Genomic DNA, 135,068 nt, shown 5'->3' with positions numbered 1-135,068 from the left:
CAAAAGTGGCACTAAGGCCAGGTTGGTGAAAAGCAGGCAATGGGTGAACATCAAGGACAGTGGGAACAGTGGGACTGCAGGGAGCAGCGGCAGCCACTCAGCTCCAGCAATTGTTGTCATGGGTCATGTTGGGCTCAGCATGGCCAGATCTGACCTTTTCCAAGAGAAGCCATAATTCCAGAGTTTACATGAAATCTTCTGACTTTTAAATGCTGTCAATTACTTTACATATTTTTAAAACCATAGTACACATCAAATAAACACCTCTGCAGGCTGGATTTAGCCTGTGGACCACCATGTGTGACTTCTGTATCAAGAGCCTTGTTACGGAAGACACAAAAACCCCTCATCTCCTCCCATCACAAATTATAGTTTATCCTCCAAGAATTTCCCTCTCTTCCAAAGCTGAAGTATTTATATTTTCTGTTGTCATACCCCTTGGAGGTATCATATTCCATTAGTTCATTTATGGAAAGTAGTATTTCATTTTACTGTCTTCGATCTACATCATTTCTATTCAAAAAATGGCTTTCATCTACTAGACTAGGACTTAGTAAGTTTGTCTGCTTTTATTTTCACAATTTTATAAATTCCTCCCATATGTAATCTTGGACTTCATTTGTTTCTGACTAAAGAACACTGTTTCACTTGTGGTCTATTAATTTAGTGTTCCACAAACACTTGCTGATTGCTAGGTGCTCTGGGGATACAAAAACTCTATAGTTTATTAAAATAAAAATATAGTGCTCTGAGAGTTTAGAAATAAGAAATACAGGAATTGCCCTGACCGGTTTGGCTCAGTGGATAGAGCGTCAGCCTGCAGACTGAAGGGTCTGAGGTTCGATTTCAGTCAAGGGCATGTACCTTGGTTGCGGGCACATCCCCAGTAGGGGGTGTGCAAGAGGCAGCTGATCGATGTTTCTCTCTCATCGATGTTTCTAACTCTCTATCCCTTTCCCTTCCTCTCTGTAAAAAATCAATAAAATATATTTAAAAAAAAAAAAAGAAATACAGGAATTGTCCTAGCCGGTTTGGCTCAGTGGATAGAGCATCGGCCTGCGGACTGAAGGGTCCCAGGTTCAATTCCGGCCAAGGGCACATGCCTGGGTTGCGGGCTCAATCCCCAGTAGGGGGCGTGCAGGAGACAGCCGATCAATGATTCTCTCTCATCATTGATGTTTCTGTCTCTCTCTCTCTCCCTCTCCCTTCCTCTCTGAAATCAATAAAGAAATAAAATTAAAAAAAAGAAATTCGTAATTAACAGTTATTGCTGCCTACGATGTGCAAGGTTCTTCACACATCATCTCAAGAGATAGGTACTATTTTCCTGATAATGATTATATTCATTTTACTGATGAATTTAGTGATGTCCTCAGAGTCCTACAATTACTAGTAAATAGCAGAGCCAGGATCTGAACTTGGTCTTTCTGATTCCAAAATAGATACCACATCCTAATACCATTGTGATCTCCTACAGAGTGGAATTAATAATCCCAACCCAGAGGGATGAGGAAGATCTCCTGGAAGAGATATGATTTGAACTCTCCTCTGTCCAAACTGGGGGCAGGGAGGAGAATAAGGTATTTTAAGAATAGGATAGGATAAATGTCAGAGATAATAAAATAATATGGCAAAAAAAATTTTTTAAGATAATAAGGCAAGTAATTAAATAGATTTTAGTAAAGTCAATGTTAAGCCCAAAAAAGTAGGTTGAGGCCTATTGTCAGAGGGTCTTGAATGCTTGGTTCAACCTGGATGTTAGCTATTGAAAGTGTTTGAGCAGGCTTGGGAAGATGGCGGCTGGCAGGACAGAGGTGAGGGAGAGAAAGTGAGTGAGTGAGGGTATGAAAGGAGAGTGTGTGGATGTGTGTGGTGTGTGTGTGAGTGAGTAAGGGACAGTTAAATCCCCCTAGGAGCAGCAGGGGCTGGCAGACCAGGCTCTCTTGGACAAAGAGAGACTACCACCGCTGCGGGCACTCCCTGGACTGCAGGACTTGGGCATGGAGCCCACGCCATCTTGAAGGGGAGAACGGCCTTTTTTAGGAACTCATCAGCACCACCAACCAGACAGGCCTTGGAATTGCCCACGACCCAGCAGCCACTCCAGCCAAAATCCTGCTGCCCCACCTGCAGACCCACGGACCCTGGGACCTCCACCTCCAAAGGTGCACCGCTGGGCAGCAGTAAGTGCAACCTCCCCCTCCCCAGCGGCAGAACTCCGGACAACACATTCGCGCTCGCACATTTCCAACGCACAGGCATCCAGGGCACACCACTCTATAGGCAGTGCCTGGGAGCCACTGGGAGCCCCCACAGGTGTGATTTTGTACAGACAAGGGCGCGCTGCCCTACAGTAGAAATTCTGAACTCCCTCTTCCTGAATAACTGCCCATGGACACTCCAGCTGTGCAACTTCAGTGCCAGGGCCCCTCATAGTGCGTCAGAGCTCTGCACAGGCAAAGGCACCTCCACACACTCGCGCACTTCCAAGGAGCAGGACCCCTGAGCCTATCTATCCACAGGGCGCTTGTGGGAGCCACTGTGAGCTCTCCCTGGGTGTGATCTTGGACAAACAGGGGCAAACTCCACCCCTTCTCCCCCTCTGGCAGTAGAAATTCTGAATTCACTCATCCTGGATACCTGCCCACAGGTGCCTCAATTATGCGGCTACACTGCCAGGGCCCTTCAGAGTGCTTCAGTGTGCCTCGCAGGCAAACATACCGCGGGTGCCCCTGTGAGCTGCCACTGGGAGTGAGCGCCTATCCACCACAGGTGCATCAGCAAAAGCTGAGTCTGCCCACCCCACAACTACATTACTCTGGACACCACAGTCACGCCTTTTCAGAGTGCAGGCCCCCTGAGCCCCATCACTCCAACAGATGGTTCCTGGGAGCCACTGTGAGTCCCCACTGGGCACGCGTGATTTCAATTAAGGGTGCAAGATAGCAAAAATTGGGACACTCCCCTCCACGCCTGCTGACTTCTAGACACCGCAGTTGTGCCTCTCAAGCTCGCAGGCCTACATCAAGAGAACCCAAATAGCTCAAGTAGGGAGCTACACTAGATTACCAAGCCCAGGAGAACTGAGAGATTACAGCAGTAGCACCATCCCCAAAAGAACCTGGGTAGCAAAGCAATTGGATCTACAATTAAAACATTACAGAAAAACATGGGAAGACAAAAAAGCAATCCCCAAAGGAAAGAAAAAGAGAAATCACCAGAAAGGGAGTTAAATGAAATTGAGGCTAGCAGCTTATCAGAGAAAGAATTCAGAATAATGGTTATTAGGATGTTTAAACGGCTGGATAACAAATACACACAACTCAATGAGAACTATAAGGAGCTGAATGAGAATGTCGCCAACATGAAATGGAACCAAGAGGAGATTAAGAACAACATAGCTGCAATAAAGAACACAATGGAAGGCTTAAACAGTAGACTAGAAGAGGCTGAGGACCTCATCAGCGAATTAGAAGACAAGGTAGGAAAAAACACACAAACACAGCAGCAACTGGAAAGAAGACTTAAAAAACAAGAGGAGAGCCTAAGGGAGCTTTGGGACAACACAAAATGAAACAATATTCGCATAATAGGGGTACCAGAAGGAGAGGAAGAGAAGCAAGGAATAGAAAACCTGTTAGAAGAAATAATGACAGAAAACTTCCCTGATATTGGCAAGAAAAAAAACCATGCAAGTCCAAGAAGCACAAAGAGTCCCAAACAAGATGAACCCTAAAAGACCAACACCAAGACACATCATAATTAAATTGGCAAACACCAACCACAAAGTAAGAATCTTAAAGGCTGCCAGAGAGAGACAGAAAGTTACCTACAAGGGTTCTCCTATTAGAATAGCAATGGATTCTCAACAGAAACACTCCAGGCCAGAAGGGAATGGAATGAAATTTACAAAGTGATGCAAAGCAAGGGACTAAATCCAAGAATACTATACCCAGCAAGGCTATCATTCAAAATTGAAGGTGGAATCAGGAGCTTCACAGACAAAAAAGGGCTAAGAGAGTTTATCACTACCAAGCCAGCAATGCAAGAAATGCTAAAGGGACTGCTATAAAAAGAAGAAAGAGAAAGGCAAGAAGAAACAAACATTAAGGAAAAATATGACAACAAACATGTACTTGTCAATAATAACATTAAACGTAAATGGATTAAATGCACCAATCAAAAGACGCAGGGTAGTTGAATGGATAAGAAAACATGACCCATATACTTGCTGTCTGCAAGAGACCCACCTCAGAACAAAGGATTCACACAGACTGAGAGTGAAGGGATGGAAAAACATTTTTTAGGCAAATGGCAATGAGAAAAAAGCTGGGGTTGCGATACTTATATCTGGCAAAATAGACCTCAAAGTAAAGGCCATAACAAGAGATAAGGAAGGCCACTACATAATACTAAAGGGAACAATTCAACAAGAAGATATAACTCTGGTAAACATATACGCACCCAATACAGGAGCACCCAAATACATAAAACAACTTCTGGAAGATATCAAGGGAGAGATTGATAGCAATACAGTCATAGTAGGGGACTTTAATACCCAACTAACACCACTGGATAAATCAACTAAACAAAAAATCAGCAAAGAAATAGCAATCCTAAATGACACACTAGATCAGATGGACTTAATTGACATCTTTATAAGATTTCACCCCAAAGCTACAGAATATACATTGTTCTCCAGTGCACGTGGAACATTTTCAAGGACAGACCACATATTAGGACACAGGCGAAGTCTCTTCAAATTCAAGAAGATAGAAATCATATCAAGCATCTTCTCAGATCACAATGGCATAAAACTGGAAATCAACTACAATAAAAAACAATCCAAAAAAATCAAACACTTGGAGACTAAATAGCATGCTATTAAACAATGACTGGGTTACCAGAGAGATCAAAGAAGAAATAAAAAACATCATGGCAACAAATGACAATGAAAAGACAACAATCCAAAATCTATGGGACACAGCGGAAGCAGTCTTGAGAGGGAAGTTCATAGCTCTACAAGCCTACTGCAAAAAACAAGAAACAATGGTAATAAATTACCTAACCCTACAACTCAAAGAGTTAGAACGAGAGCAACAAGAAAAGCCCAGTGTAAGCAGAAGGAAGGAAATAATAAAGATCAGAGCAGAGATAAACAACATAGAGACCAAAGAAACAATACAAAAGATCAACAAAACCAAGAGCTGGTTCTTTGAAAGGATAAACAAGATTGATGAACCTCTCGCCAGGCTCACCAAGAAGCAAAGAGAGAGGACCCAAATAAACAAAATCAGAAATGAAAGAGGCAAAAATAACAACAGACCTCACAGAAATACAAACTACTGTTTAAAAATAGTATGAACAACTCTATTCCAACAAACTGGACAACCTGGAGGAAACGGACATATTCCTAGAAAAATACAACCTTCCAAAACTAAATCAGGAAAAATCTAAACATCTCAATAGGCCAATAACTATGGGAGAAATTGAAGCAGTCATCAAAAAGCTTCCAGCAAATGAAAGCCCGGGGCCAGATGGCTTCACAGGGGAGTTTTATCAAATATTCAAGGAAGAACCTAAACCTATCCTCCTCAGACTATTTCAAAAAATGCAAGAGGAAGGAACACTTCCAAGCTCATTCTATGAAGCCAGCATCACCCTAATACCAAAACCAGATAAAGACAACACAATGAAAGAGAATTACAGGCCAATATCCCTCATGAACATAGATGCCAAAATCCTCAACAAAATTCTAGCAAATCGGGTCCAGCAGTACATCAGAAAGATCATACGCCATGACCAAGTAGGATTTATCCCAGGGAATCAAGGATGGTATAATATCCGCAAATCAATAAACGTGATACATCACATTAACAAATTGAGAGATAAAAACCATAGTCATATCAATTGATGCAGAAAAAGCATTTGACAAAATCCAACACCCATTTTTGATAAAAACTCTCAGCAAGGTGGGAATAGAAGGATCATACCTCAACATAATTAAAGCCATATATGACAAACCCACAGCCAACATCATACTCAATGGGCAAAAACTAAAACCATTTCCCCTAATAACAAGAACAAGATAGGGATGCCCGCTTTCACCACTCCTGTTCAACATAGTACTGGAAGTACTAGCCATTGCTATTAGACAAGAAGAAGAATTAAAAGGCATCCAAATTGGAAAAGAAGAAGTAAAACTGTCCTTATTCACAGATGACATGATACTGTACATAGAAAACCCTAAAGACTCCATCAAAAATTATTAGACTTAATAAATGAATTCGGCAATGTAGCAGGATACAAAATTAACACCAAGAAATCTACAGCATTTCTATACACCAATAGTGAACTTACAGAAAGAGAGACTAAAAAAACAAACCCATTTACCATCGCACCAAAAAAATTAAGATACCTAGGAATAAACTTAACTAAGGAGGTAAAAGACCTCTAATCAGAAAACTACAGGACATTGAAAAAAGAGATAGAGGAAGACATAAATAGATGGAAGAGCATACCGTGTTCATGGATTGGTAGAATCAACATCATCAAAATGTCCATACTACCCAAAGCAATCTATAGATTCAATGCACTCCCCATTAAAATACCAATGGCATATTTCACAGACCTAGAAAGAACTCTCCAAAAATTCATCTGGAATAAAAAAAGACCCCCGAATAGCTGCAGCAATCCTGAGAAAGAAGAACAAAGTAGGAGGGATCTCAATACCAGATTTCAAGCTGTGTTACAAAGTCACTGTTCTCAAAACAGCCTGGTCCTGGCACAAGAACACGCATATCGACCAATGGAATGGAATAGAGAACCCAGATATCGACCCAAACCACTATGCCCAATTAATATTTGACAAAAGAGGCATGAACATACAATGGAGTCAAGACAGTCTCTTCAATAAATGGTGTTGGGAAAATTGGACAGATACATGCAAAAAAATGAAACTAGACCACCAACTTACACCATACACAAAAATAAACTCAAAATAGATAAAGGACTTAAACACAAGACGGGAAACCAAAAAAATACTAGAGGAATCCACAGGCAGAGAAACCTCAGACATATGCCAAAGCAATTTCTTCACCGATACCACCCCTAGGGCAATGGAAACTAAAGAGAAAATTAAAAAATGGGACTACATCAAAATAAAAAGCTTTTGCACAGCAAAAGAAACCATCAACAAAACAACAAGAAAGCCCACTGCATGGGAGAACATATTTGCCAATGATATCAACAATAAAGGTTTAATTTCCAACATTTACAGGGAACTCATACAACTCAATAAAAGGAAGATAAACGACCCAATAAAAAAAAATGGGCAACGGCCCTAACCAGTTTGGCTCAGTGGACAGAGCGTCGGCCTGCAGACTGAAGGGTCCCAGGTTCGATTCCGGTCAAGGGCATGTACCTTGGTTGCAGGCACATACCCAGTAGGGGGTGTGCAGGAGGCAGCTGATCGATGTTTCTCTCTCATTGATGTTTCTAACTCTCTATCCCTCTTCCTTCCTCTCTGTAAAAATAAATAAAATATATATTTTTAAAAAAGAATTGGCCTCTCTAACATTTCCCAAATGATGCCGACGGGGCTGGTCTGCGGCCAGCAGTCCGAGAAGCATGGCATAGTGAGCAAGGGCTGGGGACTTGGGCGGTCTTTGCTGCTCACAAGTGGAATGATCTCAGGCAACTTACTGAAAATTTGGAATTCTTTGCTTTAAAAAAAAAAAAAAAAGGGCAATGGACCTAAATAGATACTTTTCAAAAGAAGACAGAGGAAGGCCAAGAGACATATGAAAACATGCTCAAAGTCACTAATTATCGGAGAAATGCAAATCAAAACAACAATGCGGTACCATTTCACACCTGTCAGAATGGCAATCATCAACAAATCAATAAACAACAAGAGCTGGCAAGGATGCGAAGAAAAAGGAACCCTCGTGCACTGCTGGTGGGAATGCAGACTGGTGCAGCCACTATGGAGAACAGTATGGAGTTTCCTCAAAAAACTAAAAATGAAACTCCCATTTGACCCAGTAATCCCACTTCTAGAAATATATCCTAAGAAACTAGAAACACCAATCAGAAAAGATATATGCACCCCTATGTTTATAGCAGCACAATTTACAATAGCTAAGATTTGGAAACAGCCTAGGTGCCAGTCAGCTGATGACTGGGTCAGAAAACTATGGTACATCGACACAATGGAATACTATCCTATCTAATAAAAGGGTAATATGCAAATTAACCATCACTCCATTACACCCACAAGCCACGCCCACAAGCCAATCAGGAGTGAGTATGCAAATTAACCCAACCAAGATGGCTGCGGCCACGGAGAGAGCAGGAGGGAGGCTTGGGTTTCCCCCGCAATGGAGGAAGCCAAGCTCTCCACACACCCTGGCCAGCCCAGGCCTCCACTCCAGGCTACAAAGTTTCAATTATAGAAGATAAATAAATCCCAACAAAAATGGCGGCAGCCACGGAGCTGGAGAGAGCAGGAGGCTAGGGTTGCCCCCAGTGATGGAGGAAGCCAAGCTTCTGCAGCCCTGGCCTGCCTTGGCCTCTGCTTAAGGCTACAAAGTTTCAATTATAGAAGATAAATAAATCCCAACAGAAATGGCTGCCGCCATGGAGCAAACAGAAGGCTTGGCTCCGCTCCAGGCTACAAAGTTTCAATTGTAGAAGATAAATAAATCCCATATACCAGGGCCTCAGCTTGGGTTGCCGGGGGGCGTGGCTGGCCTACAAACTACCACAGGCCCCTCACCCAGGCCACCCCACACCCCAAGGGAACCCCCACCCTGATCCGGGACACCCTTCAGGGCAAACCAGCTGGTCCCGACCCATGCACCAGGCCTCTATCCTATCTAATAAAAGAGTAATATGCAGATTGACCATCACTCCAACACACAAGATGGCTGCCCCCATGTGATCAAAGATCCTGCCCCCATGTGGACACAAGATGGCCACCACAAGATGGCCAGCAGGGGAGGGCAGTTGGGATGGACCAGGCATGCAAGGGAGGGCAGTTGTGGGCAATCAGGCCTGCAAGGGAGGGCAGTTGGGGGTGATCAAGCCTACAGGGGAAGGCAGTTAGGGGTGACCAGGCCGGCAGAGGAGGGAAGTTGGGGGTGACTGGGCCTGCAGGGAAGGGCAGTTAGGGGGGACCCAGGCCAGCAGGGGAGGGCAGTTAGGGGCCAACAGGCTGGCAGAGGAGCAGTTAGGCATCAATCAGGCTGGCACAGGAGTGGTTAGGGGGTGATCAGGCTGGCAGGCAGAAGCAGTTAGGGGCAATCAGGAAGGCAGGCAGGCGAGCAGTTGGGAGCCAGCAATCCTGGATTGTGAGAGGGATGTCTGACTGCCCGTTTAGGCCCGATCCTACCGGGATCAGGACTAAACGGGCAGTCAGACATCCCTCGAGGGGTCCCAGATTGGAGAGGGTGCAGGCTGGGCTGAGGGACACCCCCCCATGCACGAATTTCATGCACCGGGCCTCTAGTGCTGCTATAAAAAAGAAGGAATTCTTACCATTTACAGCAGCCTGGATGGAACTTGAGAGCATTATGCTAAGTGAAATAAGCCAGTCAATGAAAGAAAAATACCACATGATCTCACTCATTTATGGATAATAAAGAACATTATAACCTGATAAACAAAAAGATACAGAGGCAGTAAAGCATCAAACAGACTGTCAAATTACAGTGGGAAGGTTGGGGAAGGGTGGGGGAGATAAGAGATCAACCGAAGGACTTGTATGCATGCATATAAGCATAACCAATGGACGCAAGACACTGGGGGGTGAGGGCATGTATGGGAGTGAGGTGGGGGGGACAATGGGAAGATATGTACACATGTAATACCTTAATCAATAAAAAAATGAAAAAAAAAGAGTTTGAGCAGATGTAGTAACATGCACAGAGACATGCTTTGGGAAAACAAGTATGTTAATGGTATGGTCTAGACTAGAGCTATGCTGTCCAAGACAGTAGCCATTGGCTTCTTGTGGCTATTTAACTTAATTAAATTAAAATGAAAATTTTAATTCCTCAGCCACACTAGCTACATTTTCTTTTCTTATTTTTAATATACGCTTTTTATTGATTTTTTTTTTTTAGAGTGAGAGGAAGGGAAAGGGATAGAGAAATACAAACATTGATGAGAGAGAAGCATCATTGATCAGCTGCTTCCTGCATGCTCCCTACTAGAGATTGAATCCAAAAACTAGGCATGTGCCTTGACCAGGAATCAAACCAGTGACATCTTGTTTCCTGGATCGATGCTCAACCACTGGGCAACACTGGTCGGACACACTAGCTACATTTCAAGTGCTCAACAGCCACACATGGCAAGGGTTACCATACTGGACATAAAACATTTTCATAATCTCATTAGTTCTACTGAACAGTACTTGGAGTTAGAAGAGACAGGTTGGAGACCATTACTATTACCTCTAGGGGAGAGGTAATCAAATCATAACTCATGGGACCGTAGTGGGGATGACTAGAAGGGGCAGGTGGAAAGCTTTCTATAAAGGGCTCATCCTATAACTAGCTAAAGGCAATAAAAAAAACAAAAACATGATTTCCTTATTGGGTTTCTTTTTCTTAGCAGTCTTCTCTGGAATTTCTCCAGTTCCATTATGTCTTTCTTGATTTGACAGAAGCTCTTGTGATTCACTTTCATGCCCAGCAGGACCTTTTCCTTTCCCAACAAGGTACAATGACCAAAGCTCCTACTGACAAGTGGCAGAGCACTTTGGTGTGGAGATGGTGATGCATCACAGAAGAAGTCATCCAAACTACCCTGATGGGAAAGTGACCTTTCAGCCAAGACACGACACAAGAGGGAGTCTGCTACTGACTTCTGAGCATTATTAGTGTGATGGGCCTCTGCACACAGTGAGATCAACAACATGCTAAGCTCTACCTGTAATCTTGAAGATAAATGTCTACTTAGAAAACAATTCTCTGATGCTTCGTGCTATCAGACAAAATATTTAAGTGGATGAACGGTGGGTCTGAACTACTTAAGATTTCATTCTATAATTCCATAAATGTGACATAATTTGGGGTATCTGGATTTATTACTCACGAATAGAAATTGGTTTGATCTCTGTAGTCCACACTCTGTCCCTACATAAATGGCATCATCATCCCCTGGGAACTAGGTTAGCAATGCAGATTCTCAGGCCCCACCTAGCAAGACCTAATTTATCAGAAACTCTGAGGATGGGCCAGCAGTCTTGTTTAAGAAGGCCTCCGGGTGATTCTGCTACACAATAAAGTACTAGTATGTGAACCACTGCATATGTAGCTAATCACCTTTTTTAGTCTTTCAATGCTAAAATGGGGGACACTGTTAAAATACAGGAACTTTTGACCTAGCTCCTTTATCCCCTAAAGATGCCTACCTATCCAGCCACCCATTGATTTGTTTACAAAATGTGTTGAAAGTATTTTAAAAGCCAAGAATAATAATTTTAAATGCAACCTAATAAACATAAAATCCCGAGCCTTTGTTTAATAGCAAGAATCTTTCCCCCAATATTGTCATCTTTCGTGTTCTCTTAATCATGGGAAGGTAAATTTCACTTCCAAAATTTCAAAATAAGCACTTGGAATTTCATCAGAAACAGCCCGTCACCTACTTTTTTTTTTTTTTTTTTTTTAAGGGGAATGTATTTGGAATATGGAAGAGGCACAAGCAAAGAGCTTTCAGTGTCCTTCAGCCACTCTGTCTGGCGGCTGGGGAAGAATAGTAAGATGACAGCCCCCATGGAGCTGAGCAATGGACACAGAAACAATGATCTTATTGGGGCCTGAGGCGAGTATGACAGGTAGGCTGTGTTGCAGAGAACTCATTATTGGGATGGGGATGTTGGAGAAGGCTTCGGGGATACATAGATACATAGATAGGATTTGATTAGAAGAGAAAGGGGCTCAGGAGGTGGGGGCGGGGGTGGGGGCTCAGTCAGGGGGAACAGAATGAACAAAAGCAGTGACCTGTGAGAGTAGGAGGCACGCTTGGGCCGTGGGGTCTCAGGAGGAGATGGGGGTTGTGACGTGAGGCCCGGGCAGCGGACTAGTCCAGGGGCTTTTGACCATTCAGACCAGCGAGTTTGAAAGGATGCAGCTTGCAAAACGCACACAACTGCCACGGCCATTCCTCTCCTCGCGGCCTTTCAGCAGTAGAGACAATGCCTCTGAGAGAAGCTGCCAGCAACGACCGTCATTCATTCCACAGATTTTGACTGAGCGCCCGCGACGCGCCGAGCCGGGCCCTGCGGCTTAAGGCGCGCCCCCGCCCGGGACGTGGCTGTGTAACCCGGACGCGGGAGCCCCGGACCCGCATCCCCGGCGCCCGGCTCTGCGGCAGCGGCTCACCGGCTCCTTGGCGGGGGCGCAGTGGGCTCCGGGTCCCCGCAGCTCCGGCCGGGCTGGCGGCGCTGCCCACGGTTGGCGGTTCCCGAGCCGTTGTGGCCCAGCCCGCGGGCGTTCCGGCGGGTGGGCGACAGGAGTGGGGCGAGGTGGGGGAGCATGGGCAGCGGGGGTGGGGGACCTGGGCCGCCCTCCCTATACCTGGGCCGAGGAAGCCCCTCACCTGTGCCACCCAGGTTTGACCACTGGTTTGACTACTACTCTTTTTTTTTTTTTTTTTTCGGAGAAGAAGGAGAGGGAGAGAGAGAGAGAGAAGGAATCATTGATCGGCTGCCCCCTGCACGCCCGACCCAGGGGATTGAGCCCACAACGCGGGCTTGTGCCCTGACCGGGAATGGAACCGTGACCTCCTGGTTCATAGGTCGACTCTCAACCACTGAGCCTAGCCCGCGGGGCTGACTACTACTCTTGATGGAGGGCCCAGCTAATGCCAAGCCTGGTGCCCTGCACCTCACAAACAGTAATTCACTTGTCTCCCCACACCACATCAGGTCAGCAGAGGCTGAGGGAACTGGAGGCTAGAGGGCCAGCCAGGTCTCCAACCCTATCTCCCCGCCCCACAAGCTGGCTCCCCCGGCCTCCAGCTCTGCTCTCTCTCCCTTTACCTGCCTTAACCTCCTCCCTCGAAGCTGTGGGCAAAAGGGGCCACATGCTCGCCTGACAAGCTCAGGGAAGGCCTGCTTGGCGGCCTTGCAAACTCAGAGACTAAAATTAACCACAAAAGATGGTCTGAAATAAAAAAGTTTTTAATGAAAAGCAATTTATGGTGGGTAGTCATGTCCTAGGTCGGTATCTTCCCTGACAATCTTTACCTTAACTAAGTCTGCCTATTGTCTTCTTGCATCTATGATAACATATTAAAATGTCAAAGTAACCTAGCTGGTTTGGCTCAGCAAATAGAGCGTGGGCCTGCAGACTGAAGGGTCCTGGGTTTGGTCAAGGGCACATGCCTGGGTTGGGCACATGCCTGAGTTGGGCACATGGCTGGGTTGCAGGCTCAATCCCCAGTAGGGGACGTGCAGGAGGCAGCCAATCAATTACTATCTCTCATTGATGTTTCAATCTCTCCCTCCCTCTCCCTTCCTCTCTGAAATCAATAACATATATATATATATATATATATATATATATATATATATTTAAAATGTCAAAGTAGCCGAAACCAGTTTGGCTCAGTGGATGGAGCGTTGGCCTGCGGACTGAAGGGTCCCGGGTTCGATTCCGGTCAAGGGCATGTACCTCGGTTGCGGGCACATCCCCAGTGGGAGGTGTGCAGGAGGCAGCTGATCGATGTTTCTCTCTCATCGATGTTTCTAGCTCTCTATCCCTCTCCCTTCCTCTCTGTAAAATATCAATAAAATATATTTTAAAAAAAAAACAACAAAAAAAACAAAACTTAAAAAAAAATAAAAAAAAATAAAATGTCAAAGTAATTTTCCTTTTTCTGGGCCCCTCAAAGCACAGGTACTGCTCTGTGGGGACCACAAATCCCCTCATTGCCACTGAGTTAATTGTTGACTGTTAACTGTCCTATATTCACACATGTAAAAGGAATGTGTCTGTCATTTTACTTTTCATCCAATCCCAGAGGTTTCCCTGCTTTGCTTTCTCCAGCCTCCCTAATGTATCACCAGTGGATTTCATGCAACCCACTTATGTCACCTCTTTTGATTGCAACGTATAAAATAAGATGCAAAGCTGCCACCCTAGCTGGCTCAGTGGATAGAGGTTGGCCTGCAGACTGAAGGGTCCCAGGTTCGATTCTGGTCAAGGGCACATGCCCAGGTTGCGGGTTTGATCCCCAGTGGGGGGCGTGCAGGAGGCAACCAATCAATGATTCTCTCTCATCATTGATGTTTCTATCTCTCTGTCCCTCTCCCTTCCTCTCTGAAATCAATAAAAACATATTTTAAAAAAAAAGATGCAAAGCTGCCATTCTCCAGAGCATTATCTCAATCCATTGAGATTCTGCTTCCTGCCATTTGTTGGCAGTTTGGCTCAAATAAACTCACAAAAATTCTTCACAGGTTTCAATGTTTATTAGATTAACAAAGCTCAGTCCCAGCCCCTGCTTCTTTTTTTTTATTTTTTTAAAAAATATATTTTATTGATTTTTCTACAGAGAGGGAGGGAGAAGGATAGAGAGTTATAAACATTGATGAGCTGCCTCCTGCACACCCCCTACTGGGGATGTGCCCGCAACCAAGGTACATGCCCTTGACCAAAATCGAACCTGGGACCCTTCAGTACGCAGGCCAACACTCTATCCACTGAGCCAAACTGGTTAGTCAGCCCCTGTTTCTCACTACAGCCTTATACTTCTAATCGGCCATTGCAGTTTTACAATTGCTGGATTCCTGTATTCATGTCTAACACAGTATTCACTTTACCCATTCCTTTTTATAACTGTCTCTCCCCTATGAGGGCAGGGATTTTTATCTTTTATTAACTACTGAATCATCAGTGCCTAAAACAGTGTGGTAGATATAGTAAGTGCCCAAGAAATTTGTGATGAATGATTGAATGATTGCCCTCAAGTTAATTGTAAGCTCCATGAAGGCACAACTGAATTTGCTTTTAGATCACCCTTTCGTCAGAAATGCCTGGCACCTAGTAGGCATTTAATACATATTTGTTGAATGAGTGAGTGAATGTAATGCTCACTCCATCTTTACCCTTTGGTCACCCTCACCTCATTATCTCAATTTGTTGGATAAATTTATGATTTTCTTAGGATTCCTACTTCCAAGTTTCCTCCCTCATCTCCTCAATTCTCCCCTCCAAGACCTCATTTTTTTTTTCCACAGTCATATTTCTGCTCTCACTTCCTCCTTCAACCTTCATTATTTCTTTGAAAGCTCCCTAACTTGCAGGTTGGCTTGGAACATTTTCAAGCACCATATCTTTGTAGGCAAGAGAATCCAGGCCAAGCCACATTGAATAAAAAAAAAAAAAAGCTTTGCATGAATCACTCATGAATCAGGTTTTAGGTTTTCTTATTTTTTTTTTCCTAGAGGAGAACTGAGGATCCTGTACTACCTTTAGCGCAGGTGCTCTGCTGCTGGTGGTGACTAACCGCAGTTCAATGGTCATTGTTCATAATTTGTTCAACAAATATTTATGGGGTATCTTTTATGTTCTGGGCACTGTGTTAGATGTGGGGACAAGATAGGCAAAATCTAAGCATTCCAAGGGATGCATAACACAAACTGAATAATCATGGGAAGTGACGAGAATTGGCTTGTATCTTGTTATTTCTTTTAGGGTCCAATTCTGCTTATTGTAACAAACTTGAGCATAGGAGTAGGTTGGTAACAGTGGGGATAGGCATGGGATTATAATACCTTGCCCATTCATATTTAATATCTTGTTCAGCTTTACAAATGACCCTATTAGATGGGAGAAAGGAGTTCTCTTTTGCACTAACTGGAATTAAGGTCTAAGGGAGATCAATTGACTTGCCTAATAAGACCACTCTCTGTCCTGGTCTTCTAACTCTGAGAGGCATGAATTAAACGCTTAACATCCTCTTCAGTGGAAGCTCTTCAGGGCAGGAGACCATTTCAAACCCTCAGGGAAGTGCTTTTTGTTTTATTTTGTTTTGTTAAATATATTTTTATTGATTTTAGAGGGGAAGGGAGAAGAGACAGAAACATGAATGAGAATCACAGATGGGCTGCCTCCCCCACACCCCCTCCTGGGGATCGAGCCCACAACCCAGGCATGTGCTCCAACCGGGAATTGAATCGTGACCTCCTGGTTCATAGGTCCATGCTCAACCAGTGAGTTTCACCAGCAGGGTCCTCAGGATAGTGGTTTTAAAAAATACTTCTCAAAGGGAAATACCAGAAACTTTCCTTAATCAGAACTGGCTGGGCAGTATTGTAAAAATGCACATTCTTGGTGCTCTTCACGGACCTATCCAATCAGGCTCCCTGTCTGGGAATCTGCATTTTTAAACTCCCAACGTGATTCTTATGCACATAAAAGTTTGAAAACTACTAGGAGAGTTAAGGTGCAAAGCGTCAGTCTATAAGGCAGGGCTGATAATTACTTTTGGGATAGATTTAGTCAGAATTCCTAAGAGTAAGCCCTATGTCCTTGAGTAGATGGGAATGCAACAGCTTTCTGGACGGAACCTTTCTCTCACTTTTTTTAATGCAATTATTTCTTGGAAATTGGTGGTTCGGCTGCGCAGGTGCTCTGCTGCTGGCGGTGACTAACCGGCAGTTCAAAAATCTTTTGGCTCTTTCAATTTCCACCAGGCATTTGCCCCACCGGCCACGGTGGGGCGCACACGATATGTGTTGCCTGCTTAGCTTCTCCTTCCCGGGTCGCCTTCCCGCCCTTAACCGACGCCAGGCTCCTTCCTCTGGTGTCCAGCTGTTGCTCTCTTCTCGCGAGAACTGCTCCTCCCGTCCTCCTCCCTCTTCTCCCCCCTCCCTTGGGCAGGTTCCATATTGGGTAAAATCTCTGTTCGCGGAGCGTCTCGGGAGCTCGTCTCGCGAGAGTACGGCGGGAGGCTCCTGTTCTCTGGCTCTGGAACAGCGACCACTGGAAGCCCAGCCGGCGCAGCAGCTGGAGCCGTGGTCCCGTGGCGCAGCCGGAGTCGGCCTGACAGGGGAGAGGGTGCAGGGAGAGCTTGGCGGGCGCAGTCTTGAGCCCGGGAGTGCGTCCTGCCCCTAGCTGGGCTTGCTCCCATCGCTGAGGCGCGTCCAGTCTGCGGCTGACCGGGGCCGTGCGCGGGAGTCAGCGGGGTTGCGGCCACCGCACCTGCGCGGGCGACCAGTGTGGGGTCCCGCCCTACCGCGTGGGCAACGAGGGGCAGGGAGCGGGTGCGGGTGCAGGCGGGGCCCCGGAGGGCCACCTCCTCCCCCCGCGGCCGCCGCTGGAAGATGTCTCAGGAAAGGCCCACGTTCTACCGGCAGGAGCTGAACAAGACAATCTGGGAGGTGCCCGAGCGCTACCAGAACCTGTCCCCGGTGGGCTCCGGCGCCTATGGCTCCGTGTGGTGAGTGTCACAGGGCCTGGGACCGTGGTGGCTAGCTGGCCCTTTATGCCCCAGAGCCAGGCCTGCCCCCACGGCTCAGCGATGCACCAAGTGGCAGGAATTTTCCTTGGGGGAGGGCATCGCCGCACTTTCGACCCCTGTCCAGCACTCCCTGTGCCCCTTGCACCCCTCATCCTGCACACCTAGGTGGGTGGTCAGCTGTGTGCAGGATGCAGGTCCATGGTGGGCGGTCGGTGGTAGTGCTGGAGCTCGGCCCTGGCTGCACCCTGCGCATTTCCTCCTTGGGGGTTGCTGCTCTGGGGCCAGGCACGGGGTGGGGGGCACTTTCCGGCGGGTCTCCTGCTGGCATCCAGCAGAAGGACCCTCTCCGAGGTGCGCCCACCCCGAGCGCCGGAGCCTGTCCTCTGAGCACAACAGCCCGGGGAGCTGCCGGGAGAAGCAGAAGGGCAAAGCCCGACTCGGAGACTGTGGTCGTCTGAGCAAAACTGACGACGGAGGGCGTCAGTCGGACTTTTTTGCAAGCCTCTGTCAAAATCCCATTTTGAGAGGCGTTCTTTTTGAATTTGCAGTTGAATTAGCAGCGACCCATAGACCTTAAAATACCGACTTTATCTCGGTGAGCGCTGTGCCAGCTTGAGTGGTGTGTTTCCGATTTGGTTGAAAGCGTATTTCCTTTGGCAGACGGGGGGGTGGGTGATAGCGCCGGCGAGAACCCTGCAGCTTGAGAAGCTGGCGGCCTCGCTGATTAGTCACATTCCGCTGCTCATATAAGTATTGTTTGACAAAACAATTTTCTCACTTGGAGCAAGTGAGATTCAGATCCGTTGGGCGCCCTCAAGATCAAAAAGTTCTTAACAATGCTGGGAGATATTGTAAATATTTTTTAATTGCGACAATTCTTGTGAACAGTACCGTGTTTTTAAAGTCCCCGAGCGTTTGCAGGGGGGCTTATCTACATTTATAGCCTGAGGAACACGATGGTTTTGTGGGATATATCGGCTTTAATTCCCACTGTGAGTGTGTTTTCAATGAAATTAAATTAATACCATTTCATTTCCAGATCTGAAACATTTCACTTTGCTAACTTCCAAGGTTTTAGACATTACATTTTAGATTTACTGTAATTCGAGAGCTCCTGATCTCAAGCTTATTCATGTAATTCCTGCCCCTTGAACATTTGAAAGGGGGGTCTATAAAGTTATTTCTTGTTTTGTAACAAATTCCAGACTTTTGAACGTATTAATCTTTAAGTATAGTTCCTGTGTTTCTTAAAGTCACATCATGAATTTCCTGTTTGGTAGAATCTTCTGGGTAATTGAGATTGTGCAATTGTGTCCAACAACAGATGATATTGCAATATCTAGTTCAAGCTGCTTGAATTATGTTGCTAATGGCACCATACTTTACATCTTTTCCACATTTTCGTAGTACTATGGACTACATTTTAAGGGAATTTGCAGCATTTTACTGTATATACAGTATATGTGTTAATTGACTTGCTACTTTTTAAAGATGTATTTGGATCATTGCTCCTTTAATAGCTCATTAGTTTACTTTGTTTTTTTATTCTTGAATTGACACATTAATTTTTGTAGTACCAAGTTTTTGTTTCCAATGATGTGTACTTTATTTAATGCAGTGATACGGTAGAATAGTTCAACTATGATGAGTTTAGTGAACTTGAACTGCTTGCAAGGTTTCCCTGCCATTGGTGTGAATAGCTCTGCACTGGCACTGGAGGTTCAGATTCACAGTGAAGTGACGTTAAAATGAACTCCACAATTCTTTAGTGCTAGTATTCTTTTCTGGCTGGGGAGCCAGAAATATCCGACACTTGGAAGTAATTTTGTTAAACAGGTTTTAAAAAATACGTAATGCATTCACATTGTATAACGTTCAAAAGGTATAAAAAGATACTCAGTGAAAAGTCTTTTCTTTCTGTTCTCCAGCCATGCTATTCCTTTGCTCAGAGATAGCCCGTTAAGTTTCTTTAGTTTCTTCCCAGGAAGGCAGAGTTTGTTTTGTTCTTTAAGTAGTATTTCTGTGAAGGCTATTTAAGGTATAACCTTTAGCACATTAGTGGAGGAAAGTATAGCTGATCTATGTAACAATTGACTGTAGACAAATATAACTGATTTTGGATTAAAATATCAGAATTTAGATTTACAAGTAAGTAAGTGTATCATTCAGAGTAGTTATTTGGAGTTGTTTCAATTCGCAACTTTTCAGATATGGCAGAAAATACTCTATGAACTTGTCTTAGAATGCATTTTTGAGCCTGTGTTATTTTTCACCATCTTCATCCTTTGAATGTAGATTTTGGGAAATAACAAAATCAAATTGTATCCAAAAAATTTAGAGAATTTGTACTAAAGTGGTGAAAAAGATTAAGCAGTCAGATTAGTGATACTGTTTTATGTCTAATTGGAGTCTCAACTAAAAAGTAATGACACAGAATTTCTTGTGTGACTTGTAGAACTGGATCTGAAGTCTGTTCCCAAAAAGAATTTCTGAAAGTATTTTAAGGAATGCAACATCACTGAAATATGTGTCAGCATCCTAATTCGATTATTCTGAACTGCGATATGCTTTGATGTGTAACTTAAATTTTTTTATGTCAAGGCTATTTCATTATTTTAATTTGTGCAAAGTATATAATAAAAATGCAAATAGAGCTAGTGTGATAACCAACTACAAATCAAAGAGCAAGGAATCAGACTAGAAATCTGAGAATTGATAAAGTTTTACAAATATGCCTTTCCTTTTTAAGGGATAAAGGGAACTAAACTAAGCCTTGCAGTTTAAGGAACTTTGTACATTGTCTGTGAGGGGAAATGAAGCAAAATTGTTTAAGAATAGTTGTTGCAAAGCATTGATTTTGTGGGTTTGGGACAGAAAGCGGGGAGGGACTCTTTGTGGTTAGTTTAAGGAAACATAAACAGGAACTTAAAAGCCTTTTTCTGGGGTATGGTTTTCGGACCCTTGCTGTTAATTAGAGGAGGTGGGGCACTGGTAACCATAAAATAGGTGAGAGTTGAGAATTACTCTTAAAACATATTCAATTACTTATTCAACGTATTTATTAAATACAAACTGTGGACCTGATAGTGGGCTGGGTTTCTTGGGATAGAGTACTGAATGAGACAGAGCAAGATAATACAGTCCCTCATAGAGCCTATAGCCAAATGTGAATAGAAACCACATTTTATGCATTGCTTACTATGCTCCAGGCATTGTGGCATGAGATTTATATTTATCATCAGTATATAGAGTATATAACAAGACTTTTAGTAAGAGGTTGGCAACATTTCTTAAATCAAGTCCAGTTCCCTGAATGCTTTGTGGAACAATTGTATATTAATAAATATGATAAATAAATTAAGCTAATTTTTTCAATATTAATGCCCATTCATCATTTAAAATCTTTCATTTTTATTCATTTACTTTGGATGAACCAGGACACAAATAAAAATATGTTATCGTTGAGTATATAAAGATGACTTTCTTGATATACTCAACGAGACAGACTTGCCCTTTACTTTACTAGTGGTGACAATAAGCCCATGCTGATCTTTTTTCCCATTTGTTTTTGTTGGTAACCAAAAGTAATGTGATTGGCTGCATATAATTAGTGCTAAACAATAAATATTTAAACACAATGGCAAATATTTGTATTGATATATAAAGACTTTTATATTTTATTTTGTAATGTCTTTATTGATTTTATAGAGAGAGGAAGGAAGAGGGAGAGAGAGAGAGAAACATTAATGTGAGGGAATCATCAATTGCCTGCCTCTTGCATGATGGAGCCCGAAATCCTGGTATGTGCCCAGGAATCGAACCGGTGACCTCTTGGTGCAAGGGACGACGCTCAACCGACTGAGCCACGCTGGCCTGGCTCTATACAAAGACTTTTAAGAAGAAGTTCAGTCAAGTTGGCTATGAAGCCATTTTACTTATCAAATCCCACTTTTTCACTGATAGTTTCCCATTGGTTCCCATTTTAAAATAAGGGTATTCTGGACCTCTAGCTTTTGAATTCTGCCAGTTTAATTTCCTGACACTGAGTAGTACTCTGCTTTTGATTTCGTGCTGTGTTGTTTGCCTCCCCCTTTCCCTCCTTTTTGAAGAAAGGGGTTGCTGGGTCACTTGTCATAGAGCTGTGATTATATAAAGCCAATTCCACCAATGCCATTGCCCAGCTAGTCAGAGGGGTAATAACTTAACTTATTAAAGTTGCATCTCTTTCTCAGAATTGATAAAACAAAAATGAACTTACTGTCCAGATTAAATTTTCTCCCCAGAGAATTATTAGGCAGTGCATAGAGTTAATTCCTGAATTTATGAATCTTGTCGATTTGAAATTCCTCAATGTACATTTTGTAAAGTTGAGACTTCTGTGTATGTTTGTGTTATGTAAGTATAGGACATAAATAGAAATAATTGCCTCTCTGGACTTTTGAAAATACATTGGATTTTTTCTCTTTACTGTGAAATTTGGTATTGAATTGTTTCTATCCAAGAGGTATAATTACTGTAGTGCTTAAAAAAAAAAAAAATCCTCATTATAAAGTGGGTTCCCTGACTTAGAATCTAGGGATCCCAAGATTTCTTTAAACTTGAAATGTGTGTGTGTGTGTGTGTGTTTTAATAAAGCTTTCAGTATTAGAAGTAGTTTGTCTTTGCATAGTGCTTCCATAAATTAAGTATATATGTGTTAAGGGTTTATAAAATTAACTGGCTTTTCAATATTTCATTTCTTTTTACAGTTTTAGGGAAGAAGGAGATGGTGGTCTGTAAGTTCTGCATTTGAGAAATAGGTCCTGGCTTCAGACATGCATGACTCCCAGGCTGAATGCGGGGAGAAAGAGGAGCAGAAGAGAGCGGACTCTAGGATGACCCCTGAGTTCTGGCTTAGGACAAATGGATAGATCTTAGTGCCATTATCTGAACTTTGGAGTATTACAGGGCATAGGATTTGAGGAAAAGAGAGAGGAAGATGGGTTCATGCTAATCTCTTTGAGGATAGGACTCTGAATATTATACTGATATTTTGAGTAAATACTATGTCATTCTTCAGGTGCTGGAAATATGAGCAAAACAGGCAAAAAATTCTGCCCACAAGAAACTATATTCTAAGGGGGTGGAAGTAGAAGGTAATAAACAAGTAAAAATTATAATATACCAGGTGATAAGTACTATGAGGAAAATGAAGCATGGAAAGGAGAGGGAATACTGGGCTGGCTCTTTGAAGCAGAGTAGACTCAAAATGATATAGAACACCTGTTGGACATGAGTGGGGAGAGAACATTTCAGGCTGAAGGATCAGCAGGTGCAAAGGCCCTGAGGCAAAGGCCCCTTGCTCTCTAGGAATAGCTAGACCAGTATGGCTAGAGCTGAATGAACCAGGGGCCAAATAGTAGTAGGAGAAGGAAGTAGAGAGGCTGCAGATGGGCAGGGATCATGAAGAGTCCTTTTTGCCTTTATAAGAACTGTGCCTTTTACTCTGAGAGGAGAAGCCGTGGAGGGTTATGATCAGAGAAGAGACATGATTTCACCTTCTGTTTTAAAACATCACTCTGCTCTGGGTCCCTACTTTTCATTTCTGTCTTTTATTCATTAGAGGTATTAATTGTAGTTTAGGTTGATTGGGAGAGTCAGATGAATTGGTGCACAGCCCGGACTGATGCTCACAACTGTCATTCCAAAAGACTCAGAATACCAGAGCCAGTACTTTCGGTGGCCCTAGAAATTTGGGGTACTCAAGCTTTTTAAATAACATGGGCTCCCCTGAAACCAAAAGGAAGGGAGCAAAGAGATTATCTTTAGGCTTCTGTAACAAAGGAAGATTAGCCTGCTGGCAGGTTGTTCAACTTTCTTTGGGTTTCTAGGTGTATGTGTTTTGTTTTGTTTTACTGTCAGGCCATATTTTAAAAGTCATTTTTGCCTTCCTTTAGCATTTAAGATCTCAGTTAATTTCTGTTTTATTTGGTCCTGTATCAACTTTACATTCATCCGCCTTTTTCCCATTACAGTAATTGTAGTCGAGATGGGATTGTTGTTACCAGTTACTAATATTTTGGCTACGAGGTCCCCACAACCTCTCTCTTAACTTGAATACATTTTATAGATTAAAAGATTCTACACTTATATGACCCTATAAGAGCCCATGGGAATGCTCGTCTCCCCCACCTTTACCGATACAAGTTTCTCTCTTCTTTAGGGAAAGCCATGCCCCGTTCGCTGCTCTGACATATAGTTGCAGAAAATGTGTTCCTAAACACTGATTCCATGGCAACATAACAAAAGGTTATAGAAGAAATGTTTATTCTGTTTAGATCTGCTGTTAGAGTAACTTTAGACCCTGAACATGCCAGCTCCTGTTACTTGGAATGATGTTGTTAACAGATTTCCTTGTTTTCCTCAAAACCTTCACCCTTAGGCCTCGGTGGTATTGTCACTGTGCCTGTGACGTGAGGAAGGTGTGTGAGGATGTGTGCCTTACCGTCAGCCTACTCACAAGTATGCTTTGGTTGCTTTTCCAAGCTTATGATCCAGAGTGTAGGCATTACATAACATACATGTGACCATGCAAAACAAAAACCCCACAAGCACACCGGTTGTCCCCTTTGTTTTCTTAAATCCATTAATTCAGTATTGCCAGTGCTTATAAAAATTAAAAAACAATACCAACAAAGCAGGAAGGATCTCTGCTTTTGAAAGTATCATTCCACAAGGGGCATATTTATGTTGTTTCCTCAGGTTGCTTTGGAAATCCTCTTTTTTCCCCCCTCCATTTTTTAAAACTTAAATTGCCATCTCAAATCTACCTTTATATTTCTAATGCTTCCTTGAAATCTTTTAGATTTTTCTGTGTCTCTTGAATCTAGTGACATACTGGTCACTTTTTACATCTAGGGCAACTTCATGCAAGGCTATGGGTTGAAGATCTGTGTCAGAGAAGCCTTTTCCATCTGATGACTCACATCTAGAAAGTGGTGACATCAGCATGTGCCCACAAGAGGTCAGAACTTCTCCTTTTGATCTGCCAAGGGCTCAGGGAGGCTATGATTTAGGGGGAGGAAGGGAGGGTGAGGGTAAAGGTCCTCTAAATCCTTAACCCAGCCCTATATCTGCACTTGAGCAGTGTCTCTGTGTGACAGTTTCTCACCTACAAATTAATCTGCCCCTAATCATGCCCTTAGTCTGTCCTGTGACTCTGGCCTGAGCTGTCTGGTTTATGCAAATGTACATTCAACTTGTATATTTCCTCAGCCCTATAGTAGATATAACTTTATTCCCAGAAATAATTGCCTTATTCTTACTATCCCTAATAGCTATTTCTTTATATCCCCTTCTGTCAAATCCTTCATCTAAGGCTTTAGCTAACTTGAACCTTCTTGTACTCAGTCTTTTGAATTCTATTTATGTTTTCTTCTCCAGACTGCCAAATGCTGGTGAAAATCTTAGTTATCTTCCTAATTTGGTACAATAAAAGATGACTCCCTAACACTCTCTTGGTATTAAATTTAACTGAAATATTGATGTTGGTATCTTAAATTGATACAGTTCTAATAATTTCCTCATCTGACATTATAAGTTTAGCTTGCTTCATTTTCCAGTTCCTAGTTTGGTGTCCTAAGTGCCTTTATGCTTTGAATGATATGCTTTGAAATGAACTATCTCAACACATTAAATGATATAGATGCTAAAAGGAGCTAAAGGGGAAAAATAGCAAATGAAGAGAGCAGTAAATATTATGAGTATCTATCAAGCTGTATTTCCATTTTCTAATATACATAGTATTACCTAGGATTACACAATCTATTGACATTTTGAGTGGGATAAATTTTTTTGTTGTGGGGGCTGTCTTGTGCATTATAGGATGTTTAGCAGCGTCCTTCTACCCTACCCACTAGATGCCAGTAGTAACCCTCAGTTGGTACAACCCAAAGTATATCTAGACATTAACCCATGTCCCTAGGGGCAAAATTATCCTTGGTTGAGGACTACTTATATAATCCTGTATATTTAGATTGATTGGCCGTGAATAAAAATGAGATCGGATAACTTGAATCTTCCCTCTGCAAAAAGGATCGAAGCTATATACTTTCTGTGCATATTTCTTTTGAACTCATTACTTGATATAGTCTCCACAGTGGCCTTGTTCATATACTGTGTGTCCAAGATTGTACTTGCAAACTTAAGAATTTCTCCCCCTTTGGATTTCAAGTCTGTTGAAATGTAGTGTTTCATGCTTTCCCTGATTACTTTCCTACACATTATCAAGGACAGAGCTCTCAGAGACATAGCACTAACTACCCTAGGAGTAGATTCATGTTGTAAAATTGTATGGGTCAGCCTTAGATACGTGGAGCTGATATTTGAAGGAAGCTTATCATTAGATGAATGACAGTTGTCATGAAAATTACAATCAGGGAGTGAGCTAATTACCTGAAGATTTCTATTACTCTAGGTATTTAAAGCAGCGTAATTTTGAAAGTGTGAAATATGTGTGTGTATATATATATGTTTTTATGTTGGTGTTTTATACTTACGGTAAGGAGGGAAATCTGTTGGTCATCCATCATACAGTATTAAGTGCTCACCAGTCTATAAAAGAAATAGATAGAAAATGTTAGTGAACTGTATATAGGTATTGATGTGTATAGAGATATGGGGACATTGTGAGCTAAAGTAGTTAGAATGGTTCTGTGGAAGGAGAAGGATATGAAGATTATTTTGAAGGATGGGCAGTATTTGGAGAGGAGGAAAGGGAACATTTTTAGATTAACAGGAGAAACCATAACTAAAGGAATTAGATATGAGATGGACTGGCCTGATGGAGGGATATCTCAGTAGGGTGAACCCAATTGTTTTTATGCTGGTTTGTGCTTCAGAATCACTGTGGAACTTTTTAACATGCAGGTGCTTGGGTTCTCCCCTCAGAAATTCAGAATTAGGTCTGGAATAGAGCTAAGGCAACTGCATTTTTCTAGGCAATAGAGAGCTGTTAGAATTGAGTTGTAAAGTAATAAGGAAAAGTGTTATTAAATTGGTCTGACTGGAGGTACAGAATGGATTGGAGAAAGCAAATGTGTTGCTTTGTAAAAGTCTTCAGTAATTTGTTTGTGTGTGTCTGTTCATTCTGACTCCGCAGCTAGATTTCTCAGTTTCTCTAGGTCAGGAACTATCTCCTTAGGTATGTATTAATCTTGCAGTAGTTTCAGGCACTGGGCTGGGTTCTGAGGATAAACTGTAGCTTCTGCTCTCTCTCACAGTCTAAGTTGGGAAACAAATATATAAAGGAATAGTTTTTTGCAGTTCAATGTCATTAAGTATTGATTACATTATATTGCTGTTTTTAGTAGTTCTTAGATCTCATCTAGTAGTCACTGAATAAGTATGCATATTAACTTGTAGAAGCAATATTTTAGTTATCTGTAGGGTGACAACAAATGATGGATGATTTGAGCCCTCAATTTCATTTTAATAATCTGCCTTATTTTACTGTCATTTCAGAGATATGCTCAACCTCAAATTTGAGAATAAGAGATCTAAAAATAGATATTGAAAATTGATTATGTAATAAGCCCCATACAGCTTCATTTCAACTTGGAACATTTAAAATTACCTGCCTTATCTATATACATAAAAGGTTAATATGCAAAGTGTCTCCTCAGGAGTTGGACGGAGAGACATGGAGTTTGATCGCTCACTGTGATGTGCACTGACCACTAGGGGTCGGCGTGGAGCGAAGGAAAGCCCTGGCCAGCAGCCGGGGAAGGAAGGCCCTGGCCAGCAGCCGGAAGGCCCCTATCAGCCCTGATCGCCGGCCAGGCCTAGGGACCCTACCCGTTCACAAATTTCAGCAACCCGGCCTCTAGTATAATTTATAAAGTACTTTCACCTAATTATCTTGAGCCTCAAAACAGCATTTCGAGATAAGCAGAGCTGGTGATACTACCATTTTATTTTATTTTATTTTATTTTATTTTATTTTATTTTATTTTTATTTTTATTTATTTTATTTTTGTGCATGGGTAGGGTCCCTAGGCCTGGCTGCTGATCAGGGCTGATCAAGTTCCCCTCCTCCCCACCTCCCTACCTCTTCCTTCCCTCACCACCCACATGCCACCACACATGGTTCCCCGCCTCCTCCTCCCCTTGCTCCCTCAGTGCCCCGCGCTGGTCACTCACCATGTTCCGTACCACCCCCTGGTGGTCAGCGCACATCATAGCGAGTGATCAAACTCAGAGTCGAACTTCTGAGAGGACATTTTGCATAATAGCCTTTTATATATGTAACTAGAGGCCCGGTGCACAAAATTCGTGCACGGGTAGGGTCCCTAGACATGGCCGGCAATCAGGGCTGATCTGTGGGGTGATCGGCGGGATGACCGGGGGGGCCCCCTGCTGGCACCTGCCTTGGCCGGCCTGGGGTCTGTGGGCTGGGGGCAGCTCCTGTGTTGAGCGTCTGCCCCCTGATGGTCAGTGCGCATCATAGCGACTGGTTGTTCTGCCATTTGATTGATTTGCATATTAAGCTTTTATTATATAGGATATCGATTTTACTTTATTATTTTATTTTCTAGTTTTGGTTAATTGTCACTTGAGGATATTCATCCATTGATCTTTAGAGAGAGCAGAAGGGAGAGGGAGAGAAACGTTGATGTGAAGAGAAACACATCGATTGATTGCCTCCTGCAGGTGCTCTGACCAGGGCCAGAGATCAATCCTGCAACCCAGGTATGTGCCCTTGTCCGGGAATTGAACCCGAGACCCTTTGATCCGAGGCTAATGCTCTGACCACTGAATGACTTTGGTCAAGGCAACACCACCATTTTATTGATTTGGAAACAGGCTCATAGAAGCTTTGGCCAAGATCACTTGCTGGGAAGTGCCAGAACTGAAACTAGAACACAAATCTTTTCACTCCTAGTTTACTTTTCTCTGTATCAGACTGCATGTGTTTGTGCTTAATAGAATTTTTTTAGATCAGGTCCTCAAAATACTGCAAACAGAGACCTTTCACTGGGGTGCAAAAGTAGCTTTGTTAAATGGAATTTCAGTGATTTTTCTAGAGCACTAAAAAGATTTTATCTAGCATTCCCAAACGTAAATGAGCTATCTTGAAAATTCCAGTATTTTGATTTAAAAAAGTCAAGTTGCTTTGGGAGGTGAACACACAATACAATATACAGATGATGTATTATAGAATTGTACACCGAAACTTAATTTTATTAACCAGTGTCACTCCAATATATTTAATTTTTAAAAAATCAAGTTGCTAAGTGTAATGATTTAAAAATATGACTATAAATTACTTGGTACTCTTCCCTTCAAGAGGTGGAGCTTAATTCTCCTTCCCTTGAGTACTGACTGTACATAGGAACCCACTTCTCTAATGTATAGAATGTGGCAGAAATGATGGAATGTGACTTCTCAGGGTAGGTCATAAAAGACATTGTGGCCCCTATCTTGCGCTTTCTCTGAGATCAGTTGCTCTAAGGAAGTTTCTCAACCTCAGTACTATTGACATTTAGGCCAGATAATTCTTTGTTGTGAAGGATGTTTAGCGATATCCCTGGCCTCTACCCACTAGTTGTCAGTAGCAACTAGTGCCTCCCAGGCGCCCTCCCCCCCCCCCCCCCCCCCCCCCCGCCACACACACACACCAGTTGTGATAGCTAAAAATGTCTGACATTGTTAGATGTCCCCTGGGGGTGGGGTACAGTTGCTCTCTGTTGAGAACCACTACTTGAGGGGAAGCCAGCTGCTATGTTGAGAAGATACTGAAGCAGCCCTATGGAGAGGCCACAGTGTGAGGGACTGAGGCCTGCAAGGCCATGTGAGTGAGCTATCTTAGAAGTGGAGGATCAACCTCACTCATGCCTTCAAATGACTGTAGTTGTAGGCAGCATCTTGACTGCATCCTCATGAGAAACTATGAACCAGAAACACCCAGCTAAGCTGCTCCCAAATTCCTGTCTCACAAAAACGGTCAGATTAGACATGAAATTTGGTGCTAATTTATTATTATTCTGCATTAGATAATTAATGCACTAAGTAAGTGTTGCTGTAAAAAATATGTACATGTCATATGAGATGGAGAATCACAGACTGAGCAAAACCCAGAAGTTTTGAAGACACATTAATTAATGCCTGTTGAATACTTTTGTAGTCATGTTCATAGTATATATTTGTAGGGTGCTTTTCTGGACACAAAGCTTATAAATACTACTACTGTAAAAGCCTTCTATTTGTAGCAGCAAGGCAAAGTTGATTGGTGGTCATATCATTGCTAAATAGTTACAATGTAATATATTGTTAGTCTATTTAATATTTCAGATTTGCTTGAAAGGAGTTATGATTTATGATAACTTCAAAAATATTTGTTATTTAAATTTTCAAACACCCAAAGGTAAGAAGGTGTACCAATGATGACCACATTCTCATGGGGATTTGGAAAATAATTCCTTTTAAAAGAAAAAACAGAGGTGTGACTCAGTGGTTAGAGTGACAGCCTGTGCACAATTGAGTCTCAGGCTCAATTTCTGGTCAAGGGCATCTACCTGGGTTGCAGATTAGAACCTCGGCCCCGGTCAGGGTATGTGCAGGAGGCAACCAATTGATGTGTCTCTCTCACATCTATGTTTCCCTCCCTCCCTCCCTCTTTCTCTAAAAATCAATGGAAAAAATTGCCTGGGGTGAGGATTAACCAAAAAAAAAAAAAAAAAAAAAAAAGAAGAAAGAAAGAAAAGAAAACATGGAATAAACAAGAATCCACATGTTGTAATATTTTTGCAATCGATATGGGTTGACTATTGTTCTTGATGTAGATACATCACTTCACATTTGCAATCAAAGAAATATGTTAACTTACCCCACTATAGCTTTTAAAGTTTCAGTGAAGAAATATAAAATCATTGTATTTTCAAATGGATCCTGCAGCAAATAAAGATGAATTGCATTTTAATCGCAAATGGTTTTGGATTTTTAGATTGCATGTCTGAGTGAGTTTCTACATTGTTTGGATGTCTTCATTATCTCAGTAAAAATTGAAGCAGTTGTGAAAAACATTTTAGTAGTTCAGAAGCTTTTGCAGCAGGAACTGGACCAGATCAGGAATGGCAAGTATCTAGTATGTGTTGCCATTCTCCAAGTCCCTGCCCCATGGCTAATGTCCCTAATAAATCCTATCACAAATGTATTTTTCTATCTGAATAAAATTTTCATGGAAAAACTAAATTTGCCTAAGAGTTCTTGAACTATAAGTTCTGCAAGGCAAGGTAAGTGATCAATTAATGATCCTTTTTGGGGAGGGGGACTATGTTTTAAGCCTCTTTGAGAAGAAGTTTTAGAAACTGAAAAGCTGGAAATCGGTTGCATTGCACATACTTGTATTAATACCATTTTATGTTCTTCCCATCAATAAGAAAGTGCTATTGTAAGAGACTAAATTCCATTTTAAAATACCATGTATAATGCAAATAGTAAATAATTTTTTTATTTTTGAAAAAACTCAAAGTGTTATGTAGACATTAAAACAAGGTATTTGAGAACTAGTGGTGATATTTAAAGAAAGCTCACAATGTTTTATAAAGTCAATTTTAAATCCCTTTCTACTCTGAAGAATATATATTTTTAAAAATATATTTTTATTGATTTCAGAGAGGAAGGGAGAGAGAGATAGAAGCACCAGTGATGAGAGAGAATCATTGATCCACTGCCTCCTGCTCACCCCCTCTAGCCCGCAACCTGGGCATGTGTCCTGATCAGGAATCAAACCATGACCTCTTGGTTCATAGGTCAGTGCTCAGTCACAGAGCCACGCTGGCTGGGCTGAAAAATATTTTTTGAGGTTCCTAAATCAAAACTTGAGCTCTAGTTTTTGCATAAAGTTGCTTTTATTTTCATGTTATTTCTAGGAATGGGCAGAGCATAAGCATCAGACATACAAGATACTTGCATCTGTGTCTGAATTTAGAAAAGAGAAAATAGGTTTGTGTAGTAGAGGGATATTTGTACCGAAAAGTATTTCCAGTATGGTATTTATTGTAATTTATATCAAGTATTACTAGGTAAAGAGAAGGTACCAAGTTAGTAGTCTGAATTACTTAGTTATTTAGGAGGCACATTTTGAAGGCAATTCATAACTGGAATTCAGTTGGAAAAAAGCCTCAAATTGTATGATCTGTGGAAGAGTAAATATTTCCATTGATTTCCAAAAATAAAATTGTGTTTATCTTGTTAACCATTATTGAGGGCTCATTTTTCCTTATTAACATCACATGGGGATTAGAAAAGTCATCTATGACCATTGAAAGAAATTGTAAAGTTACTTACGATCCCCACAAATTATTCAGGGACTTGCCAGGTGATTATTTTTCATTCTGTTGGGGAAAATCAAAATTGTTTTCTGAGGACAATCCTGGTACACTCATTTGTCCTCTCATGCTTTGTGGACGTGGCACTTGTCTGGGTTAGGCAGCACATCACCTTTTTAAGAGGTTGTCTCCCTTCCTCTCCTACCAGCTCAGCTGACAAAGCATATTGCTCTGCCTTTATCCTGCCACACATTTACAAGCCAGGTGCCAGTCATGAAACAAACACAAAGTCTCTATACCTATCAAAAGCTCAGTTGATGGGAATCATCATCTTTGGAAGATTGTCTAAGGAATATGGAGTTTATTAATCTCTTTTTCTAAACATACTGAAGATTTCCTCTCGGATTAAGTCTGTCGGAGCAGCATACCCTGCTGTTTTATACTCACTCTCCTTCTCCTTTGCTAACAATGAACTGAATTTTGGCTTTGTGAAGGATACTCTAAGGAAAGAACCACCTGAAAGACACTATTATATTTCTGTAAAGATGTTGATAGGACATCTTTGCCACATTATAAGTGTCTTCTTCATAAACATACATAGGAGGAGGAACTTTTCTCTAGTTTTATTACAGGAATAATTATGCCTCTCTTCAGTTCTCCTGAGTACCTGGTTTGTTTTTATTATATGGTTCCTGTGACACATGTCTTAACTGGTTGTTTTTGTGTCATAGCTTTAGTGGACTCTGAGCCAAATTTGAGGCCCACCTCTAACCATATTTAAAAAGGTCCTCCTGATAAACATTTATGCTAACCTCATAGTGAATTTCTTATTTATCTTATTTTCTCTTAATCACAGTTGTGGATATATATTTCCAGGCTGCTTTAAATTCATTGTGGATTAAAGCAGGGTGGGATATATAAATAAATTTAGAAGTTAAACAAAATTATATTAGTATGTATTAAGAACCTAGTAAGCCTTCTTTATTTTCTGGGCAGTTGCGGGGGAGGCAAGTATGAACGTATAACAAAACATTCAATTTTCTTAATGACTATTGTTGTATCCTAGGCACTGCATTTATGATCAGCAGTAAATGAGTGACAGTGACATCCTAATGTTGTAATAACTGCTTTTAATGAATTTTATATTTATTCCTTTATTTTGTTTAACCTCATCAGTGATTTTATAAAATGTGAATTAACTATAACGTTGGGAGACTTCATTTGAATTTATATTCAGGGGAAAACTTATTAAGCAATGTGTTCTGAATTTTAGTTTGGAGAATCTGATCATCATAAAGATAATTACATTTTATGATGTTGTCAATGAAAACCAAGTTTTATTTATAGTTTTTAAAATGTGATTTAAGAGGAATCTTCTCAACTGCTAATATTAGTAAGTGAGTCATATAATAAAGGCAAAGTCAAAAGTTGGTCCTAGGGTTGTCCTTATTCTGGCAGCTTGGCATCCTGGAAAAAGAGTGAGCATTGAAATTAGACAGATTTGGCTTTGAATCCCCCTGCATACTACTTATATGACCTTGGGTGAGTTGTTAATATTAGTAGGTATTTCTGCTTGGATGTTAATGATAATGTTCAATTTAGAATGAGTTACATGATTTCTTCTCTCTCCAAATACTGCTTTGATTAGTGGTCGAAACAGGAGGCTGGGTCAGAGCAATTAATTGCTTAAAGAGATGGGAGTGGGAATGGATTGTATATTCCTTGCTTCAACAGCTTTTGCTATAATGATTACTAACTATTAAGCAGAGAGCAGTTTCTCTAAACAGTTCCTACTTGTTCTCTTTTGTGAGTAAAATATGTTTTAAAAAGTGGGAGTGGCCCTATCTGGTTTGGTTCAGTGGATAAAGCGTGGGCCTGCAGACTGAAGGGTCCTGGCTTTGACTCCAGTCACGGGCACATGCCCAGGTTATGGGCTCGATCCCCAGAAGGGGGTGTGCAGGAGTCAGCTGATCAATGATTCTCTCTCATCGTTGATATTTCTATCTCTCCCTCTCCCTTCCTCTCTGAAATCAATAATAAATATATTTTTTAAAACATTGGGAATGTGTGTCCTTTGAAAAAAATTATTCGTCTGTTCTGAGGAAATCATGCAATTATGGAAGAAATAGTGTAAATTATGCAGGCATGGGCAAAAGTAAGTTTACAGTTGTGAGTACATGAAACAGTTTATTCTTGTATTATTTATTTGTTTTACAATTGTAAGTCAACTTTTGCCCACCCCTATATATTAGGAGTATAGCCATGCAAGTATCATTTGAAGGGAAAATAATAGTTAATAGCGGTTTTATTAAAGTTTGAGTGTCTCCTTTGTTTTAGGGTAACAGAACAACACAGATGACTTATGCTTCTAACTTTACTAATGCTCCTATTAAAAGGTAAAGCTCATCCTGCCAGTTTTCACAGTGGTTAGAGTGTCTGCATATGCACCAGTGGGTCTCGGGTTCGATCCTGGCCCCAGTCGGGCTGCATTCCTCAGGCAACCAATGTGTCTCTCTCACATCAATGTTTCTCTCTTCCTCTTCCTTCCTTCCTTCCACTCTCTCTGAAAAGCGATAGAAAAGATATCCTCAGGTGAGGATTAACAAAAAACACACCACTTGGATTTGAATTGCAGCTCTCCCAATTTCTGTCTATTCCCTGAATACATTACTTAACCTCTATGTGCCTCATCAGTTCTCTCATGTATGAAATGGGAATAATAATAGTGCCTTCTCATAAAGTTGTGATAATTAAAGACATTCATTCGTGTAAAGATCCAAATACAGTGACTCAATAAATGTAGTTTAAAAAAATTTTTTTTAATCCTCACTTGAGGATATTTTTTCCATTGTTTTTCAGAGTGGAAGGGTGGTAGGGTGTAGGGGGGGGGGGAGAGAGAGAGAAACATCGATATGAGAGAGACACATCAATTGGCTGCCTACTACACGTGCCTTAACAAGGGCCAGGGATCAAACCTGCAACCCAGTACATGCCCTTAACTGGGAATCGAACCCGAGATTCTTCAGTGCTCAGGCCAGTGCTTTAACCACTGATCCACACTGGGCAGGGCAATAAATGTAAGTTTTTAACTTTAATATCAATTTCTTACTAGATGCTATTAAATTGATCAAAATTGAGACCCAAATGAGCAGTTAAAAGTTTTTCTTTAATATTTCAGATGACTATTGTTGTAAAATACTCTTTTATATTTTGTTAAGCATTTATTGAGATTGTAACATGTGCCAGGCATTATGCTGAGTTTTACATAGTACAATAGTGAATAAAACAGATGACGCTTTTTGCCCTCGAGATGTTTATGATGAGGGGGCAGGCGGACGTTAGTAATATCTAATACTGGGCTTTATCACATTTAGTCCTAACAAACACCCTACAGATTGGATATAAACATTATCCTCATTTTTTATGTGAGGCTGAGAGAATTTAATTAACTTCCTCAAGATTATACAGCTACTCTGATAGTCCAGTACTAAAGCTGCAGCTCTCATTTAACCACTCTGCTGGGTTGTAAATAAACATATAGTAATAAACTGTAATTATTGGGTTCTGTAGGTACTGATTAATCCTAGCCTGCCTTTTAATGAATAGATACAGGAGTCAAATAGAGATTGAAATATTACTGTGAAGCTGGCATAGAGAACGCCTTCTAATGCTTGTACGTGCAGCTCAGGTGGGCTTCTTTTTTCCCCCCACTGAATTTAACTTGCACACTAAGTCACAGGCAGGTCAGCTAGAAACCTGATGACATCCTTGCTCCAAGAAGCCCCAGCAGGCTTACAGTGGAATAGAGGAGAAACAGTCAAAGGGAATGGGCCAGACAGGAGAAATGACCATTGCTTTCAGTCTCACCAGAGCCAGTGAGGGATTTAGAGAGAGAGTAAATTTACTTGGTACTCCCAAGAAGGAGTTCATCTTTTATGGGTTTGTAGGAACAAGGGGAGTAGGAGAGAAGAGAACCAGGCCCCTCCCTTTATGTGGGATAAGGTAGGAAGCAATGAGGGTGTTGTGACAGGGAATGGCTCCTTGGGACCTGTTAAGACATCTCTGAAGGGATGGCTATTGAAGCCCATGCTTCAAGGATAGGGATTCAGCTGTGGGGGGAGTGGAAGTGTAGAGATGTGGGGAGAAAAGCATTTCAGGAACCAAGGAGAAGAGCATTTCAGGGACCAGGAACTGCCTGCCTGAAGAGTTGAAGGAACTGACAGGAGCCAGCATGTTCAGAGCACAGTGTGTCTGAGGGGAAGGAGGGACCAGCACAGGAGTAGGGTGGGATGGCCTCCGGTGGTCAGATCACCTGAGCCTTGTAGGCTGATAGGTAATTTGCTTTTTATTTTATATGCCAAGGAAATTCTTTGAAGCAGGGAGTGGTGTTATCTAAGTTATATTTTTTAAAGATTGTATTAGATGCTTGTGGAGAGTATATTAGAAAGTAGCAAAATAGAGGAGGTGGGGAGACCAGTATAAGGAGCAGTCTGGTGATGAGGATGACTTGGGCTGGTTTGGAAGCAATAAAATGAAGAGAAGTTGAATTAGCCCTGGCCAGTGTGCTCAGTGGTTAGTGTTGACCTGGGCAACAAAGGCTCACGGGTTAGATTTCTGGTTCCATTCAGGGCACTTACAGGAGGCAGCCAATCAATGTGTCCCTTTCACATCAATGCTTTTCTCTCTGTCTCTCTCCCTCTCCCCTCATTCCCTCCTTTTCTCTCTACTTGCTCCCTCCCTCCCTTCCATTCTCTCTAAAAATCAGTGGAAAAAATATCCTCTAGTGGGGATTAACAGAAAAAGAGAGAGAGAAGTTGAATTAGAGATGTGTTTTGGAGATGGAAACCATGAGATTTGCTGATAGATTTGCATGGGTCGGGGCCAGGAAACGAGGAAAGGGAGAAATCAAGGGTGGCATTCAAATGTCTGGCTCGAGCAACTGGATGAAAACTTCATTTGCTGAGATAAAGGAGACAGGGAGAAATAGTTTTGGGTGTTTTGAACTTGCTAAATTTAAATGCTTATGTATTTTATATGGAGACTAGAGGCCCGGTGCATGAAAATTCATGCACATGGGGGGTCCCTCAGCCCAGCCTGCACCTTCTCACAGTCTGGGACCCTTGGGGGATGCCCACCTGCTGGCTTAGGCCTGCTCCCCAAGAACAGATGATCTAAAAGAAATAATCATATCCTTGAGTAAGGATTTTTTAAAAAGGTAATGATCGCATGAAAATTCACTGCTGGCGGGGCTAAGGGGACTGGGCGACTCGGGCGGGGCTGAGGGGACTGGGCACCACCATCTTGTGGCTGTGGGCACTGCCATCTTGTGAGGGTGTGATGTCAATTAGCATATTACCTCTTTATTATATAGGATGTCAGGTAGGCAGTCAAGCACAGAGGAGATTTCAGTGAGAGATGTAGATTTGGGAGTTTTCAATATATAGATGGCATTTAATTTAAAGTCATGAGTAGAGATGAGATTATCGAGAATGAGAATGTGCGAGAGAAGAGAAGAGGGTGCAGTACTGTGCCCCGAAGAACTCCAATGTGCAGAGCTTGACTGGTGGAGACAGAAAAGGTGCTGCCGCAGAGGACATAGAAAACCAGTTGAATGTACTGATATGGACTCCAGGGTGGACGGTGTTGAGAGAAAGGGCAAGTGGTAACTATGTCCATTGCTGATCCAGAAAAGTGGCCATTGGATTTGGTAACGAGGTCATTAAGGGCACCGAGAAGAGCAGTGTGGTAGCTTGAGGAAAGATGGGAGCTGAGGAAATGTCATGTAGATCTGTGCTTCTCCAACTTTAAGATGCAGATGAATTAACTGGAAATCTTGTCAAAATGTAGATTCTTTCCCAGGGCCTGAGATTCTGCATTCTAAGAGCATCCAGATAATTCCAGTGCTGCTGGCCCATGGATTAGTGGTTCTCAAATTCCAGTGTATGTTAAAATTACATAGAGGGCCCTGGCTAGTGACTCAGTTGGACATCGTCCCATGCACTGAAAGGTTGCCGGTTCCATTCCTGGTCAGGGCACATGCGGGGTGTAGACTCAATCCCCTTCAGGAGACAGCAGATCAATGTCCCACTCTCACATTGATGCTTCTCTCTCCCTCTCTTTTCCTCTCTCTCTGAAAATCAATAAAAAATCTTTTAGAAAATTATGTGGAGGGCTTGATAAAGTATGTATTATTGGACCCACTTCAGACTTTCTGATTCAGTAGGTCTGGGGTGGTACCTGAAAATTTACATTTCTTCTAAGTTCCTATGTGGTACTGAATCTGCTGGTCTAGGAACCACACTTTGAGAACCACTGGAAAGGTTTTAACTGTGATGGGGAGCTGTCAAGAGAGATTTTTCATTTGTTGAGGGTGGCAAATAACTAGAGCATTTTTATGCTGATGAGAATGATCCCTTAGATAGGGAGAAACTGACGATATAAGAGAGAAAGAGAACAAGGGAGTTAGTCCTTGAAAGGATGAGGGAAGATGGGCTTTTTATAAGAAAGAGCATGCGCCCTTCACTATGACAAGAGAGAATGCAGAGAAGATGGGTCCATAGGTTTGTAGATTTAATGATAGGCAGATGGAGTTCCCCTTTGATGGTTTCTGTTTCCTCAATGAAGGCATAGGCTACTCCTGAGGAAGGAGGGTGACGTTTTCAAAGGCTGACTTTGAGTAGGAAAATCAACTTTAAGAAAAAAATGGCAGTATTGAGAGGCTTATTTGAGGTTAAGGTAAGAAATTAAGAGTGAAACCGATCTGTATGATTGTGATTTCTTTTTTTTTTTTCTTTCTTCAACCACAGTCAGATATGGAGAATTAAATAGTTGAGATCTCTCAGATTTAGACTTTATCTAGGTGAGTGAGAGAGAGAGAGATATGAGGGAGGGAGGGAGGGATTAGAGAAGTGGTACAAGGGAACCTAGACTACAGTCTAAGCCTGACAAGACAGGAAATGAAGACATGAGAGGGTGCAGGATAGAAATAAGCAATGATGAAGAGGTTAATGAATTAGTATAGTTAGGGTACAAGTAAACTAAAACTAAAAGGCACAGGTTTGTGATGGAAAACCAGTGCTGGCATTCAAAATTTGGTAGGCAGGGCAGCTCTTGGTGGTGATAGAGGTCCAGAGTGTGGCACAAAGGTGGCTGAATGAGGTGGAGTTTCCTGGAGAGGTCAGGAAACTGACACCAGGATGTTGGATGTGCCCTCCACCTGGATATTGAGGTTGCCAAGAATGATGACAGAAGTTGGGAGTGGAGAGAGACTTTGAGATAGGAACTAACTTTTCAAAGAATGATGGAAAATCCCAGGTCAGCGGATAACAGCAGCAGAGAGGGTTGTGAGCTGGGACTTTTATAAAACAAAGGGAGATTAGGGTTGGAAGTGGTAATGCTTGGCAAGGCGGACATCTACTCTACCTGCTAGCCTTGAGGAACCTGGGATATGAGGGAGAGGGTGCCCTCTAGATGCCAGGCTGTGAGGGAAGTAGTATCTTCAAGGTACAGCTTGGTTTTAGTTAAAGCAGAGATGGAGGGAAGGTTCAGAAAAGGGGTTGAAGATGTACATGAGTTTATCACAGAGAGGGAGTTGAAGAGCAAAGACATAGTGTAAGGATTTGGGAGTGAAGGTAGGGAGCTTCTGGAGTAAGTCCAGAGTCATATGGGAAAGAGAGTTTGGTGATAATAAATGATCTGAAAGTCTTGGACACCCATTTGAGACTGACAGAAACAGGAGGATGAGGCATGATGGAATTAGCCAAGTCTCTAAAAATACTTAACATACATAGTAAGTTTGTTGCTGCAGATGTTCTATGTGGTCAGCCTCTACCTACTAGTACACCTCTGACCTCATTCTCTTCAACTCCGCTTGCTTCCTGTGCTCGCACGCCATCTTTCTCTCGGCCACTTCGGCATGCCATCGTTTTTCTCCCTGTTTCCTTTCCTCTTTGTTTGCACCTGCTCTTCTGAGAGGCAGCATAGAGTGGCTAATAGCATGAGCTCTGGTTCCAGACTTCTTTCTGCCACTTTCTAGCTTTGTGACAGTTATCTAACCTCTCTGGGCTTCAGTTTCCTCATTTGTGAAAGTGATAATAGTACTTACTACAGAGGGATGTTAGGAACTAAAAGAGTTAATTTTAAAAATGTCAGATGCTTTCAGTGGTTCCTGGTATTCAGTGAAGATTCAATAAGTATTATTTTTTTTTAATGCTTGAAGCTCTTTTTTCCTATTTCTTTATATGGTTGCTACTTACATTCAGTTGTCTCAGCTTCCCCAGACATCCTAGCTAAAGTAGCATGACTCCATTGGTTTTCTTTCTTAACCCTGTATACTGTTATCCTGTTTTATTTAGTCATAGCATTCATCACTATATTTTTAAATATGTTTCTTGGATTTTTTTTAGAGAGAGAGGAAGAGGGATAGAGAGATAGAAAACTTGATCAGCTGTCTCCTGCATGCCTTCTACTTGGGATCGAGCCCACAACCTGGGCATATGCCAGACCGGGAATCAAACTGGTGACCTCTTGGTTTATGGGTTGACACCCAGCCACTGAGCCACACTGGCTGGGCATTCATCACTATTTGAAGTTATTTTATTACTTTGCTCTTCCCCTCTCCCCCCTTTCTCTGAGGGCAGGGGTTTGTTGACTTGTTCCCTACTGTATCTCAGCTTCTGAAAAGTGTCAAATACTTTAAAGGTGCTCAAAAAATTTTTATACCAACTTGTCCTGAAAACATGGTGGTTTCCAAGGCATCTACTCTGAACAGCCAGCTTATTGTGGCAAAGGGACAGTGAGACTCAGGCAGAGAGGCCAGCTGGAATCTTGCTTTTTGTGTATCAGTCTGTTGGCTTCTCTAGATCAGGTGCCTCCTTTCTTGAGCTACTGGGACATAGCCACATCCATTTTTAAATTTATTATCTGGCTGCTTTTCAGCTACAACCAAAGACTCTAGGCCTCACAGAGTCTAAAATACTTACTGTCCAGCCCTTCACAGAAAAGTTTGCTGTCCCCTGATTTAGATGCATAGAACAAAAGGCTAATAGGAAACACCAAAAATAATAACAGAAGTTTTATTTGGATAATGGAATTACAGGTTATTTTAGTTTTTATCTTTATACTTTTTTGGTATTTTGTTATAGACCCATTTAATTTGAAAATGAAATAGCCTTGTAAATGCTAAATTTTGAAGTATTTAGAGCACATTTAATGATGGTTTTTTTGTGTGTTTTTTTCCTTAGTTCTGCTTTTGACACAAAAACTGGGTTACGTGTGGCCGTGAAGAAGCTCTCCAGACCGTTTCAGTCCATCATTCATGCCAAAAGGACCTACAGAGAGCTGCGGCTGCTCAAACATATGAAACATGAAAACGTAAGTTCTTCACTCAATTCTGCTCTGAATGGACTAGAAAAAATTGTTTTAATTACTGCCGATGGAAATACATTCGAGGGCATCGGACTTTGGACCATGCTTCCTATACTGGGTGTTAGTGGCCACTGCTTTATGTCAAAGCCTTGGGATGCAATTGGTGCATCATCTTAGAGTTTGGGTTTTACTCAAAGATTTTTAGAGGGAAAACATTAAAATAATTTTTAATAAAAAAGGATATGTTATGAGTTATAGCAATTCATAGCAAATTTTAAGAGAAAATATTACAAAAAAAATGTTGTGTTTTTTACCTGGTTTACTTAAGGCCACCTTATCAAAATATGGGGATCCATGGCTATTTTGTGTTATTATGGGTTATTTCAGTGGAAAAGTTTGAAGAAGGAGTACCTTAGGCTCACTCAAAGTCCTATCAGAGATGGCTATTATTTTATGTACAAATTAATATTATAACTTTTCTTTTCGGTCTGCAAAAGCAGCTTTACCAGATTTGGGTATTTTAATAAATATGACAAAGACATTGTTTAAATTAAAAAACTTTTTCTTTTCTATCAATTTGGAAATTTGAGAGCAATGCCATCCTGCAAAGGAGTGCTTAAAAGTTCTAATATGGTAAATAAGTGGATGCAGTTGGAATATTATCTGAAAGTGAAAAAACAATTGACTGAGGACACTTATTTTCCTGTGTTTTGAAATCAAGTTAAAAAGAATTTATGTGATTGCTATGTGAAAGGAACTGTAAATTTTGTAGCATTGTAGAAATAATGACCATAGAGATTTTAGAGTCATTTGACACTATTGATTGTTACTGTGTAGAGGAAAAATTCAAAACCTAAAATGTATTACTTGGCTATTCAGACTTTTTCTGTTTTAATAATTGAACTTGTTTTGTCCATAGTTAGAAAAAAACCCCATGATAAGTGATACATTATTAATATACACTGGTTTCACAAAGTATAAATTTCTCCTACATTGAGACTTAAATTCAGAACTGGATTATGGGTGCTGTTATAATTTTTCCTAGGTATAATACAGACAGTCCTCGGGTTATGTCGGACTTGACATACGTCGTTTCGTGGTTACGTCGCCATCTCCCATTTATTTATTTAAAAAAAGTTCCATCATTTCGACATATGTACATATGTGCTTTATGTTTTTTATTATTTGTTTACCACACGTAAAGGTCAGGAATTGTTACCTTTCTTTTAAATCTTTTTCACTGTTTCACTTCATTACTGCTGTGTATGTGCTCCATGTGAGTGACGTAGGTGCTTATGTAGGTGGGTTCCTACTTATGGCAAAAATCGCGTTATGTCGCGCCGTAGGAACAGATCGACGTAACCCGAGGACCTACTGTAATTATAAATTTATAATTATAATTTATAATTATTCTCAGGTATAATTTTATAGGAGCATCCATGTGCAAGCCTAAGTTTTTAAAAATTTCAGTGCAGAGCTGCATTTTTTTCTAATCAGTGACATGTTTACAAGAAGTTGAGATTGTGGAAAAAGCTGGCAAGAGAAGCTTGAATCCAAGGTCTGCATAAAATCAAGGTGGCCTGGCAGCTTAATTGATACGTTTACACTGGGTTTTTAACATAGTTAGTGTGTATGCTGTTTTCATTACATATTAATATGACAGAGACATTGTCATAGCTCTTTAAATATAAAGAATACTTAGAAAATGGAATGCAAGCAAACATAGAACCCTAAAATACCTCCAGGAGGCCCCAGGATCCCACACTAATTTAAGAACATCTGGCTTACCAGTGCTATACTTTATATACTTTATTGTTTTGCTTTTCGTTGTAGACAAATTAAGCCAGTATTTAGGGCACAATTTATTTTGGGTTATCTGAATCCATGCCTTGACTTTCCTCAGTGATCATAAGCAACAACCTTATTTAGTTTGTTATGCTTTAATTTTTTGTAAGGAGATAATTTGAAATGTGTAATGACATTGGGCTGGTTACATTTGGGCCAGTTTGTATTTGTAGAAATGAGGAAGCCACATTGATGGATACAGTTTTTCTCATTTAGGATAGGTTAAGACTCGGTTTAAAAGGAGAGCTGAGACTGGCTAGGGTCGTTCAGTGGTTGAGTGTCTACCCAAGCACCAGAAGGTCTCAGTTCGATTCCCTGTCAGGGCACATGCCTGGGTTTTGCAGTCCATCCCCAGTAGGGGGTGTGCAGAAGGCAGCTGACCAATATTGATGTTGATGTTTCTCTCTCTCTCTCTCTCTCTCTCTCTCTCTCTCTCCCTCTCTCTCTCTCTCTCCTCTCCTTCTCCCTCTCTCTTACTCTCTCTCTAAAATCAAATGGAGAAAAAAACATTAAAAAAAGAAAGAGGGCTGACTGTATTAGAAAAACAGGGTTTTAATGTACATAAATTATTTTATAAACTACTTGCTTAATAGCAGTCCATCATTTTTATATTAAGATGTTTAGATTTTAGCAGTATCAGTGTAGAGGGTCACCTATGCTTAGATATTGGTGATTTTGTTGTTTGAACAAAAGAAGGCATATGGCTGAATGTTTCTTAGTTCTCTGTTGTTTTGGCAAATGTTTGAAGGGGGAATGAGAAGAGACCAAAAGACTGACTCAATATAGAAAAATTCCTGAGTTTTAGTCTTGTCTACAAACAATTGTTAGGTGCTTACAATGTAAAAGTAGTTTTACCTATAAAGAACCAAGACTTCAAGTAAGCTTAAGCAAGGATTTTTTGTTATTGTTAATCCTCACCTGAGGCTATTTTTTCCATTGCTTTTCAGAGAGAATCAAAGGCAGGAGTCCTCAAACTTTTTAAACAGGGGGCGAGTTCACTGTCCCTCAGACCGTTGGAGGGCCGGTCTATAGTTTAAAAAAAAAACTATGAACAAATTCCTATGCACACTGCGGGCCCGGGACGAGTTGGCTGCTAAGCAGGACAGGCAGCGGCACCCGGCGGGCCGGATAAATGTCCTCGGCGGGCCGCATGTGGCCCGCAGGCCGTAGTTTGAGGACCCCTGAAAAGGGGTTGGGGTGGGGGAGGGGGAGAGAGAGGGAGAGATAGAGAGAGAGAGAGAGAAACATACATCAGTGTGAGCAAGACACACTGACCGGTTGCCTCCTGCATGCACCCTAGGGAACAAACCCAAAACCCAGGTACATGGTCTTGACCAGAAATTGAACCCGCAACCCTTTGGCTCATCGGCCAGTGCTCTAACCACTGAGCAACTGGTTAGGGCAAGCAAGGATTTTAAAAGGAATTCCTCTCCTTTGTCCTCTTCTTCCTCTTTCTTCTTTTTTTAAATGACTGTTTTGGGCCACCATCTAATTTTTAGGTAGCCACCAGGCCACCAAAGACAATAGCAATAGCAACAGCTTAAAACTCTTTAAAAAGTTTGAGTAAATATTGGTAACAAAAATAAGGTGCTGAATGCCCATGTGATCTTTACACAAAAATTCCTCTGACCCACAATCCATGTATAGTTCATCTTAAGTTATTTATTTCACTGGTGATAATGAATGATAGGTGTACATTTATCAGGTGGGTAACAAGAACTAAGGGATGTTTTCTGTGACTGTAAGTTACTCTGAACAAAGTTAGCTTGCTTGTTCTTGATTGAACTGGTGACCTTGGTCTCATTAACACCTGCTCTAAGGAAAGATTAAAGGGAAGCAGCCTGCCAGCTGCATCCTTTTGCTGTTGGGGTAATTACTACAAAGACTGCCCCGTTAAGGACCTAGAGATTTTGAAATTTAAAAATGATTAAGGGAATCCTTTCATAAATTTTATTTGGGAACCTTTGATTCAATCTTACCATGGTAGACCAAGTGGTGGTTTTGTGGCTTGTGTTAAATACAGTAAATAGTCTTTGATTGATTACTAAGTTAAAGTGTTTACTTTTTGAGTGTTTGCTAATTTAATAAAAATGTATTATCCTGTTTGTTTTTGGACCATTGTAGGGCAGTGGTCGGCAAACTGCGGCTTGCGAGCCACATGCGGCTCTTTGGCCCCTTGAGTGTGGCTCTTCCACAAAATACCACGGCCTGGGCGAGTCTGTTTTTGAAGAAGTGGTGTTAGAAGAAGTTTAAGTTTAAAAAATTTGGCTCTCAAAAGAAATTTCGATCGTTGTACTGTTGATATTTGGCTCTGTTGACTAATGAGTTTGCTGACCACTGTAATGTAGGGCAATCAGATATTTGCTGATTATTTGTATTGTAAATGGTTTGGGTTTTTTTGTTTGTTTTTCTAAAAATTTGAATCCTGGCCTTTTAGGTGTCATATAATGGCACAAAGAATAAGAAAATAGGCCAAAATATGATGAATTAAAAGGAAATTTCCATTAAAAAAAATGAGAAATTATTAGATTATGTAATATTCCTAAAATGTTCGCCTGATCTGTTTTAATGCTGAGAAACATTTTTTACAGTGTTTTCCTTATTATTAACACTCAAAATGATTAATAGAGAAGGGATATTTTGTAAAAGACTACAAAACATTAAAAATACTTTGATGTAAAAAAATAAACATTTTTAATTTTATAAAATGTGTCTCATTTAAGGAAATTAAAATTTGATAGGGCATTTACTAATATGATTTGCTCTACTTTTTCCAAATTAGTTAATTGTACTTTTTAAAAAAAATACATTTTTATTGATTTCAGAGGAAGGGAGAGGAAGAGAGAGATAGAAACATCAATGATGAGAAGAATCACTGTTCTGCTGCCTCCTGCCCGCCCCCTACTGGGGATCAAGTCCACAACCCAGGCATGTGCCTTTGACTGCAATCCAACCCAGGACCCTTCAGTCAGCAGGCTGACTCTCTATCCACTGAGCCAAAACAGCTAGGGCAGGGAATGATGTTCTTGATCATTGCTAGTCTGGATCCCCTAAAGCCACAGCTGGGTGCTGGAGCTCAGAGGAAGCCGGACCTTGTAAGTTCATTCGCCTGCCCTTTAAGAGGACCTTCTGGGTCTCCAGCATCCTCTGTGTCACTCAGCCACAATCCTCACTGGTTTTTATAACCCAAAGTCTGGGGCTTCTCTTCCCAGCACTGGAATCCTGGGCTGGGGGTCTGGTGTGGGGCTGGGACCCCTTGCTTCTCACAGGAGGCCTCTGCAGCTGAGATATCCCTCCATATTGAAAACAATGCCATGAGTCGGTGTCAGACCAGCCTGTTCCTGTGCACCTCTCCTACCATTCTCCATGTGCTTTCTTCTTTACTTCTCTAGTTGTAGGATTTCCATTCAACTAGATTTCAGGCGGTTCTGAATGATGGTTGTTCTGTATCTTAGTTGTTTTAAACTTTTCTTGTATTGCGATGGGGCATCTCATAAAAGGAACCAGTGATTAGAAATGATGTAACAGGTGGATAATATTAGCTTCTAGCTCTCAGCTACCTAAAATACAAGTGGGTACAGGGGAGAGAGTAATCAAAAGACCAGAGATTTTAAAGCAGGAGTATATCAAACTCAAAGAAAACAATTATGATTTAGATGGAAAAGTGTGTAGACCCATGTCCCGCATGGTTCAGGGTTCAGGGTTTGGGCTCTGGAAGAGGGGCTGCGCGCAAATGACAGAGATGAGACAAGAAATAATAATTTGGCAATATTGGGGGCCAGGCGGGAAAGCCCAGTGCAAGAGAAAGTACTTCCACTAGTGTTCAGGCCTTGCCAACCTTTTATTCAATTTTGGATACACATCTAGCCCTTAGTCAGGCAAGTAATTGCGGTAACAGACAGACTATCCTAAAGGTCAGTAAATATTAGAAAGATTTACTGTGAGACTATTTGGTCAGGAAATTGCTTGAGCCCCCATTGTCTGGACTAAACAATCGGTGTATAGCTGTGGCTCTTGTCAGGGGCTCAAGGGTTACCAGCATTCCAGGATCCTTGTTTACACTTCTCTGATAGTGAAAACAATGGGTGGCTTCCCACAGAGTAGGATAAAGAAAATGATTTCACTTAAATTTAAAGCACTGTTGAGAGCCGTGGATACATAAGATCATGGATACACTATTGGTGAGAATATAATTTGGCCTCACTTATGGAGGACAATTTGGTAAGATTAAAATCCTTAAATATATTGGTGTCTTTTTCATGGAATAATAATAACATTTTTAAAAGAAAAATGATACTGTAATAACAATTGTAGAAGTGTGACTTGTTTCTGTTTCTTAGACTATTAGTGCATGTTAAGTTTAGACCCCTAAACCTTTTTGCTTCCTGATAAACTAGTAGCTATATATGACTAAATCCTAGGGACTTGAATATTTTAATAGTAAACTAGATTTTTATGAGAGGTAATATTAACAAGTAAAAACAAAAGCATAATTTTGGTAGAAAATGTGTTACACAGTGTATTTATAATATTGTGATGTTATTGAACTCAACGGGATTTAGAATCAGTTCATAGTCATAGACCTGATGGGTGCTATACTAAGTTCAGTATTTATTGACTGTTTGATTTTTATGTTTTCTTATAGGTAATTGGTCTGTTGGATGTTTTTACACCGGCAAGATCTCTGGAGGAATTCAATGATGTGTGAGTAAAGCTTGTGCGTTTGTCTTCCTCAGCTGGAAGATGAAAACTAGCAGCCCATGTCTATTCCTGAGCCATTTAACAGTATACAGACTTCAAAAGAGTCTTTAATTCTATCATCCAGTTCTCCTGGGGGATGGGATGGATACAGAAGAGGTATATTATGGGTAGTGAATGTATTTTCATCATTTCAGACACATTGTACTCTTTTTGGAGAGTCGGTGGTGAGTCCTTGCAAATGTTCAATGGAGAAGAGTATAGGGAGTTTGGACTATGATTTTTGTTCTGAACTTGCCTGCCCCAGCTTTTAAAGGGACACTTTACATTATTACATTTACATAAAGATATGTAATGGAGCCTTGGTTCCCTATAGGTTCTTCCTTCTCTTTTATCCCACCCGTGTGTGGGAACTGGTACTAGAGCTGCATGCTGACCCTGAAGCATTGGATTTCTGCACTGGGACAGGGGTAGGCCTCGCATATTGAGAAAGCTGATGAATAGTTTTGATTCTCCCAGTTTTGTAACCATCTCTATTATTTTAGTAGTGGGGGCTAGGGAAAACGAGACAGGGAAGGAGAGAAAGCTGCTACAAGGATATGTTATTAAGTTGCTCACCATTGTGGGCTAAAAACTGCCAGGATCTTCTAGGAAGCTATACAGAGTGCACCTGAGATGGAGAGCATTTACCCACTGGCAAGGTTTCTCCATGGGGCATTCATGCCCTCATGTGCCCAGGTTACATATGTGTGAATGCAAGACACATGAGTGCACAGGTTTGAGTGCAGGGTAGATTCCAGCAGGTGTTTTTGTAGATGTACAAGCACTCCACTGCAGCTTTCCCACTATGGAATTAGCACCCCCCCTCCCAGAGTGGTATATTTTCTTTTTACCAAGGCTGAACCTACATTGACACATCATAATCACCCAAAGTCCATAGTTTACCTCAGGATTCACTCTTGGTATTTTACATTCCTTGGATTTGTACAAACGTATAACAACATATTATTTTGATGTACACTGTATTTTCGTTGTCCTCAGAATGATGGGTTTTGATATTCTGCCTGTATGTGGAAGAAATGCTGAAGTAATGTGTTTGTGAATTATTTTGGAAAACATTAGAATCAGGTCTGAACTATATCCCAAAATTTTAGGTGCAATGAAGATGGATTTATTTAACAAAGAAATTAATGACAGCTGACCTAGGCAAATGCTGTATTTTGGCTTAATCAGGCATTATGGAATTGGATTATTCCTATGTGAAAAGACCTTATTTAAGGCTAGTGTCTATTTGAAAGGTTAAGTTTTATCTGTTGTAGTGCCTTTGGCTCCTTTATCCTTTTGAAAGCCTACCAACTTAAGCATACCCACTGACCCAGAGTTGTATTTATTTCTTCTTTGAAGGAGTAGAAGAATTAGACTCATGGATGTCTGGTGGGGAGAGCATTCCAGGCAGAGAGAACAGCCAGCGGAAGGCTCTGTGGCAGAGGCTGCGTGAAGTATTGGAATTGCAGCAGGGGCCTGTGTGGCTGGAGTAAGGCTAGCTGGTGAGAGCAGGGGAGAGAAGTAGGTGATGAAGTGAGAATGATAATTGGGACAGCCTACTGGATTATGTAGGCTTTATCTGAAGTTGAAGGGATTTTTGCCTTTTGATGAGAGGAGGGACATGATGTGATTTTTATTTTTAAAGAATTATTGTCTGCTGTGTTGAGAACAGATTGTAGTAAGTCCCAAGGATCGGGCTGGCAGTAGGAAAGATGCCAATGTGTAGATGTAAAAGTTTTTTTCCTACATGGGTTCTTTCTGACTGTATTATGCTTTAAATATAAAGGTGGTAGGGTAAGAATCTTGACAATTGGGTGTTACCCAAAAGTGCCTAATAACTGAAGTTGTAGAGTAGGCCTGTCTACAGTACTGAAAATCACTTATTGTAGACATTTGCCTTCTTGCCGGTATAATACATTTTAGTATGAGCCACTTTAAGAAATGGTGGTTTATACTGTTTATAGTTTGATTAAATTTAAAGGAGACCATTTTCACAAGAAAAGTGAAAAACAGGATTTGTATCTTTTCTGCCTTTAGCCTAATAAAGTCCTACTCATTTACCTCCTTTTTAAAGATGGGAGAACTAGGTATAGATAGTCCAGCTGTCCTCAAGTCAGACCTTTAATTTATTTGAGATGTCATGAACACTGTCATGAGCACTGCCTTTACAAAAATGTAATTGCATTTGCTTTCCAGAGACAAATGCTATAGAAACTGGGCTATCTATTAATGCTCCTTTTGGAATTGACTTATTTAAAATGTGTTCATCTACATTTTCCTCGCACTCCCTAGTTCACTACTTTTAAAAGTTGGCATGTCTTCTATAAGCACTTAGTAACATTGCATGATGCTTGCTTTTGTCTCCTCTTGAAAGATTTATTTTGGAAACCTTTCTATATGTGATGAGTTGGAACTGGACAATTGGTTGTCATGAATTAGTCTTTGAGCTTCATGGAAACAACATACAGTGATTTTGTTAATTCTTGCAAGACACTTCTGCCAGGAATAATGCTTTTCAGTTGATTTAGTTGCAGCCTAGTCACCCTCCATCTGGAAATTTTAGTGATAAAATGGATATGGTCTCTGATGGGGAGGAGGCTTGAAGGAAAGTACATGCTGGCGGAATATTCTAACTAAAAATATGTTCTCTCTCTCAAGCTGTGAAGTCAGGGGTCTCCTGCTGTATAGTATTCCTTGTCATTGGTATTCATTAAAACACAATAGTTATACTTGAAATTACTGTGGTTGTATTGGTAATACTGCTTAACACTTTTGTGAACTAGCAGACATTTTAGAGGATTAAGACTTTTAGGTTTTATTTCAAGACAGATTAAGGCAGATTCTAGGTAGAATCATCCAAAGCATTGTTTAGCTTTTCTCCTTAAAATTGTTTTTAAATGGTGAGAGAATAATCCTCTTATTACCTGATGTCATAAAATAGAATTATTTGCAAAGCAGTCTTATAAGACAGAAATTGGATTCTCTCTTCCTCAACCTGAGCCTTGCAATTTGTCATAATTGGTGTTTTGGATATTGCAGCCATCAGCCCAGGTTTTCTGGGGAAAGTTCTGATTTCAAAATATTAACCAATTATTCACAGTTTTATCATATTTGTCAGATTATGTGTCAATTTTGGGTTTAAAAAATACAGTGACTGATTAGGATAGAATATTCATTCATTGCTGCTTTGCCAGCTTTCTTTTTCATGAAAGGTTAACTTTGATAATAAATATTGAGAATTGATAAGAAAATTGTCAGGAGATACTAGTTCCCTGGTTATTGTGATATTTATAAAATATTTTTTTAAAAGATCATTCTCTCGACTTAAATTTTTGTCAGCTGGAAGAATGCGGAGGCAGTATGTGCTGTGATTAAGATCACAGTCTCTGCGGTCAAATAGTTTTGAATGCAACCCCTGACATTTCCACTCTTTTAACCTTGGGCAAGTTGTATATTCTTGTTCTATCTCTGTTTCCTCATCTATGAAATGGGAATACTAATGGGACTTACTTCACGAAGTAGCAGAAAGAGTGCATGAGCCATGGGCATAATAAATAGTGTCTGGTACAGAGTAAGCACTACCTGCCTTTAGTTATGCTGTGCTGGGCTTGGAACATCTCTTAAGAACTATCTTTATGAAAAAATTTCAAAAAGCCCAATTTTTTTGTTTTTGTTTTGTTAATCCTCACTCGAGGATATTTTTACATTGATTTTTAGAGAGAGTGGAAGAGAGAGGGAAAAACAAAGAGAAACATCGGTGTGAAAGGAGCACATCAATTGGTTGCCTCCTGTACCAACCCCACCAGGGCCTGGGCCAGGAAGGAGCCTGCATCCGAGGTACGTACCCTTGACCGGAATCAAACCCAGAACCCTTTGGTCCACAGGCTGATGCTCTATCCACTGAGCCAAACCAGGTAGGGCATAAAAAGCGTAATTTATACTTCATATTACATTTAGAGTCCAACCTTTCCTCAAGGCAGTATAAATGTGCAACTTTTAAAAATACGAAATGCTAAAAATCTTACCTTAGGGTCACATACATCTAGGCTAACTCCTTTTGATCTTGGTGCAATTGGGAACTGACCATAACAGCCCAATAGGGAAATTAGGAAACAAAAAATTTCCATTCCTCTTTGAGGAAAGAAATTAATAAATACAGTGGTGTGTGTGTGTGTGTGTGTGTGTGTAAAGAGAGGTCATACACATACTTAATCATATTCATATAATGCATTATAGCAGACTTAAATTTACTGGCCTGGTTTCTTTCCCTCCAATTTATTTTTTAAAAATAAACAAATGAAATGCAGTCATCATTCTTTAAAGCTTAACTAGTCTACATTATTATTCAGCTTCAGGAATGGGTAATGTTCATACACAGTAGATAAAACCTAATTTTTTAAAATTCAGCCTCTTTAGTATTGATGTGGTTTTTATGTTCCACACCCCCCTCCCCTTGTAATACAGTAATGAGTGGGTAAGGCATTGCATCTAAAATATCTGTGGCAGACCTGTTGGACTTGAATGTAATCATTCCCTAATCTTACTGTGTAATAATAGGATTAATTACTAGCACCACACCTGTGAGGAGTCGTTCTGGAATGCCTCATCTTGCTTACAGATAAAATGTGTTCCTCCTTCCTTTAAAGTAAATGCAGGAATACCATCAATGAACAATATTCTTTTACCAGTCATGTCTGAAAAAAAAAAAAAGGTGTTATAATTTGAAAATTTAAAGATACTCCTATTGTTTAGAATCTACAACTTGGAGGGTTTATAATGAGGTGCAAATGCAATGGTGGATTTATTTTTATTTTTTCATATTTTTATTGATTTCAGAAAGGAAGGGAGAGGAAGAGATAGAAACATCAATGATGAGAGAGAATCACTGCACGCGCCCCCCTCCCCCCCCCTTTCCCCCCTCCCCCCCTCCCCCCTCCCCCCCACCCCCCCGGGATCAAGCCCGAAACCCAGGCATGTGCCCTTGACTGGAATTGAACCTGGGACCCTTCAGTCTGTAGGCCAACACTCTATCCACTGAGCCAAACCAGCTAGGGCTGTAATGGTGGATTTAAAATACAAGATACTTATTATGGCCAGGCATTTAGTTATATTGTACATTTCTATGCAATAATAACATTTTTAAAGAAAAGTGATGCTAACAGATGTAATTCTAATACCATTTTTATTCTTTAGAGAACCTAGGAAAAGATATGTCAATTAAGAATGAGTATAAAGTTTTTAGAAAAATAGATGGCAGGAGATAAAGTTAGAATAGTAGTATTAAAAATGAGTCCCCGTGAGAAGTTACTAAGCTGTTAGGTATCACTGAGGTACTTCCTGGAGGCTTTTTCTTAAAAAGATAAGAACTTACTTAAGGTTTCTGGAGTATTGTGTAACTCTCCATTAATTTCTAGGTATCTGGTGACCCATCTCATGGGGGCTGATCTGAACAACATTGTGAAATGCCAGAAGCTTACGGATGACCATGTTCAGTTCCTTATCTACCAAATTCTCCGAGGTCTCAAGGTACAGACAGTACTAGTAATACTTTTGAGACATGAAATTCTCTCTCTTCTATTTAGGACTTAAGGGGGTTGGGGGAGTGAGACCAAAAAAAACTTGTCTCGTGAAACATTTAGAACACTCCCAAAATCACTAGTACAATCATAGAATTATGAAGCCCTGTGTTTACTCAATGACCACAATTACCAGCATATGGCCAATCTTGTTTCTCTTGTAGTCCCCAAGCACTGGATTATTGTAAGGCAAGTCTATCTCATTCCACCCAAAGATACTTCAAAATGCATGTCTGAGAGTGGAGGACTCCTCATTATTACACCTAAACAGTAGTAATAATTTCTTGATATAATCTAATATCTGGTCAGAGTCACGTTTAAACTTTAAAAACTTCCTTAAGGAGGCTAACTTATTTGTGAGAGGGGCAGATAAACAGTGTTTAAAATTAAATCCCTTGATATTTAGCCACTTTGAATCCTCATTGAGCTATAGAGAACCAACTGGAAATAGATTGAAAGCACTGTTTCACTCATTACTTCAGCTTTGAGTCAAGTTCATGGTGTGGAAATCATAGTTATGATAAATGCATAGACTAATAATAATTACTTGTTCTGATTTCTAATCCCATAGTTTATACTAGCAGTTCTTACTGTTTCCTGAAAATGTACTTTAAATAAGTCATAATGTGGCAGTGGGAGGTTGGCAATGACTTCTTATTTAACTGACTCTTTTCTATTTCACAGTATATACATTCAGCTGACATAATTCACAGGGTATGTCTTGTGTTTTTTATTAAATTATTTTAGGGAACTGGTGGCGGGGGGAGACTGTCATTTAGCCAAGATCATTGATTAACTGTAACTTTACTCTAAATTTAAATTGATTAAAAAAAGAAGATGTATAGCTTTTACCAATTTAAGGCTAGTTAGGACTAGATAGTGACTACAGAATGGAAATTGTCTGTTTATGGCTGGGTGAAGTCTTAATTTTATGTTAGGATCTAAGGAGAGAATTCATTGTGCACCACAAAGCTGTTCCTGTCCTCTCTGTCCTTCCCCCTAGGACCTGAAACCTAGTAATCTAGCTGTGAATGAGGACTGTGAGCTGAAGGTAAGGGGAAGAGACGGTGGGAAATAGTTGTTTCACTTTGTAATTACAGGTTTGATAAACCAGGCACATTTATACAGGGAATGGTTATATAAGCCATGACTTTGTATCTGAAAAGTCATTTTGCCCTCAAGAATATCAAACTTTGATATTTAAACCATAGATTTAGTAAGCTTTAGTTTTTGTGTGTATGGTTTTTTAATATGTTTTTATTGATTTTAGAAGAGGGAGAGAGAGATAGAAACATCAATGATATGAGAGAATCATGGATTGGCTGCCTCCTGCACGCCCCACACCGGGGATTGAGCTAGCAACCCAGTATGTGCCTTGACTGGGAATCAAACCATGACCTCCTGGTTCATAAGTCGATGCTCCACTACTGAGCCACGCCAGCCTGGCAGCTTTAGTTTTAAATGACATTGAAGGTGGCATTAGGTATCTTGTTTTCATTCTAAAAGTTAAATTTGAAATTTAATATATTAGTTATAATAAAGGAAAATTATAGTCTGAACTAGAGGCCTGGTGCACGAAATTCGTGCATGGGGGAGTGTGTCCCTCAGCCCAGCCTGCACCCTCTCAAATCTGGGACCCCTCTCACAATCTAGGACTGCTGGCTCCCAACTGCTCGCCTGCCTGCCTTCCTGATTGCCCCTAACCGCTTCTGCCTGCCAGCCTAATCACCCCCTAACCACTCCCCTGCCAGCCTGATTGATGCCTAACTGCTCCCCTGCCAGCCTGTTTGCCCCTAACTGCCCTCCCCTGCAGGCCTGGTCACCCCTAACTGCCCTCCCCTGCAGGCCTGGTCACCCCTAACTGCCCTCCTCTGCAGGCCTGGTACCCCACAACTGCTCTCCCCTGCAGGCCTGGGTCCCCCCCAACTGCCCTTTCCTGCAGGCCCGGTCGCCCCCAACTTCCCTCCTCTGCTGGCCTGGTCACCCCTAACTGCCCTCCCCTGCAGGCTTGATCGCCCCCAACTGTCCTCCCTTGCAGGCCTGGTCCCTCCCAACTGCCCTCTCCTGCTGGCCATCTTGTGGCAGCCATCTTGTGTCCACATGGGGGCAGTCATCTTGTGTGTTGAAGTGATGGTCAATTTGCATATTACTCTTTTATTATATAGGATATCAAGTAAGCAGTCCTGGAGAGATAATTATTAGATTAAATTGAAAAAAATTGGCAGAAGCCTTTTCATTCAAAATAGTTCAAATAAGAGATAAATAAATTGTCTATAAAGAGCAAGCAGCTCTGGAATTTCTTTGTTTCATTTCTTTTTTTAATATATATTTTTTAATTTTTCAATTAAAGTTGACATACAATATTATATTAGTTTCAGGTTTCATTTCATCTTTTACTCAAATTTTAAAACATAATTTACATACAGTAAAATGCATCCTTTTAAGTGTACATTTGACAAATTTATATATCCATGTAACCACCAACTCAGTTATGATAAAAAACATTTCCAACACTTCAGAAAGTTCCCTGTGCCCCTTCCTAGCCGATCTTCACCCCTCTGCCCCTAACTAATCCTGGCTACAGACGATGGCCGACCTGTTTTCTGACACTACAGGAAGATTTATCTTTTCTGGAGTTTCATGCAAATAGAATCATACAGTATTTGTGTGTGTATGTGTGTGTGTCTGATTTTTGCTTAGTATAATATTTTTGAGATTCATTTGTATTGTGTGTTTCAATAGTTCATTCCTTTTTTTATTGCTGAGTAGTATCCATTTTATGAATATACCACAGTTGGTTTATCCATCCATCCATCTGTCGGTGGACATTTGTTTCAGTTCTAGTTTGGGGCTATGTAAAGCTGCTATGAACATTCATGTGTTAGCTGTTGTGTGAACATTTCTTTTCATTGCTCTTGGGTAAATACCTAGCAGTGGCATTCTTATTTTGCTTTTAGTAATTTCATTTTTCAAAGTACTTGCTGTGTTTCTCATGCATTCTGAACATAGACCGGGATATATGTTTATGAATGTACTATTTTGTTCTCCCTTTTTATAGGATTTTTTCATCCTGCTTTACAAGTCTTAGGAGGTTGAATCTTTCAGCACCTGACTTCTCTCCTTTTCCTTAGATCTTGGATTTCGGACTGGCTCGACACACAGATGATGAAATGACAGGCTATGTGGCCACCAGGTGGTACAGGGCTCCTGAGATCATGCTAAACTGGATGCATTACAACCAGACAGGTATTGCTTACATTGGTTATTTAGGGCCTATTAATGCCATCTTGGGTGTATTTGGGATTTTCAGAAGTAGAGATAGTGGGAATAGGAGGAAACATCTTTTCTTCCCTCAGTGATCCCTTTAAAGTCCACAAATAGGAAATATTTCAGTAGCTCAGGTAAAGTGGAAGTTTTAATACACAGTTTTCAAATTTTGTGATTTAGCAATTAAGTTTTTATTTATTTAGATTTTCAACTTATTCTGAGTATTTTTACCTGAAGACAATGGTTAGTAATCTTCACCTCTCAATATTGGGAGAATCTACGATTTCTATTAAGAAGAAACTTTTGCTCCTTTGTACAACAGCTTATTTCTCTTGCCGTAATTATGTTTGGCCTTATCCTACCTATGAAGCCCTTTACTGGAGTGAAGGTCTTAATAAGCTTACTTATTCCTGTAAAAAGGAGTATGATTGTTTAAACCAGATGCCTTAAATATTCGTGTGAGTGTTTCGCCCTTAGTTACAGTTTCACTGGGAGCCAAGCCTGATAATAGTGACATCGTATGCACTGTTACTTCTCTTTCCAGTTGATATTTGGTCGGTGGGATGCATAATGGCCGAGCTGCTGACTGGAAGAACGTTGTTTCCTGGTACAGACCGTATCCTTTGAAAGTTTGGGTTCTTGTTTTTTAATTGTATCCCAGTGTCTGTGGGAGTATATGACTTTACCTGTCTCTAGGGAAGGTTCTCAGATACTTGCTTTTATAGTCCAGATATGCACATGAGATCTGCCCCTTGGCAAGAAGAGGCTTCGGTTTACTTTTGTGAGTTTGAAAAATTCCTCATCAGCTGCAAAACCCTTTAAAGCTTTCATGTCATCATTTTGCAGTGAGTTTAAGATTATATTCATATTCAGCGACCTGAAGGTATTAGTCTGCTTGTACAAATACTTAATGAGCACAAATACCCAATTTATAAATCAGGGGTGTCTCTTTATGTTTGGTTTACATATTAAAAAGGCTATATTTGGTCTCTGTAATGATATACCTGCTTGTTATATTTTTTTACAAAAATAATAGAAGAAGTAGTAGTAAGGTCACCCTGTTTTGTGTGCCTTTTTTTTTTCAGCACAACTTAATTTTTATCCCAGATAGTAGTCAAACCTTAATTTACTTCCAGACTTACTGTCTAGTTTGTGATTTATCATGGCCTCTTTATTTTAGCCCTTTCCTGTCTGCTGCATGCCTGCTTCACGGTTTAGTATTAGCATCAAAATGTGCTTTGTTGGAACTCCCATTGGTTCCACGGGGTGAAGATGTGTAGGTGAGAAGGAATGTTGAAATAATATTCTAGAATTAGGGTGGGAGATTTTTGTGAACTTCATGGGACTAGCCTTCAGGTGGTTAGGTGGCCTCCAGAGGCCTGCGTTCACCGGCTTCAGTCACCTGAGACCTGGAAGCAGTTTGTCCCCTCACCTACGCCAACTGTGGTTTATAAACCAGAATGTCAGTTTACTTGCATTGCAGTTTGGGATATGCTTCTATGGTGACAGATGTTCATGTTATCTGTCCACATGTTCTGTCTCCTTCCAGAGGAAATGTACTTTCCTGGTGACCCTCGGGGAAGCTGTATTTTCCTGGGTCTCACTGGATGGATAGGGCTCAGCCTCCTTCTGTTTAGCTCACTTATGGCTCCTCATCTCCAGATTTGAAGTTAGTTTAATACCTGTGTTTCTCCTTTGTCTGTGCTTCATTCACCTTGAATCTGTTTCTTCAAAATTGGGGGTAAACATTACAGCCCGAGCTAATTGGGGAAAATTTGTATTTCTCCTTTTCCTCAGGTACACAGTTCAGAGTCCCGCCCTGAAGTCTGTCCTCCGAGCACAGTGCTCTAATGCTGTCCTCTGCTCACCTCTCCCCTTCTTCCTCTCTAGCTGTCTCTCCATCTACCTTCAGGAGACACTGACACCTGCACGCACACTGGCAGGGGAGAGAGCGCTGTTCTGGAGCCAGACTTCTGGGTTTACCTGGGAGCTCTTTTACTCCAGCTGTGTGACCTTGACCAGTTTCCCTTTCCCTTTCTCTCGGTTTCCTGAACTATAAATGCTGATAATAGTACTACCAGTACCTCCCACAGTGCTGTGAGAATTCAGTGAGATAATACCTGGGAACTGCTTAGCACAGAGCCTGTCGGGAAACGTTAGCCATCTTCTTCATTAGTGATCATTGGGAAGCAGTTTCTCCCTTCATCTTTGCACTCTGTTGTCTACCTATGAATCACTAAGCAAGACTTTCTGCTGTATTTAAATTGGTGGCCGGTAGTAAAGGATGGATCCGCTTGGCAGGCTGCTATTAGAAAGGTTTCTAAGCAGTTGTGGCCTGTGGCTCACCTTGGAGACGCTGCCTACTCCCTGCTGCTCGACCCTTTGAGAATGCTGACTTGCACCTTCTAAGACTCCTTCCCTTGTATGCATTCTTCTTTCCTCCTCTGAACTTCAGACAGAAAACCTGGCATTCCAACTTTTTACTAGGTGATTCTTTTTTTAATATATGTGAATTTATTTCACAATTCTTGTGTTAGTAATGCACTGTTTTCTACTTGGCTCTTTTTGAGGCAGATCAAATTCAAAAGGTTTATATTTGTAACATCCATCACTCCCTTCTTATCAGTTGCCCTCTCTGTGGATATAGCTTTGGTTGCCTGACAAGGAGAGAGGGAAATGTTTTCTGTTATTTTTTTTTCTTGCCTGAAGTGTACAGTCGCTTCTATTCTAGCACAGTGGTTCTTAACTCCCCTTGTGCATCAGAATACTTTGGGGAGCTTTAAAAACCTCCCGAGGCCTGGGCACCACTGCAGACTCCACTTCGTTGGTGTGGGTGAGTGCCCAGGCCTTGTAAGAGTGAAGTTCCACTTGATTCTTGTGTGCAGCTGGTGTTGAGTGCGATTAGAGTTTAACCCAATTGACTTTTAGTTTTAACCTTCTGGCTGATCCTTTTGAGCAGTCTACCCTCATTTTTTTTATTTTTTATTTTTTTTAGGTACCAATGAGATCAGGAGGTTAAGAATCTAGAATTACAGAGAAAGATGTTGGAAAACATCTAGTTGTACTCCCTGTGTTTATAGATGAGGAAGCTAAGACCCAGAGAGTATACATCCAAACCTGTTACCAGGTCACAGTTTCTTTCCAATGTTCTGTTTGTTGTCTAGTCCCCTAATTTCTAGAACTCCTCTTTTTAAAACCTTTGGAGAATGTGCTGCCTCCACACACTCTTCTTCCTTTGCCCAGAAAGACATGCTGCTACTGCCTGTTGGGATTTTTAAGTGCATCCGAATGCTGAGGGAACCGCTAGAGCATGCTCTTTATTTGAGTACACAGTTTTCTGTTTTCCTCACTTACTGATCATCTTGCATTTGGAACTGGTGATTTTAGCTTTAGATAAGAACTGAGTAATAGACCTTTCTGTGGTGTTGCAAATGTTTTGTATCTATGCTATCCAGTGTGGTGATTGGTAGCCACCAGCCACATGTGGCTAGTGAGCACTTAAAACGTGACTAGTGTGACTGAGGAACTAAATTAAAAATATATTTGTGGTAAAATGTATTCACATAAAAATTTATCAATTATACTTTTTTTGTGGTAAAAATAAGCGTAACATAAAATTTATTACTGTGACCATTTTTAAATATACAATGCAGTGGTGCTAATTATATTCACAAAGTAATATAACTATCACCACTCTCTAGTTCCAGAGCACATCATCACACCAAACAGAAACTCTGTACCCATTCCTCCCTCTCGCAGCCTCTGGTTACCTCACTTCTACTTTCCATCTCTATGAATTTGCTTATCCTAGATATTTCATATAAGTGGAATCCACACTGTATCTGTCCTTTTGTGTCTGGATTATTTCACATAGCATGTTTTCAAGTTTCATCCAGTTCTAGACTGTATAGAAATTTGTTCCTTTTTATGGCCGAATACTAGTCCATTATATGTATACCAGAGGCTCAGGGTGCACCGGTGGGGTCCCTTGGCCTGGCTTGTGGGGATCGGGCTGAAACCGGCTCTCCAACATTCCCCAAGGGGTCCCAGATTGTGAGAGGGCACAGGCCAGGCTGAGGGACCCCACCAATGCACAATCAGGGCTGAGGAGAGACTGAGGGAGGGCTCCAGGGCATGTCTGGCCCAGTCCCAAGTCCCAATTGGTCAGACCCCAGCAGCAAGCTAACCTACCTGTCTGAGTGTCTGCCCCTGGTGGTCAGTATGAGTCATAGCAACTAGTTGAACGAATGATCGGACACTTAGCATATTAGGCTTTTATTATATAGGAGATTACATTTTGTTTCATCTGTTCCTAGGCACAGGTGGTTTCTACCCTTTCAGCTATTGTGAATGGTACTGCAATGAACATTGGTGTGCAAGTACCTGTTTGAGTCCCCACTTTTAATTCTTTTGGGTATATACCTAGGAATGGAATTTTTGGGTCATATGGTAATTCTATGTTTAGTTTTTTTAGGAATTGCCAAACTGTTTTCCATAGCGGCTGCACTATTTTATAGCCCACCCGTGATGTATGAACAATTTCTACACATCTTATCTTCACCAATACTCATTTATATTGTTTTCCTTTTCTTCTCTCTCTCTCTTTCTTTCTCTCTCTCTTTTTCTCCCTCCCTTCCTTACTAGTATAGTCATCCCAGTAGGTATGAAATGTTATCTCTATGTGGCTTTGATTTTCATTTCCCTAATGACCAATAATGTTGAGTATTTTCTCCTGTGTTTACTGTCCATTTATGTGTGTGTATATATATATATTGAGAAATATACTAGTATATCAAATCCTTTACCCATTTTTTAATTGGGTTGTCTTTTTGATGTTGAATTTTAGGAGTTCTTTATATATTCTGAATAGTAAACCTTCATTAGATATATGATTTGCTAATATTTTCTCCCATTCTGTGGATTGTCTGTTCAGTTTATTTATTTTTAATCCTCACTTGAGGATCTGTTTATTGATTTTGAGAGAGAGAGAGGAGAGCAGGAGAGAGAATCATTTATCAGATCTATCAGTTGCCTCCCATATTTGCCCCAACCGGGGATCAAACCCGCAACCTTTGGTGCATGGGGATGACGCTGCAACCAACTGAACCACACCAGTCAGGGCTATTCACTTTCTTGATATTGTCCTTTGATGCAGAGAAGTTTTCATTTTGATAAAGCTACAGTTCATCTGTTTTTTTCTTTTGTTGCTCATGTTTTTGGTGTCATCTAAGAATTTATGACCAGATTTAATATCATGAAGATTTATTATTTTCTACTTAGAGTTTTGTGGGTTTATCTGTTATACTTGGGTCTTGGATCCATGTTGAGTTAATTTTCTATATGATGTGAAGTTAGGGGTCCAGTTTTATCTTTTGCATGTGGAAATTCAGTTGTTCCCAGCACCATTTGTTGAAGAGAATATCCTTTCCCCCATTGAATGGGCTTGGCACGCCTGTCAATGATCAATTCTATGCCATTGGTCTGTATATTATCTTTATAGCAGTACCATAGTTTTGATTACTGTAGTTTTACGGAAAGCTTTGAAATCAGGAAGTGTAAGTCATTCAACCTTGTTCTGATTTTCAAGACCTTTTATTTGGCTCTTTGGGCTTCCTTATAATTCTATATGAATTTGAGGGTGTGTTTTTCCATTTCTGCAAAAAAGCTGTTGCAATTTTTATAGAGATTGCATTGAATTTTTAGATCACTTTGGGTAATATTGACATCTTAACAATATTAAGTATTCTTTTCCAGGAACAGGTGAGGTCTTTCCATTTATGTAGGTCTTTAATTTCTTTCATGTTTTATAATTTTACCCCCCCCCCTTTTCTCTCTCCCTCTCTCCCTCCCTCTCTCTCTCTCTCTCTCTCTCTCTCTCTCTCTCTCAGATGTTTCTTTCTAATGAATTGACCATTACATTTCCCAAGTTCTGAAATGGCCAACAGACCAGAGAAAGACATTTCTTTAGGCCCCTGCTTGAAACCAGCAGCTTCAGCAAACTTGATTCAGAGCCAATGTATTTTATAATTTTAGTGGACAAATCTTTCACCTTCTTGGTTAATTTAGTCTTAGGTATTTTCTTCTTTTAGATGCTATTGCACATGGAATGCTTTCTTTATTCCCTTTTCACTTTGTTCATTGTTGGTATATAGAAACAAAACTGATTTTTGTTTGTTGCTCTTGTAACTTGCAATTTTGCTCTATTTGTTTATTAGCTCTAGTAGCTTTCTTGTGGATGCTTTGGTATCTTCTATGTCATCTGTGAAGAGATAGTTTTACTTCTTCAATAACTATTTACATGCTTTTTCCCCCTCTTATCAACTGGCTCGGCTAGAACTTCCAAATATAGTGTTGAATAGCAGTGGTGAAAGTGGGCATTCTTGTCCTCTCCTTATCTTAGAGAGAAAACTTTCAGTCTTTCACCACTGAGTATGCTTTTAGCTGTGCATTTTTTCATGAATGCTTTTCTTCATGTCAAGGAAGCTTCTATTCATAGTTTTTTTGTGTGTTGTTTTTTTTTTTTTTTTGTTGTTGTTGTTTTAATCCTCACCCTAGGAAATGTTTTACTGATTTTAGAGAGAGGGGAAGGAGGAGAGAGAGAAACATTGACGTGTGATCGCTTGCCTCCCGTATGCATCCCTCCACCCCCCTACCCTTCCACCCCCACCGGGGATTGAACTAAAAACGTAGGTATGTGCCCTGACTGGGAATCGAACCAGTGATCTTTTGGTGTATGGGGACAATGCTCCGACAGACCGAGCCACACTGGCCAGGGCTATTTATAATTTTATGAGTGTTTTTATCTGATCTGAATTTTAAATTTCATTAGACTTTATTTAAATTTAATCACATGATATTACTGGTATTGTATTGTATTGTGCAGTTTTAGATCTCTGCAAGTCTTTCCATTTCACCTTTTCATTTTTTGTGTGATTAGTCTTTTTCTTGAGAGATTCCTTTGGTACTGGCTGTTACTAATCTCTGGAGTTCTCCTTAAGATATAGGAGTTATTAATTTTTGTCTTAAAGCTAACTATATATTGCTAGGTCAGAAATTATTCTCATTTGTGACTTTGCAGACCCTTCCAACTAACTCAAAATAGAATTGTAATTTTTTTTAAAGAATGAAGCCCTTCCTTTTGAGTCTAGTTGACTGGGTACATCAAGTGGACACAGCTGACAGAACTTTACACTAGAAGAAAGTGAGGATCCAGAATGTCTCTTCAAGTATAGGATAGTTAGAAAATGTTATTACTAATGCTTGAGTCTGCAGCCTAAGGAAGAGAGAAAATGAGATTCATAGCCCTGTTACACATCACATACTGCGTTCTCTTCCAGGGGGCACAACCTAGGTTTACTGCTGTTTTCCTTCCTAGGTGAATATCCCCCATGTATAAAACTTTTTTCTCCTTTTTGTATTTTAATAGAAATGGTTCCCTTATGACATTAACTGGAGGGTAATGGGGCTGTTGAGTTACACTCCACTTGCCATCAGCTAGCTGCTCTGCTCCATGTCACTTTCCCTAGTGTATTAAATTTACTCCTTACTCTCTTCATTTCATCTCTTTTTTAAGACACTTTATGAAATACTTCAGACATAAAAAAGACAATGAATAGCCCGGCTAGCGTGGTTCAGTGGTTGAGCGTCAGCCTATGAACCAAAAGGTCACCAGTTTGATTCCCAGTCAGGGCACATGCCTGGGTTGTGGGCTCAATCCCCAGTAGCGGGCTTTCAGGAGGCAGCCGATCCATGATTCTCTCTCATCATGGATGTTTCTCTCTCTCCGTCGCCCTTCCTCTCTCTGAAATCAATAAAAATCTGTATTAAAAAAAAAAGACAATGAATAATAAATGAACCTCTGTGTTCATCTGACCCAGATGATGAGATAAAACTTTGCCCGGGGAGCTAGAACTTCTGGTGTACCCCCCCTTCCCAACACACTTTCTCCTTACTTCCAGACGATGGCTTCAAATGTTCTTTCTCGTTTTTAAAAAGTGTCCTAATAAATGTTAGAGAAGAAAAATACTAAGTTGTTACTTGCCTTTCCTTCTCTAATTTAAGAATATATTTTTCCAGAAAAAGCTAGAATCCTCAGGTTTGCTCACAAACCTAGAGTACTTTAAGGAATTTTCTTTGGCCCTAACTGGCTTGGCTCAGTGGATAGAGCATTGGATTGCAGACTGGAAGGTCCCGTGTTTGATTCCGGTCAAAGGCACATGCCTGGGATTTGGGTTCAATCCCTGGTGGGGGGCATGCAAGAGGCAGCCAATCAATGATACTCTCTCATCATGGATGTTTCTATCTCTCTTTCCCTCTCCCTTCCTCTCTGAAATCAATAAAAATATATTTAAAAATAAATAAATATATAGATAAAGGAATTTTCTTTGTATAACAGTGAAACAACTGTTTTAATGACCAAGAAGAGAATCAAGTCAATTTGCATAGGGCTCATTTTGGCCCAGCCTATCTGTCACCATGAGGATTTCCCTCCCTCCAAAGACCAGTGTTCTAGCTTTGCCCCATACAGAGTTGTTGTTTTTTTAATTGAAAATTGCTGCCCACAAGCAGTAGTAGTCGCAGATAGGCCCTGCAACTAGTTCTTTTATTCATCTTCAACTCTTCAATCTGTGGAGGTTTCTAGAAAATGCCTAGCACACTTAGAACTAACTAAACATCCTTCTTACTTTCCCTCTAGTTCCCCCACTATTCCTTCTAGTTTCCTTTCACTTTTGTTACAAAGTACCTAAAGAGTAATTGTAGGCTGAAGTCATATTTGCATCTCTTCATGTACAGTATTTTTATCTCTTTATGTTTTAGGAAGTATCAGGAAATTTATGATTTAAATTTTGACAATGTGGTCATTATAATTAAAATATATTTTTAACTAACAGAAAAATAACAGCATTTGGCGGGGGGGTTGTTAAACCTATTAAGAAGGATGGCTTGCTGTGGAAATAACTGTCATATGTGGTAAATTTTGCTTTGCTTTGCTTATATAGCTACTTGAAGCTCCTTCTGGCCTTAACTGCCTGGACACATTGTAGTGGCTGGTACTGCTGAAGACTGACCTGTGTTTCAGTGGATTTGCCAGCTCTTGGAGAACCTATGGTGATGTCCTTTGAGGTTTGCATGCTTTGACTTCCTTCACGCAAGTGCTTTTAGCTGCTAAGTAGTTTTTTTTTGGCATTGTGTGTTTACTAATCTCCTAAGTATTGACTGTCATGCTCTTCCAACTCTCTTTGTCCATAGCCCTCACACACTAATGCGCAGCATTTGTATCTCTTTATGGTGTAAACACTTCAGATGGAATGTTTGAGAACTTATTAGGCCCCACGTTAGATGATGCAATTTTTCTTGACTGTTTTTCTGTGTGTAGACTTTATACAGAGTCTGGTTCTTCTAGATTTTGAGGGCAAGGCAGAGGGGTGGCGCTGAGTTGAAAAGTATAGTATAGAAAATGTTTTCAAATATATCCATATTTACTGAGCCTACTTTGTGGAAGGTGCTGGGGATAAGATGGTACCTGTCCCCTAAACCAGATGGTCATACTCAGTGGAAGGTGAATTACAGAAGTTATTTGAACAAATTTTCACTCTTTGATTATAAAACAAGACAGTGACTTAAAAAGTACTATATTAGAGGTATTACTAAGTTAACGAGAAGAAGCAGGGATTCATTTGAACTCAAGATAACCAGGAAGACTTCGTGGCAGAGTTGTTATTTGAGCAGAGCTTTGAAGAGTAAGAGAAAAGGCTTGGTAGGAGGGGAGAATGGAGAGTAGTCCTGTTTGTACTTGGGTAAATAGGAAGTTGGAAGCTTAGACGTGCCTGGAACATTCGTTGTGAATTGAAGCATTGGGTGCATTAAGGAATAGTAGTTTGAGGCAGAGTCAGAAGAGAAGCCTGATGCCAAGTCAGAGAGGCCATGAATGTGAGGTGAGGAACTGGGAGAAGGACACAGTCCCGCCTCAGTGCTGCAGTGAGCCCTCCAGTGTGTGGAGTGAAGGAGGGTGTTGAGAACTCACACCCAGGAGTCTTCTGTCTCCTCGGGAGCTTGAAGTTGACTTGTTCTCAGTAGTCAAAACTCTCCGAAACAAGACACCCAATCTCAGCGTTACTTCCAGAGGTTAGTTTTGATGAATTTATCATAAAAGTACCTTTTTGAGAGCTGAGGGAGTCTAGTATTTGTTTTTCATATGCAATATATTTTATCTTTTGAGGTAGCAGCCTAGTTAAATTTACTTCTGAAGAGTTTAAATAAACTAAATGTATGCAAACGGAATCATTTTACATGAGCAGAAAGGATTCTGTATTAAATTCTATTGTTACATAGTTAATTTGATTATTTTAGAGCAAGATGGTATGCATTCTTTTCTCTGCTCTGTCTTCATTAACGTATGCTTTAAAAATTTTCTCATCAACTAAGAAATAAGTACTGAACATTTAACCTCCAGAACACATTAACTTCTGCCATTTGCAGATGACAGAATTCTCTATTCTTAATTCAGAAGTATCTTGTGTAAGTGGACTTGTTTATAATTTCTAGATATAAGTTTTTTAGGTCTAGGATGGGGTTCTGCAAACCTTTTCTTAAAGGGCCAGATAGTAAATATTTTAGTCTTTGGGGACCATGTGGCTTCTGTTGTGTCCAGTGAAAGCAGTCATAAACAGTACATAAATGGACAGGCAAGGCTGTGTTCCAGTAAAGTGTCATTTTCAAAGCAGACAGCAGGTTGGGGTTTGCTGACTCCTGTCTAGAATTTTCTTCCACGTAAGCCAATTTCATATCTGGGGAAGTAGGAGAAAAAAAAAAAGGGCAAGATGCCAGTGATATTATTGCATAAGTAATTCCTGTAACTTAGGCAACAACTGTGACTTGCAGCAGCCATTATTTTCAAGTTACATTGTGTTGCCTTTATTTGTATAACCATAAGAAAAAGTATTTCCTTCCTCCTTCTCTCCATCCTGTTCTACCTTCTCTGCAAATATTTTGAGTGCCCACAGACAGCAGGCGTTAGACTGAGCACTGGAGATGCGGGTGGACAGGCAGAGTGGCCCCTTCCCCAGAGAGCTGCCGATCAGTAGAGGTGGCAGGCAGTGAGCAAAAAGTGTTTAAAGATTGTGATGAACGCTATGATGTTGTCAAGCATCATGCTGAGACAGATAATGGAAGTGGGGGCTTCTTTATAGAGTGTTGGAGAGGCTTTCTGGGGAGGTGAAGTTTAAGCTGAGACTGAGGTTGAGAAGGACCTAATCATGCAAAACCTGCAGGGATCAGAGGTAGTCATCCTCCCATTCTGTCCCCTCGAATGCCAGTTAGACGTGGTAAACTACTCAAATTTTCACAGAGATTATTAAAAGCTACTTTATAAGATTTCCCCCCCTCGTTTTCATGCAAGGCTAAAAGCAGTAAGAACAAATGGGAGTTTTTGTCTTCTCATTAATATGTGCACATACATTCTGAGGGTACTTGAAGACTTGGCTACCAGAATAGAGGTTTGGCACTGGCCTACGATTTAGAACCTTTGGGATGTGTGAGGTTTGTTCTTGTTTTTATAAGGTTAAAACCTCATCAGTCCTGCTTCATTACGGCACTCCTGGAGGTCATACAGGTGCAGTGTGGGAGTGAGGCCTTCTGCTGGCTGTCACTCACAGTTCTCTGCCTGCTGTGGCCAGGGCAGAGGGAGAGGCATTCCAGAGGAATGCTCAGTGGTTGGGCTCTGGGATCTGCACAGGCCCTGCCACATTACAAGCTCCTAGGTCAGGCCTCGGGGATAGTTACAGGGGGGCTGGTCTACCCTGGCTCCTGTGCTCTGCTGCCTTGTTCTGTAGCCTCTGTTTACCACTGCTCTGGCTTAACTGGCTACTGATGTTTTGGTGGAAGGTGAAGAGGTAGGTGTGGACTGAGCATCTGGATGGAGGGAAGCTCTCGTGTTTCGCCTGCTGTCTCTGAGCTCAATACCCAGCTACAGTCGCTTCACTTTACTAATAGGGGGTGTGGACAGATGCACAGATGAAAGTACGTGGGGTGTGTGGTAGCATTTTGAATCCTTGTACAGGAGGAGCATGTCCTACTTGAAGTGACCATCCTGCAGAAGCCTTAACTAGACAATTCACCATTTTGGCTTGGTTTTTCATTTTTGTCATTGGGGTATTTTGTTTGTTTTTGTTTTGTTTTGTTGTTTGTTTTTCATTTTTATTTTGTCCCAACATTTTCCTTTATAGTCCACCTTTAGATATTGATCAGTTGAAGCTCATTTTAAGACTCGTTGGAACCCCAGGGGCTGAGCTTTTGAAGAAAATCTCCTCAGAGTCTGTGAGTTGATGCTTTGATTGTAATTATCTGCCCTGTTGGGAGTCTGCAACTTGCCTTCTATCTGTACCTTGACTCGGGTGTGTTTTTAAGCACGTGTGCCCTTTGTTTGCTGAGTTCTGGATGAGGGTGTGTGTGTGTGTGTGTGTGTGTGTGTGTGTACACACACTTGCACACATACACACACACCCTCCTGGTCACATGCATGAGTGTGCTTTTTTTCCTATCTGGGTATGCATTAGATCACGGGGTCTGTATTGGGCAGTGGTATCCTAGTGGTAGTAAATGAGATTTGAAATTCTAATTCATTCCCAGAGGTTAGTGGAAAATTTATGTCTCTGTTTCAGCCCTGACTTTATCGTTCTCAGAGGTTTCCATGTAGTCAAGGGCTCTTCTCACTTTTGGGTTAGTGTTTGTGCTCAGATCATGTGGTTCACCATGGATTAGTCTACCATCAGCACTAAAAGAATGAAATGTACATTGCACGTTATTGCCCTTTTCCAGAAGTTCCTTGCTTTCTATTGGTTGAGAATAGACCACCTGCACACCTGCGTGTAAAGCATCAGTTCCTCTCTACCCAGTCCCCAGACCAGCAGAGGTTCCTCCTAACTCCTGCTGCCTCAGAGCCACAGGAATGGTGTTGTAAATCCTTCCTCCCACAGCCTGTCTTTGTAATTACAAATTGTAATAACCCGATAAAAAGCTTTGGCACAGTGCTTTCCTGCCTCCACACAGGCGTTGACAGAGAAGCCACTCTGGCTCCTTTGGCCATGATTTCCTGCTGTTGGGCAGGAGACGTGAGCGAAATCGTGAAAGCCCAGCCTGTCTCTCTTTTCCCTCTGTCTGCTGCCAGGCAGTGGATAGAAGGGGAAAGGCTGCAGTGGTGCCTTCCTGGGTTCTCCTCCTAGCATTTCTGACTGAAGCAGTCCCTTCGCCCAGTTGGGAAGACTGCTGGGTAGCTTGTGCAGGTGAGTTCAAACGGTTCATCATCTCCCTGTCAAATACAGACTGTTGTCATCTGGAATGTGTCTGGTACATTCCTTAAAAGGACCACAAAGCCCAGGGTATTTATGAATTTCCACTCTTAACGATATGTAAGAGAATGTACCGGCCCCATTTTATTTTATTTACTTATTTGGAACGATGAAGCAAAATCACAGAAAGGCTGTGACTTGCCTGAGTCGTGCACTGGGTCACTTGGCAGAGCCGAGCGTAGATCCCAGATGTTCTGAGAATGTGAGCTGAACCTGAATCTCAGGTGACTGCACATTGTGTGAAAGTCACTGTCAGAGTTGCCGACCACACTGTCAGCTCAGGGGAGTGTTTTCTTCTGCTTTATGAGATGCAGAAGCTGTATTAGAGCAGATATGAGGAGATGCTTAGAGAGGACACATGCTTTTTTGTTTTAAATGCCTTTGCTTAGGAAGATTGGCTGTTAGAGAGGACATGAGGGAGGAGAGTGGGGTTGAGAAGAAGTTTATTAATGAGCAGAGCTAATGAGACTAAGATAGCAGATTCATGCCACCTGGGGTGGCTACCACAACTCCTGCTCAGTCCCCTCCCACTCCTACCCACCCACCTGTAGATATGTGCCATTAGTCACAAGAATTTCTAAAAGAAAAGGTATGGGTAAAATAGTATTTACCTGTTATTAAGCCACCATTTATTCTTAAGAAAGAAACAGCACCAAGTGCCTGACTTAATATTGATGTCTTTATTTTTGGTGAATCAAACCACATTATCTATTACAAAGCTCTAGAGTTGGGCATAATAAAATTGGGTACCAGCATACAGAATTTACTCAAATAATATTGTACTGAGTATAGGAATAAGAACGGGTGGTTTGGTTTTTTTCCTACATAATTATGGTGAGTGGATAAAAGTAGGTTAAACATTCAGAAGGGTAGGCAAGATTAATTTGATGTTTAGTGATATTGCTCTAGTGCCAATTTATTTTAAAAGCACGTGATGTGTGGAACATGTGATATGAAAATAACAAAGCCAGGTGAGTAAAATTATTTAAAGGTTTTAAAAGTTTAAAATTAATTATTGAAGGAATGTAGTAAACAGAAAGGCAATAGCTATTTTCATTACTCCTGAAAAGCAGGGAAATAGTGTAGAAATTGAGTCAGTAAAGAGGAGGACATTCTGAGTAAGAGAACGCAGTAACAGATGGGCTGGTTGAGAACAAGTCAGGATGTGCCCCAAGAGACAGGATGAATTGGCCCAGATGGATGGCTAAGGAGATAGACTTCTTTTGGTTGGTGACCCAGTACATATAGCAATTAGTGAAACAACAAAAATCCTATTAAGAAAGCAAAAAGAGCCGTTTCACTGACTCATTCTCACACTTTTCCCTAGAAATTTATTTTTTCTAACTCCTGACAAGAAGGGGATATAATAGCCTTTTTGGCTAAAGAAGACGAAACAGAAAATGTACAGGCCAAGTACATGGTGGGGCAAATGTAGGTTTACAGTTGTGAGTACATGAAACACAGTTTATTCTTGTATTGTTTATTAATCATTGTATTATTTTCCAGCGAACAGCTGTACACCTGTGTTTGCCCCCCCCGCCCCGAATTATTCATAGGAAAGAAGAGAGAGGTGGCAGGATTTTAACATTTTAAAACCCAATTGGCATTCTATTGCTGGTTTACTTACTGACCCCCTTTTGTTATTTCTCTTGGCATGCAGAGTACTGTTTGTTACGTCATTTGTTTAGAGGTAAATCTAAACTTTGTGTGAGAATGTTAAGAGACCTTCATCCCTCCTTTAGAATATGCTGGTGCATAAAAGGCAGGGTAGAACCAGCTCCTTTCTGATGGCCAACCTTACAGGTGTTTGTAGTAGTCTGACCACTAGGGAAATTGAGTTCAGGGATTGAGCTAAAGCAGAAAAATTACTGAGAGAAGCCACAAAGAAGTGAAATCACTTGACCAGGGTGCTTATGCAAATGATGCTGCAACCGAAGGGGGGTGTTAATAGTTAACAAGAAAGGGAGTATGACAAGGTTTTTATTGAATTGTGTTGAGGATTTTAAAAATCCTATCACCTCTGCTTTAACAGGAACACATGGTAAATGAACAGTCCTCCTAATATTTTCGAAGAGGGGAATTGTGTTAAAATCGATGGCACAGCTAAAGGAGTGTGGCTTGTGTATGTGCTTGTTTATGGTTCTGCCTCTGCCGAGTAATTGCACTGTTTTGCAAACGTCGTCCCAGCTATTTGTTAGCTGAGGTCAGTCTGGCCACGGGTTAAAACGACTGGAAGAAATCACTGTGGTATGCAGGCTTGGGACTTCTGTGACAGACAGCAGCCTGGAACTTCTCTTTTGTCTTTACCATTAGCTTCTAACTTCCCCCATGTTCCCTTTCTTCACTTACCTGTGTGTTTGTGGCATGTATTTTAAATGTACCACTACTAATGTCTCTGAAACTCGGCATTGCTTATCAACCCAACACCCACCCATGTCTTATATTGGAGGGGTGGAGATCACCAGAGCCTGTGCCTCAAAATTTAACCTTTTCCTTAAATGGGCACACTGGGTATATTCTTCTAAACTGAATTGAGTCAGCATTTTTTTAATCATCTCCATTGACCCACAAGCAAATGGGTTTTAGCCATCGGTACTTGGAATAGTTCTCTGGCTGGCATCCTGGATCAAGGGGCACCTCTTTCCAGGGATCCTGAAATATATGATGTTAAAGATGATGCTAAAACCACAGAAATTTGTTCTTATCTGCACGACCAGCCACTGGCTACATGCCTGGTAAGTCTCGTGCCGTTCACGGAATCATGCTTCAATATGCAGCCTTGGGCTCTGGCCTGGGGTGGGTGGGACTGGTGGGGAGTAGGTTTTCTATTTGTTTGGGGGTGGCTATTGGCCTTTTAAAACTTGAGTTGAAAGTTATTTTTTGCACTGTATGTTTGACAATGCCCTTGACTAGGCATCTAAGATATTAACCAGCTTCAGCAGATTATGCGTCTGACGGGGACACCCCCTGCTTATCTCATTAACAGGATGCCAAGCCATGAGGTGAGAACAATAGCCTGCACAGGGAATGCCCCTCAGACGGCCACATGCTCATTTGATTGCCACTATATAACCAACACACTTGTACTGTCACTGAATGCTTGCATGTGCCTTGAGGCCACTGAGGTACCGATGCCTGTGTGCTGCTGCACGATGTTGATATTTGGGATAAATTCTCATTCAATCCTGTGGATTGAGAATACAAGTTATAGACTTACATGTAGAAATGATATCACTTTTCTACTTGGGTTTTATGAGTTTAGTGCTCAAGAGGCTGTTCTGTCTTCTGGGTTCTGTGCCTGTGGCTAGGGCATGCTGCCATCTGTTGACTTGCAGCTGCAGGTATAGTTACTGAAGGCATTAGCATACTTCCCTAGTCATCATTTTTTTAATGACTAAAAGAGGATTCTTCATTTAAAAAACACTAAAATACCCAACCACTAATAAGTACTGTGTTCAAAAGAATACACAAATAATATAGAATAAATATGACTACCTATGTAGGGTGAGGTGCCTTTTTTACCAATTCTTAACTATTTAGTCTAACTCTAGTCCTATCATCAGAGATGGTTGGGGCACTTTTTTCTAAGGTGCCCTCACTTTCTGGGAGCCAGGTTGGCATCACAGAGGCCCTCCCCTTCAGCTACACGCAGCTCGTCTTTGTCTGATTTGTCTTGTTAGAGGGATGAGACAGACCTCTACATGAGACAGGCCTCTCCGTCCTCTGGTCCCTTCAGCTTCTTTCTCTGTGCTCAGGAGGAAGGGACTACAGCCATGCAGGTATTCAGTCCCTAGAACTTCCTTCTCGAATTAGAAAGATCCTCAGCTGCTTTTCACAGCGGGTCTTGCCTGCTCACTGCACATGTAATGAGAAGGTGAAGTTGCCCTAGCAGCCAGAACATTTTCTAACCTGTGTTTACGTGCACGTGTGTGCGCGCGCGCCCACATACTAAGTAGCCTTAAGTTGAAAAATTGTGAGGAGGTGGTTAAGATCGATTCAAAGAAGTTTTATCTCAACTACGCAGATAGTGGGATTTATTCATTGAAACAGGGAAGGTCATTGATGTAGTTTAACACCTAATATCTGGCGCCTGCATTATGAGTTATATTTGTATTTAGTGGTTATTCTCAAGACCAGTTTTTGGTTTTGCCTTGATTAGAGCTGTCAGTCCTTGAAAGAATTTGGCACCTTACATTCCCTAGAATGTAGCTCAGCAGTTGGGCAGTCGGCACATCCTTAGGTCACAAGAGCAGACTTCCCCCCCAACGGCAGCCATGGTACAGCCAGTGTCGCTGAGCTCCCTCAGGACCCAGTGCTGTGCTGAGTAGCGCTGGTTCGCATCGCCAGGCCTCGCTCCAGCACTGGGAGGTGGGCATTAGGACTGATCCCTTTTTACAGCTGAGGAACTCAAAACTCAGAGATAGTAAGTAACTTGCTCAACGGATTAAAGTCAAGATTCAAATTCAAGCCTGTCCCAGCCCAGGGACCAAACATAGAACAACCTATTGGTAATATAAATGTTGTTTGTTTTCTCTTGCTTGAGTAGCACAATAACCATATGATGTAGACAAGCCACATACTAGCACCAAATATTAATATTTTGCAGATGAGACTTGAGAGAGGCCCAAGGAGATTAGCTTATAAGTGGCAGGGGAAGGATTTCTGCCTGGGCTGTGTAATTTATAATCCACTATTCTTTATTGCTCTCATTGGTTTAGTATTTTTAAAATATGTTCAAGCCTCTTTGGATATACTAAGCCAGTGGTAGACAAACGGTGGCTCGTGAGCCACATGCGGCTCTTTGGCCCCTTGAGTGTGGCTCTTCCTCAAAATACCACGGCCTAGGCGAGTCTATTTTGAAGAAGTGGTGTTAGAAGAAGTTTAAGTTTAAAAAATGTGGCTCTGAAAAGAAATTTCAATTGTTGTACTGTAGATATTTGGCTCTGTTGACTAATGAGTTTGCCGACCACTGTACTAAGCTTACGTTTACTTGTTACCAAGATTGCTTGGTAACAAGGTTTAATATTTATACTTTTGGTATACTAAGAGCACCTACTAAGACCAGCACCATCGAAAGACTGCCAGTCCTGGACTTTCATTAGGATACCAGTTCCTATGCCAGTTTTAGCGTTTAGGGAGGCTGTCTCAGAAAGGGCTGCTGCTTAGTTATCTTGGCCTCATTTTTTTTTAACTTCTGATCAGAAAGCTAATGAAAGGGAACTTGATTAGTTAGCATTCTCGTCCACTTGAAATATAACTGAAATATAGCAGGGATATAAATAAGGTAGTGATCATAAATAAGGAAGTTTAGGACAGCACTAAGAGAGAAGTCTCTGATAACTACCCAAGACAGTCATGAACATTGGAGCTAGCAGACTTTGTCAGCTAACGCTTCTTCCTGATCAGGCCCGAGACTCTCTGAGGGCAGTAACATCAATGAACAAAAAGCCATTTGGAAAACCCTTTGTTTTTGCAGGCAAGAAACTACATTCAGTCTTTGACCCAGATGCCGAAGATGAACTTTGCAAATGTGTTTATTGGTGCCAACCCCTTGGGTAAGTTGACTGTGTCCTCATGTCATGGATATGAAATTGGTTATGACCAAGTTAGGGATTTGAAGTCTGTGACTTGCTCTCAGCTGCTGTCATTTCTTACCCAGGCTGAGGGGAAGAGCAACAGACGGTGTTGTGGGCCCCGGCGCTCCCCGCCGTGTGCCCCGCTCACCTGTACCCTCAGGTGCTGCAGGCCTGTCATCCTCCCGCACTTTTCCCTTCCCCTCTTCTGCTCCTCAGAGACTTAGCCTTTCTTACTGGAGCGCATTTGCCACCTCAGGCTTTAAGGAATGGCCCCATTTTCCTGCCACCATCACTTCCAGGACCCTTGGCAAAGGGACGTAACGGGCAGCTGCAGGATGTATACTGCCCTGGCTAAAGAAGGAGCTGCCTTATTCCCTAAAGCTGGGGGCGATGTGTGCTTCAGTGGCCCCTGCAGGTGGCCTCGTCTGAGGCTCTAGCACCCTGACTCAGGGCACAGTGGACAGTGGCGGACGTAGAGAGCTCAGACCTGAGGGGAGCGAGGAGAGCCTATGATGGTGGTGTAATCAACCTTCTCGCTTTTCTCAAAAGTGTATGGTGGGTCACCCTGCTCAAGGGTCCCAGCAGCTGTGCTTCAGGGTTGGAATGAGGCTGAGAGGTTTTACCTTTGAAATACCCCATCGTCATGGTTGTTGACTGCAGTCTCGGTGTCACTGTGGTCATTCTCAAGGTCGCACAGGTGCTCTTGCTCTGAAGTGTTGGGCAATCGCTGGTGAGTTACGTCCGCCCTGGAGGTGGAGGGTTCGTCAGGTCTCAGCTGGTCACGCTTCCAGGAACAAATCCACAGACTCTCGGGGGCGTGCAAAATTCTTGGGTTGGTTTAGGTTGGCATCTGCCCTGCTGTGCTCTCATTGGCTGTCTCTGACTTATCTGAGCTGTATTGTCTAGTTCAGGGATCTGTGAGGCGCTCTCTTAGTTGTAAATACTCCAAGAATTTGGGAGATGATGTTGTATACTGGTAGCTTTCTTGTCTGTCATTCTGTTCTGGGTGTTTTTTCATCACATCGGTTCATGTTTCAGACCTGGCAGTGCTTACTTTGACTTCCTGTTCTCTGACTCCGATGTGTTTATTCATTTTTCTGGGGGAGGGGGGAGTTGTGTGACCAGCAGCTTATTTAAGTCACATGCATCCGATAGGTGTCCCCTTCTCTGGAATCAAAACATGTAAACATTCAAAAGGACTAGACACCACGTAGCACTGCAGACTGCAAGTGAGGTGCGTGGAGGCGTTAGGCCATCTGCTCGCACTGCGGTTCCGGGAACCTCAGCCCGACGCCCTGCCAGGCGCTGATGCCATACAGTCTCTTCTTGCAGACGTCTGAGAACATGGCGTTACTGACCAGGAACCTGTGCCCAGCTGTTAGCTGAGCAGGAATGTAAATATTGACACCTGTTGTGTCAGTCACTGACTTCCTGTTTCACATTACCCTCCAAACACGAATCACAACTGAAACTGCCCTTAGATGTAGTGAGTGTGTTTGTATCTGCCCAGATCTTAGAGGGCCCTTTTTCTCACCCCTGACTGTGTTCCTTGTCAGGGGCTTGTTTGCAGGACATGGTACTCTTTACCTCGGGTGGCAAAGACCATATGCTTCAAACAACAGCTGATGCAGTTTATTTTTTTCTAAGAAGAGAAGAAGGACGTATATCCAGGCATTTCTCCCAAGGCTTTAAGTGTAAACTGAGCCTGAATCAACACATAAGTATTCACCTTGTTTTCTATCCCTTGAAATCAAATTCTTTGGTTTCTTTGGAAGGCTACAGAATGGGGTCTTTCACCCCCTCGGTGTACCCAGCAGTAACCTCTTCAGGAAGCTGTTCTCTTCACACCCCAACCCCGCCCCCTTGCGCAGTGAAGGAACTGTCAGTAATTTGCAAAGCCTCAGAAGCCTGGTTTCACAGGGGGTGCCTGTGATCATGCAGTGTTTGTCCTGCATCCTCTGAAACTCAGCACACCCCCATTTGACAGAGTTAGAAAATCACCATTGTGTGACCCTACTGAAATAACTGCTGTGAAGAAAAATCAGGGGCTGCTGGAGCCTTAAGTGAAAGGACCGGAGGCTATTCATGTGGTTTCAAAGAGCCCCGCAGATCACTTGCTTAGGGCAAAAAAAGAACAACCCTGTGACCAAATTTAGCATCATTCATAACAGGACAGATGCCTTGCTGCTCCTTCAGGTCCACATTCTTACCTAATTGTTAGATCTAACATGGTTTTCAGGGGAATCACAGGGTAGAAGAAAACACGGGTGTAGATTCATGATGGACATTCTTAGGACAACTGGGCTGTCTGAATAGGAAAAGGGAGAATTAGTTTCTCTAACTAGGTCTAAGATAATAGGTAAGATATTTTGAGAAGAATATTTAAAGAAACCCAATCAAATGCAATGTGTGGCCCTTAATTGGTCCTGGTTTGAACAAGGTGGGTGTAAAAGACAACGGGATAATCGGAGAAATTCTAACTTGAACTGGATGTTAGATATTTGGAAATTATTTGTTTGTCAGGTGTGATAGTTTTATGATTGTATAGGAAGATGTTTTTATGCGGAAATATTTAGCTTAAAGTATCACATGTATAATTTTATTTTAAAAAGGGGGCAGCAAAAAATAGAAATAAAGACATACAAAATGTTAATTGTTGGATGTGGGTGGTCAACCTGAGTATTCACTGCATTGTTTTGTTATATTGAAAATTTTAAAAATAAAATATCACTTTATCCGGATACCCTGTCTCTCACCCACATACCCGTGTAAAGAAAGCTCTCATTCTGTCCATTGTTTGAAGACCCGTTAGATGAATAGTCATTTGTCTTACATTAGTAAATAAATAGTGAGGGGGATGAAAACGTTGAAAAATTAAAAACTAGCCCTACTTACCTCCTCTAGAACCCTTTGGTTTTAGGCTTTCGTTTTGACACAGTTGGACTACAGTGGTAACAGTTTGGCACGGACATTCCACAGAATGTCTGCTTGTTCAAATGGAATCTGTTATTTTTTTTTTAATTCTTCAGTAACATATTCTTTAAAAATAATACAGAATACACACACGAGAGAAAAGTGAAAATATGTCCTGGAGCCGACGCTCTGGAGGAGAATTCTTTGTGTGGGCTTGAAGGGTCAAAGCTGTGTGTTTGCTTAGTAAGGCATAACTTTTGCTAACATGTTAAAAATTAAAACTTTTCTTTTTTTGTGGACTAACAGCTGTCGACTTGCTGGAGAAGATGCTTGTACTGGACTCGGACAAGAGGATCACGGCAGCCCAAGCGCTCGCGCATGACTACTTTGCTCAGTACCACGATCCTGATGACGAGCCCGTGGCGGACCCTTACGACCAGTCCTTTGAGAGCCGGGACCTACTTATCGATGAGTGGAAAAGTAAGGCACAGAGGCAGCACTGACACCTGCCTGACAGCTTGGTCTGACAATCCTTCCTCGGTGAGCCGCTCACCAAAAGCTGTGCCCAGGAGAATAAGATGCCTGGCTGTCAGCAGCTCGCTAAAACTGTGGTCGAGGCCTCGCCCAGAGTGAGTGCCTCTGTCGGAAGCGTGAAGGGGTGACACTCTCCGAGCTGGGAGACCCTCACGTTTGCTCTGATTTTGCGTGCAGCCCCTCACACCTGCCTCGGTCTCTGAGGTTCTCAGAATCTTTTTCTTTACAGCATTTCTCTGAGATGAGTAAAGGAAGGAGATTTTTACAGTTTTATACTTGATACAATTGGGACAAAATATCTTACCTCTTACCTTAGACCTAGTTAGGGACACAGCCGGAAATGGAACCCATGCCTAATCTCATTCTTTCCATAAAACACGAATTCGGAACTCCAGGTAACTGCCCAAAGCCAGGCTTTCCTGCTGCTGGAGCTTGTTTGTGGGGCTGCTCCGTTATTCTTGAGCTCCAGGAGGAGGCACTGAGCGATGAAAGAAACAAGGAAGATGGGTTTAGATATGTGTCCTTGAACTTCTGGGCAGTCACATGATCCATTGGGATCCCACACAAGCAGTGATGGTTACTTGGAGGGTCCCTCACAGCACTAGCCAGGAGAGGCAGGGAGGCTCTGCGCTCAGAACTCACCTGGGCTTTTCTTCCCAATCCCTAGGCCTGACCTACGATGAAGTCGTCAGCTTTGTGCCTCCGCCCCTTGACCAAGAAGAGATGGAATCCTGAGCACCTGGTTTCTGTTCTGCTGATCCCACTTCACTGTGAGGGGAAGGCCTTTTCACGGGAACTCTCCAAATCTCATTCAAGTGCCTCCTGTTGCGAAGATCTCCTCCATGGTGGAAGAGGGGTGTGTGCGTGCACGCATGTGTGTTAGTGTGTGTGTCTGTCTTTGTGGGAGGGTAAGAGACTATGAGCAGCAAACTGCGATCACAGTGACTCCGTGGCGTTCCAGATACCCCGTGGCAGCCTCTGCTCGCGCTTCTTCGTGAGTCGGCTCAGGATTGTTCAGTGCAAAGTAAAAAATATTCAGTGTCCTACATCCCAGTCATGCTTTCACTATTTTGGCCTCTCCTGTGGGCCCACCTTCACCACAGTGGCACAGAGAAGGCTCTCCCCTTCTGGCTGCTTCAGCTCTGGAGCCGTCCTCAGGATGCGTACAGCCAAAAGGACCAACTGGCTCTGTGCACTAGTCTAAGAACTCGCTCTGTACCATTCTCAGAACGCAGCAGGTGTATCTGGGACTCTAAATATGTTTGTGCCTTAAAAGGGGAGAAGAGAGTGCGGCAGTTGAAGTTCTGAGCCAGGCAAGTAGTCAGCTGGGTGAATGACCTTGTGAAACAGCCTTCAGAGGCCCCGTGTGCATGTGTGGGCATGCGTGTATGTGCTTCTTGCTAGACCCTGGGTGTTGTGCCATTTCTCTGCTTGCCCCCCTTCAGTGCAGAGGTTTCTTGAGTGTTGGACCCAGTCGCCAGAGGCTGGCTCTTGCTGTCTGTGGACGTCCTGTGTGCTCTTTCTTCCTAGCAGAGTGATGATGTCTTGCACGCCTTGCTGTTTCAGCATGCACAGCTGCTTGCCCTGTTTTTTGGGGGATGCCCTGGTGCCAGGCAAGTGGGCCAGTGAGGACTTCTTGGAAGTTCAGAACTCATGTCACCTTGGCTGATGCTACGGGCAGGTGACATCTTCTCCTCAGCCCCCAGTGCTATTTTGTGTTGAACACAATTGATACTCCAGGTGCTTTTGATGCGAAAATTATGAAGAAATGGAACAGATGGATATATAGCATTTTCTTTCCTGCCATCTGATTTTCAAGAAACTATTTTTTGGGGAGCCATCATGGGAAAGTTGGGGCTTTTCCCAGGAAACCTCAGCCTTTGGAAACAAGTCATTCTCTCCCCTCCCAATAACCAGTGCTAAGAAATGCCGAAATCAAAGTGAAAAATAAACGCTCATGAAGCCAGAACTCCTTTCTCTATTTTTGTCTAAATATGGTTATTTTTCTAAAAAAGTAATGAGGTGTCTTTTCCACCTTCTTTGGGGTCTTCTTGGCAGCATAACGTTGGCTTCTTGGTCTCAGTTTAGGGAGAAATGAATTTTGTATTTTGCAGGAATCCTTTGAGAATGTGATTCCTTTGATGGGGAGAAAGGGCAAATTATTGTAATATTTTGTATTTTCAACTTTATAAAGATGAAATATCCTCAGGGGTGGAGAAGAGTCGTTTTCATAATTTTCTGAATTTCAGACATCTTGTGCTACGTTAGGGCCCAGGTATTTAAACCTTTTGTGAAATGAGAAAGTGTAAGGCCACTTGCAGGGTTGGCCATGTGACAAAATCTCTCACTGGCGCGAGGTGTTTCCATTTCTGTCACAGTGCAGTGACTGTGCACTCCAGGAGGACAGTGTAAGGCCGCATCAGCCGGAGCGAGGGAACGAGGCAGCTCATGGTGGTCATGCCACACCCAGGATTGTCCCCTCTCTAAGGACAATGAATGCAAAGGCCTCATCTCCTTGGCATGCAGTTCAAATCCTCACGGCCCACGGCAGGGTGAATTTTGTCAGCGTGTTGGGTTGTATGTGCTAGTGTGATTTCCTCCCACGTGCTGCTCTGCATACCTTCCCGTCCAGGTCTCTGCAGGTGTTAGGAGCTGAGCGGCCTGGGGCAGGGCTCCTGTGTCTTGAAAATTATGCTCCCATCTCCTGACTTCTCTGAGCAGAACTCAGAAGAGAGAATGAGGGAAACTGCTATTTTATTTGTACTCATGAACTTGGCTGTAATCAGTTATACCATATAGGATGTCAGACAATACCACTGGTCAAAATAAAGCCTATTTTTAAAATTTAGTGAGTTTCTCAATTTTATTGCATTTCTCTCTTGATCATTTTTATTTAATGCTCAATATAGCTTTATATCAATGTTCTTTCAGCTATGGCCTGGCATATGCTTCTGACAGATCTTAATATTACTCCTAAAATTTAAAAAAAAAAACATTTATAGAGCGCCTCGGTTGTACATTTATGGTGAAGCAGATCTGAGTCTTTGAAGCGAATGGGTAAAGCAAAGAACAGATAAACAAGGTATAAGCAGGCAGGTGCTATGCGTATCGCCCTTGGTCGTCAGAGTAGCCTGGGACAGGGTCTGATACCACGGCCCAGGGGCCAAATCCACTAAAAATGGTTTTTACATTTTTAAATGGTTGAAAGAAGAACAGTGTTTTTGTAGCATGTGAGAAATAATGTAAATTCAAATTTCAATGCCAATAAACAACCTTTTATTAGAACACAGTCACACATTGGGTTAAGTGTTGTCTGTGGCTGCCTTTGGGGCTGCCGTGACAGCTGAATGTGCTTACAAAGTCTAAACTACTTACACTTTTACAGAAAAAGTTGTCCAACCCCTGGCCCAGGATTTCCATTTCCTCATTTGTAAAATGAAGTTTTTTAAAGTAGGTGTTTGGGTTTTGTTAGGTTTGACATTCTAAGACTATCCATAGAAAGTATATTTTTATTTTCAAATTTCCAGAGAGAAGGTTGCCTGGTACCTGTATATACATTGATTATAGACTTTTAAACAAATGTATTTTATGACTCTTATGTATGGCCCTTGACAATATTCTTCAGAACATCAGAGGATTTAAAGGGCCCGAGTTCTCACAGCTGTTTTTAGGGTATGTGTTGGTTGCTTCCTTCTCAGTGGCTGGGCATGCTGGCAGGTGCCCCAGGGTGGGTTGTGCTGTCCTGTGTCATCTGGTTCCTGCTGGTCTTCAGGGATGGTGGCAGTTATAGAAGGCAAACCCAGCACAGGCTGTTTTCTTCATCCTGTTCTGTTTTCTGTGGCTTCTTAAAGGGCTCAAAGAAAAGGCGCCCGTTTGTCACATGTACTACATCAGCCCCCGTAAGGACCAGGCAGTTACAGGAAATGTTTTGCCTTCACACACTAGACATGAGCGCCAACACAACCTTCCTTCTAGGCTTCTGAGAGTGGAGGCCTCTTCAGCTTAAGAAGAGAGTTGGCGCCAGAAGAAACTCACCTAAATGAATCCACATAGAAATGAGGACCAAAATTTTATAGTATGTGGGGGCAGGAAGAAGAAGTCTGCTTGGGACTTTTACCATGAAACCAAAATTATAAAAGCAAAGTCATAATTTCAAATATCCTATACTAGAGGCCCGATGCACGAAGATTCATGCAAGAATGGGCCTTCCTTTCCCTGGCTGCTGGCACCGCCTTCGTTCCGGCTGGAGCCACCTTTTTGCTCTGGCCCGGAGTCGCCTTTCTGCCTTCCCACGCTGCCCCGAGTCCCGGAGCAGGTGGGGCGGCGCAGAACACCTGCATCCAACGATGCAAGCATCCTGTCCCACCCCTGCCACTCGGTGCCTGCGTATGCAAATTAACCTACCATCTTTGTTGGGTTAATTCACATACTCCTGATTGGCTGGCGGGCGTTGCGAAGGTATGGTCAATTTGCATCTTACTCTTTTATTAGTGTAGATAATAAAAGCGTAATATGCAAATCGACCAAATGGCAGAAAGATCGGTCGCTATGATACGCATTGACCACCAGAGAGCAGATGCTCAATGCAGGAGCTGCCCCCTGGTGGTCAGTGAGCTCCCACAAGGGGGAGTGCCGCTCAGCCAGAAGCCAGGCTCATAGCTGGCAAGCGCAGCAGCAATGGCGGGAGCTAATCCCGCCTCTGCTGCAGGTGGGCAGTAAGGAGTGAGGGGTCCCGGACTGTGAGAGCCCCAGACTGCAAGAGGGATGTCTGACTGCTGGCTTAGGCCCCCCTCTGGGGGATCGGGCCTAAGCCGGCAGTTGGACATCCCCTGAGGGGTCCCAGACTGGGCACCCTAGCCCCCACAACCCCTACCCCCCCGCCCCCCCGTGCACGAATCTCATGCACCGGGCCTCTAGTATTCTTATAATGAACAAAGAATGAACCAAGTGTTAGGTTTTAAAGTGAAATTGTGTTTAGTATCCCACAATATCCTTCCCATTTTACTTTTGCAGCATAATCTTAGGTAATTTTTGCAAAAATATTTGAGGTCTTCTCAGTTTTCCTAAGGACCTCAGTCTTGATAGTCACATAGTTCTTTTTTTTTAATTTAATAAATCTTTATTGTTCAGATTATTACAATTGTTCCTCTTCCCCCCACCCCCCATAGCTCCCCTCCACCCGGTTCCCACCCCACTCTCTGCCCTTACGTCCCCCGCATTGTCCTCATCCATAGGTGTACGATTTTTGTCCAATCTCTTCCCGCACCCCCCACACCCCTTTCCCCCTGAGAATTGTCAGTTCACTCCCTTTCTATGCTCCTGATTCTATTATATTCACCAGTTTATTCTGTTCATCAGATTTTTTATTCACTTGATTTTTAGATTCACTTGTTGATAGACATGTATTTGTTGTTCATGATTTTTATCTTTACCTTTTTCTTCTTCCTCTTCTTAAAAAATACCTTTCAGCATTTCATATAATACTGGTTTGGTGGTGATGAACTCCTTTAGCTTTTTCTTATCTGTGAAGCTCTTTATCTGCCCTTCAATTCTGAATGATAGCTTTGCTGGGTAGAGTAACTTGGTTGTAGGTTCTTGCTATTCATCACTTTGAATATTTCTTGCCACTCCTGTCTGGCCTGCATAGTTTCTGTTGAGAAATCAGCTGACAATCGTATGGGTGCTCCCTTGTAGGTAATTAACTGTTTTTCTCTTGCTGCTTTTAATATTCTCTCTTTGTCTTTTGCTCTTGGCATTTTAATTATGATGTGTCTTGGTGTGGTCCTCTTTGGATTCCTTTTGTTTGGGGTTCTGTGCGCTTCCTGGACTTGTAAGTCTATTTCTTTCACCAGGTGGGGGAAGTTTTCTGTCATTATTTCTTCCAATAGGTTTTCAGTATCTTGCTCTCTCTCTTCTTCTGGCACCCCCATAATTCGGATGTTGGTACACTTGAGGTTGTCCCAGAGGCTCCTTACACTATCTTCAAGTTTTTGGATTCTTTTTTCTTTTTGCTTTTCCGGTTGAGTGTTTTTTGCTTCTTTGATTTCAATTCTTTGACTTGATTCTTGCGTTCCTCTAGTCTGCTGTTGTGTCTCTGTATAATATTTTTTATTTTAGTCAGTGTATGTTTAATTTCTAGTTGGTCCTTTTTCATATCTTCGAGGGTCTTGCTAAATTTATCAGCCTTTTCTAGGATATTCTTGAAAAGCCTTATAATCATGGTTTTGAATTCTATATCCAGTCGTTTGTTTTCCTCCATTTCTTCCCTTTGTGATCTGTTTCTTTGTCTCCGCATTTTGGCTGCTTCCCTGAGTTGGTAGGGTAGCTTTGTGTGCTAGGTTTCCTATATGGCCCAGTGGATCGGCCTCCCCAGTTACCTGAGGTGAACACTCTTGGTGCACCCCTTTGTGGACTATGTGTACAGCCTTGTTGTAGTTAAGTCTTGATTGTTGTTATATCACTGGGAGGAATTTACCTCCAGGCCAGTTGGCTGTGAGGATCAGCTGTGTCTACGCTGGGAGAACTTACGTGCTGGAGACACCCTTATGAGACAAGACCTGCAAAACTGCAAAAGCCTCTGTGCTCAGCTTGGATGGGGTGGAGTCTCAGGGTGGAGGAGACAGCCTTGGCTTCCTGTCAGCCCTGCCCTATGAGGCCCCTGGGTCTCAGTGTCCCTCAGTAATCACTGCAAGCACCTCTGAGAGAAAGCCACTCGAGTTTCGCCTGCTGCCAGACAGACCAGTTTCTCCCCGAATGAGTCTGGTTCACAGAAACTTGCCCAGAACTGGAGTTCAGCGCAGTCAGGAGCTTCCGTCTCCCACCCGTCTTAGAAAGCCAGCCGTGCACTCAGCAGTCAGTCCTCTCTGTGCGCGTGCGCCTCCAGACCTCTGCCTTCCGCAGCTCCCCTGAGTCTCAGTGTGCTTTCTCTTTTCCTGACAGTCCAGATTTCCCCCGAATGCATCTGGGTTCCCAGAGTCTCGCCCAGGAATGGAGTTCAGCGCAGTCGGGAGCTTCCATCTCCCTCCCACTTGGGAAAGCCAGCCACGCACTCAGCCGCCCGTGCACTCAGCCGCCTGTCCTCTCCGCACACGCGTCTCTGTACCTCAGCCTTTTGCAGCTCCTCTGAGTCTCAATGTGCTTTCCTCTTTCCTTCTAGTTGTATAATTTCCACTCAGCCAGCTTTCCTGTGGTTCTGGATGGTGTCCGTTTTGTCTTTATTTGTAGTTTTGATACTGTTGTGCGAGGCAGCAGTTTAGGTGTTTACCTATGCCACCATCTTGGTTTCTCCTCGTTCTTTTTTATTGGCATCTATTGGTGATCACTTTATCACCTTTCCCTTCAGTAACTTGAGTCTGCCAAGTCCACATCTTTCAGTGGCTTTGCTTGATATTTGAGCAGTGTTCCAGCATTGTTTATAAAAAGTTCATCAAATCCACCATCTCTACTAAATTTGTAACTATTGCAATTAATTATATGTGTATCATTTGCCATATGCTTACAATGTAACCAGTTAGAGACTAATGGAGGACAAGACTGGAAAGGGTAGGATAGGCACTCTGGATTCCCAGGCTTGTGAACAAGGAGGGACTGGCTTGATGAGACCATTCAGCAGTGTGTTTTCTTGTGATGACTTTCACAGGGACTTGGCTAATGAGTATGTGAGGAATAGCCAAGACCCTTCTTATTGCTAATACAGATGTTTGAATATACATTCCCTTTGACTTAGCATTTGCTAGTACACTTCTCAGAACTTAGAGGGCTCCTAAGTGTACAAAGAAAACAGGAAAAGGTTAATCAGTGTTATGTTCTTTGTAATAGCAAAACATTGGCAGTGAGCCACACATCTGTCAGTGAGGACTTGATTGATCTGTACAGTGGAAACCATAGAGCTGGGCATGGATATGTGTGCAAGATGGGTGAGGAGTGAGAGACAATAAGTGGCAAAGGATAGCATACCGCCGCCCATTCTGTACTGATGGTGATACATATGGTTAGGAAAACCCTAGAGCAGTGGTCGGCAAACTCATTAGTCAAGAGAGCCAAATATCAACAGTACAACGATTGAAATTTCTTTTGAGAGCCAAATTTTTTAAACTTAAACTTCTTCTAACGCCACTTCTTCCAAATAGACTCGCCCAGGCCGTGGTATTTTGTGGAAGAGCCACCCTCAAGGGGCCAAAGAACCGCATGTGGCTCGCGAGCCGCAGTTTGGCAACCACGGCCCTAAAAGAACACACACCAAACTCCGCAATCACCTCCAGGTAGTGGGATGACAGGTGGCTCTAACAAGTTTTTTGTTTTGTTTTTGTTTTTTACCTTTTTATTGAGTTCAGAGAAGAAGGGAGAGGGAGAGATAGAAACATCAATGATGAGAGAGAATCGCTGCACGCGCCCCCCGCCCCCAACTGGGGATCGAGTCCACAACCCAGGCATGTGCCCTTGACTGAAATCGAACCCGGGACCCTTCAGTCTGCAGGCCAACACACTATCCACTGAGCCAAACCAGCAAGGGCTTGTTTTGTAATGTTTTTGTTTGTTTGTTTGAAATAAATCTTTATTCAGATTATTACAATTGTTTCTCCTTTTTCCCCCCATAGCTCCCCTCCACCTGGTTCCCACCCCACCTTCTGCCCTTACCTCCCCCCCACCACTGTCCTCATCCATAGGTGTATGATTTTTGTCCAGTCTCTTCCTAAACACCCCCATACCCCTTTCCCCCTGAGAATTATCAGTCCACTCCCTTTCTATGCCCCTGATTCTATTATATTCACCAGATTATTCTGTTCCTCAGGTTTTTAATTTACTTGATTTTTAGGTTCACTTGTTGAGAGATATGTATTTGTTGTTCCTAATTTTTATCTTTACTTTTTTCTTCTTCCTCTTCTTAAAGAATACCTTTCAGCATTTCATATAATACTGGTTTGGTGGTGATGAACTCCTTTAGCTTTTTTTTTTATCTGTGAAGCTCTTTATCTGACCTTCAATTCTGAATGATAGCTTTGCTGGGTAGAGTAACTTGGTTGTAGGTTCTTGCTATTCATCACTTTGAATATTTCTTGCCACTCCCATCTGGCCTGCATAGTTTCTGTTGAGAAATCAGCTGACAATCGTATGGGTGCTCCCTTGTAGGTAATTAACTGTTTTTCTCTTGCTGCTTTTAATATTCTCTCTTTGTCTTTTGCTCTTGGCATTTTAATGATGATGTGTCTTGGTGTGGTCCTCTTTGGATTCCTTTTGTTTGGGGTTCTGTGCACTTCCTGGACTTGTAAGTCTATTTCTTTCACCAGGTGGGGGAAGTTTTCGGTCATTATTTCTTCAAATAGGTTTTCAGTATCTTGCTCTCTCTCTTCTTCTGGCACCCCCATAATTCTGATGTTGGTACGCTTGAAGTTGTCCCAGAGTCTTCTTACACTATCTTCAACTTTTTGGATTTTATTTTCTTTTTGCTTTTTCGGTTGAGTGTTTTTTGCTTCTTTGTATTTCAATTCTTTGACTTGATTCTTGTGTTCCTCTAGTCTGTTGTTGGGTCTCTGTATAATATTTTTTTATTTCAGTCAGTGTATGTTTAATTTCTAGTTGGTCCTTTTTCATATCTTCGAGGGTCTCGTTATATTTATCGGCCTTTTCTAGGATATTCTTGAAAAGCCTTATAACCGTGGTTCTGAATTCTATATCCAGTTGTTAGTTTTCCTCCATTTCTTTCGTTTGTGATCTGTTTCTTTGACGCCGCATTTTCACTGCTTCCCTGAGTTGGTAGGGTAGCTTTGTGTGCTAGGTTTCCTATATGGCCCAGTGGGTCGCCCTCTCCAGTTAACCTGAGGTGAACACTCTTGGTGCACCCCTTTGTGGATTGTGTGTACAGCCTTGTTGTAGTTAAGTCTTGATTGTTGTTGGTATCACTGGGAGGAATTTACCTCCAGGCCAGTTGGCTGTAAGGATCAGCTGTGTCTATGCTGGAGAAGTTCGGTGCTGGAGACAGCCTTATAGGATTAGACTTGCCAAATTGCAATAGCCTCTGTGCTCAGCTTGGATGGGGTGGAGTCTCAGGGCGGAGCAGACAGTCTTGGCTTCCAGTCAGCCTTGCCCTTGCGCGTGTGCGCGCCTGCAGACCTCTGCCTTCCCCGGCTCCCGAGTATCTGCCCGAGAGTCCAGTTTCCCCCCACAAGAGCGTGGGTCCCCAGGGGCTCGCCTGGAGCTGGGGCTCAGTGCAGTCAGAACTGGGGCTCAGTGCAGTCAGGAGCTTCTGACTCCCTTCTACTAGGGAAAGCCTGTGGCAACCTCCGCAGCTTTTGTGCACACTGGCGCGCGCGCCTCCAGAACCCTGCCTGCCGGGGCTCCCCCGGGTCTCCCCCGGGTCTCCGAGTCTCCGGGTGCCTTTCTCTCTACCTTACAGTCTAGACTCCCCCTGTATGAGCCTGGGTCCACGGCATTCCGCCCGGGACTGGGGTTCAGTGCAGTCAGAACTGGGGTTCAGTGCGGTCAGGGGCTTCCTTCCCCCTTCTGCCAGAGAAAGTCAGCCAGGCTCTCAGCCACCCTTCCTCTCTGCGCGCACAAAGACCCTTTGCCGTACCTCCAATTCTCTGTGAGCTTTTCTCTTTCCTTCTAGTTGTAGAATTTTCACTCAGCCAGCTTTCCTGTGGTTCTGGATGGTATCTGATCTGTCTTTTAGTTGTAGTTTTGAAATTGTTGTGCGAGGCAGCAGTTTAGGTGCTTACCTATGCCGCCATCTTGGTTTCTCCTGTTTTGTAATGTTTTAATTGATTTCAGAGAGAGGAAGGGAGAGGAAGACAGAGATAGAAACATCAACGATGGGAGAGAATCATTGATCAGCTGCCTCCTGCATACCCGCTACTGGGGATCGAGTCCAAACCCTCGGCATGTGCCCTGACCAGGAATCAAACCCATGACCTGGTTCATGGGTTGATGCTCAACCACTGAGCCACACGGCCGGGCGTGACTAACTTTGTACAATTTCTGTTATGTTTGCTTTTTTTAAAACAGTAACTTTTTAAATTTTATTTTTCAATTACAGTTGACACTCAGTATTATTGTGTATTAGCTTCAGGTGTACAGCATAGGGTTAGACAGTCATATACTTTACAAAGTGTCCATCGGCTTTTCCAGGGCCCACCTGGTACTGTACATCAAGCATGTCAAACTCGTGGGCCTCATGCAGCCCACAATGAATACTTTTGCGGCGCAGCCAATAGAACGGTATGTAAGAAATGTTTTTGTTTGTTTGGGGGTTTTTTTTAGTTTTTTTTTTTTTAGGGAGCGTGGAAGAGAGAGGGAAAGACAGAGTAAACATTGGTGTGAGAGACAACTGGTTGCCTCTTGCACGAGCCCGGACCAGGGCCAGGGCTGGGGAGGAGCCTGCAATCAAGGTACGTGCCCTGGACCAGTATCGAACCCGGGACCCTTTGATCCACAGGCCGAAGCTCTATTCAATGAGCCAAACTGGCTAGGGCTGTAAGAAACGTTTTAATAAAAATTTTGTAGCTTAATTTTTAAAATATCCTCTTACACATACTTATTAATAACGAACTACAACAGTCGCTAATGACCGATTACTATAATCGTGTTGCATTCATTTCCCTTACGCGCAGGCGCACCATTTCTCTCCACTAATACTAGCAGCGAATATTTTATGTTATTGGTGACTCATTTATTTCAGCCCTTTGTATTCAGCATGTTTTTATCGAAATAAACTTATGTTTCTATGAAAATTGAAGCTTTTGTGGGTTTTTGTGTGGGTTTGAAGCCACACAGAAACTTAAACCTTGTTTATTTGGCCCGTGTTAGCCTTTGAGTTTGACGTGCTTGCCATACATAGTTATTATAATAATTTTTTTTTAAATCAAAATGTATTTTGATGAGAAAGACTTTTACAGCCTGTGTGACCTGGGGAACCATTCCCCAAATTCCATTTTGCCAAGGCAAGAGCCCCCCTCTTCAGGACAGGACACTTGCTGGAAAGGCTCCCCCCAGCTGCTGGGCCTCGGGCGAGCAGAGTGCCCCACAGCTTTGCCGCAGGGTTCTGTCCTGGGGCAGGGCTTGGTGGTTTCTTCCCCAGGAGGAGAGGGTGTTTCATGCATCTGAAGCAGGATTTTTCAGCCCTAGCCCTATTGACATCCTGAGCCAGATAACCCTTTGCTGTGGGGCCGTCCTGTGCATTGTAGGATGTTAAGCAGCATCTCTATCTTTCACTCGCAAGATGACAGTAGCACACATACCCTCTCCCAGTTTGGACACCCACTGTCTCCAGACATTGCCACGAACCACCGGTCTGAAGCTTGAGGCAGCCCCAGTCTTGCAGAATACCAAAGCCTCTTTTCTTGAAAGAATTGAAGGTTAACACGTACTAATGTGTCATCACTTCATGAAATGGTTTGGTCTCTTGAAGGGAAGCACAAACAGGAAAGGCCTTTTTAAAGACCTGAATATATCCTTTCTGGGGGAAAGGAAGATATTAGATACTCGGCAGTTCAGAAGCAAGTATATTCAATACTGGCTTAAGGCTATCCCATGTCTAAAAAAAACACGAGGTGGGTGTTGAGTGAATAAAGTTATCCTTTGTTCAGAAGGTCATTATCCACAAACAAAATTGAGTGAGTACGCTGGGGTATGGCTGCAAGATTTCTGAGAGAGGCAGGTGATGAGTTACAGTGGAAAGAATACTGGGTGGTGGTTTTTAAATATTTTTATTGAATTTAGAGATGGAGAGGGAGAGAGAAAAATCGATATGAGAATGGAAGATTGATGGCTGCCTTCTGCACACCCCCTACTGGGAATCGAACCCAAAACCCGGGCATGTGCCCTGACCAGGAATCAAACTAGCAACCTTTCCATGCACAAGGCGATGCCTAACCAACTAAGCTACACTGGCCAGGGCAAGAATACTGGGTTTGAAGCCACACAGACCTGGGTTCAAATCCTGGCTCTAGCCTTTATCAGGTATATGACCCTGGGATAACAGATTCTAGCTTTCACGTCATCGCAAAGATTAAATGAAATACCAGACCTCCATGTGCCTGCTGTGTTGTAGACACAAGATACTGACGGGTTTACCTCTCCCCTGAGTTGACCTTGGGCACTGAGGCTGTCCTGTTGGAGTGTGGTGTTCTGTCCCTGGGACCTGTGAGTTTCTAGAACCAACGTGGAGGAGAGCTCCGGGAGACGAGAGCGGCGCAGGGCGGGCTCCAGTGCAGGTTCTAGAGAACTCATCATTGAGCTGGAGCCTGTGGTCTGAGTGCCCACGTCAGTGGGATACTGTTGGCTGCAAACCTATTTGATTAATTCAGTTTTTTAAATGTGCTGCTTATTTTTAAAAAATTGATTTTAGAAAGAGAGGAAGGGTGAGAGAAACATCGATTAGTTGCCTCCCATACACGCCCCTACCAGGGATCAAACCCACAACTCTTTGGTGCACGGGACGATGCTACAACCAACGGAGCCACCCCAGCCAGGGCATAAAGAATGTGCTGTGTTTAGAAGTCACCAAGTAGTTAAGAGAGGAAGTAACCTTAAGTCCAACTTTGCAATCCTATATATATCGCCACCTTGTAGTGTCATTTGGGGGGAAAAACATGTATGTAAAACCACATGGCCAGTCTCACCCCTTGACAAAGGCCAACAGTTCTCAACTCTATGAGATGCAACAGCTTTCGTATAACTAATAGTTTGCAGTATGCCTTTCATGATCCTGAAGTGAAATTCACAGGTAGCATACAGATACACATACCATTTCAAAGAAAATATAATGATCTATACAGGGTGTTCCCCAAAAATGCATACACACTTTGAATAATTATGCATCCCAGTGGGTTAAAGCTGAAAAGAAAGAAACATCAGTTGCGTATACATCTTAGGTGTGTATACATCTTAGAAAGATGTATACAAGACGATGCAGGGAGGCGCTGGCTCCTAAACCTTGAGTGTGACCTGCGTTGTGCTGTCCACTCACATGCCATGACTGACCGCTGTCCGTCACATGACGTACTGAAATTGGTGAGCAGCTCTTGGTAAAACTTCAAACAAAACAAGTACAATCATTTTTATTTACTCGGTTGTTGTGGTCCTGGACATTTTAAGTACATTAACACATAAGGAACTTTGTTTTATGCTTATAATCGAGTAGCGGTCCAGGCTCAGGTACGCAGGCTTGCTCCCTCCGGGGCAGCAGGGTGTATGTTTGTGGTAGGAAGCACCCGTCCTTGGGACTCCCACTGCATGAGGGTCCCACGTGCCACATCAGTAAAGCCCCGGTCGGTGGCAACGGCCCAAAGTGGCCCCAGAGATTTCCAAAGTGACCCCTTTTAGAAGTCCTGACTCAAGGGTACATGGAGCCCTGAGAAGTGAAACCTCCCAATTGAAGGACAACTGAGACTCTATTCTCTCTCCTTCACCTCCCCCTTCCCTACTACAAAGTCGTTATTTTATTGAATCCCTACTGCACGTTAGGCAATTTATATTTTTATTTGTGTATTCTATTCAAGTAATGTGCCACGTTCTCATCCAGAGTCCCGTTACAATTGAGGCTGGAGTCAACAGATCGTCCTGCTTTCAACATCGAAGGACTCCCAGTTCCAGAGATCTGCGGCACTAACATTAAACGTGCCTCTCTTGGTTTTTGAGAGAAAATCAAGAAAAATGTATTATTTCTGTATGATTTCCTGAAGGACTTGCTGCTTGCCAAGTACCGGTGTCAAAGGGGCGCCACTGTCCGTGGCAGCCACCACTGGGCACTCTCCCAGCCAGCACCCGCTGGGCCTCTCTCAGCCCCAGCCGCCTCCCTGGCTTCCCTGCTCAGCGGGGATAGGAACACACCTCAGGCCTCTGGAGAGAAGGGGCCGCCGAGGGCTGCAGCGGCTTCAGATCCTTATTCTCTGTGCTGCTCTGCACGAGCACGCCATGTGGGCCCCAAAGCCCCTCTGCCTGGAACCCGCCTGCTCCGTCCCCACTCACCGGCTAACTGTCCATATCACTCCGTCGTACGTGCTCGCTGACCGTCCCCAAGCTGGGATCAGGTGTCCACTCCGGTTCTTCTTGGACCCGTCCGAAGGATCGGTGGTGGCACTGATCCCACCGCGTTGTCACTGCTTCCTGTTTGTATCACCTGCTCAAGGATCAGGATCCTGGTTCTGGAGCCAGTCCACCTGACTTTCAAATCCCAGCCCCTCCAAATTCTAGGGGTACAATTTTGGGCAAATTACTTAACCCCCTGAACCCACCTCATAGAGTTGTGAGGGTTAAATGAGTTAAAACCTGTAAAGCCCTTGGCACAGGTGAAATGCTCAATAAATATGAGTTCAGGGCACAGACTATCTTGTTCACTCCTGTGGCCCCATCACCTGCAGACCCTGGGCCCCGTAGGCATCCGATCTGACTCCCTGAGTCAGGGTGACTATCATCTTTTAATCATTGCAAAGCACTTTGTCCTCTGCTTCCTGTCTTTGCAATCAACAATCTTTAGAAGCAAAGATTATCTAAGGGAAGAAACCAGACATGTTCAGATTATCTGTCCCGTCTAAGACATGGTTTAAGAAGAGGCAAGTGTCAGAATTGGATTCTGAGTCTCTTGCCTACATCTCACTGTGCAATTCCAGTTGGATGCACAACAGTTTGCTAAATTGGAACAAGAATCAAAAGATTTTTGAAGGTGGCCGATGGCCATGATCCAGATAAGTGCTCCTGTTTCCCCATCGCTCTGCCACTTCCCCATGAAAATATTAGGGGGAAAGAAGGTGAGTTGGAAGTCAGGGTGGTATCTTGCACCCTCCTTCAGCCGTTCCACAAACTGGGCCACTTCTCTGTGCCAGGCACTGAGAATGTGGGAAAAGCAAGACACTCCTGCCCTCGCGGAGTTGGCCTCCTAAAGGGGGCAAGACAGTTGGAAACAATAGCTGTTGCCATGTTCCCGGCACCCCTAGAACAGAGCCTCTGAGCGCCGGCTGCTGGTGGCCATCTCTGGGCGGTGTGCCGTGGGCCCACCTCTCTGGCACTCACCTGGCCGACAGGGGGATTTTTTTGTGGGAGACCTAGCCCTGTGTGTCCTCCAGGTGTTACCTCAACCTGGTCTGCTGGCTCCACCTGCAGGGCTGCCAGGGCAGCCCCTGCTTCCGCTGTGAGGTGGGACGGCATCATCCACCAGCATTACACAAGGGTGCTTCTCAGCCATCACTCAGGCATGACAGCTGGTGGCCGGCTCTGCCCAGTGACGGGCAGTGACTGTCTGGTAATGGCTGCTGACAAAGTGCTTGTGGTGGGGAGTGTCCTCATTGGGAGGCTAGTCTGCCCCCAACTAGCCCCGCCCTGCTCCCGGTTAGGAAACACCCCCCTCCCCAGCCTCTCCCGCCTCCAGGTGAGTCAGGTGCCCACTCCAGGTGTTCCCGGAATTTGCGCCAACCTGTCTGGTGTCACAGCATCGCCACATCGCTTTTCCCAATTGTTATTCTTTCATGACACATACAACCTGTTTATTCTTGAAAAATGTTGAATGTAGGTAACATCCATTACCCCACCACCCGGAAACAGCCGCTGTTCACAGGTGGGTGACTCCTAGAAAATGTCCTAAATCTGTAAACATGCATCACTTTCCAAAAATGAGCGAATATGGTTCAGTCCACTGTGTCAGTAAATGGTGTTGGAGCAAGCGGGCAAACTGCTTTCCTCTTTTAGCCACAACCACTTCAGACGAACCAGAGATTTACATGCAGTCGGGCGGGCGTTTGAGGCAAGTCCCCAAACCCAGGGGCCATAAAGGGAGAGGCTAATGACAGTGACGACTCAAAGACTGTAAGACTTGTCACAGAGCAGCAGGTTGGCAGCACTCAGTGCGGGCAGAGCTGCCGGCCTCACGAGTCTGCGTTCTATCTCCAGGTAATTATTCACCAGAAACATTCCCACTTGGGCTCAAGGAAATGAGCGTGGGGACTTCCCATCAGTATCATTTGTAATGGCAGAACAGCCGGAACCACCCGCCCCAACCCCCAACAGGAGAAGTTCACATGACGCATTCATTCACAGGACGAAATGTTAAGCAGCAGTGAGAACAGATGGACTACAATGACGGTGCTAACCCCGGTGCTGTCTGTGCCCCAGGGACAGGTGGCAATGTGGAGACCTCTTTGGTTGTCACAGCTGGGGGTGGGGAGTGGCTGCTTGGGGTAAAGACCAGGGGTGCTGCTACAATACACAGGACACCTCCCCAACAAAGAATTAATGGGCCCAATGTCACTGGTGCCGAGGTGAGAGACCCCGAGCTAGACTGGGTTAACATGCGCAGATGTCACCAAGAATTCCGGGTGGAAGAGGAAGTTGCAGGCTGAGTGGGTTGATACTTGGCAGATACAGACATGGGCAGTGCATGTGCGAGGCAAGTGTGGGAATAACAGCCACTCCCTCATTGGGAACAGTCCACCCTGGCGTTTCTTTTACCTTTCTTTTTTTTTTAATAAACAGCCTAAAAACAAAAAAATAAACAGCAGCCTGCTCTTTTAAAAAAAAAAATTATTTCAGAAAGGATGGGAGAGGGAGAGGGAGAGAGAGATAGAAACATCAGTGAGAGAGAATCATGGATTGGCTGCCTCCTGTACACCCCCTACTGGGGATCGAGCCCACAACCTGGGCATGTGCCCTGACCGGGAATCAAACCCTGACCTTCTGGTTCATAGGTCAATGCTCAACCACTGAGCCACGCCTGCCGGGCTCCATTACCTTTTCCCGTGACGCTGGAAACGCCTCTTTATCGGCGATGATGCAGTGGTAAGGGCGTGCCCTTGTCTGTGTTGCGTGGATTAACTTATGGCCCTAGAATTACCAGGATAAACGAGATGCTCATTTTCACAGTTTCAATAACAAATGGTTCTGAAACCCTGGGCCCATTTGCCCTCCCACCTGCAGGGGACGGTGTGCTGGTTCCTTTTTGCTCCCCGCCCTCCAGGTATGAGCCTCTTGGGGACAGGGACGTTTGTCCATGCATCCTCAATGTCTTGACAAGTGCTCAGCAAAAACAGGTTGAGCTGCTTAAGGCTTTGCAATACATTGCTAAGTAGGTACAGAGGACAGAGCAATGAGCCACTCAGGCCCTCAAGAAACTTGCAGTTTAGTTTTGTTTGAGAGGTAACTGGCAATTCGAGTCTAAGGACCTGCTGTGCCCCAAGTCCTGCAGGAGTGGGGGACTAGAGAGGGTATGTGAGTAAGTCCAAGGGTCCTCCCATCCTTGGCAAAGCAGAGGAATGGCATTCTAGGCAGGCAACAGCTCAAGCACAGGTGTGGTGACAGGGATGGGTGAGGCACGTTTGTGAGGTGGCTGGAGTGGAGGGTGTTTGGGCAGAGACTCCGTGGAGGATCTGATGAGCAAGAAAGGCAGGGTCCCCATGGGGCAAGCCCTGTCCACAGGCTCTGAGCAGGCACCCATCACAGCTGAACCGCCCCAAGCTGCACAGCGGCTGCACCCTCCAGGGGCCAAAGCCGGATTCCCCTGGGCGAGGAAGAGGAAGGGAGTGGGAAGTGGGAGGAGCACAGGCCCAGGCCCAGAGGACCAGTGGGCGTTTGTACCTGAGTAATCCCTTATTCACCCCTGTTGACAGGTGTGCGGGAGCCCCTTCACTGTGGCTCTTGAGAACCAATTTTCTTCTCAACTCCGTGCTCAGTGACTTCAGGTCCGTACCTTGAACTTGGCCATGGTGGGGCTTTTATGCTGCAGAAACTGACGAACACTGACAAACACTGTGCTTTAGGACTCCCCATCCCCACGGCCTGCCCAGCACACCACCGGCTGTTTCCTTCCGGAAGTAGGGGAGATGCAGTTACTAGATTTGGAGAAGGGCAGGAAGGGAGATCCTTGTTTAGAGAGGCCAAATGGGACCGTGAGGAAGATGAATGTGAGGCACCTCCGTAGTAGGTTCAGTTTCCTAAAGGCCACGCTGGCACTTCACCGGCACTGCCCGTGAGGCCGAGCACAGTGGTTACAGCACTGACTGCAGGCGGACTGCCTGGGCTCGAGTCCTGGCTCTGCCGTTTACCAGCTGTGTGACCCTGGGCACGTCACTTGACCTCTCTGTGCCTCGTGTTTGCCATGTGTAAAGTAGAGGCCATTAGTGACCCATCTCATAGGGTTCTTAAGAGGATTAAATGAGTTCCATGTGCATAAAGCGCTGGGACAATTTGGCACAAGTAGTGAGCACTCTGTCAGTATTTGTTAACTGTGTGAAACAGAAAACTGGAGCACCCAGCGAGGCAGTGCCTTACCTGCGGGCACACAGCATTTGAGGCAGAGTTGGAGTCAGGGCCCACGTCTCTGCCATGGAAGGTAGTCCTGCGCGTCTGGTCTGGGTCTCTGTGACCCTGACACGGGCTGGGGCTCCGGAGGATGATCCCTGTGTCCTAGTGCTGAATGTTTACAAGAAGGGGAGGAGCAGGCCGACCCAGTGACTCTGTTCCTGCTGTCGGCAGGCACTGGAGCTGGGACTGCTCCTGGCATGAAGGTGAGTTTGGGCCACCTATGCACAGTAATAAGAGTAGCTTCCATTTATAAAGCCCCCACTTCACACCTGCCATTCAGTCAGTCACTAGATGCCGCGTTTGGGTTTCAGCGATGGACACAGTATATCAAACCTCTACCCTCATAGACCTGGCCTTCTAGTAGAGGGTAGACAGATGATAAACAGGCAAACAGAGATATAAGGGCTTGAAGGGAGATGAGGCCGGGTAAGGCAGGTGGGCGGGGCCTGGGATGGAATCGGGGAGGACTCTCAGAGGAGGTGACATCTGAGCCTGTCCTGAAGGATGGGAGGGAGCACCGCGCACAGTGCCTGCGGCCTCGTTAATCCAGTGTCATCACATCCTCCTCCGCTGAGTGATGAGCTCCCATGTTACTGACCAGGAAGCTCAGAGACATGCATGCACCTGCTCAAGGTCACACAGCTGGAGGTGTTGGCACCAGAGTCAAGCCCAGCTCTGCCTCCCAGTCCTTGGCTACCCTCCACTGGCTCAAAGGAGCTCAAGTTCACCCAAAGAGCGTGGACATCACCCAAAGAGCCCAGGTGTGGGGGCACCAGAGTCATGGGGTCAGGAGGGTAGTACCGGGATCCTGGGGTGAGCAGGGTTGGAGTTCACTCTATCGCTTGTCCTCAAAGTAGTGAGTTTGGAGCTGAACTTTAAAGCCCAGGAAGGAAGGGCGATTCCAAAGGGTAGGGGGTCTGGCTTATCTAGAACCTCAGCAGGGTCAGTGAGGGCCGTAGGCAGGGAGGGGCCAGCTTTGGAATGAAGTTTGGTGCAAATTCTTGGTGACAGAAGAAGTTCCCAAATTTGGGTTGTGCCCCCTGGTTCTTAATCAAAAACCTCTCCCACCACACACAGGCCCGGCCTCGTGCCAGGATGTGGAAGCCACACAGGCAGATGGCTCCCAGGCCGGGCCTCCAGGAGCGAGGGCAGAGCAGAGAAGAACCAAAACCCTTCAGTCCAGCCAAATAGAGACCACCCGGCCCAGACAGTCCACGGGACCTGATTCTAAGCATCGTCCCTACTGCTCCTCAGTCCTACCATCTGGGTCTTCAAACCACCACCACCACCACCACCCCCACCTTATACCCACAAGAGACAGCAAGATCTTTGATTCATCTTTTCTTCTGTCCCTGGCGCCCTGGGTTCCTGGCCCAGGGGTGAGCAGGTCTGGAGTTCCATGTTGGACTCCACACCTGGACTAATGGACTGTAATTAGCTCGGGTGCTGAACACACCCGGCTGCAACTCTGGACACTGGCCTGCTTTTGGCTCTCCCGGAACCCCAACTGCACCTTTCCCAGGACTGGCTTCTCTCAATAGACTTTGCTTCCGCTAAAAAGTAAAAAATCTTTGGTTCACCCATTCGCTAAGCTTTCCTGGCACCTTGGCGGGCCAGCACGGGGTGGGGCGCAGCAGTGGCAAAGCAGCTGCCCTCACCCTCAGCTCTCACCGAGTCATCATCGTTCCAGGGGAGATGCCACCGCGCAGAGGACAATGCGGAGTGAACCAGCCGCGCGGAATACCACACAGGACAACGCAGAGGTCAATGGAGCGGAGGAGTGTCCCACAGAAGGACCCAGGACGCATCTTCACAGGATTGGACCAAGGGCCAGTCCTGCAGGCTGGGTGAAGGGATGTGGGTCTTGGGGTGTAGCAGCGGGGTGGGGGAGTGAGGGCCAGGGCGGTGTACCTGTGAAGGGGAAAAGTCTACCTTCAGGGGCCCCAGCAAAGCAGCTGTGAGGGCCACATGGGCAGAGCTGTCCCTACCCCTGTCCTCCACCAGGGGGTGCTAAAGCTGAGGGCAGGGAGCTCCTGTAGTTGAGGGGCCTGTAAGAAGAGGCCTGATGTTTGTTCTTGGGATGGATGTGCTGCTTAGGCGCTGAGTCGGCCCCAGTCCCTAGAAGGAAAGAGGTGCTGGGGAGGGATGGCTCAGTAAGCCAGAGGCCAGCAAGCTGCCCCAGGTGTCTGAGCTGGGTCCCAGTAGGGACTTACCAGAGACTGCTGGTGAGGGTGGGGGGGGGGGGGGGGGAGGAGAGGGAGGAGGCTGGATCAGATGTGGAAAAGTTTAGAGGAAATGCACCTATTCCTCCCCCAGAGATCCGAGGGCTCACTGCTTGGCCATGCAGGTGTTGCTCAAAGGTCGCCTCTTCAGAAACCTTCCCTGACACACAACTGGGCTAGGGAGGCAAAGCTGGACAACACTGGGGGAGGAGCATCCAGAGAGCACCTACTATGTGCCAGGCATGAATTGGACACATCTTGTGTCATCTCTTTTAGTCCTCATGATGACCCTATGAGGTGGGTATAATTACCTACTCCTGTTTTACAGATGAGGAAACTGAGCCCTAGCTGGTTTGGTTCAGTGGATAGAGCATCGGTCCACGGACTGAAGGGTCCTGGGTTCGATTTCGGTCAAGGGCACGTACCTTGGTTGCAGGTTCGTACCTTGGTTGCAGGTTCCCCAGCCCTGGTCAGGGTGCATGCAGGAGGCAACCAATTGAAGTGCCTCTCTCACATTGATGTTTCTCCCTGTGTCTCTCCCTCTTTCTTCCACTCTCTCTAAAAACCAATGGAAAATATTCTCGGGTGAGGTTAGCTGGCTTAACAAGCCACCGAATGGCCCCCACGTGCAAGGCTATCCTTGGCTGCTCCCAACCTTCTTGAGATTTTGACTGTCTTGTGGGGTTTGGAAAGGCATGGAGGAGCATGGGAATCTCTGAGTTGGGGCCAGAGCTGTGGGCTCCCATGCTGTGTCCTTCCCGAGGGGCCCCAGGCGTCATGACTTCTGTTTGTACAGGTCTCCTGGCCAATCATGGTGAGGATTTGAGTTGCTGGCCCTGCCGTTTGGGACAGAGAGGCTGTAGTGTTTGAGACAAGATGGATCTGGGCGGTTAGAAGGGGGACACGGCAGCCAGCCTCATAATCATGTGAGGCTTTGTTTCAGGTTCTAAGAAGCCAGTCATCACTCCCCAAACCTTGTCCCTGTGCTCCAGAGGCTCACAGTCACTAGGAGGACAACCCTGCAATACCAGCCCTTCTTTCTCAGCCCGCGGGCCCACTGCGCACTGAGACACACGCCCAGCTGGTTCACCAGGTGCGTTTCTGGTGACCTTTGGCACGAGGCACGGATGTCCCTGCCTCACCTGGTGGCGGCCACACTGCACCTGGAATGATACATCCCCGGGACTCGTTAGATATGCTTGCCATGCTTTACCCTCATTTCCATTTTACAAGGGGAGGGGGCGGGCACTGGACTCGGAGGGGAAGGAGCTTTGCCCGTTACTCAGCTGGCAGAACAGAGCCCGGATGGAGTTCAGGTCTCCTTCCCAAGCTGGTTTCCTACCCCCTGGCCTCTGCATTAACAGCGCAGAAACCAACACTACAAACTGGGCCGATGTCTGGGAAGGCAGAGCAGAGGGGTCAGAGCTCAGAGAAAAAGGAGGCCCAGGGGCTGCGGTAGGGGAGTCCCCGGGGCCGCCGGGGGGGGGGGGGAGGCGGGGGGGGGCAGGGGAATACCCACACCCACACCAGGCAGCCTCAGGGGCCTCCCCTCAGCCTCGCCCACCCTGGTGACTTCCGGAACTGGATCCCTCTCTCCAAGGCTCTGGCTGCTGAGTAAACGCCAGCCCAGTGGAGGCCGAGGTGGGGGTCAGTGTCAGCGCCTGCACCTGAGTCACTTCCTGACCATTGCCTAAGAGGCTGCGGAGCCACAGCCTAGTGGCCCGCTGTGCCCTCGCAGGATTGCATCCACTTGGGCAATGAGCACTTCCCTGGTATTCCTCACCTTCTGGGCTCGTTTCTGCCACTCAGGTTTGCAAGACACAGCAGCGAGGCTCGAGCCCATCCCTACCCTGGAGATCTGGATCCTCAGCCCAGAAGGAAACCAAATCTCCAAACAGTTCTCTCCTGTCTGCGCCCAATCCTAAACAATGGCCCCCAGGAGTCTGTTCCAACTTGAGAATTGGGGTTCCTTCTACCCCAAAGTTCTGAACCTCTCTAGTCCTCCCAGGCACCCGTGCCTTCCCTTTTCCTCCCACAGGGTCTCAAGGCCAGAGTCAGGGGTGGGGCAGGGAGGCGGGTGGGGAATGTCAGACACCGGGACAGGACGTGCTGAGGGAGACATGCGTGTTTGAGCAGCAGAGATGTCCTCATGATGTGCGAAGGCAGATGACTTCACACATAGGCCGCTTCCTTCGAGGAGCAAAGCCTCTCAACCCAGACACACAGCACAGCCCCGGGGCCCAGAGCCTGGACGCAAAAGCTGGGATGTGCCAGCTTATTCAACCCAGCTCTGCGCCTTACCAGCTGTGTGACCTTCAGCAAGTTCCTCACCTGTAAAATGAGGATAACAATAGTACTGACTCACAGGCCTCTCACCAGGATTGAGGGAGTTGTGTATGTAAAACACTTAGAATAATGACTGGCAAATGCCAAACACTAGTGTTCATTAAATAAATATTTTTTAACTTCTAATGGGCTGACTCTTCCATTCATTCTCCATGTTTTTTATATCCTACTGTGTGCCAGATATAAACAAGACTGATTCCCTGCCTGCACTGCCTGTTGGGTATTTCTGTGGGAGCCCTGTGCCCCTCCCCCACAATGGTCTTCTGGACTTTGATGCTATGGGACTTCATAAGCATGGCTGTGGCACCAGGTGTGAGGCCTCCTTAGGGAGGCCCCCAGCTTATTGTAGGCCAAGAGCAGGTCCCTTTCCTCCCTCAAGCCACCTTCTCTCTGTTTGACAAAGTGGTCCCCACCCCTTCCTCAGCCCCATTTCCAGGCCAGCCAGGGCTTGGACAAGTCGGGCTGGGCATCTGACTTCGTGTAGCCATTCTCTGCCCCCTTCCCTGTTCCTGGGAGGCCTCTGTGATTTTTTTTAAGTATATTTTTATTTATTTCACAGAAGAAGGGAGAGGGAGGGAGAGAGATAGAAACATCAACGATGAGAGAGAATCATTTATCGGCTGCCTCCTGCACGCCCCATACGGGGGATCAACCCAGGCATGTGCCCTGACAGGGAATGGAACTGTGACCTCCTGGTTCACAGGTTGATGTTCAACCACTGGGCCACGCCGGCTGGGTAGGCCTCTGTGATTTAATTTGAGCACAGAATTTTCTTCAGGCTGCACAAGCCACCAGACATAGGTGGCGGAGGCCCTGGGTCCCGCGTTGCTCTCCGGGCCATTAGGAGGCGAGCAAAAACTGTTCAAAACAACATTTCAACCTGGACTGGGTAGTTGCTTATTATAGAATTTCTGTTATTGCTTTTAGGTGTAAAACTGATCTTGTGGTATGTTTTTAAAATAATCCTTATCTTTTAGAGACACAAAAATATTTATGCCTGAAATGATACCTGATTTTGCTTCAAAATAACGAGGGAGGAGGGATGTAGATGGGATAAAAGTGACAAGGAGCTGATGTAACTGTTGAAGCTGAGGATTTGGGTATAGAACCTCACCATCAGTGTGGTCCAGAGACCCTCTGAGCCTGGAGCTGATTAGAAATGCAGAATTTTGGCTCCACCGCAGACCGCCTGAATCAGAAGCTATCTTTTAATAAAATAAAATTCCCAGGGGATTCGTGTTCACAGTCAAGTGTGAGAAGCACTGGGCCATTTAGCCTATTTTTGTATGTTTGAAACATTCCGAAATCAAAAGATCCTGAGGTTTTGTTTTGTTTTTCCAAAACTGTCTTCAATTTCACCGGGAGATCTTCCCGCAGAGTCCGGGCTGCAGAGAGCTGGGAGGCCCTGTCTTCTCGCCGGGACCCCTGGTCCAGGAGCCCAGCCCTGCGCTGGCACCGCCGGCCGGAAGCACCCGTCCTGCAGGGCAGGCACCTGCCGCCCGCTGGGCTGCTGTGGGCTGTGGGCAGGCCCGGGCCGGATGGCGGGCACCTGGGCGCCGGCAGGTGGGACGCGCCGCGGGCCGGCCCCGCCTCGCACCGGGGAGGAGCGGGCGGCGCAGGTGGGCGCGGCCGGGGCCGGGACGTGGGCCGGTGCCGGGAGCCCCGCGGGCGGGAACATAGCCGCCGCGCTGGGGCCACCGAGACTGGGTGCATTGGGTGCGCGGAATGAGCCTCACCCGGAAAAAGGGCTTCTACAAGCAGGACGTCAACAAGACCGCCTGGGAGCTGCCCAAGACCTACCTGTCCCCGGCGCACGTCGGCAGCGGGGCGTATGGCGCCGTGTGGTGAGACCCGGCTGCGCGTCGCTGGGGGAGCGCGGGGGCCGCGGGGGGATGCGAGGGACGTGGAGGGGGGGGACGCGGGGGACGTCGGGGCGGTCCGACGTCGGGCGCTCGGGCCCAGGACTCAGGGGGAGCCTCCTGACCGGCCCGGCCGGGCCGAAGCACCTCTTTGCGCTCCCGGACCCGCCTCGGAGTCCCCTCCCCTGCTGGGCTCCCAGGCCGTGCGCCCACCACCCGGACTCCAGGCCCAGCGCCCCGCGGACTGGAAGACCCTTCAGGGGGCGTTTCCTGGGTCAAATCGGGGGAGCCGGGAGGCGAGGTAGAGTGTGGGCGAGAAGCAGAGGCTGCGGCCGAGGCCGGCCTGGGCCACCCCGGCGCCATCTCTCTCTCCTGGCTTTGTGGGGCTGTGGGTTGAACTAGAACTGAGTCTGGTTCCCCAGGGCTTGAAGTTACAAGGGACCCCAGAGTTCTTCCGGGTGAATCCCCATGGTTACGAATGGGTGCACTGAGACCCGAAGAAGGAGAGTGACTTGCCAAGGTGATAGTGAGGCTCCCTGTGCCCGGTCCGCTGGTGTGAACTGGGTTAGGTCCTGGCTCTGACCTCTGGTGTCTGCGGGCTCCCTCCTCCATCCCCCGCCCCGCTGGGCTTCATCCCCCTCACCCTCCAGCCAGGGCATCCGTGTCTCCCAAGCTGGCCTGCGGGCAGGAGGGATCCAGGTGAGGATGGCCTGGGAGACACCACCCAGGATCGGAGTGGCACTGCCCAGGGAAGATGCGCTGCCTGCTGACCTGCCTGTGCCCCCGCAGCTCCGCCATCGACAAGCGGTCAGGGGAGAAGGTGGCCATCAAGAAGCTGAGCCGGCCCTTCCAGTCTGAGATCTTCGCCAAGCGGGCCTATCGGGAGCTGCTGCTGCTGAAGCACATGCAGCATGAGAACGTAGGCCGGTGGCTGCCGGGAGGGCTGGGAGCGGCCCCGGGAGGCGGACCTGCCCCTGTGCTGCGAGTGGCCCAGGGCGCCCAGAGCTCAGGACAGGGCCCGGGGAAGGGGGACCTCCTCCTGCCCCTCTGATCCTGGCCACTCACCTCATTATGGAGATGGAGTGCAGGACCTGCCCCAGGAGGGGTGTAAAGGGGGTGTGGCAGTGCAGCAGAGCAACCTTTTGAGGTGCAGGCCACTGCCTCACTGTGGGGAGGACATGGGCACAGAGGAACTTTGTAATGTGGTCCGGATCCAAGAGCTGGGGCCAGGATCCAGGTTAATGTTTTCATAGGTGACCCTGATAACAATAGGTACATACAGTACAGGCAGTCCTCAGTTACCTCGCGCAGTGGGAATGCATATCCGAAGTAACCCGAGGACCTACTGTATTGAGCACTTATGTGCCAGGCACTGTTCTAAGAGCTTTGCCCAAACCAACTTGTTTAATCCTCACAGTATCACATGAGATACGTACTGTTAACTCCCATGTACAGATGGGGAAGCTGAGGCACAAAAGACCCACAGATTGTGTGGTTAGTCAGTGGCAGAGCTGGGATTTGAATGCGGGCAGCCTGGCTCCAGGCCTCAGTGCATTGGTCTGTCCTATTTGATAGAAACAGCTAGAAAATGAGTGACCCAGCATTGGGTCTGACAGCCAGGCTTTGCTCTGGGATACTTAGATTGGAAAGCAAGCATTTAAAATAACATTTCAGCCCCATTCCTCTTCAGCAGCCCTCCCCGTGGCCTCCAGCCAGGGGTGATCTTGCCCTTGGCTCTGAACTAGCCCTTTGGAGGCAAGAATTGAAGTGGCAGGAGACCCAAGGTCAAGGGCAGGGAGCCTGCTGGCTGGAAGGCCCCTTCCCTGTTCCTTCCTGGATTCCCTTCGCCATGCGTGGGTCCCTGCTCCACTGGAGAGTGGTTTTGTGCTGCTTGCCCTGAACATCACAACTTGGAGGAAGTGAGCATAGGAGTATCCCCCTCCCTGCCTCCCCAGCCTGACTCTTCATCACTGGGCTCCCCCCCAATTAAGGGGATTCCTCTTCCTCCTCCACCCCTTAACTGCTTCCCAGGACACTGGGAACCTGCCTCCTGCTGGAGGTGGTGTATTAGGAAAGGATGGGTGGTCTCATGCGTGGCTAGGCCCCAAGTGGGGGAGGGGCGGGGGACGGGGATGTGGTGAGGCCTCAGCGCCTCCCAGCCCTCACTGGCAACCTTCTCCCCAGGTCATCGGGCTCCTGGATGTCTTCACCCCAGCCTCCTCCCTGCGCAGCTTCCATGACTTGTGAGTGGCTGCACTGGGTCCCGGGGAACTGCAGTCCTTACTCCCACTGGGGAGCACGTTGTGGGTGGGGCTTCCTGCCTGGCATTCCCGGCCTCCCAGTGGAGGTGTGGTTCTCTCTGGAGAGATCCTTCCAGCCAAGGGCGGAGAAAAAGGCAGGCAGGAAGGGATGGGAGGGGCTTTGTGGGTGCGTGCTTGGCTGGGAGCTGTCTGCCAGCTGCTTTGCTTGTTACTCAGCTTTAACACCACCAAGACACTATTGCCAGTCCTCACAGGGTTGGCACCAGCTCCCTGGGCATTCCCTAGGGGCCCAGATATGGGTCTGGCCTTGAGGCTCCTTCTAGCATGAAGCAAGAATCAGGAAGCCTGGGCTGCCTTGGCTAATGGGGGTTGACAGTTATACAGAACCAAAACATTTCGTTGCTAAACGCGTGGCTTGGTTAGTGCAGTGGCTGGTCTAAAATTTAGAAACCTTTGGGAAGGTGGATTTTTTTTTCAGTCCTATTTCAAATACTCTGAAGACCTCTTTGTTAGCATGCTTTTGTTGTGAATGTAATACAGTAATTTTAAATGGAATAGGTGTTTGTTTGTTTAAGGAGGTAACATTTTATCTTTTAAAATGTTTATTTTTCAATTATAATTTATATTCAGTATTATTTTGTATTAGTTTCAGGTGTACAGCATAGTGGTCAGCTAATCATAAACCTCACAAAGTGCCCCCCCCCCACCGATATTTCCAGTACCCATCTGGCACCATAAATAATTATTGCAATATTATCAACTATATTTCCTATACTGTACCTTACATCCCCATAACTATTTTGTAACTACCAATTTGTACTTTTTACTCCCTTCACCTTTTTCACCCAGCCCCCCAAACCCCCTCCCCTCTGGCAACCATCAATCTGTTCTCTGTATCAATGAGTCTTTCCTTTCTTGTTATTTAGTGAAATCATATGGTACTTGTCTTTCTCTGTTTGACTTATTTCACTTAGCATAACACTCTCTAGGTCCATCATGTTATCACAATGGTAAGATTTCATTCTTTTTTATGGCCAAGTAATATTCCATTGTATATATGCACCACAGCTTCTTCATCCAGTCCTCTATTGATGGGCACTTAGGTTGTTTCCACATCTTGGCTATTGTAAACAGTGCTGCAGTGAACATAGGGGTGCATATATCTTTTTGAATTAGTGTTTTGGATTTCTCTGGATAAAAACCCAGAAGTGGAATTGCTGGATCCTAAGGTAGTTCTATTTTTAAACATACTGTTTTCCATTGTGGCTGCACCAGTTTGCAACACCCCTCTCCCCCAATGCATGAGGTTCCTATTTCCCCACATCCTCACCAGCACTTGCTGTTTGTTGATTTATTGGTGGTGGCCTTTCTGACAGGCGTGAGGTGTATCTCATTGTAGTTTTAATTTGCATTTCTCTGATGATTAATGACATAGAGCATCTTTTCATATGTCTCTTGGCCATTTGTATGTCCTCTTTGGAGAAGTGTCTATTCAAGTCCTCTGCCCATTTTTAAAATGCATTGTTTGAAATATATTTTATTGGTTTTTTACAGAGAGAAAGGAAGAGGGATAGAGAGTTAGAAACATCGATGAGAGAGAAACATGAGAGAGAAACATCGATCAGCTGCCTCCTACACACCCCGCAATGGGGATGTGCCCGCAACCAAGGTACATGCCCTTGACCGGAATTGAACCCGGGACCCTTCAATCCGCAGGCCGACGCTCTATCCACTGAGCCAAACCGGTTAGGGCGCATTGTTTGTTTTTATGGTGTTAAATTATATGAATTCTTTATATATTTTAGATATTAACCCCATTTGCATGTATCGTTGGCGAATATCTTTTCCTATTCAGTAGGATGTCTTTCTTTTAATTTTGTCGGTTTCCTTTGCTGTGCAAAACTTTTTAGTTTGATGTTGTCTCATTTTTTTTTTGTTCCTCTTCCCAGGTAGTACAGATTTATTTGCAATTTCTGAGTAATCACTTGAATGTTCACAGGCTCTTCGCAAGTGAAGTGTCCGAAATGGAGTTCAGTATCTTTCTCCCAAGATCTGTTCTTCCTCCACCTTGTATTCCAATATATAAACCTGAGATATATATTTCAAATACTAAGCAGTGTCAGAGAATTTACTGCTTATGTTTTCTTCTAAGAGTTTTATGGTTTCAGGTCTTACATTTAAGTTTTTAATCATTTTGAATTATTCTTGTATAATAATAAGAATGTGATCTAGTTCTTTCTTTCCTTTTTCTTTCCTCCTTCCTCCCTTCCTCTCTCCCACCCTTTCTTCCATCCTTCCTTCTATCTTTTTTGCATGCATCTGTCCTGTTTTCTTAACCCCACAGGCATCTTCAAGTCCATGGAGGTTTTGAGCAGGGAGGTGAGACCGGATTTGGGGGATGTACTCTGGTGGCAGCGAGAAAGGGTTAGGGACCAGCTCTGGGAGGTGGGAACTGGAGGGTAGAGTTCAAGACCCAGACCTTGATCTACATAAAGTAGAGGTGGTGGGTGAAGAAGCTGTGGTGCATATATACAATGGAATATTACGAGAGCAGACCTGAGCCCTTTGGGATGCAGTGGCTGGGAGGGTGGCATAGGTCAGGGCGTGCCACATTCCCGCTTGGAATACAAGGTGGAGAAAGAACAGATCTTGGGAGAAAGATACTGAACTCCATTTTGGACACTTTACTTTCGAAGAGCCTGTGAGCATTCAAGTGATTACTCAGAAGTTGCAAATAAATCTGGGCTAGGAACGGGGATCTGTGTTGGAATAATCATCCATGGGTGATAGCCGAAGCCCAGGACAGGCAGTGCAGAGCCCACACGATGCTGTTGATGACAGTAGCATCACTGAAGTCCAAGAGGATGAGCAGGTGATGCGCTGAGAGCACCTGATCAGGGCAGAGCAGGTCGCCAGAGAATCTTGAGGGGGAGTCAGACTTTGCAGAAGGTCAAATAGGAAGGGAGGGAGCCGGTGGGTGGTGGGCCATATTAGTGACCTTGATCAGAACAGCTTTGGTGGTGCAGCGAGAGCAGACACCAGCTTGTTGGAGGCCTGGGATTGAAGGCAGTGGGGTCAAGAGGCATGGACCACTCTTTCTAGAAGTTTGCGGGGAGAGAAAGAGAGAGAAGGGGCAGTTACTTAAGAAACAGGGTCATGGGAAGGTAGTTCTAGCACAGTGAGACTTCAGCGAGTTTATGGGCCAAGAAGAAAGAACAGAGTCTCCTAGAAGTGAAGGACAAAGGCGGGAAGGGGCTGTGTGTGGAGCAGGGCCAGCAGGAGGGAGGGTGTGATCGGGTAGAAGGCTGCAGAAAGTCACAGGTTCACGCAGGTGGCCTCCACCACATCTTGTTTCCACCCCCCCCCCCCCCCCCGGCCCCCGCCACCCGCTTTAATGTTCCTTTTTCAATCTGTATCATTTTTTGTTCTGGACTTTGCTGTTACTACGTGAGGAACAGTTACTTTTTGCTGACCTCGATCTGTTTTGCAATTCCTTAAGAGGGTGCAGCGCTTAGCCACCTCCTCCTTCCTTCTTCCGCCCTCCTGGGAATTGTTTTCTTGTTTCCTTCTTGGCAGGGAGACCTTTTGGTTGTTCCTAGAGCCATCTCAGCCAGGCATGACCTCTGGGAGAGAGACGATTTGGACAGAAGCAGAGGGAAATGTTTAGAGAAGTTTCTTTTTTTTTCTTTTTTAAAAAAAATTTTTTTAAATAAATCTTTATTCAGATTATTACAATTGTTTCTCCTTTTTCCCCCCATAGCTCCCCTCCACCCGGTTCCCACCCCACCTTCTGCCCTTACCTCCCCCCCCTCACTGTCCTCATCCATGGGTGTATGATTTTTGTCCAGTCTCTTCCTGAACCCCCCTTTAACGATTTCCCCCTGAGAATTATCAGTCTACTCCCTTTCTATGTCCCTGATTCTATTATATTCACCAGATTATTCTGTTCCTCAGGTTTTTAATTCACTTGATTTTTAGGTTCACTTGTTGATAGATATGTATTTGTTGTTCATAATTTTTCTTTTTACTTTTTTCTTCTTCCTCTTCTTTAAGAATACCTTTCAGCATTTCATATAATACTGGTTTGGTGGTGATGAACTCCTTTAGCTTTTTCTTATATGTGAAGCTCTTTATCTGATCTTCAATTCTGAATGATAGCTTTGCTGGGTAGAGTAATCTTGGTTGTAGGTTCTTGCTATTCATCACATTGAAAATTTCTTGCCACTCCTGTCTGTCCTGCATAGTTTCTGTTGAGAAATCAGCTGACAATCATATGGGTACTCCCTTGTAGGTAACTAACTGTTTTTCTCTTGCTGCTTTTAATATTCTCTCTTTGTCTTTTGCTCTTGGCATTTTAATTATGATGTGTCTTGGTGTGGTCCTCTTTGGATTCCTTTTGTTTGGGGTTCTGTGTGCTTCCAGGACTTGTAAGTCTATTTCTTTCACCAGGTGGGGTAAGTTTTCGGTCATTATTTCTTCAAATAGGTTTTCAGCATCTTGCTCTCTCTCTTCTTCTGGCACCCCCATAATTCTGATGTTGGTACGCTTGAAGTTGTCCCAGAGTCTTCTTACACTATCTTCAACTTTTTGGATTTTATTTTCTTTTTGCTTTTTCGGTTGAGTGTTTTTTGCTTCTTTGTATTTCAATTCTTTGACTTGATTCTTGTGTTCCTCTAGTATGCTGTTGGGTCTCTGTATAATAATTTTTATTTCAGTCAGTGTATGTTTAATTTCTAGTTGGTCCTTTTTCATATCTTCGAGGGTCTCGTTATATATATCGGCCTATTCTAGGATATTCTTGAAAAGCCTTATAACCGTGGTTTTGAATTCTATATCCAGTTGTTTGTTTTCCTCCATTTCTTTCGTTTGTGATCTGTTTCTTTGACGCCGCATTTTCACTTCTTCCCTGAGTTGGTAAGGTAGATTTGTGTGCTAGGTTTCCTATATGGCCCAGTGGGTCGGCCTCCCCAGTTAACCTGAGGTGGACACTCTTGGTACACCCCTTTGTGGACTGTGTATACAGCCTTGTTGTAGTTAAGTCTTGATTGTTGTTGGTATCACTGGGAGGAATTTACCTCCAGGCCAGTTGGCTGTAAGGACCAGCTGTGTCTACGCTGGGAGAAGTTCGGTGTTGGAGACAGCCTTATAGGATTAGACTTGCCAAATTGCAATAGCCTCTGTGCTCAGTTTGGATGGGGTGGAGTCTCAGGGCGGAGCAGACAGTCTTGGCTTCCAGTCAGCCTTGCCCTTGCGCGCGTGCGCGCCTGCAGACCTTTGCCTTCCCCGGCTCCCGAGTATCCGCCCGAGAGTCCAGATTCCCCCCACAAGAGCGTGGGTCCCCAGGGGCTCGCCTGGAACTGGGGTTCAGTGCAGTCAGAACTGGGGCTCAGTGCAGTCAGGAGCTTCGGACTCCCTTCCACTAGGGAAAGCCTGTGGCAACCTCCACAGCCTTTGTGCACACTGGCGCGCACGCCTGCCTGCTGGGGCTCCCCCGGGTCTCCCCCGGGTCTCCGAGTCTCCAGGTGCCTTTCTCTCTACCTGACAGTCCAGACTACCCCTGTATGAGCCTGGGTCCATGGGGTTTCGCCCGGGACCGGGGTTCAGTGCAGTCAGAACTGGGGTTCAGTGCGGTCAGGGGCTTCCTTCCCCCTTCTGCCAGAGAAAGTCAGCCAGGCTCTCAGCCGCCCTTCCTCTCTGCGCGCACAAAGACCCTTTGCCGTACCTCCAACTCTCTGTGCGCTTTTCTCTTTCCTTCTAGTTGTAGAATTTTCACTCAGCCAGCTTTCCTGTGGTTCTGGATGGTGTCCGTTCTGTCTTTTAGTTGTAGTTTTGAAATTGTTGTGCGAGGCAGCAGTTTAGGTGCTTGCCTATGCCGCCATCTTGGTTTCTCTCTCCCTAGAGAAGTTTCTAACTCACAGCTCTGGCTTCTATGGGGCATAGAGGAGGCGAGGAGAGGGCACCTGGCGAGAGGGAACCCAGCTCCCTTTGGTTTTCCTGAGCATGCTCCAGCTGAGACTCTCACCCTGAGCTCCGCCAGCTGGGTGGCCACTGTGGCCAGTGCGGAGCCAGGAGGCCCATGGGGGTGGGGGGGTGGAGGTGTATGGTGTCTGGCTGCTGTGGTTGGGCAGTTCTGCTCACACTTGGAGGGCATTGCTAAGGCCCGTTTTGCCCCAGCCCCTCCCCCCTCCTCTGAGCTCAGACCTGGGCTGGGTGAGACTAGGAAGGTACACGAAGCCCTCATGCCTTGCAGCTACCTGGTGATGCCTTTCATGCAGACGGACCTGCAGAAGATCATGGGCATGGAGTTCAGTGAGGACAAGATCCAGTATCTGGTGTATCAGATGCTTAAGGGCCTTAAGGTGGGTGGGGAGCTGGAGGATGGCAGAGGGGGGAGACCTGAGGTTTGGGGAAGCCAGGCCTGTGGGGCGGGCGGTTTCTGAGTGGAGGAGCCTGGTGTGAAGCAGCGCACGGGACCCACCCTTCTCTCTCTCCCCCACATAGTACATCCACTCGGCTGGAGTCATCCACAGGGTGAGTGCTATGTCCGCTACGCTGCCGCCCACGCTGAGGGGCTCTCCACAGCCGGGGAAGGGAAGGTGCAGGGAGGGCAGGTCCCCAGGGACATAGGATGTGGATTTTCAGGCCCAGCCTTGGCCTAGGATGGCCAGGCTCAGCAGAGTTGCTGTGTTCTGGGGACCTTCTGGGGAAATGCTGCGAGCAGAGCCAGCCCGAGCTGATGTTTCGGGAGCACCTTAGAGCTGCCGGCCTCTGCCTCGTTGTGCACATGAGGAGACTGATGCCCTGCGGGGAGGGTGGGGAGGTCGCACGCTGGGCCTGGCGAGCGGGACACGCTCCCATCTGCCTCTCGCCTGGTGCTCGTTCTCTCCTCTCCCCTAGGACCTGAAGCCAGGCAACCTCGCTGTGAACGAGGACTGTGAGCTGAAGGTGAGTGGCCCAGGCAGGGTCTGCTGGGGCTGGGGTGGGCCCCTCTCCCGCAGAAGCCCCCCGAAGCTGCTCCAAGAGCCTCCCCTCCTCAGTGAGCTCCTTCCCCGTGTCCCCCGAGTCATAGATCTTGGATTTTGGGCTGGCGCGGCATGCAGATGCTGAGATGACTGGCTATGTGGTGACACGCTGGTACCGGGCCCCCGAGGTGATCCTCAGCTGGATGCACTACAACCAGACTGGTCAGTGGTCAGCGGCCGGGCGGGCCTGGGGCCTGGGCCTGGGGGACCTCTTGCAGCTCCCCCAAGGCCATCTTGGTTACCCTGGATTGGCTGCCCCTGGCATGGTCAGTGGCCCAGGTGACGCTCCCTCCCCTCTTTGCAGTGGACATCTGGTCTGTGGGCTGCATCATGGCGGAGATGCTGACAGGGAAAACACTGTTCAAGGGGAAAGATTGTATCCTTTGCTGGGAAGCCCAGCCTCCATCCAGGGGTCCATCCCTTCAACAGACACCTTTTTACTTAAGTCTGTTTTTTCTTAATGTGAAAGGGACGCATGCTCACTGCAGAACAGTCTTACAGTGCAGATGGGAAAACGATGAACGGCAGCCACCGTCTCTCCTCCACGACGCAGGAAATACTTCACATGTTGGCCCCACACACTTGCAGAGGGCCCGTGTGTGCCGCGCAGGCGTGGATGAGAAGGGGCGGGTCTTACCTGCCAACGCAGAGTGTGAGGGTGGGAGACGACAGAGACCAGTGAGCGTGACCCAGTGGGATGGGGGCCCGAGCAGCACGGCCAGCAGCACTTGTGGGAGGGCCCTTACCCCGGCCTGGCGGGGGCGGGGGTAGGGGTGGCCAGGGGGCCTTCCAGAGACCTGCGTCCTGAGGATGAACCTCCTCTCCCTAGGCAGGAGGAGGCAGGAGGCAGGGAGGCGTCTGGAGCTGCCGCAGGGGGGCCGGGTGGGGGTGCTGGAGGGCCGGTGGGAAGGGCAGCTCCGGATCCGCCAATAGCGAGTGAGGCTGAGCCTTAACCTGCTGCTGAGACCTGGACCAGCTGACCCAGATCCTGAAGGTGACTGGGGTGCCAGGTGCAGAGTTTGTGCAGAAGCTGAAGGACAAAGCGGTGAGTGGCAACGGCTGGGGCAGGGGGCAGGGAGCAGGGGGCAGGCCTTTGGGGAGGAGGGCTTCCCTGTGCTCCCTCTGCCGGGGCTGGTGCTTTGCCTTCATCCACTTTGGACTGACTGGAGCCCTCAGCCCTGCTAGGGCTTTTCTAGACTCTGCTCTACCCCCAGGCCTGAGCGCCGGGGGCTGACATGAAGATTACTCAGTGCTTCTCTGTCTTCAGGCCAAATCCTATATCCAGTCCCTACCGCAGAGCCCCAAGAAGGACTTCTCTCAGCTCTTCCCCAGCGCCAGCCCCCAGGGTGAGTCGGGCTGGGCCTCTGCACCTGTCCCAGGGGGGTTGGCCTCTCCCAGGCCTGGGGGTGAGGCTCCTGCTCTCGCCGCAGCCGCAGACCTGCTGGAGAAGATGCTGGAGCTGGACGTGGACAAGCGCGTGACGGCCTCACAGGCCCTCGCCCACCCCTTCTTTGAACCCTTCCGGGACCCCGAGGAGGAGACGGAAGCCCAGAAATTCGATGATTCCTTAGAGCATGAGAAACTCACAGTGGACGAATGGAAGCGTAAGAGCTGGGGCCCGGCACCCTCCTTGCGCTGCCGCAGCCTCTCTGTCCTTCGCCTCTGTTTTCATGTCTGGCCTCAGCCGGCCCCTCCGCCCCTCTGCTCAGATACTGTCTCCCGCGTGCATTTCCTCCTCCCTGGGCTGACTCTCTGCTCCCTGCTGTGTCTGCGGGGCTGGGACGGGCTCTTTCTTCCCTCAGCCCCCTACCCACCTGGCCACCCTGCCTTTCTCAGAGCACATCTACAAGGAGATTGTGAACTTCAGCCCCATTGCCCGGAAGGACTCGCGGCGCCGGAGTGGCATGAAGCTGTAGTGAAGGGCCCAGCGGACCCTGGCTGAGCCCGGGACCACCACGCAGACCCCTCCTGCCTCTGCTCCAGGACCAGTGTTCACCTGTCACTGCTGAATGCTTCGTGGATTTTAGCCTCCCAAGCAGAGGACAGAGGGCCCTCGTCTTTGAGTAGGAAGCAGGCCTATTCGAGGCAGAACGGAAGATGTTGGTTGGAGGAAATAGCTCCGGCCGCGGCTGGCCACATTAAATGCCTGTCTGGACAGTCGCCTCTGTGGGGGTCCTTTCTTCTCAGCGGTAGTGGGGTGAGGAGGATGGGCTGAGCCGGGGCAGGGCCCACATCAGTGATGGTGTAGCCACTTGCTAGGGCTGCCATAACAAATGACCACACTAGTTACTTAAAACAACAGAAATATGTGCTGTCACGATTCTGAAGTCTGAAACCAAGGTGTTGGTGGGTCGTGCTCCCTCCGGAGGGTCTAGGGAAGAACCCTTCCTCGCCTCTTCAGCTCTGCAGGCGCCGGGATCTTTGGCGCCCTTGGCTTGTAGCTGCCTCAGCCCACTTTCTGCCTCTGTCCTCCCCTCTTAGAAGAACACCAGCTAGTACATGTAGGGTCCACTCGTATGATCGCATCTCAATCCTTCCTCTTTACATCCGCAGAGAGCCCATTTCCAAATGAGGTTACTTCCTGAGTTCTGGGTAGACATGACTGTGGGGAACACTATTCAACCCACTTGAGATGGCCATGAGGGAGGGCCCTTTCCCGCTGGGCGCTGGCCTTGGAGCCAACATGCTCGGCTGCTAAGTTAAGAAAGTGGTGGAGGGAGCCGCAGCTGGAGAGAAGCCGCATGCAGACTATTGGGGGAGTGATAGGCCATCAAGACCTGAGACCAGCAGGCCTGCTGACTGGGAGCTGCAAGCCGGAAACGGGCTTTCCCAGGCTGTACAGAACACTGCTCTGCGCCTCCCTGTTGGGAATGTCCGTCTCTGCCCAGCCCTAACCTGACGACGGCTGGGACCCTTCTGTTTAGGTTTGGGAAGCTGATAGGACACATCCCCACCCACCGTCAGGAGCTGGCCCCGTCGTTCTTGCCCTGGGCCCAGCCGGTCTCAAACTTCCCTGTGCACCAGGGACCTGGACAAGTGCACCTTCCTGGGCCCCACCCGGGGGTTCGGATTTAGGGGACTGGGGTGGAGCCCCTAGATTGTTGGAATGCAGGCTCCTTCCCCTCAGCCTGAGCCTAGTGATTCTGAGAGGTATCAGACCATATTTAGAGAGACATTTAGCTGATTTCTGAACCATTTAATTTGTCAAAGGCCTAAGTTATGAACCTGCAGCGGGAGACTGAGGGGTTTGGATGAGCCTCACACTCTCATCTTACCGATGTTAAAACTCAGCTCAGACAGGGCCATTGGGGCGCTGACGCTATTCTGTGTGACACTGCAATGCTGGGGACCTGACATGATGCCTTTGTCACAATCCATAGAATGTACAACACAGAGTGAACTATAATGTACACTACGGACTTCAGTTAATGATAATGTACCGATGATAGTTCATCAACTGTAACAAATGGGCCACAGGCATGCGGGTTGTTATTAACAGGGGGACTGTGGGGACAGGGAGGGAATATAGGGAACCTTCTGCCCTTTGGACACAATTTTTCCAGAAACTTGAAACTGCTCTAAAAAATGTGTATTTTTTTAAAACCTCAAATAATGCCCCCTCCCTGGGAGATCCAGCGAGAGCCCCAGCTGGGAAGGGGTGGACTCGGGCTCGCCCTGGAGCAGCCTCGAGCCCCCCACAGGCTCTTAGCCACACCTGGGTTCCAGGACTCGCGCCTCTCCCTTCTAGCCTGTCTCTGGGCGCCCGCTGCTGCCTGTGTGCACGATTCCTCTCTCTCCCACTGAGTGGCCCTGCCATCAGCGAGGGAGGAGTGCATGGCGGGAGGGGCTGGCTATGTCCTGCTGCTGCCCTGACCTTGCTGGTCACTAAACTGCCCCAGGTGTCCTGAGTCTAAATCCCTCCATTGAATGCCTTCTGAGGCTCCTCACTGGCCCCAGGGGAAAAGTCCAGCCTTTGATCCTGGCATTTGAAGCCCCTTGCTTCTCTCTGACCCCACCAACTCCCCTGCCTCCCCTGTCTCCATGTCCTGTAGCCTGCTATGAGCATGAGTCCCAGATACTCCATGACTCACCTGCACAGGAACAGGTTAAAGGCTCTGACAAGGCCTGCAGTTCAACATGGCTTAGTCCAGACTTCCTGAATGTGTTTACCCACAGGATCCCGCTTTCTCCTGACAGCATCACAGAGCCCAGTGCAGCCCGGTGCACAGTCCCCATACCCTGGGCTCTCAGAGCCTCTGCACGGGGCCCTTCATCTCTCTTCTCCCTGAGGAAAATCCTCCTCGTTCTTCAGGACTTAGCCTCAGGCCTCCCTCCCCTCTCCCCCTCCGCCAGGCCCCGTGTGCAGCATCTACAGTGCGTGCTGTCTGTCTCCTCTCCCCAGCCCACTGGGCGCTCCTGCTGGGAACAGGTATCTATGAATGAATGAATGAATGGTGTGCGGGGCCCTGCTGGTCACTTCTCCACCCGGACCAGGCCAGCATGGTGTGGAGAGCAGCCGAGAACCCAGCATGAAGCAGCAGCGGTGGCCGGCCTGCACCTCAGGGTCGCCCGCTAGAATCTCTAGGCGCTCGGGCTCCCAGGCCCCTCTCCAGCATCACTCAGCTGCCTCCAGTCCATCCCGGAATTAAACTTCTGTGGTTGCTGCAGCCCTTCCCTATACTTACCCCAAGCCTGAGAAGTTTCCCGAAGGCAGGGAGGGTGCTGAGCAGCGGGTGGGGGTCCCTGGGTCCCAGCCTCACCCTGTGGGCACACGGCCAGAGGGAGCGGGGGGCTCCAGTCTCTCAGGTAACCTCTCAGGTGGCCTGCAGGTCCGCGGGCAGGTCCCGTGGCCCCAGTCCGCCGTGGACAGGTTGGGCTTTGTCCTGTGGCCAGTGGGGCAGCTCAAAAGGACTTAGAAGGAAGCCAGCCCTGGGGACTGGGGACAGTTCGGTGACAGCAGTGTGGCCTCGACGCCCACCTTAGTGAGGTGAAGGTGTCCTTGCACGATGGCTCAGCTCCTCTCACAGGAGCAGGGTCACCCAGGGCAGGGCTTGCCTGGTGGGTGCTGGGGTGGCCCTGCTCCCGTGAGGGGCAGTGCATGGCGAGGCAGGGAGGATCTGCCCTCCCAGCAGAGAGCCCGGGTGCAGAGGCCAGCTCTCACCTGGCACATGAAGCAGTGTGGCAACTCCTCCTGCCTCAGCAGAGCTACAACCACAGCTGCGGGGGCGGGGGGGGGGGGTGAGGGGAGAAGTCCCTGCCCCTCCCCACTCTGGGCTCTTGTGTCCTTCAATTCTGTTGAAACAACCCCCCTGAGAACCAAACCTGGGTGCGCCCCTCACTTGATCCCACAGTGAGCTTAGGCTCACCCTCATCCTCCTGAACCCCCTGCAATCCAAGCTCAGAGGCTGGTGATCTCCTTGTTCACAATGGGCAGTGAGGCCCAAGGGCATCATCAGCTAAACTGCGGATCTCCGGATCTCCGTGGGCTGCCAGTCATCCTCCCACCCCCTCCCCAGATTCCCCTGGGCAGGTGGGACTCGGCCTGGCTCCTCCTGCAGAGCCTCTGCCTGCTGCGCGCTGCCCTCATTCTGGACCAGAGGTCAGCAAGGCCCCTCTGGCTGGGGGCTCTTGACATTTTGGGGGCCATGGATTGCTTCTCAAAATAATATTTTCATGTGTATAAAATAAAACACACAGGGTTGCAAAGCAAGCTAGCCATGTTGGGATACGGTTGTGAAAATACTTGTTTAAATGTGTGACGTTGGGAGACATGGGTTTCTTTGTTAACACGTTACGTAACGAGAGCTGGGGGAGCCTAATACACGACGTCGGTGTGAAGTGGAAACGGGTGGGTGACGGTTCAGGATCCCTGCGCAGGGAGGGGACACAGCTCTGTGCCGGCACCACCAACACACTGGAGTCGCTGCCTGGGTTCCAATGCAGGTGAGTGGGACCCAAGTTGTAATATTTCAACCCAAGTTCATGGCCTCTGAATTAGTGTACAGTTATGGTTTATAGACCCCAGTGAAGAACCCTTGTTCTAAAATCAGGGTGTTTTTTAAAAATACATTTTTACTAGAGGCCCGATGAATGAAATTCGTGCACTGGGGGGTGGGGAGCCTCAGCCGGGCCTGCACCCTCTTGCAGTCCGGGAGCCCTCGAGGGGATGTCCGACTGATGGCTTAGACCCAGGCCTAAGCCGTCAGTCCGACATTCTTAGCGCTGCCGAGGAGGCAGGACAGGCTCCCGCCACCCCTGCTGTGCTCGCTAGCCGTGAGCCCGGCTTCTGGCTGAGCGGCGCTCCCCCTGTGGGAGCACACTGACCACCAGGGGGCAGCTCCTGCATTGAGCAGGATCTGGCTGAAACCAGCTCTCCCACATCCCCCAGGGGGTCCCGAATTGGGAGAGGGCACAGGCCAGGCCGAAGGATCCCACCAGTGCACGATCAGCGATGGGGAGCGATGCAGGAGGTTGGCCAGTTGGGGAGGGACCACAGGAGGGGTCCAGGGCGTGTCCGGCCCATCTCACTCAGTCCTGATCAGCTGGACCCCAAGCAGCAAGCTAACCTATGGGTTGGAGCATCTGCCCCCTGGTGGTCAGTGCAGGTCATAGCAAGTGGTGAGCGGCCTTAGCATATTATGCTTTGATTGGTTGAACGGCCGACCGGCCACTTAGCTATTAGGCTTTTATTATATAGGATTGATTTCAGAGAGGAAGGGAGAGGGAGAGAGATAGAAACATCAATGATGAGAGAGAATCATTGACTAGCTGCCTCCTGCACACCCCACACTGGGGCTTGAGCCTAAAACCCAGGCATGTGCCCTGACCTGGAATCAAACCTCAACTTCCTTGTTCATAGATCAACGCTCAACCTCTGAGCCACACCAGCTGGGCAAGAACCCTTGTTCTAGACCAGCAGTAGCCAACCTTTCAGACCTCATGGACCACCAGTTGGCGACTGCTGTTCTAGACACTAAAATGAGACTGTAGGAATCCTCTGCGATGTCTTACCTGCCCCCCCCCCCCACCTTGTTTGCTTGCGCAGCCAGGATGCACCCGGATGCCTACAACACATATTACCCCGCAGGCCCCTGCCTCCCAGCCTCACTATCCAGGGTGGAAGGGGTCTGACTGGGGCATTTTGTAGGGAATTTTCCAGCCTCTATATCTACTTTGCAAACTGGGTGGAATTCTCCCATCCCCACCCAGAGCGTTCCTGAAACGTTTTCACTGGTATTTGGGCCCACAGTAGAGGCTGGGACCCAGGTCCCTTCCATTTACCACTGCACTGGTCTTTCCTCCGCCACAGGGCACAATCACTTACTGAGATCAAAGTGCGGGTTTCTCTCCCTGCATCGCTGCCCCTGCCCCCCAACCACCACAGGCATAAAGATAGCCGGGCCTCTGGGTGTGTGTTAACTGGCCAAGAGAAGAAGCTACCAAAAAAACACTTGTTTCTCTCTGTTTTCCCCGAGATCTCACCCTGAGAATATTTTGCTAGGACGCTGGGAGGAGAAGGTTGGGAGGGAGGGGAGGAGGGAGGGAGGAAAGTACGTTTGAAGAGCTGGGGTGTTGTTCCTGACAGTCAGAGGCAGAGGACTGAGGGCCCACGTTCTTTGGGGCTGTGCCCAGCTCGCCACCAGCACTCTGGCAAAACTCAGGGGGAGGCTGCTGCGTCCCCTTAGGGAGGCTGGGCCTCAGCCTGGGGCTCCTGGTCTTGGCTGAAACTCCTGTGTCCCGAGGTGTCCTGGGGCCGCAGAGCCATGGCCTGAATGAGCTCCTAGGATTGGGACAGACACAGTTGGTTTCCTACCCAGCGATTATTTTCTCTCCTTCCTTCAAGAGCCCACATTTTGTTCAGGCTGCAACTGGTGCAGATGCTGGGCCTCTCTTCCAGCCCCAGGTGGTCACCCAGGGCTACCCTAAACCAAGTGAGCTAACGTTTCCTTGGCTGGTGATTGGTTTAGGACTCAGTTCTGGCCAAGAGGGCTTGGGGGAAGGCTGGGAAGGTGGTCCAGGTGATCCGCATCTGCTGTCTGCCCCGAGTGGCGTTGTGAGCTCTGTAGCTCTGGCAGCCATTAGGGACCATGAGGAAACAAGTCCAAGGTAGGGGACCCACACATTGAGGGTGACAGAGTGTGAGGATGGACTATCCCGAATCCTTGGACACCAGGAAGCTGTGAGCCACTTCAGGGCCTGCCTGCCTCCGGACTCCACGTGCAATCAGGAGATAGCTCTGCAGCTGACGCTGCTGCCACACAGGCCTTCCCCACACCAAGCCCATACATTCTTACTGATGCAGCATCTCAGTGGCTTTAAGTACAGACTGATGGTCAGAGGGGCTTTTCTCGTGTTGCAGGGTCCATAAAATTCTCGAACTTCCGTGCAGTTCTAAGGAGGAGACCCAGGAAAGACTGGGTTGAGTTTCCCCCGCCCAGCAGCATGGGCCTTGGCTCAGGAGCCTGCACTTGGTCCTGGTTCTCCTTGTCACCTTCCCTCACAGGAGAGCTCCTCGGTCCGATTCTGTCCTTCCCTGTGCACTGTGCTCCGTAGTTAAGTGTTGGGCTCTTGAGGCGCCGCCGGCTGCTCTGCCATTAACCAGACGTGGGATCTTGGGCCTCAGTTTGCTCACCTGTAAAATGCGGGTAAGAATATTAAAGAACTTAATGTAAGGAATGCACTCAGAACAGTCCTGGCACATCGGAAACACCCTACGCGTGAACTGTTTCTTATTTTCTCGGCCACGCCCTCTTCCCTCTGATGATCACATCTTCCTGGCTTCTTCACTTCCTCCTTTCAACAGCAGTTTTCTCCGCCCACCTCATCTCCTTCATGTACATCCTCCCTCAGTAGTTCCTTCAGGGCTCTGGTTCCAGTAGCTCCTGGCTTCTATTATAATGCTGGTACATGCAACCTCTCCTGCAGGGCCTGGGAGCCAGCAGCGTGGAGTTGAGAACAGGGCTTTGGGTACTGAAAGACAGGGGTTAGGAGAAAGAGGAACTGGCTAATGTGACTGGGGACAGTGGGAAGGGTTGGCAAGTCTGAAGTTTGTAGGGCATGCGGGCAAGCTGGAAATTTATGCGGGATTTCTATATTACAATCTTGAGGCAGAATTCCTTCTCCAGAAAACCTCAGCCTTTGCTCTTAAGGCCTTGAACTGATTGGATGAGGCCCACCACATTATGCTTTAAAGTCAACTGATTGTGAATGTTAATCACATCTACAAATTCTTCACAGCATCATCTAGACTAGTGTCTAAACACCTGGGAACATAGCCTAGCCGAGTTGACACATAAAATTAGCTATCACACCATGCATTTGGGGGCAGGGAATTTCAATCTGCTGAGGCTCATTTTTTTCTCTAAGTGGAATAACAGAAGAGCCCGCCTCATAGGACGGAGGGGTAAGTGCATAGTAAATGTTTGCTGTTGGTACTATTGTGTTGGTTGTGCCAGGAGGTGCTCAAAAACACACGTCGACAATGACAATACTCTCAGGAGCGCCAGGAAAGCAAGCCCTGCTCCTGTGCGCATGCTTTCAGCTGGGTTTCACAGGCATCACACAAAGCCACAGAGGTGTTCCCATCTGACTCCCACCCACAGGCTGGCCCAGAGCCTTTAGTGCATGTGAAAACCCATAAAAACGAATCTCTAGGAATTCTTCATGCTCTTTTAAAAAAAAAAAAAAATCTGTTTTATTGATTTGAGAGAAAGAGAGAGAGGGAGAGATAGAAACATTGATCAGTTGTCTCCTGCACGTCCCCCACAGGGGATCAAGCCTGCAACCCAGGCATGTGCCCCAAACGGGAATCGAACTGGCGACCTCTTGGGCCTGGGGCGATGCTCAGCTAACTGTACCACACTGGCTGGGCTTCATTCTCTTCTTTATGGGGAGAGAAGGAAGGTGTTTCCACAGGGTTTCTTCATCTTTGAGACAGTGTGGGGTTGGGGCAGTATGTCAGAAAGAATTAAACTTTCCATCTTCCGCAGCCATTTCATCTGAGCTGCATATTCATGTTGGTAAACAGCCGATCAGGAGCCAGATGACAGCTCAGTTTTCCTGGAAATCAGGAAATCAGTCAAGCTGCCCAACTGAAGCGTGTGCATTGTGAAATACTGCTAGCATTCTGGAAACTGTTTTTAATTTTTAAAAAGGAAAATTCTTTTTCATGCTTTCTTCCTCCCTCCCTTCCTCCCTCCCTCCCTCCCTCCCTTCCATTTCGTATGCCCACTTAAAATGTGGGTGTTGCCCACAGTGTGACTATTTCTTCTGATGGGTTCCGCCTAGGCATGAGTTTAAAAAAAAGTAGGTGGGGTGAGCTAAGGGTCTCTCTGTCTCTCTGAGACCTTTCCATTGTCCCATTAACCGGCACCCTTCTCTGCCTGTCCAGGAGTCGGCTGGCCTTTCTGCCCTCCTGTTTCCTGCCCCTTTTCACAATAAAACCATGCTTTCAGCCACCTCTTTCAGAACCAGGAAAACAGTGTGGAGATCCCTCAGAAAATTTAAAATGGAACTTCTGTTTGACCTAGTGATCCCACTTCTGGGAATATGCCCTAAGAAACCTGAAACACCAATCAGAAAGAATGTATGCACCCCTATGTTCATAGCAGCATTATTTACAATAGCTAAGACCTGGAAACAGCCCAAGTGCCCATCAGTAAACAAATAAATAAAAAAAACTGTGGTACAAGTCTGCTAGGGGAGAAACCAAGATGGCAGCATAGGTAAACATCTAAACTGCTGCCTTGCACAACAATTTCAAAACTACAACTAAAAGACAAAACGGACATCATCCAGTACCACAGGAAGGCTGGCTGAGTGGAAATTCTACAACTAGAAGGAAAGAGAAAAGCACACTGAGACTCAGAGGAGCTGCAAGAGGCAGAGGTACTGAGACATGCACGCGCGGAGAGGACTGGCAACTGAGTGCGCAGCTGGCTTTCTCAAGCGGGAGGGAGACAAAAGCTCCCGACTGTGCTGAACTCCAGTTTCGGGCAAGACTCTGGGGACCCAGACTCATATGGGGTGAAACTGGACTGTCAGGAAAGAGAAAAGCACACTGAGACTCAGAAGAAGGCAGAGGTACCGAGGCGCGTGCACGGAGAGGGCGGGCAACTGAGTACGCGGCTGGCTTTCTCAAGTGGGAGGGAGACAAAAGCTCCCGACTGCACTGAACTCCAGTTCCCAGTGAGACTCTGGGGACCCAGACTCATTCGGGGAGAAACTGGACTGTCTGGCAGTGGGCAGAACTCGAGGGCAACTTTCTCTCAGAGGTGCTTGCAGCGATTACCATTGGACACTGAGACACAGAGGCCTAATAGGGCAGGGCTGATGGGAAACCAAGGCTGTCTGCTCCGCCCTGAAACTCCGCCCCATCCAAGCTGAGCACAGAGGCTTTTGCAAGTCTTGCCCCATAAGGGTGTCTCCAGCACAGAAGTTCTCCCATTGTAGACACAGCTAATTCTCATAGCTAATTGGCCTGGAGGTCAATTCCTCCCAGTGATACCAACAACAATCAAGGCTTAACTACAACAAGACTGTGCACACAGCCCACAAAGGGGTACACCAAGAGTGTCCACCTCAGGTAACTGGGGAGGCTGAGCCACTGGGCCCTATAGGACACCTAGCACACAAAGCCACTCTATCAACTCAGGGAAGCAGTCAAAATGCGGAGACAAAGAAACAGATCACAAATGAAAGAAATGGAGGAAAGCAAACAACTGGATATAGAGTTCAAAACCACGGTTATAAGGTTTTTCAAGAATTTTCTAGAAAAGGCCGATAAATTTAGCGAGACCCCCAAGGATATGAAAAAGAACCAACTAGAAATTAAGCATACACTGACTGAAATAAAAAATATTATACTGAGATCTAACAGCAGACTAAAGGATCACAAGAATCAAGTCAAAGATTTGAAATACAAAGAAGCAAAAAACACCCAACCGGAAAAGCAAAAAGAAAAAAGAATCCAAAAACTTGAAGATAGTGTAAGGAGCCTCTGGGACAACTTCAAGTGTACCAACATCCGAATTACGGGGGTGCCAGAAGAAGAGAGAGAGCAAGATACTGAAAACCTATTGGAAGAAATAATGACAGAAAACTTCCCCCACCTGGTGAAAGAAATAGACTTACAAGTCCAGGAAGCACACAGAACCCCAAACAAAAGGAATCCAAAGAGGACCACACCAAGACACATCATAATTAAAATGCCAAGAGCAAAAGACAAAGAGAGAATATTAAAAGCAGCAAGAGAAAAACAGTTAATTACCTACAAGGGAGCACCCATACGATTGTCAGCTGATTTCTCAACAGAAACTATGCAGGCCAGACGGGAGTGGCAAGAAATATTCAAAGTGATGAATAGCAAGAACCTACAACCAAGATTACTCTACCCAGCAAAGCTATCATTCAGAATTGAAGGGCAGATAAAGAGCTTCACAGATAAGAAAAAGCTAAAGGAGTTCATCACCACCAAACCAGTATTATATGATGTTCCCTGCCAGCACAGCCAAGGGTTCCATGAGCCTGAGGGAGGGCCGGTGAAGGATGAAGAAAAGACAGACAAAGAGAATAAGCTGGGTCTAGGTGGATCTTCTGTGTGTGACTAAGACCACAGAACAGACCCAGACTGTAAGCTGATGCTTTATTTTATAGTCAGAGGTAAACAAGGTAATTTACAATGTTCTTTTAAGTTTTACTTGTTTTGGCAGCACTTGCTACACCTCCCACAGCCCATTAGCTACCCAGGAAAGATCTAGGGAGCAGTCACAAAATCAAGCTTAACTATGCTAAGAGGGCTGTGCCCTCTAAGCTGGGACTTGTTTGCGGCTTTGCCAGCAGGTCAGTCAGAGGCTTAACCCTATAACCACTCCCTACAATATGAAATGCTGAAAGGTATTCTTTAAGAAGAGGAAGAAGAAGAAAAAGGTAAAGATAAAAATTATGAACAACAAATACATATCTATCAACAAGTGAATCTAAAAATCAAGTGAATAAAAAATCTGATGAACAGAATAAACTGGTGAATATAATAGAATCAGGGGCATAGAAAGGGAGTGGACTGACAATTCTCAGGGGGAAAGGGGTGTGGGGGGTGCGGGAAGAGACTGGACAAAAATCGTACACCTATGGATGAGGACAGTGGGGGAGGGTAAGGGCAGAAGGTGGGGTGGGAACCGCGTGGAGGGGAGCTATGGGGGAAAAGGAGAAACAATTGTAATAATCTGAACAATAAAGATTTATTAAATTAAAAAAAAACCTGTGTACATTTACACCATGGAATACTATGCAGCAGTATAAAAAAAGGGTCTCTTACCCTTTGAGACAGCATGGAGGGACCTGGAGAGTATCATGCTAAGTGAAATAAGCCAGTCAGAGAAAGACAAGTATCACACAATCTCAATTTTATGTGGAATCTAATGAACAAAATAAATTGGCAAACTAAATAGGTCCAGAGGCATGGAAGCATGGAACAGACTGACAGAGCTCAGAGGGAAGGGGAGAAGGGGGTCAGGAAGAGATTAACCAAAGAACTTGTATGCATAGCCCATGGACACAGACAATAGTGTGGAGAGGGCCTGGGGTTGGGCAGGAACCAGGTGGAGGGGGACAATGGGGGGGGAGAAAGGGGGGTACCTGTAACAGTCTCAACAAGAAAGATTTTTTTAAAAAAGAGTACTGTGGGGGAGGAAAAGGAGACATATAGAATAATTTTGACAATAAAGAATTTAAATTAAAAAAAGAAAGTAAAATTTCTGATAAAGCAAGGGGGGAAAAAGTATTGGTCAGATATTTTGTAAAATGTCTCTCAATTAGGATTTGTCTGATGTTTTTCTAGTGGTTAGACTGGGGTGATGTGTTTGGGGACGAAGCCCACAGGGGTAAAGTGCCATTCTCTTCCCATTATATCAAGAGTGACACTATCGACATGACTCACCACCCAAGTGACATGGGCTCTGCCAGCTCTGTCCACTCTCCCGTTGGTTTCCCTCCCCCTCCCGCTGGTCATTGAGCACCACCCACGGAAGGAGGGGCCGTCCCACTTCCTTGCGGAGGGAGCACCTGCGAAGTGATTTGGAGTTCTGTCCGGAAGATTCACTCAGCAATTTACTTGTATCAGAAGGGACTCGGGGATATTTCTTTACTACTTTGGGTTACAATATAATAAATAAAAATAATAAATAAGAACAGCTTTACCTTTTGACTTGCTATGTAGGTTTTCTTCCTTTTGTGGGAATTGAGCCTGTATCCGTGAAAGGGATCTGGAGGTGCTGCCCACAGCCAGGAGACTCCACGCATCCATCATGCAAACACAGGAGGCCCTCGGGTGAGTGGGAGATACTGTCCACTTCTCCCATGTGGATGCTGGTCCACCTCCAAGTGCCCTTTGGACGGGCATCCTGAAGGTCCTTCTCTTACCTTCTTCCTTGTTGACCCACACAGTCTTTTCCATCCCTGTGTCCAAATTCCCACCTTTGGTAACTTCATTCTGTTTGTATGAAATAATAAAGCCAAATACAATAAATAACACTCCTAGGTATTACAGCTATTTCTAGGTGCACTGTTTGGGGTACTTTAAATATATAATTTCTAATCGTCACACTAATTACAAGATATTACTATTCCCATTTTACATCCATGAAAACTGGATCTCTGAGAATTTAAAACCACCCCTCGAGGTTTTCCTCCTACCGTCCAGTGTGCCCCCTCTCAGTAGTCTCCTTTACTGGTCCCTCTCCCCACCTCCCTCCCCCATGACCTTGGGCGGGCCACTTCCCGCTGAGCCTCACTTTCTTGTCTGGCAACACTGTTAGATGCATTCAATGCAACGCATGAAGAGTCTTCCACACAATAAATGGCACCTGTTATTACTGTCCATTTCATAAGGATCAAATCAATGTTCTGTGTGTTTTTAAAAACTCTCTTTCTATTCTTGGTTCTCTTTTCTGCTTATGCTCACTTCTAATGATTGCTTCTGCTCTCCTGGCTTTAAATGTCATCTATATGCCAATGAATACCAATGCGTATCTCTACCTCGGATCTTTCCTCTAAGTTTCAGACACCTCCACACCTTCACCTGAGTATTTTAAAACAAAATTAGAGGTTCATCTTCCAGTAGTGGTGGCGTAGCCTGTATTGTAGTATAATAAGTATGAACTTTGGAAAAAAAATTAAAAACACAATTATTTGAAGGGACTGGTGAGAACAAAAACAGGCAGAAACTGGAGAAGAGCCAACCACGACAGGGCGGGGCAGCGGCTGAGATTTGTGATTGAATGATTTTGCCTGAAGGCGCGGGGAGCACGGATGCCCAGGATTCAAGCATAAACTTGCTAGTCTTACTGGTTTAACAAGTCAGAGAATGAGGCTTCGAAGGGAAATCCAAGAAAGAAAGAAGCCACAATGGCTTTCTAAAAGTGCGTATAAAACGTGCTGACTCCTGACCAGTGCAGGTGCAAGAGGTACTCCAAGGGCCCCAGCAGAAAACAACCAGAAGAATCAACTGGAAGCTGAAAGAACTGAGCAGAAATTTTAGCTGCTGCCAATCTGAGGGGACACAAAATTAGAAATGTTATGCCTGCCTCCTTAAAAATAAACACTCTTTAGAGGAAGATTAAAGAATCTAGATTTTCTACAATTTATCATCTACAATGCCCAGGATTAAAATATTTTTAAAAACTCACTAGACAGATAAATGTGACCCATATAGCCAAAGAAGGGCAGTCAACAGAAAATAATTCTGAAATAACTCGGCTATTGAATTAGTAGATGAAGATTTCAAAGGGCCTATGATAAATTGAAGCATCCATCTTATATAAAAACTGCTGTTTGAAATTTTAACCCTGCTATTTGGCTTCTGTAAATTCTTGCTTGCTAAGACTACTCACACTTCAGAGAGGCCATTAAACCTTTCCCAGACAAGGTTATCAGTGCTGGCGCCAGGCCAGGCCTCTGGTTGAGGTCTCAAGGCCCCAACACATACGGGCTCTTTAAGAACTTGCAAAAGGGGCCAGAAACACCCCATATTTGGGAGACAAAGAAGGTAAAAACATATAAATAGGGAAAATTCCTGCATATTGGGGCCCAGAATTTGAGAGACATTTTTCTCTGGACCCGCGTGTAATAAATGTAACTCCATCTCTCTAAGTATTGCTTTGTTCTTCTTTGGTTTTCTGTAACATTATTGATTCCCTGACCGGGAACAACTGTGCTTGGCCTTTTGGCCTCTGGTGAATGGGCCCGGTTTGGGGCCCGCGGAGCTGGATAGGCCTCCGGGAGGTGCCGCTCTGTTGATTTAGCAGAATTGAACCAGGGGACTCGGGGCGCTCCCGGCGCTCCCGGACCTCAGCCCAGGACCTGGCCGGCATCTGGAGAGAGTGGACAGACACTTCTGGACCTGTAGACAGAATCTGTAAGGTAGGGGCCCTGTCAGTTCAGCCCACTCCAAGTGAGTGGAAGGGGGAGCTTGATCACTTCCCCGGAAGCCATACGGCTTCCTCAGGCAAATTAATCAGGAGTCAGGAATCAGGTGACTGTTTAAACTCTGGGTAAATATCTGGTAGAAGTAAAAAACTCGGACTAGCTAGTATATAAATGTGGGACTCTGGAGGTGAATGAAGGAATTATGAGTTCACTCTGCTGTTTGTGTGGGACTAGCCAATTTGCTACCGAGAAGGGGGACTGGATGCAGTCTTAACTCCTCTGGTAGGTTCTCACCAACACGTTGGTTGAGAATTCTGTTCTGGGGCATGGGTGCATGGGCATCTGGGGAGTTGGGCATTGTTTCGTTTACCTGCTCAGCTCCAGTTTGGGCTAGTCTACTGAGAGAGTGTGAGTATGGATGTTTGTCTGTCTTGGCATAATTATCTGCTCATTACCTGGTCTGTGTGAAGCGAAAGCTACTTTGATTTATTCTGCATTTCTGTTGATTCATCTGGCTAAAATGTTTTATTTATTAAAGGCTGAACCTGTAATGGTCTGCAAACATCTTAAGCAGTGCTGCTGAGTTATTTTTCTCAGAGATGTTTGCTCTCTATCACAGTGCGAGGGAATCAGCCCACTTAGCTAATAAAAATGTCTCTCTAATTTTGTATAAGTAAGGGTTTCAGTTTGCTCTGATTTGTGAATTTGCTGTATTAAATTGAAATTTTAAAGTCCTAGGGTTAATTTAAAGGTATAAATTTATGACATTTCAAAGAACAAAGAACTTTTATTTATGGCTTTCTTATCTCTTTTGGTGATCAGAGACTTCCAGGGGCAGGGCTTACAGCTCCGCAGGGCGGAGAGATTTACAGGCCCTGTCCCTGCCTGTGACATCATAATCCAACGTGAGAACAAAGGCTGAAGTTATTATTAACTATCTATGGACCCCCGATTCTAATAGCATCTGTAACTGGATTAAAGATCTTTTCTTTCAAGAGGCCATCCAGGCTTTCAGTTCGCAAGAAATCTCCCTACACACCCTTATCTTCCTCCTCCCTATCTTTCCAGGCTGACTAAGAGTCATTTTTCTCCACAGGTCGGACCTCAGCCTTCGAAAGGGAGGACTACTACAGCGGTAGTCTGTAGTTTTCTCTGAAACGCCCACTGTTTCTATTTCTCCCCTCTGTAGGAATTGTCTTCCTCTGACTCACAATCGGAAAGAGAGACAAGCAACTGGACTGGGGGACGGGACAGGGGTGGGGGTGGGGGGGTTGTTCCCAGTTAATTATGAAGCAGGGAGAGATAGGTTTTTGTTGATTTTACTGGCTGCAGACCGTTCTGCTGGCATAGGGGTATGGTCCAGGTGTCTTATCAGAACTCCACTAGATTTAAGGTCGCAAGTTTTCTGCAAGCATAATTAATCTAGCTGCCCTGGTGATTTAAAACTGGTTGCTAGGCAGACTCATCCCCCGAGAGCCAGGTGAAAGAAGGGGGTGAGGGGGGCTGGATGCCCGAGCTGCTTACAGTGGCCCTGGAAGAAGCCTCAGCAGCGAGAAAAGCGGGGGACAGCAGACATTTACCTGACACTAGAGCTGCCCCGCTGCTGCCCAGTGAGTAATGAGTGGTTTACAACAAGCAATACAAGACTTAGGCCTTTGGCTTGCTGGCTGCAGCAGTTAAACCAGAAGCCAGTGACTGCTACTGGCCTCCCAGCAGCCCCAGGAATAGAGCAGCAGGCCCAGGATCTGTAAAAGCAGCAGATAGAGCTAGTGGAAGCTCCCTGTTTGCAAATGTACTGAAAGGATTCAGTACCTGCTGCTGCTGGAAGAGGAGGGCCTGAGATTCCCTTCCAGTGCACTCCCTTGGGAGAGGCCTGGTCGCTGCTCTGCCACATAGGGGACTGGCGGGAAGACAAGGGGCCTAATACCCAAGCCACTGCCACAGAAGCATTTCGCAATATGCAAAGCTGTTTCTAACCGCAACTCTGGCTGTTTTGGACTGGCAGCTTAAAGTCAAAGAGCAAAGGAAAGGCACTCTCCCTGGACCGGGGAGCCTTTAGGACTTTGAGATTCTCCAAGAGAGGAGGAGTCTGACTGAGGGATGGCAGAGACCCTGTTGGGTTAGAAGGACCTAAGGCCACATGTTAAACTTATAGATTACGGCTTTCTAGGCAGATGTCCAAGCCCAGATATGTAGGGGTTAAGCTGCCTGTTTACAGCAAAACAACTTTCTCCCATGCCAGAATAAAATTTAGGGAAATTAGACAGGCTGTGTTTGTGGCTAGAAAGAAGAACTGGCCACCATGCACAGCCCTGACAGTGGCCTGCAGAAAACTGTATAACAGACTTAGATGATACCTGCGACTTCATGGACATGACTCCAGAAAGACAAGGACAATTTTGCTTTCTGTAGGAAGGTCAAGAATAGACTTTAGTCACCTCCCTAAGATATTTGTATAGCCCTACCATATGTCATATATGGTAGCAGAAGATTTGGCTACCTAAGGTGGCCACAGTGCCAATGTTACTGTCTTGCAGGCCTGTGTGACCATGCCCATGTCAGGGGTGGCACAAACCTCAACTTTAGGAAACTGGGGAAGGCCTGTTTGGAACAGAGGGAAGTGGTGAGTACCAGCCCTTTGTTACAGGAATTACAGACCCCGTGAGGTCCTGTAACATATGAGACCCTGTAAAGCAATAAAGCTTCCTTAGTCCTTTCTCAGAGGGCATGTCACCCCTCCCAGAGACCATATGAAATTTTAAAGACAAGTTAAGTAAGGGGCACCCTACTACAAGGACAGCTATAATTGTCTACTTGAATATAGACACATTTTGAATTTCTCCTTGTCATTTGAAGACAGTTATATTACTCTGAAGAATCCATAGAAAGGACTGACAAGGAAAATCAGAAGATCTTAAAGCAGGTCAGTATATTTTTCTCCTTATATAATTCCTCTGAAATTTGGCAATGCTTAATAAATCATGGCAATACATTTCTCTGCATAAATTCAATAAGACCGGTTTCTAATAGTGGTTTTATTGACCGGAAACTTTGACTGGAGTGTCATGTTTTAAAGAGCCCTGTCTGAACTCTGAAGACTTGAAGCCAATAAGAGTGCCAAGGAAAAGCCTGGTATCCTGCTTGGGAGCCCTGAAAATGGCTGGCGCTGGAGCATCAGGCCCATGCCCTACCATCACTGGTGGTTGGTCAGAGTAGAAGGGGAGCAATAAGGACGACTCTGCGTCCCTGCGGAACCCCCACGCACTCTAGGCTGCGACAAGTAGGAGGGCTACTGAGATGGGCCTTAAAACCTAGGTCACGGGCCCAGGTGGAGTCGCTGCAGGTGAGGGATTCACCTAACTCAGCAGATACTGCAGGCAGGCCGGACGGCAGCTGGATGGCTTGGCTTCCTGGCCCTACAGGGCACACTAAGATTCAATCATGAAATTCCGGCAAAGGTAGTCAGTTACCATTCTTGTTGTGTTTATGCAAACAATCAGGCCAAATTAAATACAATAGGTAAATTAGTCTTTATCTGGCTCTTTTGATAAACATAGAGGTAATTTTGAGGAGAAAAATTCTATTTCAATAGAGGTCATTAAAACTGAAATGTTTTCTTTCCCTTCCATTGGACCATTTGTTACAGTTTGTCTCTGCCAGGTCACAAGCCCACCTCCTTCTGGGCCCAAGCCTCATCGTCCCTGTGACAGACAGCAAGGATCTCTTGGCTCTGAGGGAAAACTCCGTCTCTCCTCAGCACGAAGCAGCTACAGAAGAAATTCAACGTCCATTTTCCCTAAAAGAATTCAGAGCCAGGATCCTTGAGGTAATATAGTAGGCAGTTAGACAGACATGAGCAGGGCAGGAACGATGGGCCAACTAGCACTACAGGATGTAACTAAGTCTTTCCACCTCTATGTATGTGAGACAAGGGGCATAGGCAAAGAGGTACTCACCAAAGTCTCAGCCCCTAGAAAAGGCTGGTAGCCTATTTGTCCAAAAGACTTGACCCCTTTGCATTTGGGTGACCTAATTGCCTCTGGGCGGTAGCAGCCACAGCTATGCTTATTGAAAAAGCAAATAAGTTAACCCTAGGGCAGTAACTAATCCTAACTGCCCCACATGAGGTCGAGGTTTTACTCCAGAACACACTAGAGCACTGGATATCAAACACTTGAGCCAAAACCGGTTTGGCTCAGTGGATAGAGCGTCGGCCTGCGGACTGAAAGGTCCCGGGTTCGATTCCGGTCAAGGGCATGTAACTTGGTTGCGGGCACATCCCCAGTAGGAGGTGTGCAAGAGGCAGCTGATCAATGTTCCTCTCTCATCGATGTTTCTGACTATCTATCCTTCTTCCTTCATCTCTGTAAAAAATCAATAAAATATATTTAAAAAAACAAACAAACAAACAAACAAAAAAAAACACTTGAGTCACCCAGTTTCAGGCTCTCTGGTAGACAAAAGAAAAATCAGTAACAATTTATAATGATAGCAGGTACGCATTTACAACAAGGTAAGGGTTCTCCACAGAAGCAAGAGGGAACTGGGCCACAGATGAAGCTGCCCAGGAGGCTGCCCTAAAACCAGTGGGGCCTCTATAGATTCTAGTGACTCTTCCAGATCCTGACCTACCCAATCTAGAAAAACTAAGATCCATAACCAGTCTTTATTCAAGTTCTTACAGGCTTTACAGTCT

At 45.1% G+C, this 135,068-nt stretch overlaps 2 protein-coding genes and 1 long non-coding RNA gene across 6 annotated transcripts in view; all 3 read left to right on the top strand.

Annotated features, from left to right (window-relative positions):
* Positions 1-16,930: 16,930 nt before the first annotated feature.
* MAPK14 (mitogen-activated protein kinase 14) lies at positions 16,931-81,804 on the top strand. Of its 3 annotated transcripts, none has more exons than XM_080664960.1 (12): positions 16,931-17,460; positions 41,033-41,162; positions 47,647-47,705; positions 53,159-53,270; positions 54,005-54,034; positions 54,324-54,371; positions 56,452-56,566; positions 57,132-57,203; positions 68,823-68,902; positions 75,410-75,488; positions 78,729-78,902; positions 79,624-81,804. In XM_080664960.1, the coding sequence occupies exons 1-12, from the start codon at positions 17,345-17,347 to the stop codon at positions 79,689-79,691; spliced, it is 1,083 nt and encodes a 360-aa protein (XP_080521086.1). In that variant the 5' UTR covers positions 16,931-17,344; the 3' UTR covers positions 79,692-81,804. The 3 variants fall into 3 exon arrangements, with proteins under 3 accessions (XP_080521086.1, XP_080521087.1, XP_080521088.1); XM_080664961.1 differs by lacking the exon at positions 68,823-68,902 and adding an exon at positions 72,856-72,935 and having other exon boundaries at positions 16,942-17,460; XM_080664962.1 differs by lacking the exons at positions 68,823-68,902; positions 75,410-75,488 and having other exon boundaries at positions 16,957-17,460; positions 57,132-57,194.
* Positions 81,805-104,420: 22,616 nt separating this feature from the next.
* On the top strand, positions 104,421-116,110 carry MAPK13 (mitogen-activated protein kinase 13). The gene is made up of 12 exons (XM_080664959.1): positions 104,421-104,652; positions 105,457-105,586; positions 106,852-106,910; positions 113,179-113,287; positions 113,430-113,459; positions 113,826-113,873; positions 113,998-114,112; positions 114,255-114,326; positions 114,916-114,995; positions 115,218-115,296; positions 115,381-115,554; positions 115,787-116,110. Exons 1-12 carry the CDS (start codon positions 104,534-104,536, stop codon positions 115,864-115,866), a joined length of 1,095 nt encoding a protein of 364 aa, XP_080521085.1. The 5' UTR covers positions 104,421-104,533; the 3' UTR covers positions 115,867-116,110.
* A 13,920-nt stretch (positions 116,111-130,030) lies between these two features.
* LOC308246446 overlaps positions 130,031-135,068 on the top strand; it is a 5,880-nt gene continuing 842 nt past the window's right edge. Inside the window, exons 1-5 of one of the 2 annotated variants that reach the window (XR_013960413.1) lie at positions 130,031-130,366; positions 132,910-132,995; positions 133,229-133,295; positions 134,019-134,198; positions 135,048-135,068. The exon at positions 135,048-135,068 is cut by the window's right edge and continues 842 nt beyond it. This is a non-coding gene — a long non-coding RNA (uncharacterized lncRNA). Of the gene's footprint in view, positions 130,655-132,909; positions 132,996-133,228; positions 133,296-134,018; positions 134,199-135,047 lie in introns of both variants that reach the window. The other variant, XR_013960414.1, reaches the window with a different exon arrangement.

The sequence above is a fragment of the Plecotus auritus genome, assembly GCF_963455305.1.
Source record: "Plecotus auritus genome assembly, chromosome: 4".
Classification (NCBI taxonomy): Eukaryota; Metazoa; Chordata; class Mammalia; order Chiroptera; family Vespertilionidae; genus Plecotus; species Plecotus auritus.
Note: the sequence above shows the minus strand (reverse complement) of the source record. Positions and strands in the feature narration are given on the sequence as shown.

Excerpts from the sequence above, each read along its gene's own strand:
- MAPK14 (XM_080664960.1), top strand. The coding sequence starts at position 17,345 with ATGTCTCAGGAAAGGCCCACGTTCTACCGGCAGGAGCTGAACAAGACA. Across the intron at positions 56,567-57,131 it reads GATGCATTACAACCAGACAG|TTGATATTTGGTCGGTGGGA; the intron begins GTATTGCTTACA and ends TTCTCTTTCCAG. Across the intron at positions 68,903-75,409 it reads AGAAAATCTCCTCAGAGTCT|GCAAGAAACTACATTCAGTC; the intron begins GTGAGTTGATGC and ends TTGTTTTTGCAG.
- MAPK13 (XM_080664959.1), top strand. The coding sequence starts at position 104,534 with ATGAGCCTCACCCGGAAAAAGGGCTTCTACAAGCAGGACGTCAACAAG. Across the intron at positions 106,911-113,178 it reads CTGCGCAGCTTCCATGACTT|CTACCTGGTGATGCCTTTCA; the intron begins GTGAGTGGCTGC and ends CATGCCTTGCAG. Across the intron at positions 115,297-115,380 it reads CCCCAGCGCCAGCCCCCAGG|CCGCAGACCTGCTGGAGAAG; the intron begins GTGAGTCGGGCT and ends CTCTCGCCGCAG.